The sequence below is a fragment of the Hyperolius riggenbachi genome, chromosome 4 (assembly GCF_040937935.1).
Source record: "Hyperolius riggenbachi isolate aHypRig1 chromosome 4, aHypRig1.pri, whole genome shotgun sequence".
Classification (NCBI taxonomy): Eukaryota; Metazoa; Chordata; class Amphibia; order Anura; family Hyperoliidae; genus Hyperolius; species Hyperolius riggenbachi.
This window is the reverse complement of record NC_090649.1, coordinates 290,239,291-290,383,469: the sequence shown is the minus strand read 5'-3', so window position 1 is coordinate 290,383,469 and position 144,179 is coordinate 290,239,291. Positions and strand designations below refer to the sequence as shown.

General features: G+C 45.9%; 1 protein-coding gene across 2 annotated transcripts; it reads right to left on the bottom strand.

The window, feature by feature from the left end:
* Window positions 1–38,798: 38,798 nt before the first annotated feature.
* Window positions 38,799–125,033, bottom strand: SMPDL3A (sphingomyelin phosphodiesterase acid like 3A). Of its 2 annotated transcripts, XM_068231394.1 has the most exons (8): window positions 124,877–125,033; window positions 102,194–102,407; window positions 98,678–98,822; window positions 79,602–79,698; window positions 74,211–74,386; window positions 52,149–52,329; window positions 49,018–49,142; window positions 38,799–39,682 (listed from the first exon to the last, which is right to left on the bottom strand). In XM_068231394.1, the coding sequence occupies exons 1-8, from the start codon at window positions 124,971–124,973 to the stop codon at window positions 39,359–39,361; spliced, it is 1,359 nt and encodes a 452-aa protein (XP_068087495.1). In that variant the 5' UTR covers window positions 124,974–125,033; the 3' UTR covers window positions 38,799–39,358. The 2 variants fall into 2 exon arrangements, with proteins under 2 accessions (XP_068087495.1, XP_068087497.1); XM_068231396.1 differs by lacking the exon at window positions 102,194–102,407.
* Between the last annotated feature and the right edge of the window lie 19,146 nt (window positions 125,034–144,179).

The window sequence follows — 144,179 nt, the reverse complement described above, 5'->3', positions numbered from 1 at the left end:
ACAGACAAACATGAAACAGAGGACGCGAGCGCTTGCTTAACGGTTACCTCACCGAGCCTCCAGCAAGCGTTCGTAGCAGACAAGACAGGTACACGAAAACAGGAATAAGTGAGAGATAGGATCCACAGCACTAGCACAAGAGGCTAGTGTGATCCAGGAAGACAGAACAGAAGGATCCACAGCACTAGCGCAAGAGGCTAGTGCGATCCAGGAAGACAGAACAGAAGGATCCACAGCACTAGCGCAAGGCGAGTGCGATCCAAGTACAGCAAGAGAGTAGCAGACCAGAAGGATCCACAGCACTAGCGCAAGGCGAGTGCGATCCAAGTATAGAGAGATGGAGATCAGATGGATCCACAGCACTAGCGCAAGGCGAGTGCGATCCTGACAGATCAGATGAGATAGCTGGTAGCAACCTCTGCTCCAGCTATACTCCAAGAACAACAGATCAGAATGACTTCCTGTCGACCACCGCTGGGACAGGACAATCGCAACAGACAAACAAAACAGATATGCAATCCTAACTGCACTAGGGAAACTGCCTAGTGCAGTTCCAGGAATACTCTAAGCTAATCTTCAAACAATGAGCAAGGCTGACACTCAGGAGTGTTCCACAGGACTAACTCTTATGACCAGCCAAGGACTCTGGGAAACATAGCTCTTTATACTTCCAGTCATCAAAGGAGGCAGGTAGGGGATTTGCATAACGAGTGTATGCAAATTCCTCAGCAGCAGAACAGACCAGAAACTTGTAATGGAAAGACAGGTCTCTCTTGCAGAGACCTGCAGCCCACAGACTAGAGGAATGGTCAAACAGCTGTCTGCCAGTGCATCCAGCTGAGCGGATCATTACACTATGGTAGCTCTTGACTGCCTAGTGTGCTGTATGCACACCCTATTGGCCTTTAGGTATGTTGTTGACCACATCCGGTCCACCTCTTCCGGCCGATGGAATGCAGTTGGCGTTCAGGAAGTGCACATTGCGGCTATGGTGGGTGTGCTCGGCATGGCGTCCTCCTCTCCTCGGTTGCCGTTTTCCGTAAGTACAGTATTTAACCACTTGAGGACCCACCCTTTACCTCCCCTTAAGGACCAGCGCTGTTTCAGCTGATCTGTGCTGGGTGGGCTCTGCAGCCCCCAGCACAGATCAGCGTGCAGGCAGAGCGACCAGATCGCCCCCCTTTTTTCCCCACTAGGGGGATGATGTGCTGGGGGGTCTGATCGCTCCTGCCTGCCGGGTGTTGCGGGGGGGGGGGGGGGGGCACCTCAAAGCCCCCCTCCGCGGCGAAATCCTCCCCCTCCCTCTCCTACCTGGCCCCCCCTGGAGATCCGGGCTGCACAGGACGCTATCCGTCCTGTGCAGCCAGTAACAGGCTGTCTCCTGTCACATGGCGGTGATCCCCGGCCGCTGATTGGCCGGGGATCGCCGATCTGCCTTACGGCGCTGCTGCGCAGCAGCGCCGTACAATGTAAACAAAGCGGATTATTTCCGCTTGTGTTTACATTTAGCCTGGCGGCCCGCAGGCTATTCACGGAGCCCCCCGCCGTGTATTGACAGGAAGCAGCCGCTCGCACGAGCGGCTGCTTCCTGATTAATCAGCCTGCAGCTGGCGACGCAATACTGCGTCGCTAGTCCTGCAGCTGCCACTTTGCCGACGCACGGTATAAGCGTGCGGTCGGCAAGTGGTTAAGTGGTTATGCTTGGGGGGGCTCATATGTCCTGAGGAAGCGCTCGTTTGCTGAGTGCGAAACAGCTGTCGACTGTTTTATCTTGCTTGTCCCTCTCTCTCCTGGCACCCTGTTGCTGTTGATGCCTTACACCAGCTTTTAAACTTGTTCATAATAAAGGTCAATATTTACTGGATGTGCCTAGCCGCTTTCATCTACAATAGTATCAAGCTTTCGGCTTTGCAGCCTTCGTCGGGCTTAAATCAGATGAAAAACAGAAGAATACAGAAGACCTACTCTTTTCCCTTTTAATAAAGTTTGTCATATAGCATCAGACGTCAGGTAAGCGCCAAGGGCCTTTCTGTCTCTAGCGGCAGCTAGCAGCAGATGGCGAGTGACAGCTATGGAAGTGGCGGATCTCCTGGGGGATTGAGGTAGCAGCACAAAAACTGCCCCCCCCCCACACACCTGACACAGAATGGCTACTATTCGCCTGAATAATGCTCTTAGCGCTTAGCCATCACATAGGTGACGCTGGCAACAGCATTTGCCAGTAATTTGTGTGCGATGGCCAGGTGATGATAAGTTGCTCGCACATTGCAAGCTCCTTTTCACTCGTAATAGTATGGGCTTGATTCACAAAAGAGTGCTAACTGTTAGCACGGTCGTTTTCGCGCAAATTTTCGCATTGCGCGTGATCACGAATTTTCACGCTAAACGATAACGTTTTCGCGCGCAAACGCAAATTTTCATGCGAAAACGATATCGATTTTGCGGTAAAATTTGCATTTGCGCGCGAAAACGTTATCATTTTGCGATAGCGCGCGCTGCAAAAATTCGCGCGAAAGCGGCCGTGCTAACAGTTACCACTCTTTTGTGAATCAAGCCCTATATGTCCAACAGACATTAAGATATTAAGATACCTAGGGGTGTATTCAAAGAGTTAAATTTAAAATTCTACTCCAATTATAAATGGCGATGACCTATAAAATGCAAATAATTCTGAGTTTATGCAGGACAATACAAATGTGCATGCCAGTTGATGCAACTTAAAGAGACACTGAAGCGAAAAAAAAATTGTGATATTATGATTTGTATGTGTAGTACAGCTAAGAAATAAAACATTAAGATCAGATACATCAGTCTAATTGTTTCCAGTACAGGAAGAGTTAAGAAACTCCAGTTGTTATCTCTATGCAAAAAAGCAATTAAGCTCTGTGACTTTCAGGGCTGGAACCCACAGGAGCGCTTTTGGCAGCGTTTTGGCAGCACTGTGATACGCTAGCAGTTTGCCAAAACGCTGGGCTAATGTTAATGGATGGGGCAACTTCCACAGGAGCGTTTGCGTTTCCCAGAAACGCAAACGCAGGACCTGCAGCATTTTGGGAGCGTTATCGCTTCAATGTAAAGTATTGAAACGCTAGCAGAATCGCTCAGCAAAACCTAAACTGAGCGGTTTTGCTAGCGTTTTGCGGTTCAGCACACTGTAACAAAATGAAAAATAATTCACAGGACCAATCAGGATAAAAACGCAAAACGCAAAACGCTAGGCACCCGCTGGGGGAAAAAATACAATGTTGCAAAACACGACCAAAAACGCGCATGAATCCGCTTGCAAACCGCTCAGACAAAACGCTAGCGGTTGCGTTTTGCGTTTGCGGTTTTCAGTGGGTTCCAGGCCTAAAAGTTGTGGAGAGGGCTGTTATCTGACTTTTATTATCTCAACTGTTCCTGGACTATTTACTTTTCCTCTGCTAGAGGAGAGGTCATTACTTCACAGACTGCTCTGAAAGAATCATTTTGAATGCTGAGTGTTGTGTAATCTGCACATATTATAGAATAATGCAATGTTAGAAAAAACACTATATACCTGAAAATAAAAATATGAGAATATTTTCTTTGCTGCTAATCTTCTAGTAATTATTCATAGTATACAACCAATTCATTGGGCTTGATTCACAAAAGAGTGCTAACAGTTAGCACGGCCGTTTTCGCGTGAATTTTCGCATTGCGCGCGATCGCGAATTTTCACGCGAAACGATAACGTTTTCGCGCGCAATGCGAAAATTCACGCGAAAACGGCCGTGCTAACAGTTAGCACTCTTTTGTGAATCAAGCCCCTTATATCATATTTTTTTTTTTTCGCTTCAGTGTCTCTTTAAAATGAAATTCGATTGGTTCATTTTCAAGCTGCATAAGGTGTTTCTCAAGTAGAGCAAAAAGGTTCAAAGTACAATGCTGTTTTAGCAGCATTGTGCATTGCCATATACAACCAAGTGTTTATCTTTCTCCACAGAGGAGGCACATTCAGCGGAGCAGATAAAATGGAACTCTTCCTTTTATAAGGTCCAACTGTACCCTATTTATTTGTACTTATCAACAACAAGCAGACAATGTGGAGCCACTTTTCTGTTTTATCAAGAGGCGTAGAAGGATTGAAAGCTGGTGAGATGTATTCTGGAGAGAACCATCACTGTAGAGATCATTAGGGGGGCTCCTGAGTTCAGACAAAGAAACCTCAGACCTGGAGGATAAGATGCAGAGGGCTACTGAGATCATTGGGACTCCGGAGTTCTGACCAGGGGACCCCCATCTTGGAGAAAGCTGCTAAGAATCTCTAGGGAGCTGAGAGTATCAGGCCACCCTAACAGAGGCGTAGCTAGGCTTTTCAGCCCCCGGGGACAATGACAGTTTTTGTGCCCCCCCTTCTGGACAAATTGAGCATGGTCATGCATCAGAATGTGGGTGTGGTCATGGGTGGAGCCAAATATACAAATGCTGTTTAAATATCCCGATGTGTCCCCCTTTCCCCGTTTACATAGCCAAATGTGCCCCCCTTTAGATAGCCAGATTTGCCTCCCTTCCCCATTTTTCGATAGCAAGCTGCATCTTACTCACTTGGGGGTGCGGTGGCCATGCTCTGTGCCCCATTACAGTGCTGCGCCCAGGAACATGTGCCCCCCCCTTGCCCACCCATAGCTATGCCTCTGCATCCTAAGTTGAGACCAGGTTTCTTTCTGAAAGATTGCTACTGTGATGATTGGGACTTGCTTCAGTATCATGCTGAGAACTGTAACTTCACTGGAACTCAAGGAGGACCTGGATTGTGGAGACTTTGCATGTGAAAGAGGCCTTACTACAGTATTAGTGCACTGTGAACATTGAGAATAAATTGACAAAAAGTACTGCATTTTTGCAAAAGCAGTCTTTCCTATGGTTAGATAATTGGGTTTCCACATAATGGGGCTAATTCACAAAAGTTGGAGGACACAGAGAAAAATTAAGTGATCCAGAAAACCTGGATTGAACTTTTTAAGAAGTGTCTACTTTTTGTTCTGGGCAAAGGTTTTCAACCCACAACTGCATCATATTAAAATATAGTGAGCACTGCTGAAAGGTTAGTCTTTACCAGGGCCGTGGAGTCGGTACAAAAATCATCCGACTCCAACTCCGACTCCTCAGTTTATGAAACCTCCGACTCCAGGTACCCAAAATGGCTCAGACTCTGACTCCTTAGTCTAATATTTACCAAGGCTGTGGATTTGGTACAAAAATCATCCGCCTCCGACTCCCGACTCCTCAGTTTATGAAACCACCGACTTCAACTTCCGACTCCAGGTACTCAAAATTGCTCCGACTCCTCAACTCCGACTCCACAGCCCTGGTCTTTACTATTGCAGGTGCATGCACACACTCACAGCAAATTAATAAGTACAGGTCACAGGGTGATAACTACAGGGGAGCAGCTTCCAAGACCGCAGGGGGCCCAGAGCTGTAAGGGGGCCCCAACTACTACTTCACCCACTCTGTTAAAGGGATCCATCCTTCAGATCAGGTGTTTTTCTGGCTACACTTGTTATGGGTGTGAATATTATGATGTCCACACTTGTTTTAGGACCCTCGCAACTTGGGCCCCAGGCTGTGAGGGTCACTAGGAGTAGGCAAGGGAAAGAGTGTGAAAATTGGTGGGTCCCATTCACGTTTTTCTGTGGCGCCCATGATTTGTAGTTACATCACTGCCAGGTCAGCTTGACATTATTTTTAAAACATACTCACTGCAAGTGCATCTAGGTTCTAACCCTGCTGATGGTTGCAAACGGTTGCCCCTTAATAGTTATTTACAATGTACATATTTATTTATTTTTTTATCCAGTTCAGCCTTGCTGGGTCATCACATTTTACACTGCCCTGCAACTTTAGTGCATGAATGACAATGTGTGTATCGTGTAAAAATAATGCATGCGTTGAAGCATTAAAGCTTCCTGTATATGCTTGCTTTGAAAAAGGGCTAAGCAGTTTTTGAACACTTGGTCACACACACTGTACCCCAAGAGGTACATTGGTGGAGCTGAGAAGGTACTTGTACTTGTCATAGTCAATCTAGTATATTACATTTTTAGATAATAAAAAAAAAGAAAAAAGATAAACCATATATAAATTTACCTAAATAATACAATAATAATACAATAACATTTCTACAGCGCTTTTCTCCCATAGGACTCAAATCGCTTAGGCTCTCTCAGATTCAGTAATTGGTGGTAGGATGAAGTATTCACACAACAAAAGTTATATTTCTGCAAATGCCAAACTCAACAGGTGGGTTTTCAGTCTGGCTTTAAACACGTTCAGGGATGGAGCTGTCCTGATCTGTTGACGTTGAGGTAAGGAGTTCCAAAACATAGGGGCAGCATGACAAAAGGCTCTGGGACCAAAAGTTTCCAAGTGGACTCTGGGTGTGACTAGATTATTAGAACCTGTGGATCTGAGAATGCGGGGATTGCTACGCAGCTGCAACATATCTTTCATGTATTCAGGGCCCAGATTATTCAGGGATTTAACCACCCTGGCGTTCTATTAAGATCGCCAGGGCGGCTGCGGGAGGGGTTTTTTTTTTAATTAAAAAAAAACTATTTCATGCAGCCAACTGAAAGTTGGCTGCATGAAAGCCCACTAGAGGGCGCTCCCGACGCATTCTTCTGATTGCCTCCGGCAATCAGAAGTAACAAGGAAGGCTGCAATGAGCAGCCTTCCTTGTTTGGCTTTCCTCGTCGCCATAGCGACGAGCGGAGTGACGTCATGGACGTCAGCCGACGTCCTGACGTCAGCCGCCTCCGATCCAGCCCTTAGCGCTGGCCGGAACTATTTGTTCTGGCTGCGCAGGGCTCAGGCGGCTGGGGGGACCCTCTTTCACCGCTGCACGCGGCGGCGATCAGGTAGCACACGCGGCTGCCAAAGTGCCGGCTGCGTGTGCTGCTTTTTATTTGATCAAAATCGGCCCAGCAGGGCCTGAGCGGCACCCTCCGGCGGTACTGGACGAGCTGAGCTCGTCCATACCGCTTAGATGGTTGAATGTCAGTAGGCCGATCTTGAATAGGACCCTCCATTCTATAGGTAGCCAGTGAAGGGAGTGCAGGACTGGCGTTATGTGGCAGTGACGGGGTTGTTTAGTTAGCAGTCTGGCAGCAGTATTCTGTATCAGCTGTAGGCGGGACAAGACCTTTTTTGGAAGGCCAGTGTAGAGAGCATTGCAGTAGTCCAGTCGGGAGGTAATGAAGGCATGAACTAAAGTTGTTAGATCTTCTGGGAGGGGGGGGGTGAGGTGCTTGATTTTTGCAATGTTCTTAAGGTGAAAATAGGATGATTTCACCACAGCAGGGATTTGAGTTCTGACGTTTAAATCCCCATCAATTAGAACTTCCAGGCTACGCACATGATCAGAGCTGCGTAGATCCGTGCCTCCTATTCCCAGTGGTGAAGACTGCAAGTTAAGTTGTTTTGTTGTCATGCGCTGCCCTCCGATCAGAAGGACTTCAGTTTTGTCTGCATTCAGTTTCAGCCAGTTGTCATTCATCCATTGCTGTAGTTCACGTAAGCAGGCGTTATAGTTAGAGTTGGGTCTGTCACACCAGGCTTGAAGGAAAGATATAAGTATTTATAGTTAATTAAAAGGATCAAAATATTTGAAAAGCATTTATACATAATTATGTAGGTGTCTGGGGGGTACTTGAGGTGATGTTTCACATCAAAGGCTATTTGGCCAACACAGTCATTAATAAAGGGGTACATTCTGTAATAGTGTTCAGAATCAGAAACACTGATATAAGCAACCTGCTACTACAGCTGTCAGGCACCACACAACCCAATGTGCTTTAGTATCTTCATACAGACATTTAGCACTCTGCTGCCCTCTGGTGGAGATGAACAGAAATACAGCATGTTACAAATTACTTGACAGACTCTTTCCTGACATTACATGCTGAACTTCAGTGTCTATCAAAATAGAGTAAGAAAATGGGTGGAAGAGACAGACAATTTATATACTACATGTATGTTCAGGGCTGGATTTACCATAAAGTATTGTAGGCAAATGCCTGCAGGCTCCTGATGATGGAAAGGCGGCTCACTCCCCTCCCTAAGTGCGCCCCTCCTTCCTTATACAGAGTCCTGAGCAGAGGGTAAATGGCAGGTTTCTCACCCGGCTCTCTGCATTCCACTGACGAGATCTCCAGTCAGCTGAACCATCTCTTGCTACCTAATATTGGGGACACCTCAAGCTAATTAATGTTTAGGATACTTCTTGTTACCAAACTAAGGGGCACCTGTGGCTACCTACTGCAAGCAGGGGAAGTAGGGGAAAGGTGAAAGTTGGGCCAGCCAGCACACTTTCAGTGCGGTTCGGCAGGGCTTTGTGGGTTTGTGAGGATTGAAGTCTAGAGTACTAGAACATCTGTGCCTTTAAGCTCCTGTGATGTAAATTCGGGCCTGTGTATGGTTTAACGCAGCATTCATCCTGCATTATCCATAACACATCATAAATAGCATGTGCATGAATATAGCATCAAGTATCTTGTTTACTATTCGCAGCAGAAGGAGAGAATCCGGGCACCAGATGAGCAGCAGATCACCTCTTTATTGCATCCACTAAAACAATAGACACATGCAAAAGATCAGTGGCCTGACCAGCGGCGTAACTTGGAGCCACCGGGCCCCCTTGCAGAGATTCTGACGGGCCCCCCGATCCCCGGTGCCCGCTCAGGGACGTTTTGGGGGGCTGGAGGGGTCGCAGCATGTATAAACAGGAAGTAGCGCCAGATACTAGAGCAAGGAACATCCACGGTGGAACGCAAGGAAGGTATGTATATCTGCCGCTGCCCGCCGCCTGCACATACACTTACTGAAGCTAGAGGGGAGCGCAGAGGGGAGAGCCCGAGGTTAGGGGGCGGGGGACCGTCCCCCCTTCCCGCCGATGTGTGGAAATGGCTTTCCTCTCATGCTGCGACCCCTCCAGCCCCCTAAAACGGCCCTGAGCGGGTCCCCCCTCCCCCCATGGGTGCAGGGGCTGCAGCCCCTATTGTTATGCCCATTGGTCTGACAGCCGTTTCGCGAGTTTTGCTTGCTTCTTCAGAGACCTGCTGCTAATATTGGACTTGTATGGTTGTGTGGAGGCACAGTGAGTCACCCAACCCCCCACTGGCTGCAAAATTGTCATCTAGTGCCGACCTCCTCTACTACTTTTGATCTTTTTTTACAATTTTAGTTCTCCTGCTACATGTTCCTCTAGATCAGGGATGTCAAGCCTAATCAAGTAATGGGCAAAAAAAAGAGAATATTAGAATATAAATTTGTTAAATTATTCATGAGCCTGGAGGAAGTATTAAACATTAAACCAGGATCAGGATTCATGGTGAACTATGATTACTAGTTCAGTTTGATTATTATGCTCACCATCATTTGTAACAACTCTTCTTTTTCCCTATGCATTTTGTTTGTTTTGGTGTGTTACTCAGTAACCCTTCCTGTGTATTTGTACAGACTGTAGTCTTCATACTTTTCTAACTGGTGACTGTATATCCTGGCAAGTTAACCCATCTAATTGGTATACATGTCTCTGGACACAAAAACATGTTTGTTATTGATAGCATTTTCACACAACCCAGACTATTATTATTTCCCAGGATGTAAATCTACCAAATTGTGTGCTTAAAAAAGGAGTTGTAAGGCAAATTTAAATAAAATAAACGCTACTTACTGGGGGCTTCCTCCAGCCCCAAGCTCCCAGGACCTCCCTTGCCGGATCTCTGCGCGCAGCCGTTTGCCGGAGCTCCGACCCGGTCCCCGGCGATGACATCAGAGCGACCTGGAGGTCGCTCTGTACTGCGCCTGCGCGATCGGTGCTGTCAATCACCGCCACGTGGGCTGGAGCGGACTGCGCAGAACTACTGCACCTGCGCAGTCCGCTCCGGCCCACGTGGCGGTGATTGACAGTGTCGATCGCACAGGCGCAGTACAGAGCGACCTCCAGGTCGCTCTGATGTCATCGCCGGGGACCGGGTCGGAGCTCCGGCAAACGGCTGCGCGCAGAGATGCGGCAAGGGAGATCCTGGGAGCTTGGGGCTGGAGGAAGCCCCCGGTAAGTAGCGTTCATTTTGTTTAAATTTGCCTTACAACTCCTTTAAGGTTTTCACATCAATTAATGAATGTCAACACATTGTCCATATAATTAGGCTGATTTTACATTTCAGAAAGAGTACAAGTCTGTGGCACATAAAGAAATTGGTTTCAAATTGCTGCTTACACCTACATCATTATTTTGGCTTCATTTCAATGTCTCAAATATAGGATTGTGCCTGTAACATCCAGTTCTGTATTGTTTGCAAAAAAAAAAAAGTACAGTTAGTCATTTAAGGTATTACCTAAACAAACAATTGTCATGTTGGCAAAAAGTATATTTCACGATTTATAAGTTACCGGTAGGTTTACTCGTAAGAAAGAAAAAAAAAGGACAAATTACACTGACAAATGTTTGTTTTTAATAAAATTAAAGCAAGCCTGGAGTGAGGAAACTCACTTAAGGTTTGATATTTACCTAGAGGGAAGTAGAGGGAAGGCTCTATAGCACAGAGGCTTTCGGTTCCACCATCTGGCACACTGTTCCAGTGCAGCCCCCAAATGTAGTTATTTCACTTAACCCACAGCTTCAATAGAGTCATCTCGTTTGAGATAAATGCACTGCTTTTGACTTCAGTCGACAGAACTAAAAAGTGCTGTAAATTCTTAGAATGCTTTGATTTCTCTCTTACTAGCAGACAATATAGAAACTCACACCGCCTCCGAGTGACAATTGGCCATAAATACACACTACACACACTACAGTGGTACTAATTAGACGCAGGGAAATGTAAAAAATAAGAAATAAAAATGTGCTAAAATAAATTGGCCTGGAGCACTTGCAAGCCTTTAAATAAATTGGCTACCAAAGGGTTAATAGCTCGTTGGAGCATCTTGGGCAATCTTCAGTAGTTCAGAGGATGAGCATATCCATATTGTGCATGCGCAAGTATCAAACTTACTTACTTACTGACTTCAGGTTTTATGTAAATTTTAGAAACATTTGTGCAGCACTGACTGATATATGTATTTAGAAATATTTTATTGAAAGTGGAATTTAACTTTGTGCCACGTTAGTGATAATAAGACATTCCCGTTGTTATGTTTGAAATATTTGATTTTTGAAGTCTGGTCACAGGAAGTGGAAATGCATAGCTCCCAAATGTCCCAAATTGCTCTGTCCCTCTTTCTTACTCATTTGTTCCTCTTTCAAGAGTGATGTACAGATTGTTGGGAGGTATGAAATGCATATTGCCTCTCTATTAGCCTTCCTCAGTGTATGTAAGAAAGATTTCCTCTGAAATGGCCTTTTCTGTATGAAAATATAGGAATGACCATGTCTGGTTCCTAGAGGCAACAAGAAATCATACTTTTCACATATTCAGCTCTGGTTTAGAGAAAGAGTTTTACATCTCTCTACAAAACGAGCTGTTCTAGGTTATATGAACAACTAAAAGGCAAAATATAAACTGCAGCCATTCTTACCCCATTCGCGTTCCGTCGTTTTCACTTGAGAAATGTTCACCTCCCATTCATTAGCCTATAACTTTATCACTACTTATCACAATGAACTGATCTATAGCTTTTTTTTTTCCACCACTAATTAGGCTTTCTTTGGGGGGTACATTTTGCTAAGAGCCACTTTACTGTAAATGCATTTTAACAGGAAGAATAAGAAAAAAACTGAAAAAATTCATTATTTCTCAGTTTTCAGCCATTATAGTTTTAAAATAATACATGCCTCCATAATTAAAACTCACGTATTGTATTTTCCCATATGTCCCGGTTATTACACCGTTAAAATTATGTCCCTATCACAATGTATGGCGACAATATTTTATTTGGAAATAAAGGTGCATTTTTTCCGTTTTGCATCTATCACTATTTACAAGTTTAAAATAAAAAATATATAGAAATATTTCATCTTTACATTGATATTTAAAAAGTTGAGACCCTTAGCTAAATATTTACATTTTTTTTTTTTATTGTAATGTTTTTTTTTTTATATTAAACATTTTATTTGGGTAGTTTTGGGAGGGTGGGATGTAAACTATAGGTTTATAATGTAAATGTGTGTTGATTTTTATTTTTTTTCACTTTTAGTTGTAGTATTACTTTTTGGCCACAAGATGGCGGCCATGAGTTTGTTTACATGACGTCACTCTAAGCGTAACATACGCTTAGAGAGGCGCATGGGGGAGGTAACAGCCAGAAAAGGCGCAGCTTCCAAGAGAAGCTGTCGCTTTTTCAGCAGGGGAGAGGAATCAGTGATCGGGCACCATAGCCCGATTCACTGATTGCCTGGCTAACGAACCGCGGGCCGGGATCGGCCGCAGGAGCGTGCAGTAGCGCGCATGGTTCCTGGACGTAGTTTCTACGTCCAGGAACCAAAATAGGTTACACTGTTAATGGCAGGGTTCTCACACTTGACAGAGTTGGTCACTGGGTGACTGGGATTAATATTCAGAAAATTAGGTGGAGCCTACAACAGCCAATCAAATTTTGCCTATTGATTTTCAAGGGGAATATTGAAACTGCTGCCATTCTTACACTGTTAATGGCAAAGGCCTCAAACCTGCTACAGTGAGTCATTAAGTGACTGGGGTTCAAATTCACTAAAGGAGCAGAGCCACAAACAGCTAGTCAGATTTCTTTGCTAGATAAACTGCTTCCATTCACACATTTTTTATGCCAGGAACCTGAAAGTTCACAAACTTGGTGTCAGGGTTACAAAAACTAGGTGGAGTCAAACACAGATTACCCTGGGAAAATGTAAACTGCAGCCCTTCTTCACTGTTAATGGCAGGGTTTTTAAACTTTGCACAGTTGGTTACTGGGTGATTGGGATTAATATTCGGAAAAGTGGGTGGAGCCTAAAAAAGCCAATCAATAGTCACCTGTTGATTTTCATGGGGAATATTAAAATTGCTGCAATCCTTGCACTGATAATGGCACAAGCCTTAAACCTGGTACAGTTGGTTATTGGGTCACTGGGGTTCAAATTCAGAAAAGAGGGCGGAACAGTCAATTAGATTTGTTTTTATTGATGCTAAGGACCCGAAATCTCACAAACTTGGTAATTTAGTGACTGTGTGTCCATGTTACAAAAAGTGGGCAAAGCCAAAACCAAATTTCACTGGGAAAATATAATGGCCCATACTCACGGGCTACAAAAGTGGCCTGTCGCCAGCACACGTGAGCACGACAGGCTGGCAACAGCTCGTCGCCAGGTCCCTCCGCGTACACACGCGGAAGAGGGACCAGCGGTGAGACGGAAGCTGTCGCCGACGTTCCTCCTCCCCCCGCCGGAAGCGCCGTATTCTTCATGAAGGTTGCTGTCGCTAGTCCGCGTACTCACGCGCACTAGCGACAGTTGCGGCGGAGTGGAGGCGGCAACTGTCGCCAGGCGATTGACCGGGTCAATCGCCTGGCGACATCAGCGACGAGCGACGGTTCGGGGTGCGCGCCCGTGCAACGCCGCATACTCACGGGCGACCTGTCGCCGCAACACGCGTGCGCCGCGTGTTGCGGCAACAATTGTAGCCCGTGAGTATAGGCCATAAACTGCAGCCATTCTTAAAATGTTTATGGCTCTCAAACCTTGCCCAGATGGTCACTGGGTTACTATGATTAATATTCAGGGAAGTGGATGGAGCCTATAATAGCCAATCAAAATTCACCTGTTAATTTTCAAGGGGAGTATTCAAAGGGAACCTGAAGTGAGTAAAATTATTTAAAATAAATCAGAATCAGAATCAGAATCAGAATCATTTTATTTCGCCAAGTACAACGGGGGTTGTACCCGGAATTGTTTTTGGCTCATACAGGGTCGGTGATGGTACAAACACATACATGCGAACTACAACACATACAATCATATACAGTATAGTACAAAGTAAACATATACCTATGTGTACATACGGTACATAACTATAGTGAAGGACGCGTGGGGAAGTCTGGAGTGCTGTGTGAGGGGAGCAGCCTGCCGACTACCGACGGCGCTCGCACAGCTCCGCAGCAGCTCCAGATGCCCCGCAGTGTGTCCTGGAAAAGAGTGGATAGAGAGAGAGCGAGAAGGGATAGCTAAAGAGAGAATGAAGAAAGAAAGAGAGAACCAAAGCAAGAAGTGAGAGACAGAGGCAGAGAGTCCCTTAGGGCAGCAGATTGGAAACTCGCCTAGGTACAGTCCAACAACAGTCCCAAACAGTCCGATGGTGGTTGCAGGCGGACCCGGTGCTTCAGGGAGCAAAAAGAGCCCATGGACGCAGAGGCCGATGGAGCTGGTGGCTGGCCTGTGTGGAGGAGGGACTGGCAGCTGAGTGGCCTGGCCACTAGGCCAGGAGGAGCCCAGTAAGTTCATCCTTGGATGGCTAATCCCTCCAAATACATGGCGTAGCTGCAAATAAATATTACATACTATATATTACTGACATGCGCTATATCTAAATGTTTTATTAATACCTTCCAAATGATTTTTTTCCTTTAAAATATAAAAACACATATATATTTAAATCAATATCTATGCACATTCACATACATTCATCCCTAGAGAGGCCTCTCTATATTATAAAAAATTAATGGATCTGTAAAGTCCTAAAAAATCTTTAAAAATGGATATTGATTTGTCAAAAAATCAGTAAATCTTCATCAGCAAATATATGATAGTATCTCCTGATACGTGTGGTAGGTTATTACATATATTCCTTTGTTATATTAGGTCAGTCCGTGCCAGACAATTTACACTCTGCACTATGATACACTATGGTCATACACTCACGGTTTCCTCTCAATAGATACACTGCCTCCTGACCAAGTCCACTTAGGATCTTAATGGAATAGCAGCTCCGCTCCTGCTTCAACTCTCAAACAGCTCCGTGCGACTGTCTCCTGGGAGTTTCAATCTGCGTGCCACTCTCCCGACTGGCGTCATTCGTACAGCATACGTCACCTCAGTTTGTAAGTGGCAAAGGTCCGCTCGCTGCACTGCACATCTCACAGTCTTCCGCATGCACTCTTCTCGGGTGACGTTACCACTGTAGGTCAGCCTTCTTCAGGAGGGTTCAAAATTGTATAAATATTTTGAACCCTCCTGAAGAAGGCCGACGATTATCGGCAGAAACGCGTAGAGGTGCTAAATTCAAGTGTTTGGAGAGCTTGCAATAATCTGTATACGTCCTGGAAGCGGCGTGCTGAAAGCGCACAACAGCCGCCAGCAGAGTCCCAGCAACCTAGAGTGGTGACGTCACCCGAAAAGAGTGCATGCGGAAGACTGCGAGACGTGCAGTGCAGCGAGCAGACCTTTGCCACTTACAAACGGAGGTGACGTATGCTGTACGAAGGACGCCAGTCGGGAGAGCGGCACGCAGATTGAAACTCCCAGGAGACAGTCGCACGGAGCTGTTTGAGAGTTGAAGCAGGAGCGGAGCTGCTATTCCATTAAGATCCTAAGTGGACTTGGTCAGGAGGCGGTGTTGTATCTATTGAGAGGAAACCGTGAGTGTATGACCATAGTGTATCATAGTGCAGAGTGTAAATTGTCTGGCACGGACTGACCTAATATAACAAAGGAATATATGTGATAACCTACCACACGAATCAGGAGATACTATCATATATTTGCTGATGAAGATTTACTGATTTTTTGACGAATCAATATCCATTTTTAAAGATTTTTTAGGACTTTACTTTATGCGGATCCATTAATTTTTTATAATATAGAGAGGCCTCTCTAGGGATGAATGTATGTGAATGTGCATAGATATTGATTTGAATAAATGTGTTTTTATATTTTAAAGGAAAAAATCATTTGGAAGGTATTAATAAAACATTTAGATATAGCGCGTGTCAGTAATATATAAGTGGATAAATTACACAATTTTGGGGTTAAGGGAACCCTCTACGTGTCACGCAGCTTGTTTGAGGAAAGTGTTCCAACGCCGGTGAGTGTGTTTTGTATAACGAATATTACATACTAACCTCACCATCAGTCCCTCTCAGAAGCTTACCATTTTCTTCTTACAGTTATTTCTTCCAGTTCTGACAATATTTTGTCAGAACTGAAATATACCAGTTGCTGTCAGTTATATATCAGCAGCTGGCAGTTATAACTGAAAGTGCAAGGTAATGTTCATGTTTCCCTATGGCTCAAGTGGGTGACATTACAGTTTAACAGTGTGCTGACCAGGAAGCTGTTATGGGGTAATGGCCATATTTAAAATGGAGGACAGAAAATTCCATTGATCACAGTGGACAAATGGGACACAGGAGAGGAGAAAGTGTTTAAGGAGTAGACTACACAGGAGGTAAGTATGACCTGTGTATGGTTATTTTGACTTTTTATTTTCAGTTCAGGTTCTCTTTAAATTGCTGCCATTTTTACACTGTTAATAGCAGATGCCTCAAATCTGCTATAGTTGTTCATTGGGTGACAGGGGTCCAAACACTGGAGAGGGGTGGAGTCACAAACCGCCAATCTGATTTATTTAATTTCTATGTGAATATACAAATTATTGATGCCAAAGCTCACAAACTTGGTCAATGAGTGTTTGTGTGTTAGGGTTATAACAAGTAGGCAGAGCGGACACCAGCCAAATAAATACCTGGGCAACGCCGGGTCATCAGCTAGTACTGCTATAAAATGATAAAGCAACATCTGACACCATTTAACATGTTTTTGGACTTCACGTTAGTCCTTAATCATAACTCATTTGGTGAGTTGATTGAGTAACTATGGGGAATGTTTTCTTAGTCACACCGATTATATGGAAGGTGAATAGCTTTACTTTTAAATAAATAAAGCAGTAGTGGGAAAAAAATGTGTTGTGTTTACTCTGGTTCCTTTTCTATGAAAATCAATTTTGTTTTTAAATGATTAATAGAGATGGCCCGAACGGTTTGCCGGCGAACAGTTCGCCGGCGAACTTCGGTGGTTTGTGTTCGCGGAGAACCGGGAACTTTTCGCCCCCATAGTGCATCATTAGGGTCAACTTTGACCCTCTACATCACAGTCAGCAGGCACATTGTAGCCAATCAGGCTACACTCCCTACTGGAGCCCCCTCCCCCACCCCTTATAAAAGGCAGGCAGCGTCAGGCTTTTCACTCACTCTTGTGCCTGCAGTAATTAGAGAAGGAAGAGCTGCTGTGCAGAGACCTATAGGGAAAGCTTAGTTAGGCTCTTGTAGGCATCTTAGCTTGCTCCTTGCTGATTCTTATTGCTAAAAAAGCACCCCTCAACAGCTCTTTTGAGAGCTAATCTTGTTCTTGTGATCTATTTTTTTTTTTTTGTGTGGCCCACTTGCATTATATACAGACCTGTCAGTCAGTCGCAGCTGGCCTTTGGCCCCTTGGTGGTATAATTATTACTGTGCCAGGTGCATAATACCCATCACTGCAAATACCTACCTCTATCTGTTGTTCACTTCAGTGCACCCACCTACCTATGTGAGCACACACTGTGTCACTGTGCCTGTTCGGTACCTGTCTGTGTGTGACCGGTGGACACTGTAATACCCATAACTGCATATACCTACCTGTTGTTCACAGTGCACCCACCTACCTACATGAGGGCGCGCAGTGTCACTGTGCCTGTCCAGTACCTGTCTGTGTGTGACAGGTGCACATTGTAATACCCATCACTGCATATACCTACCTGTTGTTCACAGTGCACCCACCTACCTACGTGAGTGCACACAATGTGATATACCACTCCGTGCATACCTGTTAACTGCACCTGTGTGACTGCACATTGTATTAGTCAAGTCAGTGCATAACTTTCACTTCATCCCCCCCAATATGGACAAAACAAAAGGCAGAGGCAGGCCACCTGGCAGGTCTGTTCGAGGTCGCACTGTGGTGATTTCGTGCAGCCCTTGACCAACGTACAGTGTTCAGAAGAAGGCACGTGCCATCAACCCCCAATATTGACAATTTAACACAGAACACCTCATCTTTCTTAGCTTCCGGACGGAAGCGTGACATATTTTCCTCCTCCTGCTCTGATTCGGTCACCCCACTTAACACTCAGTCGACCGCCACCACCAAAATGCCATCACCCCAGGGCTCAGCAGTGTGGAAAGTTTCTTGTGTGACTGCCTCAGATGAGAGCAATGCCATCTGTACTCTCTGCCACCAAAAATCGAGCCGTGGAAAGACCAAGACCCGCGTAGGGACAACTACCTTACGAAGGCACATGATTACAAAGCACAAACTGCAATGGGAGAACCACCTGAGGAAAAGCAGCACACAAAAGCAAAGCCACACACCGCAGTGAAAGATACCAGGCCGCATTTTTTTATCAAAAAAGGTGATACCTAAACTGTACTGTGATGTTGAAAGGCAAGTGGTGACATCTCTTGCACACAGCGTTGGGTCAAGGGTCCATCTGCCCACAGATGCCTGGTCTGCAAAGCACGCTCAGGCCTGCCCGAAGACTAAGTCAGTCCCCACACACAGCATCTCTGCCTGCACGTTGTGTGACTGCCTGCCCCAAGACTAAGTCACTCCCCACACAGCATCTCTGCCCACACACCAGTTGACTGCCTTCTCCACCACCACCAACAGGTTCCAGGACTCCAGGTGGATTCCTGATTTTTTAAGTCCGCTGTAGCAGCGGCCACAATAATAATCTTTCTGGTGCGTGTACATGCCTGCCTAATTTTTCTGGCTGCACTGCAGCTGCAACAACACAACAAAAGGCATGTACATGTGCCAATTCCCCTTCATGATCATTACATTTCCACGTTGAAGGGGCTTGCGTATCACAATGAAGCAATAACCGACGGCTATATGAGTGACTCGGGGGGGGCACACCCACGATAATAAGGTTGTTGCTTCATTGTGGACAGACCAAATTTGATCAGCTGGACAGTCACTGTTCTGTCATTGAGCTATCTCAGCCCGGCGACCATATGGGCTGGAAAGCCGCCATCACCTGCACTCTCGTCATGGTGCGCACCAGTCCAGCACGGCCATCACTACACAAACAGCTGTTTGCTGTGCATTACACAGTGAGTTTGGTGTGTCAGTGTGAAGCAGTACTCTAATCAAAAGTGTTTGTGTACTTTCTATTATTCAGTAAAACTTTCTAACTTCAATGTACTCTTCTGTCATGGTATTGAGCCCTCATTGATAATTCAGGTTTTAGAAGTCTAGCAATGCATCTGTACGTAACTCAGCCCTGAACTGTTGCTTAAAGGGACTAAAACAGCAATAAAACCGGCCGACGTGAGAGTCCTGCACATGCGCGGTTCTCTAAGACTGAACCCCACATGTGCAGGACTCTCACGCCGGCGCGATGACGTATAACATGTGCGGTGGCGGTGCTCACGGGTGACTTCAAGCCGAAGTCAGCAATTAGGCCAGCGGGACCAGGAGAGGAGCCAGGAGGACGTCATGGGCTACAGGGGAATGGAGAAAACCTCAGGTAAGTCCAGATTGCGGTTTTAGCCTGAGATCAGGGTCCTTTTAAAGAATTGAGTCCCAATCCCTGTTTGTAGTAGAAATTGAAAGTGTACACACAACTTCAGTCCCAGATTGTGGAACAAACATGAAAAGTTCCATCATTGACTGTGATAGACCTGTTCCATTATTATTATTTTATTATTATTTTTTTATTTATATAGCGCCAACATCTTCCGTAGCGCTGTACATAGTACAAACAAATAATGGGGAACAAATATACATAAGAAATACAAGACACTGTACCGTCATGACATTGAATAGAGTAAATACAGATACATACATAGTTGATATGTGGTTGGTACATGTACATATGTTAAAATAACAGCAGTATGAGAAACACTAGGAGGAGGAGCCTGCCCTTGCGGGCTTACAATCTAGAGGGTAGTGGCGAGGAAACAAAAGGGAAGGAAACACAAGGTTTAGTGGGTGAGCCAGTGTGCCTTCAGTGCTGCCTATAACAAATTATAGGCTTGTCTGAACAGGTGTGTTTTCAGAGTACGTTTGAAGGTTTCCAGACTTGAGGCATGACGAACCGGCTGAGGGAGAGAGTTCCAAAGGAGAGGGACAGCCCGTGAGAAGTCTTGGATGCGAGAGTGAGACGAGGTGACTAGGCTGGAGGACAAAAGGGTCTCCTGTGAGGAACGGAGGGTCCGGCGTGGGAGGTATCTGGAGATTAAAGAGGAAATGTATGGAGGCGATAGCTTGTATAGAGCTTTGTATGCAAGTGTGAGAAGTTTAAACTGGATCCTTTGGGCAACTGGTAGCCAATGGAGGGATTGGCAGAGAGGGGCTGCCTCAGAGGATCTAGAAGAGAGGTGGATGAGACGGGCCGCAGAGTTTAGTAGGGATTAGAGAGGTGCCAGTCTGCTTTTTGGTAGACCACAGAGTAGGGTGTTGCAGTAGTCAAGGCGGGAGATGATTAGGGCATGTACAAGCATTTTAGTTGCTTCTTGTGAAAGGAAGGGACGGATTCTGGAAATGTTTTTGAGATGGAAGTAGCAGGAGGTAGTTAAAGTGTTAATATGTGGTTTAAAGGAGAACTCAGAGTCCAGAGTTACCCCTAGGCAACGAGCTTTGGGGGTTGATGCTATTGGGGTGTTATCTACATTGATTGTGACAATGGGAGGTGGAACAGAGAGCGAAGGTGGAAATATCACAATCTCCGTTTTGCTCATATTGAGTTTAAGGAAGCGGGATGACATAAATGTAGATACAGCGGATAGACATTCGGGAACTTTTGATAGTAGTGTGGAGAGGTCTGGGGCAGAACAATAAATTTGGGTGTCATCAGCATAATGGTGATATTGAAACCCAAAAGAGCTTATTATCTGTCCCAGGCCATGGGTGTAAATGGAAAAGAGGAGGGGTCCAAGGACGGACCCTTGTGGTACTCCCACAGACAGTGGGCGTGGAGAGGAGTTGGTATTGGCATAGGAGACCATGAAAGAACGTCCAGACAGGTAGGAGTTGAGCCAGGAGTGTGCTAGGCCCTTGATTCCCAGTGTTGAGAGGGTCTGGAGAAGTAGGGTATGATCAACAGTGTCGAAGGCAGAGGACAGATCTAGGAGTATTAGTACCGAAAATCTGCCTTTGGCTTTAGCAGCTAGGAGGTCATTGGCAACCTTAGTGAGAACGGTTTCCGTAGAGTGTTGAGGGCAGAAGCCAGACTGGAAGGGGTCCAACAGGGAATTAGCAGAGAGAAAGTCAGACAACTCTGAGTAAATGTGGCGTTCCAGCAGTTTGGAGGCAAAGGGAAGGAGAGAGACTGGGCGGTAATTAGAAAGGGCCGTAGAGTCTAAAGAGGGTTTTTTTATTAGTGGTGTTATGATAGCTTGTTTAAATGAAGAAGGGAAAGTGCCAGTTGAGATGGAAAGGTTAAACAGTGTTGTCAAAGCAGGAATTAGGGGGGAGGAGACCTGGGGGATAAGATGAGAGGGAATAGGGTCTGAGGCGCATGTAGTAAGATGAGCTTTAGAGATTAGTGAAGAAAGACGCTGTTCAGTTAAGGCTGAGAAGATTGTTAGCGGGGAGGAGGTATGAGTGCGTGAGTGGTTATGTGGAGAGGGATAGTTGATAGTAGGGGAGCTGCCGGACAGAGAGGAAAAAGGAAGAGGTGATTGGATCAGTGAAGAGGGTTGCTTTAGAAAGCTGTTCTGTAGTGTTTCAATTTTGCTCACAAAATATGCTGCAACGTCTTCTGCAGACAAGCTTGTGGTTGTAGGGGGAGGCGGGGGGTGGAGAAGAGAGCTGAAGGTGTTGAAAAGTTGTTTAGGGTTATGGGATTGTGAAGAAATAAGTGTAGAGAAGTATGACTGCTTTGCAAGTGAGAGAGCGTCCCTGAGCTGGAGCAGCGTGTTTTTATAGTGGGCGAAGTTATCTGCATTGGTGCTTTTCCTCCACTGCCGTTCTGCTGCCCTGGACTGTCTTTTCAGTTGTTTGATCGGTTCAGTCAGCCAGGGCTGTCTGTTGATGCGGCGGGGGCGGAAGTTGGTGAGAGGGGCGGCTGTGTTCATAACAGCGGTGACTGTGGTGGAGTAGTAGATGGATGCTGACTCCGGGTCAGTGTAGGATGACAGGGAGCTCAGGGGTTTTAGAGCGTCAGCTAGGGAGCAGAGGTCGAGGTTGCGATAATTCCTGCATAAGCGTGATGGCTGCACTACAGTAGTTGGAGGAGGCAGGGAGGGGCTGATTGTAAAAGTTATGAGATTGTGATCTGAAAGGGGGAATAAAGCGTTATTAAATGTGGAAACTGGGCAGAGTCGGGTAAAAACTAGGTCCAAAGTGTGGCCATCTTTGTGGGTGGAGGTTGAGGACCACTGGGAGAGGTCATAGGATGAGGTGAGTGAGAGGACTTTTGTTGTAGTGGAACAGTTAGTGTCTATGGGGATTTTAAAGTCCCCAATGATGATGGAAGGAATGTCAGTGGATAGAAAGTGGAGAAGCCATGTTGAAAAGTGGTCAATGAAGGTGGAGGCTGGTCCAGGAGGCCGGTAGATGACAGCAACCTGGAAGTGGTGAGGGGAGTAGATGCGGACAGCATGAGCCTCAAAAGAAGAGAAAGCCAGAGAAGGTGCAGGTGCAAGCGGTGTAAAGGAGCAGTGTTCGGAAAGAAGAATTCCCACCCCACCCCCATGTTTGTCACCCGATCTAGGTGTGTGGCTAAACTTGAGGCCACCGTATGAAAGGGCAGCTGGAGACACAGTATCAGATGGGGTTAGCCATGTCTCAGTGAGCCCCAGGAAGGTGAAAGCATTAGTGATGAACAGATCATGGACGTGGGCTAGTTTATTGACTACAGAGCGTGCATTCCAGAGGGCCCCAAATATGGGAGGGGGAGAGCTGGGAAGGCAAGGAATGGTGATCAGGTTACATTGGTTAATGTGCGTGGAGGAGTGAGGACGGTCAGTGCGGGATGTGGTATTTACCAGAGTGCAGTGCGGTCTGGGAGAGGGTCCTGGATTGGGTGATATGTCCCCAGCAGCCAGTAGAAGTAGTAGGCAGAGATAAGAGAGGTGAGGATGTGATTTATATGTGACAGATGGCTGTTTAAGAGATGTGGAGGAAGGTATGTGTGATTTGAGAAATAAGAATAGTTCATGAGTAGAGAGAAGAGAAGATGGTAGGAGAGAGGGAGCAATGTAGATGTTATTGCTGGCAGCGGGAGGAGTGAGTGATGTAGGTATTTTAAGTAGTAGGGCTGACAGGATAATGGCTGTAAAGAGGATAGTAAACATTTTGCAAATTGGTGTGTGTACAATTAGGGAAAGGAAGTGTCAGAGTTAAAGAGTGCAGGGTAGTTTGTGTGAATTTATCAGGTGTATGTGGATGGTTGAAATGAGGGTAGTTCAGGGATTGATAAACATGAGCTGATGGTGGAAGTCAGGGAAGCCAAAGAGAAGAGATCATACCAGTGTTAGATCAGCAGATGAGCAGCCATGGAGAGTTTTGTGTTTGTTCTCATCTGTTCTCTTCTGGTTCAATTCTGGGCTAATTCGGTGTATCTTATACACCCTTAAAGATATGCCCTTTAAGATTATGCCCTGCTGACCAAAACGGTCTGCTGACCTTAGAGGTCTACTAATATAGGCCCTAACTGAGTTTGTAGTTAAAAGGCAGTTCCATGCTACTTTTATTAGCAATACCTACTAAACTGTGACCTTTTAAAAGTTTAAAGCTCCATTATTGTTGTTTGCTGAGTTTTTGCTCTTTTTTAAAATGTAAAATTCAAGAAAACCTGCACAGAACACTTACTTAAAAATGGCTGGTGTGCAAAACATACAAAGCCAGGTGAGCTGAATAAGCAGAGAAAGTGCAAATTCTGTGTGTCTGCAGATGAAGTGCCCAATTTCTGCAAAGGAAGAGTTGAGTTTGACTTTCACCAGAGTGTAAATACATTTAAAAAATGTAAATAAAATTAAAATGTGCTCAGTTATTAAACTTATTATACTTTAACCAACTAACGTTATGACAGATATTTAGCCCGCCATTGTTGATAATTAATTTGCATTCATGGTATTGTAATATTGCTTACATGAATAAATTGGCAATATCAATTTATTTATATTTAATCTATTTCATAGATTGTGCATCTGTTGATACTGAAGAAAACAAAGCTGCAAGTCACTCAGCAGTTGGTGAAGGCGGTGCTGGTACATAATATGACCACTTATCAGAACTTGATATACCACTTGGACTCCAAGCATAATTGTCTGCAGAAGTTGTTGACCCTGTAATTCTTCAAAGGATTTGCATGCATAGTCAATTGCACAAAGTGCATTGTATCATGTAAATATGAGTTTCAGAATCCAATTAGGGACGTGTTTAGTTAATTCAGTATAGTCACATCTTTTCTGTATGAGTAAGCCCTCACCATTTTTCCAGCAGAACTTATGATGCTACGTAAAAACAATGTCTTTAAAGTAGAAATCACGGATGTACTCAAGCCAGCTAAAGTTTCTATTTGTCTTGTGATCTCCTCTCTTCCCCAGTAGATTAACAACAACACTTTTGCTTTGTAAACTTTGCAAATACATTCATTCACTGGGCAGTGGGCACCAGCAGTGATCATTTGACCACTGTTCACTCATGCAAACCAGGAGAGGGGGGAAAATAAGTGATGGGGGGGGGAATGTGGGTCAAAAGAAATATGGATTGGAAAGGGTTAAAACCTAAGTTTATAATATGTTTAGTTGTTATCAGTGATGCTCATCTGAGCTAGGATATCCGAGGTACTCGGATATCCTAGCTCTTTTTTCAATATTCGAGCTCGAATACAGAGCTCGAATAGTATTAGCTATCCGGGCTGTGCTATCTGAGCGCACTCGGATAGCAAGCAGCTATCCGGAGATATCCTATAGCTATCCGAGCTCGGATAGCGTCACAAGCTCGGATAGCGTCACGGCAGACGTCACCTCGAGTCCTCACAAGCGAATCAGAGGGCTCCCAGCCCTCTGACAGCCCTCTGACTGCAGCTAATCACAGAGGGGGAGCCTGGCCAAGCCCCCCTCTATAAATAGCGGACGCCATCTTGCCTCACTTGTCCTGCTTGCGACTTACTGACTGATTGTACTGAGAGATTGCTCCAGTGCATTTTGTCTGTGTGCAAGTGCATTTCTATTGTTCTAAACCTAGCGTTTTTACACTCCAACACTTGATATTCAACTGTATTGCTTTATATTGTAGATAGATTGTATTTTAGGCAGTTTAGGTTGTGTGATTAGGGACTAGGGAGGGAGACTGTCACTGGTGCTGCTGCAGGCCTGCAGCTAGCAGCTAGGCCCTGTGCCTAGGCAAGGCAGCCTGCCCTGCTCTGTGCTCTAGTCTCTACCTTACCTGTGCTCTCACCTGTCCTACTCTACTCCTGTACTACTACTGTGTTAGATAGATTATTGTACTATAGTATTTTGTAGTTAGCAAGGCCCAGCTTTACTGCTATACCTGTCCTGCTGTATCTGCTCTCTGTAATCTAGTCACACCTGTTGTATTATTTAGCTAGATTCTTCTATTGTTTAGTTAGTAGTACTGTAGTGTACTCTAGTCTGTGTATAGGGACCGTCCGTCACCGCGTTACCTAGGGTCTTTGTGTGCGCAGTGCACGTCTGCGCTGTCCGCACCCTCTCGTTAGTGCTACAACCATCCTATAGTTTTTATTACTTCTATTGTGTATTAGCTGACTATACTGTACTGTAGTCTGTGTATAGGGACACCGTCAGTCAGCGTCAGCTAGGGTCTTTGTGTGCGCACTGCGCACTCTCTCGTTGGCGCTACACTGATCTCTGCTGTAGAGTACAACACCTGTCCGTCACCTCACACACCCACCACCACCAGTCCCACCCCATTAAAGTACCCCACTTGTCCCACCCGCCTTTACATACATACGTTTTTTGTTTTTCATTTGTATAATATTAAAAATATACGATGTCTGGCACTGGCAGCCACAGTTTGGGCAGGGGCAGCAAGGGCATCGCCAAGAAAGGAGGTCGTGGGCGTGGCAGCCGCGCCACCACCACCATGCGCAGTTCTGCGTCTGCACCAGTGGCTATTCCGCCATTAGCCACTGGCCGTGGACGCCTTGGCCGCCCAACAGCTGGGAGTCACGCTGCAGAGACACAGCAGCAGCAGCGTGTGGCGCAGATGTTCCTCCCACTGCCAGGTCGTAGCCGTCCTATTAAGGAGAAGGACGCAGACGCTGTGGTGGAACTGATGGTGGATGAGCAGGCCACCATTAGCTCTGAAACCGAGTCCTCCACCCCCGCCACCACTCCTGTTCGCAAGAGCAGCAGCAGCCGCCCAGCAATGCCTAGGGGGAGGAGGAGGAGTGCAGTTCTCCAGCCCCAGCGGGCAACACCAGCACCCTGTCACTCAGCAGCACCTTCATGTTATCCCCAAGCACAGCGGGGCTATGGAGTGCTGTTGCGGCAGAATTGGAGGAGGAAGGAATGCTGATGGGCACTTTGGGGGATGATGCTTTGGACAGTCAGACAGTGGTGACTGTCCATCCGCCCATGCATGCAGAAGGGGAGTTTGGGGGATCTCAGCAGGACATGTTTGCGGAGGGGGAGGATGATGATGACAGGGTGAAGGACAAAGACTGGGTGCCAGGTCCTGGGAGTGGGGATGTCATCAGCTCTGAGGAAGAGGATGCGTCTGTGGGCCTTGCTAGAAGGATCAGCATCGCAGACATGGGCAGGATAACAAGTGGGCGTGGTATGCAGGCCACACAGCGTGCTGATCAGGAGACGAGTTCTGCCAGTGCCACCACCAGCCGCACCAAGACCCCCTCCCCAACCACCATAGGGAGACCAGCGGCAGCAGTACCTTCCAGCCGAAGGGGCAACTTCACCTCCCCAATATGGAATTTTTTCACCCTGCCATATTTGGAGTGCAAGTATGCCACCTGCAACCAGTGCCACAAGCAGCTCAGCAGAGGGAAGGAGCCCTCTGCGTTTGGCACCACCACTCTGGTCAACCATCTTGCAGGGAAACACTTTCACGAGCATGAGGAGTTCGTGAAGTTGAAGGAAGCTGGCAGTGGCAGTGGCAGACCCGCCACCACTGCGAAGCCGTCGGCAGCAGCCACCCGCCCTCCTCCACCTCCTCCAGCAGCACCAGCAGGAGTTTTTCAGAGACGCACTGCTCCTCCTCCCTCTGCAACTCCTGCCGCCGAAACTGAGGCCTGTTCTGGCAGCCAGTCCTCAGTGGCCTCCTCTGCTCCCTCCAGTGATTCCCGTGCCAGCAAAAGGCATCGCCAGACCCTGCTCAGCGACACCTTCCAGGGGGTGGTCAGGGTTCTGCCTCCCAGCAGCCGTCGCGTGCGTCTGCTGAACGGCTTGCTGGCACGGTCCATGTGCTCCCAACTCCTGCCTTATTCCCTTGTGCAGGAGGGGAGTGACATGCGTGCGCTCCTGATGTGCGTAGCCCCCGATTGGCCAATCCCCAGCCGACATTATTTTTCGCGCACGGCCATCCCTGCACTTCACCACTCTGTGATGGCCAATGTCGGGAGAGGGATGGATCACGCGGTGGGTCAACGGGTCCACGTCACCATGGACTCGTGGAGCAGCTGGTTTGGGACAGGCTGCTATCTGTCCTTCACCGCGCATTGGGTCAGCTTGGTGGAAGGGGGTGAGGAGGGGGGAGCAGCATCGGGCACTGTCAGAGCAGCAGCAGCAACAACGCAGTGGGTGGTGCCACCATGCAGAGTCAGTGGAATTGCAGCAGTTTCCTCTGATCCGCTTCCATCCTCCGCCACACCAGCCCAAACCCCCCGCCTCAGCAGCAGCGTGAAGCCCCGCCACTGCCAAGCGCTGCTGGAATTGGTCAGCCTGGGGAAAACCAAACTGACGGCGAACCATGTCCTGGCCAAACTCCGAGAGCAGGAGAGGAGTTGGCTGACCCCCAGAGGCCTCAGTGTCGGAGAGGTGGTGTCCGACAATAAGGCAAACCTTGTTGCTGCCATCAACAAGGGAGACCTGACCCACATCCCCTGCCTGGCGCACGTCCTGAACCTGGTAGTCCAAAAGTTCCTGCGGACCTACCAGGGGATGGACCGACTCCTTGAGGCAGCAAGGAAGGTTGTGCGTCACTTCCGGCACTCGCCTGCAGCCGTAGCGAGCCTGGAAGAGGTGCAGAAGGAGCTGCACCTGCCACAGCACCGGCTCATGCTCGATGTTCCAACTCGCTGGAACTCCACCCTGGCGATGTTGGAGCGTCTGGTTGAACAGAGGCAGGCTGTCAGCCAGTACGTTGCACGAGCAACAGTTGCCTCCATCACTGCAACTGGGCGTGCCGCCACCAACCTCCCGTCCATCATCTCCACGGAGGACTGGGGGCACATGCAGCAGCTGTGCTCAGTGCTGGCACCCTTCCTGCAGGCCACCAACATGGTAAGCAGGGACCATGCAATGGTGTGCGAGTGGGTGCCCATGGTGTGTGTGCTGGACAGGGCCCTGTATGCACTGCTGGAAGAGGGAGCGGCAGCCTTGGACCAGCAGGAGCTGCAGGCAGCTTCACAGGCCACCTCTGAGGAGGAGGGCTCGGAGTTGGTGGAGGTCCCTGACCTTGCTGCTGATGAGGGGGAGCAGCAGAGCGCAGCTGGACTGGTGCGGGGGTGGAGAGAGGATGAGGTGGAGAAGGCAGAGGAAGAGCACAGCACTGTCGGCTCTGGGGCTGCCGATGATGTGCCAGCAGACATGGCCAGACTCTTCCCAATGGCAGCGCACATGCTGAGGTGCTTGCGCAAGGACCCAAGGGTGATTCAGATGAAGAAGAGGGAGGACATCTGGATCTGCATGATGCTGGACCCACGTCTGAAGGGGAAGCTCAGCCAGTTCCTGCCTGCAGGAGGAGACCGTGCGCAACAAATGAGGGATTTGCAGCTGTCCCTTGTTGAGCGCATGGAGGAAGCCTTCCCTCAGACATCCACCCCCACTGTCCAGCCAGCACAGAGGCAGCAGCAGGTGCCTGCATCCATCAGCAGCAAGCGCACGCGCACCACAGACCTGCTGTCTCTGACCCAAGAGCTCTACATGAGTGTAGAGCTGACAAGGACTAGAGAGGAGGTGCCTGCAGCAGCATCCTTCTCCAGTCACAGGCAGCGCTTGACCCGCATGGTGGCTGACTACATGGGGTCCTTCAGCGGGCTTGACAGCGTGGCCCCTGATGATCCCATGGAGTATTGGGTCAAGCAACTGCCGATCTGGAGCGAGCTTGCGCAGTACGCCCTGGAAGTGCTCTCCTGCCCCCCTTCCAGCGTACTGTCAGAGCGTTGCTTCTGTGCAGCCGGTGGAGTTGTCACTGAAAAGCGATCTCGTCTGTCTCACAAGTCTGTGGACAGACTGACGTTTCTCAAAATGAACCAGGCTTGGGTGGAAGGCGAATTCATGGCCCCTGTTGTCGGTGAGAGGGGGACATGAAGTGACGACTGGCACACACACATACACCTGCTGCTGTTGTATTTCATCCTGGTAACACATTACAAGGTGCTGCTGCCCATGCACCACCAGCTATTACACTCAAAAATAGCTGCATTCAATTTGAGAAAAAAAAATTGTAATCAATTTAGAGGTGTCCGGGTTGAAAACTGTGCTGTCCCAATTGTGTATTGGACACAATGTGGGCTTCACGACCGCTGTCTGGAACCTCATGCTGTTCATTTACGGCCCTGGAACCACCGCTAGGACCCAGGGCCTATTATGTCTCGCTGCCTGCCCTCCTGCCTGCTGCCAGTCTGCCACACACTCATCCTCCTCATGCTGCCTGCTGTTGTATTTACTCCCGCTGTCTGTATGTTTCCACTGCCAGGGAACACATTACAAGGTGCTGCTGCCCATGCACCACCAGCTATTATGATCAACAATAGCTGCATTAATTTGAAAAAAAAAAAATTGTAATTATTTTAGAGGTGTCCGGGTTGAAAACTGTGCTGTCCCAATTGTGTATTGGACACAATGTGGGCTTCACAACCGCTGTCTGGAACCTCATGCTGTTCATTTACAGCCCTGGAACCACCGCTAGGACCCAGGGCCTACTATGTCTCGCTGCCTGCCGCCAAATGCCAGTCTGCCACACACTTATCCTCCTCACGCTGCCTGCTGTTATATTTCTTTCTGCTGTCTGTGTCTCCTCTCCACTGCCAGGGAACACATTACAAGGTGCTGCTGCCCATGCACCACCAGCTATTACGCTCAACAATATCTGCATTATTTTGAAAAAATTTTTTAATTATTTTAGAGGTGTCCGGGTTGAAAACTGTGCTGTCCCAATTGTGTATTGGACACAATGTGGGCTTCACGACCGCTGTCTGGAACCTCATGCTGTTCATTTACGGCCCTGGAACCACCGCTAGGACCCAGGGCCTACTATGTCTCGCTGCCTGCCCTCCTGCCTGCTGCCAAATGCCAGTCTGCCACACACTTATCCTCCTCATGCTGCCTGCTGTTATATTTCCTCCTGCTGTCTGTGTCTCCTCTCCACTGCCAGGGAACACATTACAAGGTGCTGCTGCCCATGCGCCCAAGCTATTACGCTCAACAATAGCTGCATTAATTTGAAAAAAAAAAATTGTAATTATTTAAGAGGTGTCCGGGTTGAAAACTGTGCTGTCCCAATTGTGTATTGGACACAATGTGGGCTTTACGACCGCTGTCTGGAACCTCATGCTGTTCATTTACGGCCCTGGAACCACCGCTAGGAACCAGGGCCTATTATGTCAGTCACATCACACTGCCTGACACACACTACTCCTCCTCCTGTAGCTGCATTGAGCTTCTGCTGTCTGTGTGCTGCTAGTACCACTGCCAGGGAGAACAGAAGAAGAACTACTTTCTGCTGCCACCCACTCTCCTACCAGCTATTGCCACACTACAATAGCTGCAACTGATTCCTCCTCCTGCTGATGTCTGTGTTTTACCACCGCCAGGGTACACAGAAAAAAGGCGCTGTGGCTTGCAATGTGCCACTAGTACCTATTATGCCATCAACACAAATATAACTATGGTGTTATTAAAATAAAATATTTCCACAAATGAAGTAAAAAAAAAATTTACAAAAGAAAGGAAAACCAAGACACATAATATAATGATAAAGAAGATATAGAAGAAGAAGAAGAAGATATAGAAGAAGAAGAAGAAGATATAGAAGAAGAAGAAGAAGATATAGAAGAAGAAGAAGAAGATATAGAAGAAGAAGAAGAAGATATAGAAGAAGAAGAAGAAGATATAGAAGAAGATATAGAAGAAGAAGAAGAAGATATAGAAGAAGAAGAAGAAGAAGAAGAAGAAGAAGAAGAAGAAGAAGAAGAAGAAGAAGAAGAAGAAGAAGAAGAAGAAGAAGATATAGAAGAAGAAGATATAGAAGAAGAAGAAGAAGAAGAAGAAGAAGAAGAAGAAGAAGAAGAAGAAGAAGATATAGAAGAAGAAGAAGAAGAAGAAGATATAGAAGAAGATATAGAAGAAGAAGAAGATGATATAGAAGAAGAAGAAGAAGAAGAAGAAGATATAGAAGAAAAAGAAGAAGAAGATATAGAAGAAGAAGAAGATGATATAGAAGAAGAAGATATAGAAGAAGAAAAAGATAATTGAAGAAGATACAAGAAGTAGAAGATGAAGAAGATTCGAGTAGAAGAAGATATAGAAGAAGAAGAAAAAGAAGAAGATATAGAAGAAGAAGATATAGAAGAAGAAGAAAAAGAAGAAGATATAGAAGAAGAAGAAAAAGAAGAATATATAGAAGAAGAAGAAGAAGATATAGAAGTAGATGAAGAAGATATAGAAGAAGAAGATGAAGACGACGTAAATTAAGACTTCCAACTTACAACCATTTTGGACACACCTTCTCATGCAAACACTTTTCATGAAGTTAATTTACTATTTTTGATACCTTGTTTATTACTACTGCATCACCACATAATCACTTGATGTTTTTCTTCATAAAAAATGTGGTTTCATGCATCATTGACCTCCAATACAAGTTTTAAAAGCTATTTAAGGCCATCTCGAATATTTCACTCGAATACAGAATCGGATAGTGACGTTGGATATCCGAGGTCGAATCGGATATTCGATTAACTGGAATATCAAACTTCGAGTGAATTCGGATAGTTTACTATCCGAATTCGACCAAACTCGAATAGGATAATGAGGTATCCGATCAACACTAGTTGTTATAAAATAACTACATACCTATATTGACAGATTATCAATCTGCATTCCTGAGCAGGAAGAAGGCTTGGGGTGTCAGCACTGCAACCGTTTCTTAGTGGCACGGGAGGCTACACGCAGCGCCTCTGTTGAGATGCAAAGAATTGTGTGGGGGCCAACTCCTGCAGGGCGTAGCAGTGAGTTACTTTAGACCTTGTACATTATGGCAAGCTTAGGCAATATGCATGTGTTGTCACATTTTATTAGTCAATAAACAATTGAAAGCCAGTGTATACCGTATTTTTTGGACCATAAGACACACTTTTTCTCTCCCACAAGTGAGGATGAAAAGCTGGTGCTCCTCCCCAAAATCCAGCGGCAGATCCCCTACTAAGGCACAGAAATCAATCTATGTCACACAGTCCATTTCACTGCCTGTTATGGCGTATTGTCCCATTTCACATCCCCGCTAAGGCAAATTACCCATTTCCGCTATATCCCATTGCCCATTTCTCTGCCTGCTATGGCACATTGCCTATTTCTCTGTCTGCTATGGTACACATTGCCCATTTCTCTGCCTGCTATGTCACATTGTCCATTAATCTGCCCACTATGGCACATTGCCAATTTATCTGCCCGCTATGTTATATTGCCCATTTCTCTGCCTGCTATGGCACATTGTCCATCACAGCCCCCGAGCACAGAGCACAGCGAAAGCCTTTACATCTCCAGCCGAAGCTAGTCCTCCTCCTCTTCCTCCATCTTCAGCTGGTGCAGTGTAGCACAATAAGACGCTGCACCAGCACGCTACGAATCCCATCTTCTGTTGCCGTACATCCTGGTCTAGCATCTGTATGGCAATGCCCCCTCCTGGATTGGCCCTGCAGTTCAAACTTATTGGCTGAGGTAGGACTTCTAGGCCCGCCAGCAAAGGTATCGGAGCCAATCACTTTGCACTGCAGGGCTGTCCAGGAGGGGGCATTGCCTTACAGACACTAGACCAGGTAGTACGGCAACAGAAGACGGGACTAATAGCGTGCCGGTGCAGCATCTGATTGTGCTACACTGCACTGGCTGAAGACGGCGGAGGAGGACTTGCGCCGGATGGAGAGGTAAGAAGGCTTCTGCTGCACTTTGCAAATGATAGGCTGTGATGGGGCAATGTGCCATAGCAAAGTGCCATAGCGGGCAGTGAAATCGGCAATGTACCATAGTGGGGCAGTGAAATGGGTAATGTGCCATAGTGGGACTGTGAATTGGGACAATGCGCCATAGTGGGTTGTGACACGGGACAATGCACTAAAGCGGACAGTGACATGGGATTATGTGCCATAGCAGGGCTGTGTGACATGGGGGAATGTAGCATAGCGGGACTGTGTGACATAGGGGAATGTGCCATAGTGGGACTCTGTAATATAGTGGGATCTCTGTGTTATATGGGTATCTCTGGGCCACAGGGTGAATCTCTGTGCCATAGGGGGATTTTCCTACAGCTTGGGGGATAAGCTTCACAAGACGCCCCTGCACCATGGATGCACCAGGTTTAGTATTTTTTTCCTGGTTTTTGTCCTCTTAACCTAGGTGTGTCTTATGGTCCAGAGTGTCTTATGGTCCAAAAAATATGTTAAGTCAGGTGATACCTGGTCTGAGCACACACATTTTATTTCATGTGTATACCTTTTTATCTTTTATTTAAAATAACTTTTCAGCTCTCTGCAATTGTAAAAGTACCAAAAAGTACGTAAAAAACTAAATTATTAAAGTATTTTCCTTCTTGCTGGTTACTTAAAGGCATTTTATTGATAAGAGCCCCTATTCAATGTATCTCCTATGGTTTCTTCTAGGAGATCATTTTTCAGTGTTTTGCTTGTTGTATGTTCTTGCTTGCTGTTGCTTTAAAACATATTTTATTGACAAGTTTCGAAAATATCAATGTTGGGAGAAAACGTTAATTGAATAAGGGCCATATGTCTTTAAAAAAAGAAAAAAAATCCAATCATCATGTTGCATATATGGATTTGATGAAGCATTTGCTTTAAACTACCTGTTCTGGTTGCTGCTTGAACATTTTCTGTATTTTCCTTTCTTTTATTTCTTCTCTCTTCTTGTTTGTGTTCTCTTACACCTGTGTTACTTCATAATTGGATCAAGGTTTGGGACCCGATCTTTGGCTGCATCTGTGTTATTTAGTGGTTTACTAGGTTATAGGTAGACTTGCTCCTGACAAGCTGTTTATTCCTTAATAAAAACTTTAATGGAGGAAACGTCAACATTCGTTTGTCATGGTCTGGAATAAGCTTGTACTGGAGGGGTTAGGAGTAACACTGCCACCTTGTGACTAATTCTACTCTTATATAAAATATAGTTTCGTATATATAGGTTTTTGCTGCATCAGTTAATTGTTTTTGGGCCAGTTTAAAGCACACCTGAACTGAGAGAGATATGGAGGCTGCCATATGTATTTCCTTTTAAACAATGCAGATTACCTGGCTGTCCTGCTGATCATATGCCTCAAATACTTTTAGCCATAGACTCTTAACAAGCATACCGATCAGGTGTTTCAGACTGAAACTTGACTGGATTAACTGCATGCTTGTTTTAGATGTGTGATTCAGACACTACTGCAGCCAAAGAGATCAGCAGGACTGACTGGAATTATTTAATAGGAAATAAATACGACAGCCTCCATATCCCTCTCACTTCAGGGGTACTTAAAAAAATCATTTTGGTATTACGGTTTACAGGATATCACAATATTTGCATTTCAGAGGCAAGTCATTTGCACTATGAAAGCCTTTACCCGGGACTCTTGTTCAAGGCCATTTCCACATGGGAATCCTCCACAGAAACAGTATATGCTGCCCGGTTATAGCAGAGTGATGTCAGAATCAGAATCAGAATCAAGTTTAATGGCCAAGTACAGGGGTTGTACCTGGAATTATTTTTGACACATACAGGCTCGAGTAGTACAAAAGACAAGTTATGCAGATATGCAGTATTGTACAAGTTATACAGATATACAGTATTGAAGACAAGCAGATATACAGTAAGTAGAGTAATTAAGTAAAGAGGGCAGTAGAGTAGTTTAAGTGACTCTAAACTAGTTGGGGTGATGTAACATGGGTCTGCGCAACACTCATTCCCTACAGTGAGCTCCACAGGATCAAGCTCAATACTTATGGGCGACACTTATTGAAGGTGAGGTTATTGAAGGTGAGTACACATCTTACCTCAGAGGGAACCTTAATCTTCCATTAGATTTAAGTGCAACTTCCACCAATTCCAGTGCAACTTCACATGGTCCCAACATATCAGTCTTACAAAGAATGGCCTTTTCGGAGCAGTATTTGATCAACAGAAGAATCTTCAAAATGTTGACTGTGGTATGTTAGCCTTTAGAGCACTTACCTCAATGACCAGCTATTGCAATCCATACAAGATAAATTGGAGGGTTTTATCTTCCATTCCAATTTCACTTAGATTCATCAACATTCTTGATATGCATCTTAATACTGTTCTGAAAGCTATCACTGCTGGAAGTAAGTTACAATCTGAGCATCTTAGAGCAAAGCTTCTGTTCTTTTGACCCAAAAAGAACAAGTTGAGGTTGATGTGAGCATTTAAACTGGTGCAGACCCAGGGTATGGATAGAGTTATCAGCTTACATGAGAAAACCCTGCCTCTGGAAAAGAAAACCAAATATTTTTGCTTGGTTGATTAAAACTATGTCCATCCACCTCAAAAAGGGTAAGCAGACTGAAAAGATATTATTAGTGAAAGACACATAATGTACACTACTCAAAAAAATAAAGGGAAGGGAACACAAAAATAAGACATCCTAGATCTGAATGAATGAAATACTGCATTCTTATTATATACTTCCTTCTTTATGTAGTTGAATGTGCTGACAATAAAAACACTCAAAATTATCAATGGGAATCAAATTTATCAACCCATGGAGGTCTGGATTTTGAGTCACACTCAAAATTAAAGTGAAAAGAAAAAAGAACACTACAGGCTGGTCCAACTTTGATGTAATGTCCTTAAAACAAGTCAAAGTGAGGCCCAGTGGTGTGTGTGGCCTCCACGTGCCTGTATGACCTCCCTACAACGCCTGGGCATACTCCTGAGGAGGTGGAGGATGGTCTCCTGAGGGATCTCTTTCCAGACCTGGACTAAAGCCTCCACCAACTCCTGCACAGTCTGTGGTGCAATGTAGCATTGGTGGATGGAGAGAGACATGATCTCCCATATTCCCAGGCAGAGCCGGCCTTTGGGGGTGGCAAGTGGGGCAATCGCCCCAGGCCCCGCGCCTGAGGAGGCCCCGCACCCTCTGCAGTGCTGGGGAGAGCGGGCATAGTTGTTAAAACTCACGTGTCTTCACCGATGCTCACACTGTGAGTCACAGCTACCATCTATTTCCTCTCCCGGCATCTGTATATTGGTAACAGCGCCCCCTATGATGACGTGACCGCATGTCACCACAGGGGGGCACTGTTACCAATACACAGATGCTGGGAGAGGAAATAGATGGTAGCTGTGACTCACAGTGTGAGCATCGGTAAAGACACGTGAGTTTTAACAACTATGCCCGCTCCCCACCGCTGCAGCCTTCTTGCCATCTAACCTGTATTGCGGGGCACCTATCTAACCTATACTGCAGGCTGGCACCTATCTAATCTATACTGCAGGCTGGCACCTATCTAATCTATACTGCAGGCTGGCACCTATCTAATCTATACTGCATACTGGCACCTATCTAATCTATACTGCATACTGGCACCTATCTAATCTATACTGCATACTGGCACCTATCTAATCTATACTGCAGGCTGGCACCTATCTAACCTATACTGCAGGCACCTATCTAACCTATACTGCAGGCTGGCACCCATCTAATCTATACTGCGGGCACCTACCTATCTAATCTATACTGCAGGCACCTATCTAACCTATACTGCAGGCTGGCACCTATCTAATCTATACTGCAGGCACCTACCTATCTAATCTATACTGCAGGCTGGCACCTATTTAATCTATACTGCAGGCTGGCACCTATCTAACCTATACTGCAGGCACCTATGTAATCTATACTGCAGCCACCTATCTAACCTATACTTCAGGCTGGCACCTATCTAATCTATACTGCGGGCACCTATCTAATCTATACTGCAGGTACCTATCTAATCTGTACTGCAGGCTGGCACCTATTTAATCTATACTGCAGGCTGGCACCTATCTAATATATACAGCGGGGTACCTACCTAACTAATCTATACTGCAGGCACCTATCTAATCTATACTGCAGGGTACCTACCTACCTATCTAATCTGTACTGCGGGGCACCTACCTGTCTAATCTATACTGCGGGGCACCTACCTATCTAACCTATACTGGAGGCACCTACCTATCTAACCTATACAGAGTGTGTGCTTCCACAACGTGTGTATCCACAGTATATGTCTCTAGGCCCCGCATATGACAGTCGCCCCAGGCCCCGCGTACTCTAAGGCCACCTCTGTTCTCAGGTCTGGGAAACAGACAGGCCAGTCCATAGCATCAATTCCTTTGTCTTGCAGGAGCTACTGACACACACCAGCCACATGAGATCTAGCATTATCTTGCATTAGGAGGAACACAGGGCTAACCGTACCAGCATATGTTCTCATCTCGGTACATAATGGCACTCAGGCTGGCTCTGGTGAGCACATGAAACACAAACTGGCCATGCCGGAGGATGTTGCAGGCAGCAGAACGTTCTCTGTGACATCTCCAGACTCTGTCACGTCTGTCACATGTGCTTACTATGAACCTGCTTTCATCTGTGAAGAGCTCAGGGCGCCAGTGGCGAATTTGCCAATATTGGTGTTATATGACAAATGCCAAACGCACTGCACGATGTTGGGCTGTAAGGTATTGTTAAGTGAGTCTCCTATAAAGGTGTGGGTGGAGAGTGACGCTCAACCCTATAGCAGTAATGAGAAGAACAACTGAAGGGAGGATTACATGGAGGCTGCCATATTTCTTTCCTTTTAAATAATACCAGTTGCCTTACAGCCCTACTGATCTATTTGGCTGCAGTAATGTCTGAATGACACCAGAAACAAGCATGCAGCTAGTCTTGTCAAATCTGACAAAAATGTCAGAAATACCTGATTTGCATATGCTTATTCTCGGTCTATGGCTAAAAGGTTTAGAGGAAGAGGTTCAACAGGATAGCCAGGCAACTGGTATATTGCTTAAAAGGAAAGAAATATGGCAGCCTCCATATCCCTCCCGCTTCAGTTGTTCTTTAAAGTGAAACCGTAACCAAGGATTGAACTTCATCCCAATCAGTAGCTGATACCCCCTATCCCATGAGAAATCTATTCCTTGTCTCAAACGGATCATCAGGGGGCTTTGTATGGCTGATTTTGTGGTGAAACCCCTCCCACAGTGTGATATCAGCGCCTCACAGCTCTGAGGTACTAACATCACACTGTGGGAACCTTGTTGCATTGTGGTAAATAACAGCTGTTTCCAACTGCCAAAAAAGCAAGCAGCATCTCCTTCCAGTGACATCACCTGCCAGCAGTAAAAATGTCACCATGTGATAACCGTCTGAATGTAAATGGGCAAACACTGACTAAATCATTTATACATAATTATTGAAAAAATTAAGCACTTTTTTATTACTTTATTTTAATTGGAGTTCATCTTTAAGTGCTGGAAGGCTGTGTAGGAAGGGAAAGCATCAAGTAAAGCAATGGTAACAATTGCAATGCAAATATTCTGTATTTGTAACCCTGGTCCTCGGGGTAAGTTTAATGGACCCAATCCAATGCCTTTTCTCTAAAGTTTTCTCCTAGGTGATGTGTTCACATTATAAAACGATATTGAAGCCACCAGCAAGCAAGAAAATCCTCAGAATAATTTTGACAGTATTTTTTTACCTACTTCTTGGTACTTTTTAAATTGCAGAGTGTTGAAAAGTTATTTTAAAACAGAAAATTTAAATTATCCCCCAAGAGAAAAGAAAGGAGAAAAAATGAATAGGATGGGCATAATATCTTAATAACAATATTACTAAAAGAGATAGGTTGGGCTGCTTTCTTTACTTGCCTTTAGTTCTCCCTTTAGCTACATTCACTGCAAACTCTTTGAGAAGTGAAAAACACAAGAAGATAACTTGTTTGTACTATTTTGTACGTTGTTGTTGCAGATTTCATTGGGCTCCCAGATTATGTTGTAATGTGTAAATCATACAATCAAAATAAGAATCCATATCTACATTCAGGATTGCACATGTCTGTCGCTCTTTGCATTGTGTGTCACATCCTGTAGGGGCATCAAAGTTCACAATGTAATTCCTGTAGTAGGTTTCAAAGTCTGTGCTATTTGGTTTTTGAAATCGTTTGGCAAGTTCATACAGGCTTTCTGGCGTCAGATCCTTTATGGTGTACTCTTTGGTCATAATGTATTCCAGCTTCCAAGAAGCATCCCCTTTTATGTTTGCATCTGTGAGATTTAAGTAGTAACTCCAAAGATCCTAAATAAGAAATGAAACCATTAATATATTTTGTGTTACTTTCTACTCAATTAGAAAAATGTTGTATCACATATTTTGTCATTAATGAAACAAAGAAATATGGTAAATGTATATTTGTCCCGGAGCAAAATGCACTATAAATCACTTTTTCCTACACTGCTGTCACTTAAAGTAGGTAGCGACATGGAGTGGCACTGCCTAGCCCATACGTCGTGCTGCCTTAGACCTCTACATGGTATTGCACAACTTGGCACACCCCAGGATATATCCTTGGCAACAATTCCCATCGGCCCTGTGGCTATCGGTAGACAATGGGCATGGACTGTGTCAGCCTTGCTAGACCTGAATTTCTCGGACTCTGTGACCGACTTCACCATCATTAATCTCCTAGAAGTCATTGGAATTGGACTTTTGCCATCCTATTCTCCGCAAACACGGAACCCTGGTACACTATATGGTGAACCAACCTTGTCTCTGCATAGTTAGTGCAATTTGCATTTGAACTGCTATATGCTACTTTTATATACAGCACTTCAATACTGTTCGCTTGCAATCAATGTGCCGGCCTTATTTAGTCTGCTGTTAGAGCATTTGCTCTTGTTGAACTTCATGCACTAAGTACTTGTTCATACAGGCATGGAGTTCACCTACTAGTATAGAGAGTCCAAGTACAACATCCTTGTCCTCAATTTATTGCAAGTTGTGTCCATTTAGTGAGCTCACTAGGGCACTGTACAGCTGTGTGTGAGTTCTCCCACCTTGGTGCCGTTACTGGTTGTTATGTGTGTTGTGTTCGTATGGGTAGCATGGTGTGTGAATGGGGTGACCACTCCAAATCATTTTTTAACCACTTCAGCACCACAGGGTTTTTTGCTTAAAAACCAGAGCAATTTTCACATTTCAGCGCTCCTCCCATTCATTCACCAATAACTTTATTGCTACTCATCAGATGTAAATGATCTATATCTTGGTTTTTTTGCCACAAATTATGCTTTGTGAGGGTGATATTTGCTTTTAGTAATTATGCTATTATCTGTGCATTTTAAAGGAAAAAATGAGAAAAAAAAAAGAAAAAAGACACTATTTCTCCATTTCCATGCACTATAGTTTTCAAATAAGCAATGTTACCATAGGTAAAACCCACACATTGTATTTGCTAATTTGTCCTGGTTATCTCAACATTTAAATAATGTTCCTAGTACAATGTATGGCGATAATATATTCGTTTCTGGTTTGTGTTTTTGTTTTCTCATTGTACTCTATCAGTAATTAAAAGCCCTTATCTTCATGATTAACAGTAATACACTCTCATGGCATACATATTTTAAAAGCTAAGTCCCTAGGGTAACTGTGTATTCTCTTTTCAATGCTGTAACTTGTTTTTTTTACAAGTATTTATTTAGGGGTATAGAGTACATGAAAATAACAGTTTTATTGCTTTTCATTCAGTTTTCTGGTAAAAAAAAAATCACATGACTTATCCCTTAGTTGTCAAACAACACAAAATCTATTTTCTCACTTGTCACGGTTAAAATGATACCCTATATACATAATCAGATAGCTTATTGGGCATACAGCACACTTTTTACCACAAGTACGCCTCTACTCCCCTGAGCTTCAAGTAAAGTTTTGTGGGGAGTAGATAAGCGTAGCAAGGGAGGTAAAGTGGTTAATGAAATGTTTGTTAGTAATCATTTATTCTTTTTAGAATATAATAAAGATATTTGTATTTTTAAGTTTAATGTAAAAGGAGAACTACGGTAATCTTTACAAAATGGTGGAAAGAAACACTTTTTACTTGTGGCAACCAATCAATTAAAGGTTACAGAACAGTTTAATTGAAGTAATGGAAAGTACAATAATAATCTTCTACAGTGTAAGCACCTGCTTGAGGTCAAATAGGAAGACCTTCATGAAAAAAACATTCTTTGCACATTATGTATTTATTTCCTTAAAGTGTAAGTACATTCATATGCACGTAGTTAACAGACTAGCCAGTATTATCAGAACCATACGTTTTTTGTTCAAAGTGGTCTGAAACTCAGCAATTCTTCTTTGCCCTAAAAGATTCTTTACATCTTTATACCTACTATCACAAAACAAATTTGTAGCAGAACATCATTCAAACTGTTAAACACACCACTTTGCTCTGCACTGGAAAGCTCCTTCAGCTTAAAGGAATCATCAGGCGATTTTACAAAAATCTCCTTTACTCACCTGGGGCTTTCTCCAGCCCCTTGCAGCCGACTGTCCCACGCTGTCACCTCCGCTCTCTGCCACTGCTCCGCTGTCGCAGCACGGTGCAGAGGACAACCACGAGGTCGCCCTTACTCAGTGGCGTACCTAGGGCATTTGACACCCGGTGCTGGGTATTTAAAGACACCCCCCCCCCACACCCAAAAAATAGGAGAGAGTGCAGCATACTAAGGGCGCCAAGGTGGGTAATGCCAACCCCCCCCCCCCACACACACACACACACACACACACACACACCTGGGTCCCCTCCTTCCATGCTCTCCCCCCTCCAGATATGCGGCAGGCCCAGTGGGCAGGGAATACTTCACCTGACTCCTGCGTTCCAAGCGCTGCGTCACAGTCACTTGCCACAGGTCTCCGCCTTCAATGCCGCTCACTGTGCTTCCTGATTAGCTGAAGCACAGTGAGCGACATTGAAGGCGGAGACCTGTGGCACATGATGGTGACACAGCGCTCCAGCGCTTGGAACGCAGGAGTCAGGTGAAGTATATCCTGCATACCTGCAGCGGGGAGGAAGGGACCCAGGTGAGGGGGGGTCTGGTTCCCCCTTCTCTGGCCCTCCTTCTTGCGCTGCTTCCCATCCGACTCCCTTTAGCTCCCATTCAGAGCTGCCTAATAATAAAAGTGTTATACATACCTGGGGCTTCCTCCAGCCTCATTCGCACGGAACGCTCCTATGCCGCAATCCTCCGCTGCCCGCAGCTCCAGTACCTGGTCCCATAACTTCCTCCAGTCACGGTCAGTCTGTGCAAGAGAAGTGCGCTCTCTATGTATCTCTCTGGCAGCCGCTGGAGAGATACATAGAGCGCACTTCTCTTGTATCAGACTGGCTGCGACTGCAGGAAGTTATGGGACCAGGTACTGGAGCTGCAGGCAGCGGAGGATTGCGGCATAGGAGCGATCGGTGGGCATGGGGCTGGAGGAAGCTCAAGGTATGTTTAACACTTTTATTATCAGGCAGCTTTGGTACACTTTAATTGTCCTCAGGCCAGCTCACAATCTATAGAACCCAGCTTCTATAGTCAATATAGGAGAAAGCTGCCTGCCTGATCATCAGAGCAGCTCACAACAAGCCATTATAAAGCAAAACAATACAAATTTACCTTTCAGAGCAGGATTCTATGTGATTTTATAGGTCAGCTCAGCTTTCAGCTGTGAATCACTCCTTCTCAATGTAAATAACCCCCATGCCCTGCCTATAGACTGGCTTCCCTGCTCCCATCCCTCCTGTGACCCCATCCAACGCTGCCTAGCACAGTCCAGAGCACTGAGGATTCCTCCAGCTGATCACACTGATCAGCTTCCTCGTGGCTTCCAGGAGTGCTGTATGTATGCTGACAGGCTGTGTGAGCAGCAGGGAAAAGAAGGGGATTGCAGAACTGAGGACAGTGATGCAGGTCAGTTGGAGCACTTAATTACCTTCTCTCCATGCTGGCTGAGACTCGAACTTCGGGGCTGTGGGGGCGGAGTTTGCTTGGCTGTGTCTCTCACTTCTATTGGCTGGAGAGAGCTGACAGCCGGAAAAGAATGTTTCTGATTGGAGGGAGGGAGGAGAAGGAGGCGGCAGCACCCTGATATGTCTGTTGTTACTGTTCAGGCTTGCTGAACCACGCTGTAATAGCAGCAGCTATGCGATTGCTCACAAACCAATGCACAGACAAGATTAATTTCAGATGATTAGTTTAGATGGACGATTGGCAACCTTGCTTTGTGACACCCCCCTCCCTGTCAATCACCCGGGGCACCCCGCCCCCTTGCGCCCAATGGAAGGAACGCTACTGCCCTTACTGCGCCTGCATCAATCGCCGCTGTCAATCACAGCCACTTTCTCCATGGCTTACTGCGCAGGTGCAGTAGTTTTGCGCCTGCTCATTAAGCCGCAGACAACGTGGCTGTATTTGACATTTGACGCAGGCACAAGTAAGGGCGACCTCACAGTTGTCCTCTGCACCGTACGGCGACAGCGGGGCATCGGCGGAGAGTGAGGTGACAGTCGGCTGCAAGGGGCTGGAGAAAGCCCCAGGTGAGTAAAGCAGATTTTTGTAATATCTCCTGATGATACCTTTAAGATCTGCATCCAGAGAGGAGATAACATTTTTTGTTTACATTCTGATGTTGTTACATTGGGCCTGATGCTATTCCAAGTGATAAGTAGCTTGCAGATGCGAGTTACTTATCACCTTGCCATCGTACGAGGATTACCGGCAAATCCTATTGCCAGTTTCACTTGTGCAATGGCCGATCGTAAGGGAGCATTACTCAGGTGAAAGCCTGAGCGATGCTCCGTATTACCGTGCGATGGGGAGCGAGGTTTACCCTGTGGTGCTGTCCATCAGCACCACGGCCTCGCTCCCCACACATGTGCACAACTCGCCGAACATCTGTCGCTGCATCTGGGGGTCTCCTTTAATGCAGCGGCGATGACGTGCGTTAGCATGTTTAGACCTGTTTTCTGCACGTCTAAGCTAACGCTCATGTCGCTTCCTGGAAACATGCAAAGTGCAATAGGATAGGGTGTAAGGAACTTGCTGGCTGATAATATCGCCCAAGCGAGTTTTTTTAACACCCTGCCTAGGGCTAAATGCAATTGGATCAGGCGACTTTATTGTCGCCTGATTATCGGACTCACCAGCGTTTAACGCTGGCGAGTCTAACAATTGCATCAGGCCCATTGTGTGTAACAACTGAAAACAAGCTCTCTCTGCTTCAAGCATGCACACTGTTCAGAACAGCTCACTAGAATATTTTAATATATAATAAAAAGCAGCTTGAATAAAATGAAATGGCAGCTTTCAAAGCAAATAAACTGTACTTTGGGAACTTGTAATTTGTTAATGAACAATATTATTTGTGCACAAAAGCAAATATGGTAACTGTATGGGTAATAAAAAGTAGGAAAACACATTTTTTATTGAATGTTATGTCAGAGTTTCAGACCACTTTAATGGTAATTATGCTTCCATCTGCCCATATAACGATACTAATGAGACAGTGGTGATCTGGCTCTCTGTCTGATCTGTCTAAAGTGGGGTTTTTTTTTACAGATCCATGTTTTCATGTTTAACTAGTTAACCACCAAGGGTGCTTCCCCTTAAAGAGCCTCAGAGACGAAAGAAAGTACAGCTCTGATACTTACCAGGGGCTTCCTCCCGCCCCATAAACACGTCTAAGTCCCACACCGTCCTACCACGGTCTGCCATTCAGCCGCGGTGAGCTCCGTTACCAGGCTCAGTGACATCATTCCCGGTCTACTGCTCATGCGCGGGAGGTCTGTGCATGCGCAGTAGACCCTGACTGGCATCGACTGAGCCTGATAACGGAGCTCACCATAACTGAACGGCAGACCATGGGAGGATGGTGTGGGACTTAGACATGTTTTAGGGGTGGGAGAAAGCCCCAGGTAAGTATCAGAGCTGTACTTTCTGTTGTCTCTGAGTCTCTTTAAGGACAAGAGCAATTTTCTCCTTTCAGCGCTTCTCTCTTTCATTCGCCAATAACTTAATCACTACTTATCACAATGAAATTATCTATACCTTGGGGGGTTTTGCCACCAATTAGGCTTTCTTTGGGTGGTAAATTTCACCAAGAATTATTTTATTCTAAATGCACTTTAACGAGAATAATAAGAAACAAATTATTCATTATTTCTCATTTTTTGGCCATTAGAGTTTTAAACTAAAATGTTCTATTGTGGGAAAAACCCATACATTTTTCCCCATTTGTCCTGGTTATTACAATATTTAAAATATTTCTCTAGTACAATGTATGGTGACAAAATTTTATTTAGAAATACTATTTGGCCACTGGATGTCCTCCCCTCCTCTTATTCCTCTTGTGTACTGAACACCAGTACACAGAGGAAGTAATGTGTGTATGTATTACTGTACTTTTGTTTTTGTCAATGACCGCAGGCATCTCTTGCTGGCAATCATTGACACAGGCACCTTGATCGGTGAATGGGAACTGTGTTCCTATTCACTGATCTCCGTACTAACGGGCGGCGACGAGAACGTACGCAGGAGCGTGCAGGGAACCTGCACAGAGGCGATGTGGAGGAATATCTACAGTCAGAACCATAAATATTGGGACATCTACACAATTCTAACATTTTTGACTCTATACACAACCACAATGGATTTGAAATGAAACAAACATAATGTGCTTTAACTGCAGACTGTCAGCTTTAATTTGAGAGTATTTACATCCAAATCAGGTGAACGGTGTAGGAATTATAACAGTTTGCATATGTGCCTCCCACATGTTAAGGGAGCAAAAGTGATGGAACAGAATAAAAATCATAAATCAAACTTTCACTTTTTAATACTTGGTTGCAAATCCTTTGCAGTCATTTACAGCCTGAAGTCTGGAATGCATAGACATCACCAGATGCTGGGTTTCATCCCTGGTGATGCTCTCCCAGGCCTCTACTTGTTCTTGGGGCATTTTCCCTTCAGTTTTGTCTTCAGCAAGTGAAATGCATGCTCAATCAGATTCAGGTCAGGTGATTGACTTGGCCATTGCATAACATTCCTTTTCTTTCCCTTCAAAAACTCTTTGGTTGCTTTTGCAGTATGCTTTGGGTTATTGTCCATTTGCACCGTGAAGTGCCTTCCAATGAGTTCTGAAGCATCTGGCTGAATATGAGCAGATAAACACTTCTGGATTCATCCTGCTGCCTTTGTAAGCAGTCACATCATCAAATACAAGACAACCAGTTCCATTGGCAGCCATACATGCCCACGCTATGACACTACCACCACCATGCTTCAGTGATAATGTGGTATGCTTAGGATCATGAGCAGTTCTTTCCTTCATGCTCTTCTCTTCCCATCACTCTGTTATAAGTTAATCTTGGTCTCATCTGTCCATAGGATGTTGTTCCAGAACTGTGAAAGCTTTTTTTAGATGTCATTTGGCAAACTCTAATCTGGCCTTCCTGTTTTTGAGGCTCACCAATGGTTTACATCTTGTGGTGAACTCTCTGCATTCAATCTGGTGAAGTTTTTGCTTGATGATTGACTTGTATACACCTACCTCCTGGAAAGAGTTCTTTATCTGGCCAACTGTTGTGAAGGGTGTTTTCTTCACCAGGGAAAGAATTCTTCAGTCATCCATCACAGTTGTTTTCTGTGGTCTTCCAGGTCTTTTGGTGTTGCTAAGTTCACCAGTGCTTTCATTATTTTTAAGAATGTTCCAGACAGTTGTTTTGGCCACGTCTAATGTTTTTGCTATTTCTCTGATGAGTTTGTTTTGTCTTTTCAGCAAAATGATGGCTTGCTTCACTAATAGTGAAAGCTCTTTGGATCTCATCTAGAGAGTTGACAGCAACAGATTCCAAATGTAAATCGCACACTTGAAATGAACTCTGGACCTTTATCTGCTCATTGTAATTGTGATAATGAGGGAGTAACACACACCTGGCAATGGAACAGCTGAGAAGCCAACTGCCCCATTACTTTTGCTCTCTTAATAAGTGGGAGGCACATATGTAAACTGTGGTAATTCCTATACCGTTTACCTGATTTGGATGTAAATACCAAATTAATGCTGACAGTCTACAGTTAAAGCACATCATGTTCATTTCATTTCAAATCCGTTGTGGTAGTGTTTAGAGCCAAAAATGTTAGAATTGTGTCAATTTCCCAATATTTATGGACCTAACTATATGTCCCTGGGACTTCAGATGAAGTCCTGCAGGGTGTAGATATAGTGCACAAGATGCAGCAAGTAGTTAAAGGACACCTGAATTGAGAGAGATATGGAGGCTGGCATATGTATTTCCTTTTGAACATATTCAAACTTCCTGGCTATCCTGCTGATCTTCTGCCTCTAATAATTTTAGCCATAGACCCTGAACAAGCATGCAGATCAGATGTTTGAATGAAGTCTGACTGGAATAGCTGCATGCTTGTTTTAGGTGTTAAGACACTATGGGCTTGATTCACTAGTGTGCCCTAAGTGTTAGTGTACGCAAACCATGGCGTTAGGTGGTTTGCGCCCACACAGTTGAAACAATCCCGCTCACTAGCGCGGGTAAGTCGCACCTGATGCTTCGAAAATGACGCATCAGGTGCCCGTTAAGCAGCGCTGTGATGCGCCACTTCGGGGGCATCCGATGCGTCATTTTCGTCGCATCGGGTGCGACTTTTAAGGTCCAGCTGGTGCAATGTTATCGTCACACCGCGCACTAATATCTGTGCACCCGCAGTGCACGGGGCAGCACGCAAAGTAGGTTTGCGCACACTAGCGGCCAAAAAGGGCTTTTCACACCGGCGCTAACACTTAGCGCCGGTTAGTGAATCAAGACCTATGTATGAAAGATGGGCAGTTGCAAAGCAACTGTTATTTGTTAACTGGAAATAAATATGGCAGCCTCCATATTCCTCTCATTTCAGGTGTGCTTTACGATAGGAAATATGGACTCCGAGCCAGATCACCACCATTTTATGTTACTTACCCTCCGAGGATGGGAGTCAATGAGGAGGAGAAAAATAAAGTGATTGCTAATACAGTAACATTACATTGAAAAGTTAGATTGTTTATATTAGAAGCCTGACAACTGTAATGCTAAAGTAAGCAAGGATCAGGAGCACCCATTGGGCTTCATTCACTAAGACAAATAACATGCCTTATCCAAGTTAACATGCCTTGTCAGAGATGACATGACTTATCAAAGTTAACACGCCTTATCAGAGTAGCATAGTGAGCGCTACAAACTTATGCCTGCTAATTGGCAATGACGAGAGCTACACTCATCCTGCCCTGAGCCCCTGCGGGTTCGTAAAGCTCGCTATGCTACTCTGATAAGGCGTGTTAACTTTGATAAGGGCCTCAATTCACTAAGCTTAACTCCTGTCTTTAATAACTCTTCTGAGCTGTTTTATAGTTATCACCATGGTGATATAATTGTGATAACTGTAAAACAGCTCTGAAGAGTTATTAAAGACAGGAGTTAAGCTTAGTGAATTGAGGCCAATGTGTGTTATCTCTGATACGGCGTGTTAACTCAGATAAGGCATGCTATTTGTTTTAGTGAATCAAGCTCATTGGTTTTAGCAATGAAGTTAACTTGGACTCACCAGTAGAGAGTAAGAATGGGTGTCATACTGGTACAAACGGAAGCCTGGGTTGTTGGACTCCTTTTCTGATGCTGACTTAATTGGTGTTACAGCCGGTGCGACAAAGACAGATCCAATGGGTTTCTCTGTAATGTGCAATCAGTAGATACAGTGTTCATTCATTTATATTAAGTGCTATAGACAAAGGTTTGATTAAGGTTGTACAGTTGATTAGTTTAGCTCTTGCACTGTTTATCTTGTAAAGCAATGATATAGTCATTTGCAAAAAGTGATAAACTTCTATAAAGAGATAACTGACCAGCAATATACATCTTATTTATTGTGAAGAAATAACACAGAGTAACACAAGAGCATTAATCACATGGAGGCAGGGCTGATGCCTGATGAACCCATGAGTGCATTGTACTCCTCCTCTCTCCGCTGCTCTGTTGTGTGCTTCTCCTCATCCCTCTTCACCCCTCCATAACAACAGACATGTCACTACCCCCCCACCCCACCCTCACCACCTTCCCCTTTCTGGCTCCTACACACACACAAATCAAATTCATTCCCAGCATTTAGGTCAGGGGCCTTTTCCTGAAATCCATGTTCTTCAAGAAGGAGGTGAGGCTAATAGTCCCCCTTAATACTAGGGGGGTGGGACACCAGACGGATATTAAATAAAGGCACCCATGGAAAAGGGCTCTGGAAAAAGGTGATAGTAAAATATACGTAAAATTACCACTATTCTAATACTCAATTCATATCGTAAAATATTGGTGATATTTATCAATATTTTACTATGACCTAGTCCAACCCTACTCTCACACAGTACCCTCCCTCTAGTGACTCCTTGCCCTAAGACACCCTTGATGGTGTCTAACCCTAAGACCTCTTGATGGGGCCTAAACTTAAAGTGGTTTAAAACCCTGACATAATATTCAACAAAAACATGTTTTCCTTTTTATATGCCATACGGTTATCATATTTGCATTTGTGCATAAGTATTATTATTCATTTCGAAATTATAGGTTCCTGAAAGTATAGTTTTTTGCTTTGTGAGATGGTTTTATTCATTGCTGTATTGCAGCCAGACAAGCTTCAGTGTTTCTCTGTCTCCACCAGCTCTGCACAGTCAGAGAATGTGTCACATTCCTCACTTGATACATTTAAGTAAACAAAAGATTACATTCTCTAAAGTTCGGATGCGTCCACATTTCACTGCACTGAACTTTCAAGCTCTGTGTGTAACCCTTCAAATGCTGGTCAAGTAAAAAAAAAATGCTGGTTGCATATAATATGCTGTAAATAATGTTTTAGAGCAAAGATTAAATGCTGGGTTATATTCTGCTTTAAAGCGGAACTAAACTCAGAACTTCCTCTCTGCACTAAAAGATAAGCAACAGCATAATAACCACTAAAGAAAAAACATTTCTTCATTACAACTTATAGAAATCCAAAAGAGTTCCTACAGTGTTTACTTCCTGGGAGAACAGAAGTGGTTAACCTCCTGTGTTTACATTTTAGCCCAGAGCTATGGCACAACACAGCACAGTTTAGGCAGAGCTGCCAGCCCTCATTTACACTTGCTGATTACTTTCTGATAAGGGATAATTAGATAGGCTGTTCTCTGTAAACACAGTCAGAATTTCTCTGTATTTTTCCTTCTCTGCTGTGCAAGAGTTTAGATCCACTTTAACCCCTTTCCCCTGGTGGTGACTACCTTATCCCTCGTGGTGTTGCATAAGACCCCCCTAGTGTTGCATAACATTGGCCCCCCAGCTGTAGCCTAACCCTAAACCCCATTCTCCCCCAGTGATGCCTGACCTTAACACCGCCCCCCCCCCCAAAAAAAAAAAAACACTACAGACCCCCTCCCCACTCCTAGCACTGATTTTACTGGCAGAATACAGGAAACGCTGATGGGTGCACAACCATACTGACACATACCAATGTGGGCAACATAAAAACTTGAAAGTGGTTACAGGTACCCTTTAAGCATTGATATTAGTTTTTTTGTGAGCATTTTAAAATGGACAGTTTAGGATAGTGTTCCCCAATCCTGTCCTCAAGGCCCACCAACAGTACATGTTTTGAAGGAAACCACAATCATGCACAGGTGAGGTAATTAGTGTCTCAGCAGAGCTGATTAAAGAGACTCTGCAACAAAAAGTTCCCCTCGGGGGTACTCACCTCGAGAGGGGGAAGCCTCAGGGTCACAATGAGGCTTTCCCCACCCCTGCATGCAATCCAGCGCTGGCTCTCCCGAAGTCTCCTGCAATGCTGGCTCGACAAGCCTGAAAAGCTACATTTATTTACCTTCCCTGGCTCCGGAGGGAGGCTGTTGCGGCTCTCGGCGCGGAGATAAGTTGAAAATAGCCGATCTCCATCGGGTCTGCTCTACTACGAAGGCGAAGGAGACTAGCGCCTGCGCAGGTGAGCGGCCTGACAGCGATCGACTATTTCCACCTATCTCAGAGTGGAGAGCCAATACTGCGCCTGCGCTGGAGCCGGGAAGGTAAATATTTACATCCCCGCCAGTATGGTCTGGGCCTGCACAGTACGCTCCTGGTGACATCAGCGGGAGCAAGGACATGGCAACGCAGGCGCAGTGGTCTTCAGACTTTAAAGTCTGAAATTCCAGAAGTGAACCAGAGGTGAGGCTGGAGCATCGGCGAGTGGCTGTGCGGGTACAGGATGTCTGCGGGGGACCATTAGACCATTAAGTTCAACTCATTTTCCTCCGACCCCCCCTACAGTATTCCTTTAAAGACCTCTGTGGATTTCCACTAAACATGCACTGTTGGTGGGCGTTGAGGACAGGGTTGGGGAACACTGGTTTAGCAGACTGCTTAGAAACCTACTTTGCAAGAAGTAAAACTATTCCTGTTGATAGCATCCCTGCTTGTTTTTGTTTTTCATTTTTTTTGCTGTGTTCCACTTCCTGGCCCTAGGACCTCCAGGGTTCATAGTAATGCAATGGAGGTCCTGGAAATGCTCCCAGCGGACACTCAGCAGCAAAATCTGCAAATAAGTTCTAATATCTTTCCAAAATTCAAAACCAAAATAATAAAAGGAAAACTGAATTTTAGAAAAGTTGCAGTGAAAAATACAGATAGATTTTTTTCTATGAAAACAAAAAAACAAATCACCTTTTTCATCCTGAAGAACCATGATACTGTCTCGGTGAGTATGTCCATAAAACTGTCCAGCAATAACGTCACTGTACGTGCGGAAGATCTTCACAAGCTTCTCGTTGAAATTGTTTCTCATTGCAGGAATCCACATAGTAAACGGTAGGAATCCAATGGGAACATGAGCAATTATGTACACCTGAGTGAAAACATTTTACCATAAAAGAGTGTAAAAAAAATAATTCATACCTACTTCATTTTTGAACAAATATTTTTATTTTCTCATTGTAACAAGCAGGTTTCTAATGTATGATAATAAGCCTATAACATGGCATTAGTCATCTTAAAGGGAACCAGAGAGGACGAAGAAAAGCTTGTATACATACCTGGGGATTCCTCCAGCCCCATACGCCTGGATCGCTCCCACGCCGCCGTCCTCCACTTGCTGGAACCACCGGTACCGGGTCCCGTCATTGCCGCGAGTCGGCAAGTCGGCCGGCGGACGCGGCCAATTCTCCGCATCACAGGGGGCTCCCTCCATACAGGTACGCGTGCGGCTGCCTACTGCGCAGCCGCATGCGTACGGGTATGGAGGGAGCCCCTGTGATGCGGACAAATGGCCGCGTCCGCCGGAAATGACGGGCCCGGTACCGGCGGATCCAGGAAGTGGAGGATGGCGGCGTGGGAGCGATTCAGGCTTATGGGGCTGGAGGAAGCCCCAGGTATGTATACAAGCTTTTTTCTATTTCAACATAGCATTTCTCTCTGGTTCCCTTTAAGGCTCATACACACGTCAGATTTTTCCAAACGACCGGTCGTTTGGACGTCAAATCATAAAACTGGATTTGAACCAGTCTTCTCAGGTGAACAACCGACCGTACACACACCCGATTTGACGTCCAAATGACCGGACGTTCAAACGACAACCAGTCGTTTGAAAAAATCTGACGTGTGTATGCACCTATAAACCAATGTTCATGTTTACTTCAGAAGTATTATGTAATTATAACAAGGAGTCACCAATCTGGTAATTAGCTCTTTTTATGTACCACTATTGCAGATACAAGCAATAAAGCTACTATACCTATTACATGTTGTTGCTTTCTTGCTTGTATCTGCTGTGATAATACATTAAGGCCTCTTTTCCACAGACTGTTGATTGGAAGTGAAACGCCTCTAAAACTCTCACAACTGCTCACTGCTGCCTGGTAACTGCTTGCTAAGCACACAGTTCAACAGTTCATGGGAAAGAGGCCTAAAAGAGCTGATCACCAGGGCAGCACGATGGCATAGTGGATAGCACTCTAGCCTTAAAGGGACACTTAAGTCAGGAATAAAAAAATGTACTTGCCTGGGGCTTCTACCAGCCCCCTGCAGCCGTCCCATGCCCTTGCAGTCACTCACAGAGCCTCTGGTCCCCCGGCGCCAGCTAGTTTCGTTTTCGCTGACAGGCCCTGACAGGGAGTCGGTGGGCTTTCTACGCCTGCGCAGGCCTCACCACACGTATCCTTCTTTATGTTCCCATCCTCAATAGCATCCTGCACAGGTGCAGGACGCTATTGTGGATGGGAACATGAAGAAAAATACACGTGGCCAGGCCTGTCAGAGAAAACGAAACTAGCTGGCGGCGGGGGACTGGAGGCTCTGTGAGTGACTGTGAGGGCACAGGACGGCTGGAGGGGACTGTTAGAAGCCCCAGGAAAGTAAAACTGATTTTTTATTCCTGGCTTAAGTGTCCCTTTAAAGCGCTGGGTCCCCGGTTTGAATTCCAGCCAGATCAACATCTGCATGGAGTTTTAATGTTCTCCCTGTGTCTGCGTAGGTTTCCTTTGGGCACTCTGGTTCCCTCCACATCCCAAAAACATACAGATAGTTAATTGATGTTGGTGCTATATAAATAATAATAATAATAAATAATAATTACCAGATTGGTGGTGCCAACTCTTTACTGATTACATAAATTGATCCTTGAGGGTACAAGGATAAAGTCTGGACATACCACGATTCACTTCTTTGCCATACAGGTGCTCCTGATCCTTGCTTACTTTAGGGTTATTATATACACGGTGTGCTCCTGTTACTCCTCCCTGCCCCACCACCATATAGCTGAGTGCTGGATATTGGCTATTGTGCTTATCTGAACATTAGGTATTGGCAATATTGAACAACTACCTGAATTGCAGTGCCTAAATGATACACATGCTAACAACGACACTGGGCACAGGCAGTCAAACTGTGTGCTCAGCAAGCAGTTACCAGGCAGAAGTGAGCAGTTACCAGGCAGCAACAAGCAGCTATCAGGCAGCAAGCAAGCAGTTGTGAGAGTTTGAGAGGCATTTCACTGCCTATCAAATGCCCATGGAAAATAGGCCTTAGTTGTGTGTTTAATTAGGAGGCTTAGGGAGAAGGATAGGGACAGGTTTGATTTAACAATTAGCATACCTCCCAACTTTTTGAGATGAAAAAAAGGGACACTTAAGCCACGCCTCTGTCACACCCCTGGTCACGCCCTGACCACACCTCTAGTCACGCATACCATAAAAATTTCATACGAAAAATATGTTGTTTTATAATTCAAACCACACTGGTCATTTCTATCCTGGTTAATTTTCCATCATAGTAACATTTTAAAACTAGTAATATATCAATTTAAAGGATGGGAATAAAGTTTAGAGTCAATCAAACACATTTTTAGTAGAGAAATATATATATTTATATAGAAAGGGGGACAAAGTCCTGAAAGAGGGACAAATGAGGGTGAAAGAGGGACAGAGGGACAGGGCTCCCAAAAAGGGACTGTCCCTCTGAAAAAGGGACAGTTAGGAGCTATGCAATTAGGACTAGAAAGCCAGAGATGGGTGTCAGGAAGTACTGTATGTGTTTGTTATGTTAGGTTTCTTCTATTTGCAGACACACATGGTAGATTATAGCTAAGAGGCTTTAGTTTTGCTTATCACACAAGCCTGTGCCCTTTACACATACACAGGGAGGAACCAACAAGTTGTACAAAACTGAATCCTTAATAATAGTAGTGAGACATCTAGTGGCTAAACTGCAATACTACATATTGCAACATCCTTTCTTTTTTAACTGTCAAAAGGTAAACACAACACAGTATATGTACAGTGCTGTGAAAAACTATTTGCCCCCTTCCTGATTTCTTATTCTTTTACATGTTTGTCACACTTAAATGTTTCTGCTCATCAAAAACTGTTAACTATTAGTCAAAGATAACATAATTGAACACAAAATGCAGTTTTAAATGATGGTTTTTATTATTTAGTGAGAAAAAAAACTCAAAACCTACATTGCCCTGTGTGAAAAAGAAATTGCCCCCTGAACCTAATAACTGGTTGGGCCACCCTTAGCTGCAATAACTGCAATCAAGTGTTTGAGATAACTTGCAACAAGTCTTTTACAGCGCTCTGGAGGAATTTTGGCCCACTCATCTTTGCAGAATTGTTGTAATTCAGCTTTATTTGAGGGTTTTCTAGCATGAACCACCTTTTTAAGGTCATGCCACAACATCTCAATAGGATTCAGGTCAGGACTTTGACTAGGCCACTCCAAAGTCTTCATTTTGTTTTTCTTCAGCCATTCAGAGGTGGATTTGCTGGTGTGTTTTGGGTCATTGTCCTGCTGCAGCACCCAAGATCGCTTCAGCTTGAGTTGATGAACAGATGGCCGGACATTCTCCTTCAGGATTTTTTGGTAGACAGTAGAATTCATGGTTCCTTCTATCACAGCAAGCCTTCCAGGTCCTGAAGCAGCAAAACAACCCCAGACCATCACACTACCACCACCATATTTTACTGTTGGTATGATGTTCTTTTGCTCAAATGCTGTGTTACTTCTACGCCAGATGTAACGGGACACGCACCTTCCAAAAAGTTCAACTTTTGTCTCGTCGGTCCACAAGGTATTTTACCAAAAGTCTCGGCAATCATTGAGATGTTTTTTAGCAACATCGAGACGAGCCTTAATGTTCTTTTTGCTTAAAAGTGGTTTGCACCTTGGATATCTGCCGTGCAGACCGTTTTTGTCCAGTCTCTTTCTTATGGTGGAGTCGTGAACACTGACCTTAATTGAGGCAAGTGAGGCCTGCAGTTCTTTAGATGTTGTCCTGGGGTCTTTTGTGGCCTCTCGGATGAGTTTTCTCTGCACTGTGGGGTAATTTTGGTCGGCCGGCCACACCTGGGAAGGTTCATCACTGTTCCATGTTTTTGCCATTTGTGGATAATTGCTCTCACTGTGGTTCGCTGAAGTCCCAAAGCTTTAGAAATGGCTTTATAACCTTTACCAGACTAATAGATCTCAATTACTTTTGTTCTCATTTGTTCCTGAATCTCTTTGGATCTTGGCATGATGTCTAGCTTATGAGGTGCTTTTGGTCTACTTCTCTGCGTCAGATAGCTCCTAATTAAGTGATTTCTTGATTGAAACAGGTGTGGCAGTAATCAGGCCTGGGGGTGACTACAGAAATTGAACTCAGGTGTAATAAACCACAGTAAAGTTATTTTTTAACAAGGGGGGCAATTACTTTTTCACACAGGGCCATGTAGATTTGGAGTTTTTTTTCTCACTAAATAATAAAAACCATCATTTAAAACTGCATTTTGTGTTCAATGATGTTATCTTTGACTAATAGTTAACGTTTTTTGATGAGCAGAAACATTGAAGTGTGACAAACATGCAAAAGAATAAGAAATCAGGAAGGGGGCAAATAGTTTTTCACAGCACTGTATATGTAGAAAATTCAACCAAAACTCTAGCTATACTGATCTGTCTAGAGAGTTTGTACATTAACCACTTGAGGACCTCAGTGTTAAACCCACCTAAAGACCGGGCTTTTTTTTTATTAAATTGCTTTAAGGCCAAGCTGCAGGGCCGTACAACACAGCACGTAAGCGAGTCCCCCCCCCCCCTTTCTCCCCACCAACAAAGCTCTCTGTTGGTGGGGTCTGATCGACTCCAGATGTTTGTTTGTTTGTGTGTGTTTGTTTATTTGGGTTTTTTTAATAAAAAGTGTGTTTTTTTATTTCTTTGTATACCCCCCTCCCTCCCTCCCCCCCGCCAGCCAATCCCCGTGATCAGCTGTCATAAGCTTCAGACTATGACAGCCGATCACCCCTGTGCCTCTGGAGGGGACAGCCGATCACCCCTGTGCCTCTGGAGGGGACAGCCGTGTCACATTCCTTAGAGTATGCGGGGCCGGGGGCGAGTGTCATATGTGGGACCTAGAGACATATACTGTCGAAACACACAAACACACACTCTGTATAGGTTAGATAGGTAGGTGCCCCGCAGTATAGGTTAGATAGGTAGCTGCCCTGCAGTATAGATTAGATAGGTAGGTGCCTGCAGTATAGGTTAGATAGGTAGGTGCCCCCGAGGTATAGATTAGATAGGTGCCTGAAGTGTAAAGTAGATAGGTAGGTGCCCCGCAGTATAGATTAGATAGGTAGGTGCCCCACAGTATAGATTAAGATTATAGGTGCCTGCAGTACAGATTAGATAGGTAGGTGCCCCGCAATATAGATTAGCTAGGTGCCTGCAGTATAGATTAGATGGATAGGTGCCCCACAGTATAGATTAGATGGATAGGTGCCCCGCAGTATAGATTAGATAGGTAGGTGCCCTGCAGTATAGATTAGATAGGTGCCTGCAGTATAGATTAGATAGGTAGGTTGGTGCCCCGCAGTATAGATTATAGGTGCCTGCAGTACAGATTAGATAGGTAGGTGTCCTGCAGTATAGATTAGATAGGTGCCTGCAGTATAGATTAGATAGGTAGGTTGGTGCCCCGCAGTATAGATTATAGGTGCCTGCAGTACATATTAGGTAGGTAGGTGTCCTGCAGAATAGATTAGATAGGTGCCTGCAGTATAGATTAGATAGGTAGGTTGGTGCCCCGTGTGGCGAACATTACGGAAAGTCGTGCGTAACGATTTTGGTATGGTCCGGCACCACTACTGTCAGTGCTGTGTAGCTGTACAATAAATGCCTTTCCTTTCTCTTTTCCCCCCTCTGAGAGCATTGCAGAGAGTACAGTAACCTTCCCCCCACATCCTGTGTCAGGTCAGCAAGGAGTTTCACGCCTGGCTGACCCCCTGCCGAGGACCATTTCCTGCTTCAGCCCTCTCCCAAAAGAAAGCCAGCTTGAACCAGTAAGATAAGAAGATTCCCTCCAAACTCATAGATTCAAACAAAGGAAACTTTAATTTATTAATAATTCAAAATGGGTTTGGCACAGAAAGAAAAAAACACATTTCCTGATACCTAGAAATCAGTTCTATCATTCACCGGAATTACAAATTTCTAGCTATAAGGAATCAGAGAAACCACTTTATCTGGCCTACGTAGAGCGAATGCGATAGACTAGGCATGTATAGCCTCGTTTAATACAGGGTCGCAGGCCGCTTATGAATATAGTCTCGGATTTGCGATGCGCCAATCTGGGGCGGAGTCACACAGATTATTAATAATTGGTACGTTTCTTGCTCTGAGTCTGAGCGTGGCAACCTGGCTGCCAGGAGATAACCCTGCCTTAAACACACCTACTTTCCAGGTAGTGACAGCCCGAAAACTCAGGTCCTATAAAAGTGGGGCGGGACCAAACCTGCCCAGTTCTCCAAATTTAATCGACCAGGAAAGTCCAGGCATGCGTTCCAAGGAGAACCGACGCATGCTGTGTTCAAGGACTCTTCACCTTAATGCCTACTTTTAAGCTGGACTCTTTTTCTTCATTCTTCAAATGGACTGCTCAGCTAACTAAGTAAGAACTTTATGATTTTATTCCTTTTTATTTTGAAGCTCTGTGTGTATAAGTTAATTGGTGTATATAACTGTATGTAATGCATTTTTGTTATTAAATGTTTTAAAAATCATTTAGCGGTTATGACCTGTTGCTGAACATACACATATCCTACCTATTCTCCTGAACTCGCTGCCCTGTGTTTAATAGAAGTATATATTTATAACCCGTATGGGTGAATCCGGCTCAGATAGTCCGATCTGACCCAGATTCCTGCATACCGCAAAGGGTTAATAGAGTGTTCTCGAAGTCCTAGTATAATTACAGTAGCGGGCTGTGTAACTCGCTTGGTGGCAGATCTTTGAATTGTATGTGTGAGGTGAATCCGTTGGCATCCGAACGCTCCCTCCGTGAGTCGGTTCATCAAATTGCAAACTCGGGTTACCCTTCGTGATGAACAAAATGACCGTGTGAGAGGATTTCTGACGCTGATCGATTGACCCCATCCACAGACCGGCCTTGCGGTCTGTGGCACCCCGCAGTATAGATTATAGGTGCCTGCAGTACAGATTAGATAGGTAGGTGCCCCGCAGTATAGATTAGATGGATAGGTGCCCCGCAGTATAGATTAGATAGGTGCCCTGCAGTATAGATCAGATAGGTAGGTGCCCCGCAGTACAGGTTAGATAGATAGGTGCCCCACAGTATAGATTAGATAGGTAGGTGCCCTGCAGTACAGGTTAGATAGGTAGGTTACTTGAGTAAAGGTGGCAAGTGGCTGCAGCGGTGGGGAGAGCGGGCACTTAAGTTAAAACTCAAATTTCACGAATTTAACAACGCCCCCCTGTGGTGACATGCGGTCACGTCATCACAGGGGGCGCTGTTACCAATACGTCAGATGCTGGGAGAGGAGAAGATGGAAGCTGCGATGATCAGCGGAAGAAATGTGAGTTGTAACAACTATGCCTGCTCTCCCCACTGCCGCAGAGGGTGCGAGGCCTCTTCAGGCGTGGGGCCTGGGGCGATCGCACCACTTGCCACCCCCAAAGGCCGGCTCTGGTTGGAGAAATAGTCCACAGTTACCAAGTACTCTTTGTTATTCCAGCTAAACAAATCTAGGCCTACTTTGGACCATGGCCTATCTGGAATTGCATATGGTTGCAAAGTTTCTTTTGCTTGTCAGACCATGATGCACATGTCACATTTTACAATCCATTGTTTTATTTGATCATTCATTCCTGGCCAGTAAACACATTCCCGTGCTCTGCGTAGACATCCTTCTACACCCATGTGAGTGGAGTGCAATCTCTCTAGTAGGCTCCTTCTCATTGATTCTGGTATAACTGCTCTTTCACCTTTAAATATGACACAATCCTGCACTGACAGTTCATCTCTTACATGGAAAAAGGGCAATACTTAAACTGATGCATGTTGTTTATATTTAGACCAGCCTTCTAATATGACATTTTTCAAAATCTGCAGTTTCTTGTCTTTTTCTGTATTGCTCTGTATTTCTTCTAACCGGTCTTTTGATACAGCTAAGTACTCACACATGTTAATATTCTCAATGTCTTTCCACCTTCTGCTCCAGTGGGTAAATAGGCTCTACTCAGCGTATCTGCAATAAGTAAATCTTTTTCTGGGCAGTAGCTGATGTCAAAATCATATTTCTGTAGTTGAAGAAGCATGCGCTGCAGTCGTTTGGGTGCATTTAATAGCGGCTTCTTTGTAATACTCTCCAGAGGCTTATGATCTGAATGCACTTGTACCTGTCATCCATAGGTATATTGGTGAATTTTTTCCATCCCAAATAGCACTGCCAGTAGTTCTTTCTCAATCTGTGCATAAGCCTGTTCTGTAGGTGTGAGAGCTCTGCTTGCAAAAGCAATAGGCTGTTTTCTCTGCATTAATGTAGCTCCAAGGCCTATTTCTGAAGCATCACATTGCAATACCACAGCTTCCTCTGGGTTAAAGTATTTAAAGGGAACCTTAACTGAACGCAGGGTAAAGAGTTTTACTTACCTGGGGCTATTACCAGCCCCCTGCAGCAGTCCCGTGCCCTCGGCGCCGCTCTGGAATCCTCTGGTCCCCCGCTGTCACTTAGTTTCGTTTTTGACGACTCACCAGTCGCCGGCCGCCATGCGTATTATTGGACGCATTCACTAATGCAATTAGCGCTATTGTGGACCGCAACGCGTACAATACGCGTTGCCGCATATCTACGCGTGCGGAATGCGGCAACGCGTATTTTTGTACGCGTTGCGGTCCGCAATAGCGCTAATTGCATTGGTGAATCCGTCCAATAATACGCATGGCGGCCGGCGACTGGTGAGTCGTCAAAAACGAAACTAAGTGACAGCGGAGGACCAGAGGATTCCAGAGCGGCGCCGAGGGCACGGGACTGCTGCAGGGGGCTGGTAATAGCCCCAGGTAAGTAAAACTCTTTACCTCCCGTTCAGTTAAGGTTCCCTTTTAAGGGTGGCTGTGTCTGCAATCGCTTTTTTCACCTCTTGGAATGCAGTCACCTGTACATCTGTCCATTACCAGAGTACATCTTTATGGGTTAACTGTCTCAACGGCTCACACATGTCTGAGAGTGAGCGATGCTTACAGAATTTAGAAAGGTTATTGACCATACCCAGGAACCGCAGTACTCCTCGTACATCTGTAGGTGTAGGCATTTCTTGTACAGCCTTTACTTTTTCAGGATCTACTTTCAAACCATTTGAGGTTAGCAGACGTCCAATGTATGGAATTTCAGGCATTTTCATTCTGAATTTTTCCAAATTTAGTTTAATTTGCTTCTCTCTACACCTGTTCAAGAATTGTATCATCTTCTGATCATGATCTTTTATTGCTGATTCCTTGTCATCGCCTTCCCCAACTATCAGTATATCATCTGCTATTGTTTTTATTCTTGGGAGTCCTTCTAAAGGTCCATACACACGTCGGATCGCTCAAGACCAGTCTTATCAGCTGAACGACGGACTGTACACATGCCCGATTTGACGTGCGGACGACTGGACGATGGGGCATCCAAACGACGGGTCGTTTTAAAAAAATCCGACGTGTGTATGGGCCTTAAGGCTTGATTTAACTTTTGTTGAGAGACTCCTGGAGCCGGACTGGCTCCCATGGGCAATCTCAGCCCCCGATAACGCCCAAATGGAGTTGAAAATGTTGTCAAGTAACTTGATTGCTCATCTAATTTCACATGCCAGAATCCATTTTTAACATAACATACTGAAAAAATCCTAGCTTTTGACAAATCAGGCAAAATGTCTTCTATTATAGGCATGGGGTAATGGTTTCTCTTCAGTGCTCTATTCAGAGGTTTGGGGTCTATGCATATTCTTAGTTTGTCTGAGGGGTTCTTTACAATCACTAAACTGCTTATCCAGTCTGTACTTTCATGTACTGGTGCGATTATGTGTCTGGACTGTAGATCTTTTAGCTCATCCTTTAGTGTTTGCATTAAAGATACAGGTACTCTTCTGGTTGATAATCTAGAGGGCTGTATTGACGAGTCTATTTCAAACTTGTATGTGCCTTCCAGGCAACCATCACCCTCAAAGAGATCTGCATAATGTGTCCGTACAAACTGTAAATCCAGATTACCACTTGTCTTTTGCTCCAACATGCTGGTTAGCTGGGAGACATCCAGAGACATAATGTTGTGAGACTGTACTTTTATCAAGTCCATAGCCTGAACTGCTTTTACTCCCAACAGGGGACTGTGATCTCCATTATTTACCACAATAAATTAAAGCCTATAACTTTCCCTATTACATGGGTTCCTTATCTTCAGTCTGCATGTACCCATGGGTTTCAGGGTGGTTTTATTATACATCATTGATACTTGATCTGTAGGCTGAATTGTTACTTGTGTGTTAATTAGAGTATAAGGAATAACATTGCACCTTGCTCCACAGTCCAGCTGAAATCTGACTGGTCTCTCATCCAGCAAGAAAGTTGCAAAAAGTTGTTTTGCATCCTTATATTCATGTTGCTTTACCATATTAACACTCTCTGCTGCTGGCTGTAGTTGTATCCACCACAAGTCTTCAGCACTGTCAGAGTCTATGTTCTGTGTCACTGTGTTTACTGGTCTCTGTTTTAGTATTTTCTGTCTGCACTGAGTGGCAAAATGATTCTTTTTTTCCACAGGATTTGCACAACTGTCCATATGCTGGGCACTTCTCCTTATCTCTCTCGTCTTCTTCCACACTATTTACACTGTATGGTGCTTTCTGGAAACTTCTGACTCCTGTGTGTGACTGATACAGCATGCACACCAATATCAGCTGAACTTTCAATCATCTTTAGGCTGTCTTTTGTGAGCTGAGAGGCTCTGCATATCTTAATACATTTCTCTAGATCTAGATTTTCCTCTCTCAGTAATCTCTCTCTCAGGTGAGAGTCCTGGATTCCACATACCATCCTGTCTCTGATTAGAGAGTCTTTGAGATCACCGAACTCACAGCTTGCTGCTAGTATTTTCAGTTCTGTAACATAGCTGTCTATGGTTTCTCCAGTCTCCTGATTTATTTAAAAAAATTTAAATCTTTCCACAGTTTCATTCTTTTTAGGGTCACATTGTTTATCAAACATCTGAATAATGTCTTTCACAGTCATATTCTCAACGGCTCACACATGTCTGAGAGTGAGCGATGCTTACAGAATTTAGAAAGGTTATTGACCATACCCAGGAACCGCAGTACTCCTCGTACATCTGTAGGTGTAGGCATTTCTTGTACAGCCTTTACTTTTTCAGGATCTACTTTCAAACCATTTGAGGTTAGCAGACGTCCAATGTATGGAATTTCAGGCATTTTCATTCTGAATTTTTCCAAATTTAGTTTAATTTGCTTCTCTCTACACCTGTTCAAGAATTGTATCATCTTCTGATCATGATCTTTCATTGCTGATTCCTTGTCATCGCCTTCCCCAACTATCAGTATATCATCTGCTATTGTTTTTATTCTTGGGAGTCCTTCTAAAGGTCCATACACACGTCGGATCGCTCAAGACCAGTCTTATCAGCTGAACGACGGACTGTACACATGCCCGATTTGACGTGCGGACGACTGGACGATGGGGCATCCAAACGACGGGTCGTTTTAAAAAAATCCGACGTGTGTATGGGCCTTAAGGCTTGATTTAACTTTTGTTGAGAGACTCCTGGAGCCGGACTGGCTCCCATGGGCAATCTCAGCCCCCGATAACGCCCAAATGGAGTTGAAAATGTTGTCAAGTAACTTGATTGCTCATCTAATTTCACATGCCAGAATCCATTTTTAACATAACATACTGAAAAAATCCTAGCTTTTGACAAATCAGGCAAAATGTCTTCTATTATAGGCATGGGGTAATGGTTTCTCTTCAGTGCTCTATTCAGAGGTTTGGGGTCTATGCATATTCTTAGTTTGTCTGAGGGGTTCTTTACAATCACTAAACTGCTTATCCAGTCTGTACTTTCATGTACTGGTGCGATTATGTGTCTGGACTGTAGATCTTTTAGCTCATCCTTTAGTGTTTGCATTAAAGATACAGGTACTCTTCTGGTTGATAATCTAGAGGGCTGTATTGACGAGTCTATTTCAAACTTGTATGTGCCTTCCAGGCAACCATCACCCTCAAAGAGATCTGCATAATGTGTCCGTACAAACTGTAAATCCAGATTACCACTTGTCTTTTGCTCCAACATGCTGGTTAGCTGGGAGACATCCAGAGACATAATGTTGTGAGACTGTACTTTTATCAAGTCCATAGCCTGAACTGCTTTTACTCCCAACAGGGGACTGTGATCTCCATTATTTACCACAATAAATTAAAGCCTATAACTTTCCCTATTACATGGGTTCCTTATCTTCAGTCTGCATGTACCCATGGGTTTCAGGGTGGTTTTATTATACATCATTGATACTTGATCTGTAGGCTGAATTGTTACTTGTGTGTTAATTAGAGTATAAGGAATAACATTGCACCTTGCTCCACAGTCCAGCTGAAATCTGACTGGTCTCTCATCCAGCAAGAAAGTTGCAAAAAGTTGTTTTGCATCCTTATATTCATGTTGCTTTACCATATTAACACTCTCTGCTGCTGGCTGTAGTTGTATCCACCACAAGTCTTCAGCACTGTCAGAGTCTATGTTCTGTGTCACTGTGTTTACTGGTCTCTGTTTTAGTATTTTCTGTCTGCACTGAGTGGCAAAATGATTCTTTTTTTCCACAGGATTTGCACAACTGTCCATATGCTGGGCACTTCTCCTTATCTCTCTCGTCTTCTTCCACACTATTTACACTGTATGGTGCTTTCTGGAAACTTCTGACTCCTGTGTGTGACTGATACAGCATGCACACCAATATCAGCTGAACTTTCAATCATCTTTAGGCTGTCTTTTGTGAGCTGAGAGGCTCTGCATATCTTAATACATTTCTCTAGATCTAGATTTTCCTCTCTCAGTAATCTCTCTCTCAGGTGAGAGTCCTGGATTCCACATACCATCCTGTCTCTGATTAGAGAGTCTTTGAGATCACCGAACTCACAGCTTGCTGCTAGTATTTTCAGTTCTGTAACATAGCTGTCTATGGTTTCTCCAGTCTCCTGATTTATTTAAAAAAATTTAAATCTTTCCACAGTTTCATTCTTTTTAGGGTCACATTGTTTATCAAACATCTGAATAATGTCTTTCACAGTCATATTCTCAACGGCTCACACATGTCTGAGAGTGAGCGATGCTTACAGAATTTAGAAAGGTTATTGACCATACCCAGGAACCGCAGTACTCCTCGTACATCTGTAGGTGTAGGCATTTCTTGTACAGCCTTTACTTTTTCAGGATCTACTTTCAAACCATTTGAGGTTAGCAGACGTCCAATGTATGGAATTTCAGGCATTTTCATTCTGAATTTTTCCAAATTTAGTTTAATTTGCTTCTCTCTACACCTGTTCAAGAATTGTATCATCTTCTGATCATGATCTTTCATTGCTGATTCCTTGTCATCGCCTTCCCCAACTATCAGTATATCATCTGCTATTGTTTTTATTCTTGGGAGTCCTTCTAAAGGTCCATACACACGTCGGATCGCTCAAGACCAGTCTTATCAGCTGAACGACGGACTGTACACATGCCCGATTTGACGTGCGGATGACTGGACGATGGGGCATCCAAACGACGGGTCGTTTTAAAAAAATCCGACGTGTGTATGGGCCTTAAGGCTTGATTTAACTTTTGTTGAAAGACTCCTGGAGCGGGACTGGCTCCCATGGGCAATCTCAGCCCCCGATAACGCCCAAATGGAGTTGAAAATGTTGTCAAGTAACTTGATTGCTCATCTAATTTCACATGCCAGAATCCATTTTTAACATAACATACTGAAAAAATCCTAGCTTTTGACAAATCAGGCAAAATGTCTTCTATTATAGGCATGGGGTAATGGTTTCTCTTCAGTGCTCTATTCAGAGGTTTGGGGTCTATGCATATTCTTAGTTTGTCTGAGGGGTTCTTTACAATCACTAAACTGCTTATCCAGTCTGTACTTTCATGTACTGGTGCGATTATGTGTCTGGACTGTAGATCTTTTAGCTCATCCTTTAGTGTTTGCATTAAAGATACAGGTACTCTTCTGGTTGATAATCTAGAGGGCTGTATTGACGAGTCTATTTCAAACTTGTATGTGCCTTCCAGGCAACCATCACCCTCAAAGAGATCTGCATAATGTGTCCGTACAAACTGTAAATCCAGATTACCACTTGTCTTTTGCTCCAACATGCTGGTTAGCTGGGAGACATCCAGAGACATAATGTTGTGAGACTGTACTTTTATCAAGTCCATAGCCTGAACTGCTTTTACTCCCAACAGGGGACTGTGATCTCCATTATTTACCACAATAAATTAAAGCCTATAACTTTCCCTATTACATGGGTTCCTTATCTTCAGTCTGCATGTACCCATGGGTTTCAGGGTGGTTTTATTATACATCATTGATACTTGATCTGTAGGCTGAATTGTTACTTGTGTGTTAATTAGAGTATAAGGAATAACATTGCAGCTTGCTCCACAGTCCAGCTGAAATCTGACTGGTCTCTCATCCAGCAAGAAAGTTGCAAAAAGTTGTTTTGCATCCTTATATTCATGTTGCTTTACCATATTAACACTCTCTGCTGCTGGCTGTAGTTGTATCCACCACAAGTCTTCAGCACTGTCAGAGTCTATGTTCTGTGTCACTGTGTTTACTGGTCTCTGTTTTAGTATTTTCTGTCTGCACTGAGTGGCAAAATGATTCTTTTTTTCCACAGGATTTGCACAACTGTCCATATGCTGGGCACTTCTCCTTATCTCTCTCGTCTTCTTCCACACTATTTACACTGTATGGTGCTTTCTGGAAACTTCTGACTCCTGCGTGTGACTGATACAGCATGCACACCAATATCAGCTGAACTTTCAATCATCTTTAGGCTGTCTTTTGTGAGCTGAGAGGCTCTGCATATCTTAATACATTTCTCTAGATCTAGATTTTCCTCTCTCAGTAATCTCTCTCTCAGGTGAGAGTCCTGGATTCCACATACCATCCTGTCTCTGATTAGAGAGTCTTTGAGATCACCGAACTCACAGCTTGCTGCTAGTATTTTCAGTTCTGTAACATAGCTGTCTATGGTTTCTCCAGTCTCCTGATTTATTTAAAAAAATTTAAATCTTTCCACAGTTTCATTCTTTTTAGGGTCACATTGTTTATCAAACATCTGAATAATGTCTTTCACAGTCATATTCTCGTGTCATTTCCTCTGACTAAAGTCTGTGATATTTCTCTGCCCTTCTCTCCTATTAAGTAGTGGAACAGTTTAATTTTGTGCTTTTCATCACTGGCTGCTACTGTGAGATCTACATACAGTGTGAACTCTTCTTTCCATTGCTTCCATGCTTGGGCCAGATTAGATGAACTCACATCTAGTTTCCCAGGGGGTTTCAATCCACTCTCTATGCTGTCTTTAACTGTGCAGGGATACTTTACTCACAGTTGCTGTGGCTGCCTCTTCCTTGTAGGCTTGCTGCCTCTTCTTGTGAGTTCAGTTTGTTGCTCTGTTACTCTGAAGTCCTGTACACCGCTGTCACCATGTTTGTTATGTTAGGTTTCTTCTATTTGCAGACACGCATGGTAGATTATAACTGAGAGGCTTTAATCATGCTTATCACACAAGCCTGTGCCCTTTACACATACACTAGTGTTGTCCGGATCATGAACGATTCGGATCTTTGATCCGAATCTATTTTATGAGTCGATCATCCGAATCATCAAAATGAACGATTCGGATCGCAAAAGGGGCGGGGCCAGGAGCGACACGCCCCCTCTCAGCGGGCAGCGGGGTCCTGGAAGCAGGGATCGCTCTGTTGGATGGGAGGCAGCCTTGCAGGGAGACAGGTAGATAAGAGAGAGGGGACATGGGTGCCACTGCCAGATATGTGTAGAGCACACATACTGGCTGCAATGTGCTGCCCATTATAGGCTGTCTGTTCCGTAGTTGTGCACAGTGATCACATTGGAAACTTTTGGGTCAGCACAGCTCAGTAACTTTGCAGACAGTGTGATTGAAAGGCAATATAATCCTCCTGCACTCGGCACTAAACAGCTGCACTTATCTTCTGGGAATGCTTTCTTTCACTGTGCGACCTTTTCTTTCAAAGTGTACAGATGAACATATAGGTGAAATATATGTAAAGCATATGATTGCAGTATGTGGGTATTACGTGCAAACATTTCTGCTCTCTGCTCGTCCCTCCCCCCATCTCTGTCCACTCCCTGCCCTCTGTCCATCTTCTCCCCTTCTCTGTGTGTCCACCCCCCTCCCCTTCTCCTGTCCACAGACCTGTCCTGCTGTTCATTTCACCCCCGAATGCTTCCGGTAGTAAAATGATCCGAGATTCGGATCAAAGATCCGGATCTCGTCAATGATCCGATTCGAATCATCCGGATCATTGAAAAGATCCGAACTTCCCATCTCTAACATACACAGGGAGGAACCAACAAGTTGTACAAAACTGAATCCTTAATAATAGTAGTGAGACATCTAGTGGATAAACTGCAATACTACATATTGCTACAGTATGTATGTCAGAGTTTTAATTGGGGGAGGCCAGGATTAGAAATTAGGAGGGACATTGGGGAGGAGGATTGGGTCAGGCATCATTGGGGGGAGCATTATGGGGGGGGGGGCATTATGGTTTGGCATTATGAAGGAGAAAGTGATCATTGAGGAAAAGTGCCAGAAATCCTGGCAAAGCACTGTTGCAAGCAGGTAATTAACTATCAATAATCATTTGTTACTGAGATTTAGCCTGTGCCTGATTAAGTGATAAAGGTGAATGCACTCAGGACTCTTGACTTTGGGGGTCATATGCCGCTCTTACCAACCTGAACTGCTTGTCCTCGTCCTCACAGCAGCATTATAACTGAAATGTTCCAGCGCCGCGCCCGTGCTGCACTTTCCTCACATTACAAAGAACAAGAATGGAACTGAGAGGCAGATTATAGATTATTGTAAGAGGCAGACTTACAGAAAACACCACTTCAGCAGGCCAAGGATGTTTTTATGTTTTTTGCTTACTGGGGGATAGGCTGTTAAACTCCAGGAATAATCCAGGTATTATTTTCAGCAAAATCAAGCTTAAAGAGAACCTAGATGATGCCTTGGGGGGGGCGAGTGAGGCGATCGCCCCAGGCCCCGCTCCTGAAGGGGGCCCTGCAGTCATGCCTGCCATGCAATGCTCATTTTGGTGGTGGTGAAGGAAAGGTCTACAGAGGTCTAGCTGTTTGTGTTCTGAGCAGTGTGTCATTAACAAATACACAGATCTTCCTATTTTGTTTTACACACCTTATATTTTGCACCAACCTCCCTTTATTGCTTAGGTTTTTGTCTTCAGCATACTTTACTGTACTATGCCATTTGCTTTTTTGTAATGAATTTCTGAACTGACGTGAAGCTTGCTAAATGTCAGATTAAGGTAACGTGCAAGAGCCTGAGCCTGAGGGGCCCAGGGGCATTTAGGTCAGTCGAGCATACACTGGAGCCGCAGGGGGCTCAGGCTTGAGCCTCCAGACTATCTGGTGATTGGTGCTAGGTTTGATTGGGAGCTAGGGATAGGTAGAGGCTGGCTGAGGAGCTTGAGGTTTTGTACCCAGTCTGGCTGGGAATGGGTGTTAGGCTGGATGGGGAACTGTGGATGGGTTCTAGGCTGGCAGGGGAGCTGGAGATGGGTGCTAGACTTCATGGGAGAGCTGGAGATTGGTTCTAGGCTGACTGGGGAGAAAGGAATGGGTTCGAAGCTGGCTGAAGAGATGGGGATGAGTACTCGGCTGGCTGGGGAGCTGGGGATGGGTACTAGGCTGACTGGGGAGCTGGGGATGGGTGCTAGGCTGACTAGGGAGCTGGGGATGGGTGCTAGGCTGGCTGGAAATCTGGGAATGGGTACTAGATTGGTTGATGAGCTGGGGATGGGTGCTAGGCTGGCTGGGGATGGGTGCTAGGCTGGCTGGGGAGATGGGGATGGGTACTAGGCTGGCTGAGGAGCTGGGGATGGGTGCTAGGATGCCTTGGAGAGCTAGGGATTGGTGATAGCTTAAATAATGATAATTGGTCTCATGTGTATATTTAAATTGTATCAAATTGTATTAATAGATATACAAATAAAAACCTGGGGTATGGATGGGATGGGGTTGGGTAAAAACACTTATGAACAGTAAACACACTGCGGGGCTACGTTTATCACTTTGCTGGCCAGCTATATTTATATATATTAAGGTTACTCATGCATACATACACTCAGCACATTCAACCTATACCGGTTTTAAACAGTGGTACCACTTAATTAGCCCTTTTGGCTGCGCAGCAGAGGGATAGATGCTGTTAGTAAGCAGTTATTAGCAAGAGTATGCTTTATGCACATGCATGCAGTTCAGTTGATGGCAAAGATCAGTCATTTAGTTGTGCCCAGGCGGCTAGTAGTGCATGCTTTAGCGTTAGAAGAGACAGATAAACAAACAGTCCTAAAGGTTTATCTGTCTCTTCTAACGCTAAAGCATGCACTACTAGCCGCCTGGGCACAACTAAATGACTGATCTTTGCCATCAACTGAACTGCATGCATGTGCATAAAGCATACTCTTGCTAATAACTGCTTACTAACAGCATCTATCCCTCTGCTGCGCAGCCAAAAGGACTAATTAAGTGGTACCACTGTTTAAAACCGGTATAGGTTGAATGTGCTGAGTGTATGTATGCATGAGTAACCTTAATATATATAAATATAGCTGGCCAGCAAAGTGATAAACGTAGCCCCGCAGTGTGTTTACTGTTCATAAGTGTTTTTACCCAACCCCATCCCATCCATACCCCAGGTTTTTATTTGTATATCTATTAATAAAATTTGATACAATTTAAATATACACATGAGACCAATTATCATTATTTAAGCTAATATAGACTGGTTGTGTATCAAGGTGCAGCGCTATTTAATTGCGTATAAAACTAGTGGGACTTGCCCACAGCAAATAGATGCTATAGCGTGCACTACAGTGCAGATCCAGGAGGTTTAGTCACCTCAAACATTAGGAATAGGGATTGGTGATAGGCTGGTTGGGGAGCAAGGAATAGGTTCTAAGCTTGCTGAGGAGCTGGGAATAGGTACAAGGCTGGTTGAGGAGTTAGGGATGGGTGCTAGGCTGGCTGGTGGTGGGTGCTAGGCTGGCAGGGGAGCTGGGGATGGGTACTAGGCTTGCTGGGAGTGTGTCTGGATAGAAATACAAACTTTGGACTTCCAATTTTGCCTAGCACCCATTCACAGCCTGCCTAGAACCCATCAGTTGGTTACATGCCACTAAACCAATATATGAATAATTACAATACATAATGTAATCAGACGGCAAATCAGAATGGTAGCACCATTTGCTGTTTGATTACATTAAGTATTGCAATTGTTCCTATATTGGTTGGCTTAGTGGCCTTTAACAATTTGTTAAACAATAATAAGGCATACTGCATTAGAGGTGGACAAGCCCGTGAATGTGGTGGTACGGTATATGGGCCTACACTTATGGCTCCAGGTCCCGCATACACTCGCCCCAGGCTACGCGTGTTCTAAAGCCACCTCTGAGAGAACCCGAGGTGGCTCCTTGGGAGGCAGATGGGACACAGAGGCATGTTCTCTGCCTCATGACATGCCTCATAGACATCTGTCGCTATCTCGGAGGGTAAATAGAGGAAAGGGATTCCCTGCTCAAAACACCCACTAGGGGCATTCCTGCAGGCTTTCCAGAGCTGCCATTGGGGAGCTCTCTCTCCCTGGCCGTGCCTCCTGCTGCTCTCCTGCCTCCCTGCATGCTGCTGTGAGAGAGAGATCTCTCCTTCCAGCATCATGACCCAGAGGTCACGAAAATAAAAGTGGGCCAGTGTGGCCCAAAGGAGTGTGAGAGTGTGAGAGAGGGGCGGTTTTGGCGGCTACCAGCATTCCGAAAAGATAGGGATTTTCCCTTCTCAGAGACTTTCCCTTCACAAATACTAAAAATTTTTTTTTAAAGTTGTGATATATGTATATACCAACTTTTCAAAGTTTTTTTTACAGTTTTTCGAAGGTAAAGGCCCTTTTTTTAAACCAGATGCACAGGGGGAATACTCTGTTTAAATGAGTTTGCAGTGTAGGGTGACCCTCTTTTCCATTTCAAGAGCGATTCAGTGGAAGAGCATATGCCACCTCTAGAGACACGTACGTTGCTTGCACCATTCGCTTTCGTTGGAGACCTTGCTGCAAAATTCATGCTTGCTACAGTTACACCTGTGGATCAATACTGATGAACACCTTCATTGTCTGCCATAGTGCCTGATGCAGGAATGGTAAATGTTATTACTGTAATCAATAATAATAAAAAAAAATTACAGTTACTAATGCCAGCAGATCACCCCACTTTGCACCGGTAGCGCAACCCACAGTGAGCATTGCTATGATAACGCTACTTAAGCTTAATGCTTGTTACCATAGCTATGCTCATGTTACTCATACATGTACAGTAAATTTACCAGCAGTTCATGCATCAGACACATACCTTTTATACATATAAATGAATATTGCCAACAAACACCAGTATAGTGGCTTGGATACACTATTTTTGTATACTTATCTCATAATGATGCAGACTTCAGTAAAGAACTGGATAAATTAATTTCCTCATCACATGTTTACTTTCCTAAATAATGGTTATTAGAGCTCTCAGCTCCGGTACTATTTTCTCCTTTAATTTACTGTAGTTACTATCTCATTTGGCCACTAGGTGGCTACAAAACCTAGCACATGTATTGGGCAGTGGAAAAAATGTACTTCTGCTGGAAAAAAAATTACTTTTATCACAGTCTAAAGGATGAGCACCTGTCTAATCACCTCTCAGGGAGGACACAAAATCCCAGATAGGATTAAAATGGCAGTACAGATAAGAAAAATCTGGAACTTACATACCATCAAAAAGATTTTCCCACTCTCTCTCACTGCAATTGCCACAACAATATCAACTTCTGTGGTTGCTTAAAAATAAATACTGTATTGCATTTCTTAAATATGCAACTAATGCTCCTGAGCAAATAAGCATTGTACAAGAAATGTGTAGAGTCCAAAAATTGTCTGCATCATTTTGGAAATGTGTTATTATATCCTTTGTTTCACACTTGTACCTATTGATACTGGCTTTCTAGAGGTGGCTGAGTGTACCGCTGCTTACTCGGCTAGCTTAAAATAACTTCTGTGACTACCTTTATCTTGTAAGACATCCATGATATGTGATGATATTTATATGCTTAAAATATTAAATTTGGACATTGGAAACTGTTATATATACTAAAGAAGGCATGCTATACTTTTAAATTGCTGTCCTCTTAGTAATTGTAATTTTTGTAATGTAATCCGATGTCACCCAGTCTTCTGGTGCCCTCTTGGTAGCAGCTTCTACACACAATCCCATGGCTGGAAGCGTTTTGTGCAGGCTTATGCAGAATGCCCCCGACCATGGGAGTGATGCGCATGCGCAGAAGCCGCCAACCCAGCCACTTCGGAAGCTGCTACAAAGGGGACACCAGAAGACTGGGTGACATCGGAACTGCAGCGAGAGACACAGAGACTTCTAGGGGCTTGAGGAAGCCACAAGTAAGTAAGCTGCAGTACTTTTTTTCAGCTTATAGATCCTTTAAGTTTAAGCACACAAACATTTTAAATTACAAAATGGTTTCTATCACAATTACAGATGTTGAATCATTTTTAACAAAATTGGTATTTCCAAGTTGGGTTACCTTTTCATTGTTTTGGCGAGAATATTGCAGTGTTTCCTCCAGCCAGGCAAATTGATCAGCAGGGTCGGTAACATTGAATGTTTCCTTATTGGGACCGTAGTACAGATTTGTGTTTAAACTAATGATTCTCAGAGGAGTTGATGCATTTGATTTGTAGATCTGAGAATAGTATCCTCCTGTTTCATGACAAAATGGGCAAAAGTTATGAAGGTGGCCTGGTTAACAGTAATGTCTTTGGATAAAATTAAAAGCTACTGTCTGTGCCAGAGATGAACAAGGAATGCATTACTGCTACAAAGTAGTGCATGTCTGATATGACCAGGGCAGTTTCTAGGCTAAATTGCACCCAGGGTGTAAAAATTGCGCCTCCCCCCCCCCCCACATGGAGTATAGGTTAGCCAAGGTTAGCCAGGTCTAGTTGCCCCAGTATAGGTAGCCAGGTATAGGTCCCCCCACAGTATAAGAAGCCAGGCATAGGTGCCTCCAGCATAGGTAGCCAGTATAGTTGCCCCAGTATAGGTTAAATAGGTAGGTGCCCCCAGTATAGGTTAGACAGGTAGGTGCCTCCAGTATAGGTAGCCAGTATAGTTGCCCCCAGTATAGGTTAGCTAGGTAGGTGCCTCCAGTATAGGTAGCAGGTATAGTTGCCCCCAGTATAGGTTAGCTAGGTAGGTGCCTTCAGTATAGGTAGCCAGTATAGATGCCCCCAGTATAGGTTAGATAGGGGCCCCCAGTATAGGTTAGCTAAGTAGGTGCCTCCAATATAGGTAGACAGTATAGTTGCCCCCAATATAGGTAGTCAGTATAGTTGCCCCCAGTATAAGTACTGTATATGTGACACGCGAGCATTTCTCCCTGTACAGAGTAATGCTAGAGGGAAAGTCGCAAATGATCAAATGATTTTCAGACGAAAACTGTCAATTTGTTTAATAGTGCAGTACAAAAAATTTCAGTCAATCGGTGCCCGATTGGGAGTGCATTGCTTGCAGCAATCAATTCAATGAGTGATGAAGTTAATCTCACCTGTTCGCAGTGCGGTTCCAATCTCTTCTCTCCCCGCTGGCTGCTCCTTCTTCTCTCGTCACTCTGGAGTTCCAGGATGCCTGTGTGACAGCCCAAATGCTAGAGGCCAAATACTACAGGCCTCTAGTGGTCACATAAGGTACATGCCATGGTGACCCTAGTTCTTTCCCACTATAGCATTAGTTTTGTCACACAAGAGCCTGAGGACTCGGAGTGAAGAGACAAGAAGGAGATAATGAGGAGAGAAGACACAGGAACCATGTCACAGACAGGAGAGGACAAGCTGCCCCCACAATGCATGGCCCGTGGGGGGATGGGTACTGGATAACCGGCAGGTGCGCACAGATTTTCAATACATTTTATGCTGAAATCTATTGAAAATCTGTGTGTAGTGTGTGGAGGGTTTGAATCAGATAATGATCTGAATGGGATCTATCTGATGGCCAAATGTGCAGTGCATGGCCAGCTTTAACTCTTGAAGCTGAGTTTTTTACACATGACCGAGTTAAGAAGGATACTGACATGGTATAAAAGAAGGTGTCACTTTAGAAAGGGGAAGACATTTTGCATGATGAGCAGTGGCGTAGCTAAGGAGCTATGGGCCCCGATGCAAGTTTTACAGTGGGGCCCCCCAAGCACTCTATACATAACAATTGATACGGCGCACGAAAACCTGCCAATGGCAACTACAGTGTCAGGGGTGCAAGAAGGTGAGCAGAACAGTTTGTTAATGATTACCACTATTTAAAGGCGTACAGTCAAAAATGGCGTGGGGAAAAAATGGCGCACAGTGATAAATCTTTTAAAACGGTATTTATAGTTTTAAGGATATGCAGTAACTTTATTTAAAACGCTATTTATCGTTGGTCTGACCCCCGCCCCTCATGTCCTGCGGTGTCCCCCGTTCCTGTCTTCTGCTTCCCCCGCCCCCCTCGCACGTCCAATTTTGTCTCCCAGTGATTTCATCTCTGCCCCGGACTGGAGTGTAATGCTACAACAGTCCTACCTAAGCAGATCTTACGAACAGCTGGTGGATGTATCTGCTCGCTGCCGCTGGAGACTTTCTAAAGCACCAATCACGCTGGGGGCGCTGCTCCAGAACTGCCAATCACCGCTGCTCATGTCTCTGCTCCGTCTGCTAATTGGACGCGATGGTCTCGGAGGCGGGAGCATTGGGTCCAATTAGCAGACGGAGCAGAGAAATGAGCAGCGGTGATTGGCAATTCTGGAGCAGCGCCCCCAACGTGATTGGTGCATCAGAAAGTCTCCGGCGGCAGCGAGCAGATACATCCACCAGCTGTTCGTAAGATCTGCTTAGGTAGGACTGTTGTAGCATTACACTCCAGTCCGGGGCAGAGATGAAATCACTGGGAGACAAAATTGGACGTGCGAGGGGGGCGGGGGAAGCAGAAGACAGGAACGGGGGACACCGCAGGACATGAGGGGCGGGAGTCAGACCAACGATAAATAGCGTTTTAAATAAAGTTACTGCATATCCTTAAAACTATAAATACCGTTTTAAAAGATTTATCACTGTGCGCCATTTTTTCCCCACGCCATATTTTCCTGACCCGATTTAAAGTATCTATAGAAGAGATTATTATGAGCACAGGACCAATAGAGAGCTAATACTGTAGTTGAGGGAGGGCCCTTCGGGGCCTCTCTGGCTCAAGGGCCCCGATGCGGTCGCAACCTCTGCAACCCCTATTGCTACGCCCCTGATGATAAGTGAGAAACATATTGATAGAGCACTTCACCCCACCAGTGCCACAAAAACTGTATTTCAGCTGAATATGTAAACTCAGAAATAATCACTTCCATAAAAAATGGAAGAACATTAACATTTCCTTTCTTCTGTAAAATAAGGAATAGAGAACAAGGAGCAATTACAAGGCTATAAGGACACAACATGCATATTGGTCGCAATTCTCTTTCACAGAGATGCTCTGAGATATCTTTTGATGCAAGAATACATGGGCATACTTTAAAGCTTTGGCTACTGATGTGACTTTGAAAAATGAAGTGTGACTTGAGTAACAATACATTTATTGTTATAAAAATAAAAACATTGACATAACATTTTCTTCCTACCTTGTGTCCTAGATTTTTCTCCGTTTGTGCATCATATTAATAGTTGGAGAAAACAAGTAAGCTACTGTTGAAAAGTGCAGTTCTACATGGTCTCAATTTATGACATTATAAAGGAACAGCTAATGCTGCAATATTTATTCCAGAGGTATTAAAAAAGTTCCAAACCACCTACAGAATATATATACACTGTATATCATCCAGCAGTCTTGGAGACATTTGCAATTGTATGATGTGGACTAGTGATAGGTGCTATACTGTGGTGGCTGGATAGTGTAATGGTTAAGGGCTCTGCCTCTGACACGGGAGACCAGGGTTCGAACCTCGGCTCTGCCTGTTCAGTAAGCCAGCACCTATTCAGCAGGAGACCTTAGGCAAGTCTCCCTAACACTGCTACTGCCTATAGAGCGCGTCCTAGTGGCTGCAGCTCTGGCGCTTTGAGTCCGCCAGGAGAAAAGCGCTATATAAGTCTTTGTCTTCTTTTTTTTTACTGCATAACCTAAGTCTCTCAGTATAGTCTTGTTACAGGTGCGGCACGGCACCACTGACCATCAATGACATGGGGTATTTAATTATGTTTTGGGGCCACTGCCTTGTTATGTTTGGGTGGCACGCAACTTACTTGTGTTATGAGGGCTCACTGAATAATTATGTTTTTTTGGATGCTTGTTTATGTTTTGGGAGCATTTGCACCTAATTATGTTTGGGGCCACATTGCCTGATTATTTTGGGATCACACTGCCTAATTATGTTTAGAGACACATGGCCTAACTATGTTTGGGTGGACTCTCTTATCTATTTCTGGTTTTTATGCTGCCTAATTATATTTGGGTGTTCCTAATTATGTTGGGACCCTCTGCTTAATTTTGGTAGTTTAGGGTTGCATTATGCCTAATTTTTTTTTTTAATGGATTGTTCTACGAAATTATGTTGTTGTGGGTGGAATATGCCTCCTATTTACATTGTTTAAAGGGTTGCACACTCTTTAGGGGATACACACTGAGTTATTTAGGGTGTTTTCTGATTTATTATGTTGCTTTGGGTGGTCATGCTGTCTTATTATGTTGTTTAGGGTGTGCATGAAATCACATTTTGTTGCTTGAAGGGCACATACTGTCTAATTAATTTGTTTCAGGGCTGCATGCTGCCTATTTATGATCTTAGATTCTGGAAGCGGATATTTAAATAAATACTGTACATACACTGTCTATATTATTACATATAATAACGTATAGCCAAGCGCTGTGGAAGAGGTCACTAGTTAGTGTTAGCTGTAGTCATTGGGGTCCTTAGTGTTTGGTATTGGTAGGTGTTAGTGTTAGTTTTAGTTTTAACATTACTGATATTTTACTAACAGTATTTACCTGGTGCCCAAATTCGCAGGCGCCTTTTTTCATTGTACTGTATGCAGTTCTAGTATTTGTGTGTACATTTTAGAGTCCCTGTGCATTATCAGCTATTTGTTCATGTGCGGTCCTAATGGACATTTTCCCTGCACTTTGAAAAGCCCAATAGGCTGCCTGACACTTGATAGGAAACTTGACAGCCAGCCAATCAAAGTGCGGGGATAATGTCCTTTAAAGTGATTGGACCCGCAGGGGCTCAGGGCAGGACGAGTATAGCTCTCGTCATTGCCAATTAGCAGGCATACGTTTGTAGCGCTTGCTATGGTACTCTGATAAGGCACGGTATAGAATTCCCCCTCACTGCAAGGTTCAGAGTTTTGTAAGTAGCAGAAGACACTTCACATACTGTATATATCACATATGTACAAATGCCAGTAATACCCGCAACACACTGATTCCTTTAGTGGTAATCTAAAATTAAAATAACAGTAAAGGTGGCCAGTAACGATACAATTTGCCAAACGATTGTTTACCAGCGATTCTTCATATAAACAATCGGAAATGATCGTTTGGGACCAGTAATGGTCTGGGACCAGTAAAAATCCAACCAATCAGATTAATGAAATGGATCTGATTTTCAGATCAATCCTGTCAATTTGATTGCATTGGTTAAGAGATTTTGATCCATTAGTGGTCTCAAATGATCATTTCCAGTCTTTCATACAAAAAAATAGTTTGTAAACAATTGTTTGACCAATTGTACCGTTAGTGGCCACTTTAATACCTGCATGTCCCACCGCTGTAAAATTTGAAAGCCTGTTGTGTAAATCAGGAAATTTACATTTTTTTCTTGCTATTTCCTCATTTGGTTAAGTCCCATGCTATTGTGTTACAGATATGCAGTGTCAGGCCACATCACGTAATACAGGTTTACCTTTCCGGAAAGTGGTAAGTGCTTCTTCACACAACCAAGGTTTCCAGAATTCTGCTGCAGCTGTGTAGACTTCACTACCAGATACAGGGAGCTGGTCCTAAAATACACACAGAAGACAGCCTTTAGTAAAATTCTACACTAGAAACATCAAATGGGATACTAGCAACAAAACAAAAGGAAAGATACAATACAAATGTCATCATAACAAAAACTGACATACGTACTGTAAATACTCTATTTGGCAATAGTGCTAGTCAATGTAGAGTTGTGAAAATTATGCATTTTTCATTTGCAGGTTGATTACCAACACCCTATTCTCGGCATTTATAACATTTAATGCTATTTTAAACATGCTTCAGTAAAAATGTACTAACACTTTTAGGCCTCATTCACACCTAAAATCGAAAATGCAAGCGGTTCCCCATCCCGGCGCTCCACTGCGCGCTGCGTTTCTGGTAAAAGCGCTTTTCTAAGTGCTTTTCCAGAGCGGTTTTGTAATTCACTCCCTGACGCAAGTCAGGAAGTAAACTGTTTGACCCGGAAAATAATATTTTTATTCTAAAAAACGCGAATGCAATCGCTGCACAAAGCGATTTTGTAAGCATTTGCATCTTTCCTATACCTTCCAATGAGGCAAAATCGCCCCCCGAAATGGTACAGGCACCGCCTTGCTGAATGCACAGCGCACGAACCGCGCTGATATGAACCTTCTCATAGACATTTATTGCACAAGCGTTTTGTGGGCGATTTTAAAAATCGCATGCACTTGGAAAAAGGCCGAAAACACCCCTAGTGTGAAGGAGCCCTAAAGAGGAACTGTAATGAAAATAACAAATTGAATAAAATTGCTTATTTTTTACAATATCTATACATTATTTAGTGTTTGCCCATTTACTTACATTCTGAAATTTATCACAGGTGGCAACAACTTTAGTTCTGCCTGGTGATCTGTGCAGTTACTGATCTATTGTTACTGAAAGTTCTATGCACAGAGGGAAATATTGCTTGCTTGGCAGTAGGAAACAGCCTTTATTTCCCACAATGCAACGAGGTTCACAGACAGCAAACTGTCAGGACCATGGTCATGACATCACACTGTGGGAGGGGTTTCACCACAATATCAGCCATACAGACCACCGATGATCTGTTCGAGAAAAGGTAAAGATTTCTAGAGGGAAAGGGGGTATTAGCTACTGATTGTGATTAAGTTTAATCTTTGGTTAAAGTTCGTTCTACAAAAACAGATATTGGCTGAATTAGAGTTCAGGCTACAAAACTACAGAGAATCAGGATTAGGTAATGACTAAACATTCTGCATATGGTAGTTATTTAAATCTACTATAATGACCTGCAAAATTACAATAAGAATTTTCATTTAAAATCACCTTTCTTATAGACTTTAGTGCATTTTTGTCAGGTTTCATTTTTAGTGAAATTTACTGAATATTCACAAAATTTCAGGCAAAGCACAACTGGATAAATTCACTCATCACTAATGCTGATATTTACTTCATACAATATGCTGATTTAATAAAAACCTGCAGTAACTGACATAAAAAGCAGACATGAGAGCTCCCTGGAGACTGCTGTATTCATTCCCTGTTAGCAATGCCAGTTGCCTGACTGATTCTGAGCTCTTGGCTTTCAGTTGTGTCTGAGTCATGCATCCAGCAGCAGTACACCTCGCCATACTTGTTATGGGTAAGTGACTCAGATGGCATTAGAGGCAGATGAATAACATGACAGACAAGCAACAAGGGTTTCTTTTTCGAAAGGAATAGCGATGTCAGACTTCATATTCCTTGTATTTTACACTTTCTTTTAAATGTCAGAGTTTTTAACCACTTCATTCTTAACCACTAAAATGTAATTTGCTGTTTGCCTATTTAAACTAGAATTCATGAAGTGAACCCGAGGTGAGAGGGAAATGGACTATGGCTGACATGTTTATTTCCTTTTAAATAATGCACATTGCATGGCTGCTCTGCTGATCATCTGCCTCTAATACTTTTAGCCATGGACCCTGAGCAAGTATGTAGATCAGACAAATGCTTATGACAAATCTAACAAGATTAGTTGCATGATTGTTTCAGGTGTGTGATTTAGACCCTACTGATCAGAAAGATTACCATGACTGCAAGGCAACTGGTATTGGTTAAAAGGAAATAAATATAGCAGCTTCCATTGGTCTCACTCCTTGAGTTCCTTTTAATTAGGTCAACAAAGAGTATTTCTGCAAAGGTTGGTGTTATTACCCATGGTGAGTGTAGAATGCTGGAAGGGAAATTCCACTTTTGTCATCAAATTTGTATAAATATAGACAAGTACTGCAGTGATGTCACAAAGGAAGTGGGGGGCACACCGGATGTAACTTTTCAAGGGGTGACCGAGGCGACTGAGGCTCCAGCCAATGGCCTAAATTAGGTTAAGGTACATGGGAGAGGGCCCCAACGTCTCCCCCTCCCTTTCTCTCCTAGGGCCACCTCCTTTGCTCCACCAGTACTAAGGCTGAGATAAGAGCAGCAGACATGCTTTATGGGAAGCCTTACTATCTCCAGAACCCTGTCTCCTGAGTTCCATCCATCCTCCACCACGGCCACCCACTCTCTACTTCTTTGTTCTACTGCACATTGCATGTAATTGCATGATGTGCAGGAGAACTAGGGTATAGAGATTGGGGAGCTGCATCAGAGGATAGTCAGGACCAGTGGTGCTCAAATACCCCTTTTTAAAATTCGAGTTTGGTCGAATTCGAATAGTAAATTATTCGAGGTCAGTCGAATATTCGAGTCGAATAATTTTTACTATTCGATTCGACCTCGGACTTCGAGCTCACTATTCGAGTCGGTATTCGAGCTCACTATTCGAGCTGACTATTCGAATTGGCCTTAAATAGCTTCCAACACTTGTTTTGAGGGTGAATGATGCAAGAAACATCTTTTTTTCCAAGTAACAACAGCAAGTGATTATGTGGGGATGTTCCTTTAAAAAAAAAATGTGGAAAGAGAAGTTGTGTCCTTAATTTTGTTCAGTAGTGTTACTGTATATACTTGTTCTTCTTCTTCTTTATCTTTCTTCTTCTTCTTCTAGATCTTCTTCTTCTATATCTTCTTCTTCTTCTTCTATATTGTCTTCTTCTTCTTCTTCTTCTTCATCATCTTCTTCTTCTTCTTCATCATCTTCTTCTTCTTCTTCTTCTTCATCATCTTCTTCTTCTTCTTCTTCATCATCTTCTTCTTCATCTTCTTCATCTTCTTCTTCATCTTCATCTTCTTCTTCTTCTTCATCTTCTTCATCTTCTTCTTCTTCATCTTCTTCTTCTTCATCATCTTCTTCTTCTTCATCATCATCATCATCATCATCATCATCATCATCATCATCATCATCATCATCATCATCATCATCATCATCATCATCATCATCATCATCATCTTCTTCTTCTTCTTCTTCTTCTTCTTCTTCTTCTTCTTCTTCTTCTTCTTCTTCTTCTTCTTCTTCTTCTTCTTCTTCTTCTTCTTCTTCTTCTTCTTCTTCTTCTTCTTCTTCTTCTTCTTCTTCTTCTTCTTCTTCTTCTTCTTCTTCTTCTTCTTCTTCTTCATCATCTTCTTCATCATCTTCTTCTTCTTCTTCATCTTCTTCTTCTTCATCTTCTTCATCTTTCTTCTTCTTTTTCATCTTCTTCTTCTTTTTCATCTTCTTCTTCATCATTTTCTTCATCTTCTTCTTCATCTTCTTCTTCATCTTCATCTTCTCCTTCTCCTTCTTTTTCAATATCGTCTTCTTCTTCTTCACGTATTTCTCTTTTCAATTTTTTTTTTAAAGAAATGCAGCTATTTTTGAGCGTAACAAATAGCTGGTGGGCGCACGCATGTTGGAAGCGCCATTGTATGTGCTCCCTGGCAAAACACAAAGACAGCAGGAGGTAAATTCAGCAGCAGGAGGAGGAGGATGAGTGTGTGGCAGCAGGCAGTCAATGAGGCAGGCAGCTCGCCGTGACATAATAGCCCTGGTACCTAGCGGTGATACCAGGGCTGTAAATAAACACAACAGGAGGTCCCAGACAGCGGTCGTGCAGCCCACATTGTGTCCAATACACAACTGGGACAACACAGTTTTCAACCCGGGCACCTCAGAAAAATTAAACCTTTTTTTTTTTTTTAATGGTTTGTTTGGTTTTGGTTTTGCAACCAATATAGCTATTGTTTGACGTAATAGCTGGTGGCAGAGTGGCAGCAGAAGGTAATTCTGTGTACCCTGGCAGTGGGAAACACAGACAGACAGCAACAGCAGCAGGAGGAATGGAGGAGTAATGTGAGCAGCTATTGTTTGACGTAATAGCTGGTGGCAGAGTGGCAGCAGAAGGTAAATCATCTGTGTAGTGTACCCTGGCAGTGGGAAACACAGACAGACAGCAGCAGCAGCAGCAGGAGGAGGTATGGAGGAGTAGTGTGAGTGTGGCAGCAGGTAGGCAGCGTGACATAATAGCCCTGGTACCTAGCGGTGATACCAGGGCTGTAAATAAACTCAACAGGAGGTCCCAGACAGCGGTCGTGCAGCCCACATTGTGTCCAATACACAACTGGGACAACACAGTTTTCAACCCGGGCACCTCAGAAAAATTAAACCTTTTTTTTTTTTTTTTAATGGTTTGTTTGGTTTTGGTTTTGCAACCAATATAGCTATTGTTTGACGTAATAGCTGGTGGCAGAGTGGCAGCAGAAGGTAATTCTGTGTACCCTGGCAGTGGGAAACACAGACAGACAGCAACAGCAGCAGGAGGAATGGAGGAGTAATGTGAGCAGCTATTGTTTGACGTAATAGCTGGTGGCAGAGTGGCAGCAGAAGGTAAATCATCTGTGTAGTGTACCCTGGCAGTGGGAAACACAGACAGACAGCAGCAGCAGCAGCAGGAGGAGGTATGGAGGAGTAGTGTGAGTGTGGCAGCAGGTAGGCAGCGTGACATAATAGCCCTGGTACCTAGCGGTGATACCAGGGCTGTAAATAAACACAACAGGAGGTCCCAGACAGCGGTCGTGCAGCCCACATTGTGTCCAATACACAACTGGGACAACACAGTTTTCAACCCGGGCACCTCAGAAAAATGAAACCTTTTTTTTTTTTTTAATGGTTTGTTTGGTTTTGGCTTTGCAACCAATATAGCTATTGTTTGACGTAATAGCTGGTGGCAGAGTGGCAGCAGAAGAAGGTAATTCTGTGTACCCTGGCAGTGGGAAACACAGACAGACAGCAGCAGCAGGAGGAGGAATGGAGGAGTAGGCGAGCAGCTATTGTTTGACGTAATAGCTGGTGGCAGAGTGGCAGCAGAAGGTAAATCATCTGTGTACCCTGGCAGTGGGAAACACAGACAGACAGCAGCAGCAGCAGCAGAAGGAGGTATGGAGGAGCAGTGTGAGTGTGGCAGCAGGTAGGCAGCGTGACATAATAGCCCTGGTACCTAGCGGTGATACCAGGGCTGTAAATAAACACAACAGGAGGTCCCAGACAGCGGTCGTGCAGCCCACATTGTGTCCAATACACAACTGGAACAACACAGTTTTCAACCCGGGCACCTCAGAAAAATTAAACCTTTTTTTTTTTTAATGGTTTGTTTGGTTTTGGTTTTGCAACCAATATAGCTATTGTTTGACGTAATAGCTGGTGGCAGAGTGGCAGCAGAAGAAGGTAATTCTGTGTACCCTGGCAGTGGGAAACACAGACAGACAGCAGAAGGGCAGTACACAGCAGCCCACTGTAGGTGTAAAATGTGTGGCTGCAGGCGACGTAATAGTCAAAGTGAACCAGGCTGGCTTAGTGAGCAGGAGCCAGGAGGTGGTAAAGGGTGGTAAGGCACATTAACGATGGTTCCGGCAGCCAGTTCATGTCCCCCTCTCGCCGACAACAGGGGCCAGGAACTCGCCTTCCACCCACGCCTGGTTCATCTTGAGAAACGTCAGTCTGTCCACAGACTTGTGAGACAGACGTGAGCGTTTCTCGGTGACCACGCCACCAGCTGCACTGAAGCAGCGCTCGGACAGCACGCTGGAAGGGGGGCAGGACAGCACTTCCAGGGCGTACTGCGCCAGCTCGCTCCAGATCTCCATGCGCTTGACCCAATACTCCATGGGATCAACAGGGGCATCGCTGTCAAGCCCGCTGTACGACCCCATGTAGTCAGCCACCATGCGGGTCAGACGCTGGCTGTGACCGGAGGAGGATGCTGCTGCATGCATCTCCTCTCTAGTCACTGCTGCCGGAGCCTCTACAGTCCTGTAGAGCTCGTGGCTGAGAGACAGCAGGTCTGTGGGGCGCTTGCTGCTGCTGGATGCAGGCACCTGCTGCTGCCTCTGTGCTGGCTGCTGGACAGTGGGGGTGGAAGGCTGGGGGAAGGCTTCCTCCAAGCGCTCAACAAGGGCCTGCTGCAAGCTCCTTATTTGTTGCGCTGGGTCTCCTCCTGCAGGCGGCAGGAACTGGCTCAACTTCCCCTTGAGGCGTGGGTCCAACATCATGCTGATCCAGATGTCCTCCCTCTGCTTCATCTGGATCACCCTGGGGTCCCTGCGCAGGCACGTCAGCATGTGCGCTGCCATTGGGAAGAGGCGGGCCACGTCTGCTGGCACATCGACGTCAGTGCTGTCCTCATCCTCCTCCTCTGCCGCCTCATCCTCTCTCCACCCCCGCACCAACTCAGCTGCGCTGTGCTGATCCCCCTCATCAGCAGCCAGGTCAGGGACCTCCACCAAGTCCTCCTCCTCCTCCCCCTCAGAGGTGGACTGCGCAGCTGGTTGCCGCTCCTGCTGGTCCAAGGCTGCCGCTCCCTGTTCCAGCAAAGCATCGAGGGCCCTGTTCAGCAGAGAAACCAGGGGCACCCACTCGCAGACCATAGCATGGTCCCTGCTCACCATGTTTGTGGCCTGCAGGAAGGGAGCCAGCACAAAGCACACCTGCTGCATGTGCCTCCAGTCATCATCGGGGACGATGGACGGGATGTTGCTGGTCTTGTCCCTTCTCTGAGCTGCGGAAACAGTGGCCAGGGCAAGGTACTGTTTGACAGCGTGCCTCTGTTCAACCAGACGCTCCAACATCGCCAGGGTGGAGTTCCAGCGAGTCGGAACGTCAAGGATCAGCCGATGGCGTGGCAGATCCAGCTCCTTTTGCACGTCTTCCAGGCTCGCACAGGCTGCAGCCGAGCGCCGGAAGTGACGCACAACATTCCTTGCCGTTTCCAGCAGTTCGCCCATCCCCTGGTAGGTGCGCAGGAACTTCTGCACCACCAGGTTCAGCACGTGGGCAAGACAGGGGATGTGGGTCAGGTTTCCCCTGTCTATTGCGGCAACCAGATTGGCCCCATTGTCGGCCACCACCTCTCCGACTCTGAGGCCTCTGGGGGTCAGCCAAATCCTCTCCTGCTCCTGGAGTTTGGCCAACACATGGGTTGCCGTCAGCTTGGTCTTCCCAAGGCTGACCAAGTGCAGCAGCGCTTGGCAGTGGCGGGCCTTCACGCTGCTGCTGAGGCGGGGGGTTTGGCCAGGTGTGCCGGAGGATGGCAGAGGATCGGAGGAACCTGCTGCAGTTCCCCTGACCCTGCGGGGTGGCACCACCCACTGTGTTGCTGCTGCTGCTGTGCCCGCTGCTGCTCTCCCATCCTCACCCCCTTCCACCAAGCTGACCCAGTGGACAGTGAAGGACAGGTAGCGGCCTGTCCCGAAGCGGCTGCTCCAGGAGTCCATGGTGACGTGGACCCTTTCACCAACCGCGTGCTCCAGCCCTCGCTCCACATTGGCCATCACAAAGCGGTGCAGTGCAGGAATGGCCTTGCGGGCAAAGAAGTGTCTGCTGGGGAGCTGCCAGTCTGGGGCTGCGCAAGCAAGCAGCGCACGAATGTCGCTCCCCTCCTGCACGAGCGTGTACGGCAGGAGTTGGGAGCACATGGCCCGTGCCAGCAAGCCGTTCAGCTGCCGCACGCGACGGCTGCTGGGAGGCAGAGCCCTAACCACCCCCTGGAAGGACTCGCTCAAAAGGCTCTGGCGTGGCCTTTTGCTGACACGGGAATCAGCAGACACAGCAGAGGAGGCCACTGAGGACTGGCTGCCAGAACAGGCCTCAGTGTCGGCGGCAGGAGTTGCAGAGGGGGGAGGAGCAGTGCGTTTCCGCACTCCTGCTGGTGCTGCTGGAGGAGCAGGAGGGCGGGTGGCTGCTGTTGCTGCTGCTGCTGCTGAAGGCTGTGCAGTGATGGGTGTGGTGCCACTGCCAGCACCAGATGCCTTCAGCCTCTGGAACTCCTCATGCTGGTGGAAATGTTTAGCCGCAAGGTGGTTGATGAGCGAGCTGGTGCTGAACTTTAAGGGGTCTGCACCTCTGCTCAACTTCCGCTGACAGTGGTTGCAAGTGGCGTACTTGCTGTACACAGTGGGCATGGTGAAAAACCGCCAGATTGGTGACAGAAACATCCCCCTACGGCATGGAAGCGCTGCTGCCTGTCTCCCTGTGGTGGTTGGGGGGGGGGCTTGGGTGCGGCTGGTGGTGGTACTGGCTGATGCTGCTGCTGCTGCTGCTGAGCCTGAGACACCAGCAGGCTGTGGGACGCTGCCAATGCTTGCAATGATGCGCCTCCTTGCAAGGCCCACAAGCGCATCCTCCTCCTCCTCCTCAGAGCTGCTGAGGACGACATCCCCTGGAGGTGGTGGCACCCAGTCTCTGTCTGTCACCGGGTCATCATCATCATGCCCCTCCTGAAACATGTCCTGCTGGGATGATGACCCCCCAAACTCCTCTCCTGATGCATGGATGGGACGCTTGACTGTCGCCACAGTCTTGCTGTCCAATCCCTCCTCCCCCAAAGTGCCCATCAGCATCTCCTCCTCAAAATCGCCAACAACAGCAGACAATACCCTGATGGTGCCTGGGGTAAAAAGACTGCTGAGTGACAGGTCGGCGACTGATGGTGAACTGGCCTCCTCCCCAGGCCCTGCTGGGCGGATGCTGCGAACAGGGGTGGTGGTGGTGGTGGTGGTGAGGGTGGAGGCCTCGGATGCAGAGCTGATGGCGGGCTGCTCATCCTCCGTCATGAGTTGCACCACAGTGTCTGCATCCTTTTCCTCAATGGGACATTTCCGACCCGGCTGGAGGAAAATGGGAGCAGGTGCTACACGCTGCTGCTGCTGTGTCTCTGCAGCGTGAGTTGCAGATGCTCCTGCTGGGCGGCGCCCAAGGCGTCCACGGCCAGTGGCTATGGGAGGAATGTTAGCCACTGACGCTGCTGCTGCTGCTGCGGAACTGTGCATGGTGGCGCGCCCGCGGCTTGCCACAATGCTGCTCCCTCTCCTCCTGATTCCCTTGCTGCCCTTCCCCTTGCCCAAACCGCGCTGGCTGCCACTTCCAGACATCTTCAATGTTTTGGGCGTATAGACAAAAGTTTTTTAAAAGGGCGGGTGAAAAGTGGGGTACTTTAATGGAGTGGGTTGGTTGGTGAGGTGACTGAGTGAGTGTCCCCTAGTACAGTAAGTAAGTAGTAACAGTCAGAAAGTACAACTAGCAGTTACAATAATCAGTAGTAATCACAAGTAAATTTAGTGTGTGTACACTCAGACAGTGAGTGCACGCACGCAGGAGCTAGTAGCCTATGAACACAGTGACTGAGTGTCCTAGACTCCTAGTACAGTAAGAGTAAGTAGTAACAGTAAGTAGAACTAACTAATTACAATAATCAATCAGCGATCAGAAGGAAATGGAGTGTGGGTGTGTGTACACTCAGACAGTGAGTGCACGCACGCAGGAGCTAGTAGCCTATGAACACAGTGACTGAGTGTCCTAGACTCCTAGTACAGTAAGAGTAAGTAGTAACAGTAAGTAGAACTAACTAATTACAATAATCAATCAGCGATCAGAAGGAAATGGAGTGTGGGTGTGTGTACACTCAGACAGTGAGTGCACGCACGCAGGAGCTAGTAGCCTATGAACACAGTGACTGAGTGTCCTAGACTCCTAGTACAGTAAGAGTAAGTAGTAACAGTAAGTAGAACTAACTAATTACAATAATCAATCAGCGATCAGAAGGAAATGGAGTGTGGGTGTGTGTACACTCAGACAGTGAGTGCACGCACGCAGGAGCTAGTAGCCTATGAACACAGTGACTGAGTGTCCTAGACTCCTAGTACAGTAAGAGTAAGTAGTAACAGTAAGTAGAACTAACTAATTACAATAATCAATCAGCGATCAGAAGGAAATAGAGTGTGGGTGGTGTGTGTACACTCAGACAGTGAGTGCACGCACGCAGGAGCTAGTAGCCTATGGACAGTGACTGAGTGTCCTAGACTCCTAGTACAGTAAGAGTAAGTAGTAACAGTAAGTACAACTAACTAATTACGATAATCAATCAGCGATCAGAAGGAAATGGAGTGTGGGTGTGTGTACACTCAGACAGTGAGTGCACGCACGCAGGAGCTAGTAGCCTATGAACACAGTGACTGAGTGTCCTAGACTCCTAGTACAGTAAGAGTAAGTAGTAACAGTAAGTAGAACTAACTAATTACAATAATCAATCAGCGATCAGAAGGAAATGGAGTGTGGGTGTGTGTACACTCAGACAGTGAGTGCACGCACGCAGGAGCTAGTAGCCTATGAACACAGTGACTGAGTGTCCTAGACTCCTAGTACAGTAAGAGTAAGTAGTAACAGTAAGTAGAACTAACTAATTACAATAATCAATCAGCGATCAGAAGGAAATGGAGTGTGGGTGTGTGTACACTCAGACAGTGAGTGACCGCACGCAGGAGCTAGTAGCCTATGAACACAGTGACTGAGTGTCCTAGACTCCTAGTACAGTAAGAGTAAGTAGTAACAGTAAGTAGAACTAACTAATTACAATAATCAATCAGCGATCAGAAGGAAATGGAGTGTGGGTGTGTGTACACTCAGACAGTGAGTGCACGCACGCAGGAGCTAGTAGCCTATGAACACAGTGACTGAGTGTCCTAGACTCCTAGTACAGTAAGAGTAAGTAGTAACAGTAAGTAGAACTAACTAATTACAATAATCAATCAGCGATCAGAAGGAAATAGAGTGTGGGTGGTGTGTGTACACTCAGACAGTGAGTGCACGCACGCAGGAGCTAGTAGCCTATGGACAGTGACTGAGTGTCCTAGACTCCTAGTACAGTAAGAGTAAGTAGTAACAGTAAGTACAACTAACTAATTACGATAATCAATCAGCGATCAGAAGGAAATGGAGTGTGGGTGTGTGTACACTCAGACAGTGAGTGCACGCACGCAGGAGCTAGTAGCCTATGGACAGTGACTGAGTGTCCTAGACTCCTAGTACAGTAAGAGTAAGTAGTAACAGTAAGTACAACTAACTAATTACGATAATCAATCAGCGATCAGAAGGAAATAGAGTGTGTGTTGTGTGTGTACACTCAGACAGTGAGTGCAGTGCGCACACGCAGGAGCTAGTAGCCTATATGAACAGTGACAGTGAGTGTCCCTACGGGTACAGTAAGAGTAAGTAGTAAGTAAGTACAACTAACTAACAATAATCTATCAGTAATCAGAAGGAAATAGAGTGTGTGTACACACAGACAGTGAGTGAGTGCACACACGCAGGAGCTAGCTAGTAGCCTATAAACAGTGACAGTCAGTGAGTGTCCTACTCCTAGTACAGTATAACTACAATACTATTAGTAAAGGACAGCAGAAATACTGGTATAGATGAGAGAAATAAACAGAGGACAGCTGCCCACAGAGGCAAGGCCCCCCTGAGGCCTAAACCTGTAAGCTTGCAGCAGCTGCCTGTCTCTAATGTAACACACAAGCTACTAACTAAAATACAATGTCTAAATAACTAACAACAATATAGGTGTGTATAGGAGGTGTATGTGAGCAAAAACGCTAGGTAAATGACCACAATAGAGCTCTTGCTAAGCCAAAGCACAAAGGAGCAACTCTCTCTCTGTACAAGTCTCAGGCAAGCACGGAGAAACGGAACATGGCGGCCGCTATTTATAGGGTAGGGGCTGGCCAGGGTCCCCCTCTGTGATTGGCTGCCGTCAGAGGGCCTGGGAGCCCTCTGATTGGCTCTAAGGACATCAATCTGGGCTATGACGCTATTCGAGCTCGGTACCGAGCTCGAATAGCGCCGGGTTGCTCGAATAGCTCGAATAGTGAATGGGCTATTCGAGTGTACTCGGATAGCCCATTCGAATAGCTCCAGCTATTCGGAGCTCGAATACCGAGCTCGAATAGCTGAAAAAGAGCTCGAATATTCGAGCTACTCGAATATTCGAGCTCTGCTGAGCACCACTAGTCAGGACTCAGGACTCAGGACTCAGTAGACACGGTGCTGGTAATGGTAAGGCTCCACATGGTGCACATCTGTACTAGTTACTTCCCAGTACTAGGGTAGCAAAGAAAGGGGGCTCTAAGAGAAGCAAGGATGAAAGTTTAGCCCCCAACCTGCTGGCAGGGACAATAAATACGGGGGGGGGGGGGGGCAGTGGCGTACCTAAAAATCCCACTACCAGCCAGGCCAGCATCAAGTTAAAGTGTACCAGAGGTCAATAGAGAAAAAAAAAGTTTTATACATACCTGGGGCCTCCTCCAGCCCATATGCTTGGACCGCTCCCACGCCGCCATCCTCCGCTTCCTGCAGCTCCGGTAGCGGGTCCCGTTAGTTCTGCCAGTGGCGGCCAGTCTGTGCAAGAGGAAGTGCGCTCTCTACATATCTCTCCAGCAGCTGCGGGGAGCGCACTTCCTCTTGCACAGACTGGCCGCCACTGGCAGAACTAACGGGACCCGATACCAGAGCTGCAGGAAGTTGAGGACGGTGGGAGCGGTCTGTGCGGATGGGCTGGAGGAAGCCCCAGGTATGTATAAAACTTTTTTTAATTGGTCTCTGGTTTCCTTTAAAGACAGGGCCCCCCTCCTGCTCCCAGTCCCATGCCATCCCCCCTCCCCAAGAAAAGAAGCACACTACCAGCCAGGCCAGCACCACGTTTAAGACAGGGCCCCCCTCCTGCTCCCTGTCCCATGGCATTTACACCTGCCCCCCCCCCATCCCCCAGAAAAGAAGAACAGTAACATAACACGGCTTCACAGAGACTCACCAGTCCCCACCGTGGCACCAGGATCACTTTTGCTCAGAGAAGGGCAGAGAGGAGAGGCGCGCCACTGGGTGACTCAAGACAGTCGCATCTGTCACTCACTGGCGGCCGCACGCTACCTCCTCTAACTTGAGACTCAGTCGTCAGCCAGTCTCTCCCTCTGGCAGCTGCGTCTCCGCTGGTACGTCAGGTGACACGGTTGCCATGGAGATGCGCCGCGTGGTGAAGCAGCCTCCAAGTTCTTTACATGAACCTCCGTGCCTGCTTTCTGAGGCTGAAGGGGAGGGAGGAGGAAGAAACGGGGAGGAGGCAGCTGAGGAAGTTGAAGGTAGCTGCGGCCTGCCTGACGTGGTAGTAAATATAAACATTGGCGGCCGCAGGAGTTTATACAGGGGACAGGGGCGGCTGCACAGGGCTCCTTGTGTCACCTCTTTCCATGATGACACCTGGGGGTGGGCCGCTCCTGCCGCTTGACGGTAGGAAGGCCACTGGGGGGGAGCACAAAGGCTACCTATTATTGCCAACCGAGGTCAGGGGAGGGCAAGGGCTATTGATTGCCTCATACTACTATGGGAGAGATGGAAGCACAAAGGCCATGTTGGGAAATGTAATAGAGAAACCATAATAATAGGGATGCAGTGATAACTATTACATTAACTGCTTGAGTACCACAGGCTTGCACCCCCCTAGTGACCAGGCCAATTTTACAATTCAGCACACTGCAGCTTTAACAGTTCACTGCAGGGCCATACAACTTAGCACACAAATGAATCTTGCCTCCTTTTCTTGCCACTAACATAGCTTTCTGTTGGTGGCATCTGATTGCTGCTGAGATCTGTATTTTTTTTAAATTAATTTTATTGTATTTTTTTTTAAATAAAAATGACTATTTTCTTTATAATTTATTTCTCCCCCTGAGATCCAATCCTTGCATCAGCCCATGAGAATGATCGCTTTTTGAGCCTCTCCTGGGGGCAGCTCAGTGACAGAGCTGTCCCCCCTACAGCGCTGCCCTAGATCACAGCACTGTACAAGTATTTGCGGCCATTGAATTTTTTTCTTATTTACAGCCTGCCAGCTCTGATTGTGGCTGGTAGGCTGTTTGCGGAGTGAAGCTCCGTTACTCAGCAGGGAGGCATGATCCCGGCTAATCCCGCCCCAAGAACTTGATGCCGATCGGCATTAGGCGGTCCTGGGGGAGCCACTCTGCGACCGTTGATCGGTGTTAGGTGGTCGCAGAATTGTTGAAATATACTATTAAACCATGTTCACTTTTAAAGGGGAACTGAAGACAGAGGTATATGGAGGCTGCCATGTTTATTTCCTTTTAAGCAATACCAGTTGCCTGGCAGCCCTGCTGATCCTCTGCCTCTAATACTATTAACCATATCCCCTGAACAAGCATGCAGCAGATCAGGTGTTTCAGACTTTAAAGTCAGATCTGACAAGACTAGCTGCATGCTTGTTTCTGGTGTTATTCTGATACTACTGCAGAGAAATAGACCAGCAGGGCTGCCAAGCAACTGGTATTGATTAAAAGGAAATAAATATGGCAGCCTCCGTATACCTCTTACTTCAGTTCCCCTTTAAGACCACATCCGCTACAAAATAAAATAATTAATTAAGCTTCCCTAATAACATTGTCTTCCTAATTTTTACCATTAAAAATTGTTTCATTATTTTCTCAGTTCAAGGTGAAAAGTACCCACTGTAGCAAAATCCCACCTTTATTTCAAAATTAAATATTATCACCATAAATTGTGATAGGAACATAATTAAAGTTTTGTGATAAACGGGGGAAGCAACCAATAAAAATTTGTGGTTCTTATCTACTGCAGCACTTTTTATTTTAGAACTTTTATTTTATTTTAAAGCTGAGCAGTTAAATATTTTTCATTTTTTCTTTTTTTTTTCTTTTTTGTAAAAAATTTCTTGGAACGTCTGCCTGCCCCTTCCTTGCAGCCCTCCTGTCCCACGCCAGTCTTCCACGATCCTCCATTCTCCCGTCGACAGCTAGTTTTGTTACCGTCAAACTGGAAACGGCGCCTGCGCACCCCGAGCCACGTGTATCTTTCTTTGCGTTCCAGACCGCATTAGCATCCTGCGCTTATAGCGCATAGGGAACACGAAGATACGCTTGGTCCGGGGGTGCGCAGGTGCAGTTGCCGCGTCGATGATGCAAGGCTGCCCAGCGGTTGGCAGAAGCCCCAGGTAAGTGAAACACCTTTTTTTGTTATTTTTTAGTTATTCAGTTCCACTTTAATCATAATTATGATGCATAATTTTGTAATGATTCATAATTTTGTGAAAATACAACATGGCCGTAGACTTCATGCCCTTAGACTTCAATTCATTTGCAGAAAGCACAAGTCACTCATTTGCTGCTGGCACATGTCTATTTGGGAATCAAACATGGTGTATAAAATTATTCTGCAGGGACCAGGTGTGTAACGACCTGCAACGGTGTGCAACTTACAGAGTGCAGCAGAACTGTGTAAATATATTTACCTGTTCTCGTCGCTAAGGCTGAGTTCCCTCTATGCTGAATGTACAGTGCATTCACAGTGTATCCTGAGAGGATACTCTGTGCCCAGTTGCATGCCCAAGTTCCCACTATTCACACTATTGTGCATCTATTCCACAGTCATGGCCAACATTCCACTGCCGCCGACATTTGCATCCTCCTCCACTGCTGTCACCTACGCTCAGCTCCACTACATGGAACAAGTGCCGCTATGTAGCTGAAGCAACAGGCTCCCATTGAATTGCAAAAGACCAATTGGAATCCTCCCTAGCAACAGGGGAAATTCTTACTGATCCCACTCATCAGTGAACCAATGAGAATCCTCCCTGGGGATGGAAGGAAGACTGACAAGTTTGCATGGATCCTATAAATAAAATAGGATCCATGAACATGTCCATTTTCTGATGCGGAAACAGTAAGTTTTTTTTTAAACTAGTGGGAATGGGGTCTAAGGGTCTCATCTGCCCTCCCACAGCAACTCACAGCAATTGGAATAATTATGTGCAATTTTGCTTTTCACATGATTTTGGGTAAGTGTGGTCCCTGCCAAAGACTTCAATGCTTTTGGGGAAAATATGTTTTCTCAGGCCCATGGACTTCAATGAACCAGTGCGGAATGCGTTTTTACATGCCCACATGTTAGTGGATTCCTTGAACACAATTTAACTCAAGCGTAACTTGAAAAAATTAAGCAAAAATGAAATCAGGATTACCCTTGACATCATAATTGCGATCAGAATTGTAATTACAAAAATTTGCAAAAGTGATGTTACCTATTACAATTACCTTGACAAAGTACTCTAAAAGCATGGGGGTAGCAATCACCCCTGCCATCAAAGGGGGCCCCTCTTCCCCCCTCTCCCCACCTCCTCCTGTAATGTACTGAGAGCGCTTGTCATTTTTTCCTGCTTCTAGATGCAGTCTCCACAGCAGAAAACTCTCTGCTGCCATCCACTGGCTCCCAATTATGTGACCCTCATGGGGTTCGAGGACCAAGGGGGCCCATACTATCATTTTTGCTGGGGGGTCCTATTAAGTCTAGTTACGCCCCGTTTAAAAGTAATGTATTTGACATCAACTAATCAAGAAACTTAAGCACAGACATAATCAAGCTCTCTGGCTGATATGCAGCTCTTGTAAACATAAGAGCCAGAAGGGACGTTTTAAGCAAGAAAAAGTAGACCCCTCTGTCTTTAGATTGCCATGATGCAGAAATATAGAACTTGTTGCATAATACAAGACCCTCCACAAAAGAAAACGATTAATGTGATTCAACAGTGCTGCATAATTTATAAAGCAACTAATCTGTCATGTTCCTTTCCCCCAGAATCTCATTAGTATCTTGTAGCTGCATGTACTTATAAACTCACTTCCATGCTTCCAAAGCCTGGGAAGTAACAAGATGAAGCAGAGGAATCACAGAACCTATAAATATAGCTGAGTTTCAGCAAACTCATGTTTCCAGCTATTATTAAAATGCTGAACATAACATAACTTGATGTGACGTCTACATTTTGCATACTTGCAGCACCAAGTTTGCATTGTTCAATTACCAAATAAGTATATAGAATGTTTTGATGCAGGTCATTTGGGTCTGGGGATGAGGTTAATTATTGGTAATCGGGTGCCAAAGCAGAAAAATGGGCACCAAAGCGAATAGTAGCCGATTGACTACTATATTGGAAATAAAGGTTGTAGCCGATTGTAGACATGTGGCTACACCTTGCAGTCGTTTGGGCGCCAGGGTTAGTGTTGGGAGCTATGAGGGGAAGGTTAGTTTTAGGCACCAGAAGTGGAGGGATCAAGTAAGAATGGGTTCCGCGCAAGTGCATAGTAAAATATCGGTAATGTAAATTAATATTTTTTACTAGCAGCGCCACCTGGTGCTTAACTCCTGCAGTGGCGGCGCAACACATACAATTTTTTGCTCCAAGTGGTTAACTGCATTTCACTGCTTTTTTTTAGCCATCCTAACCAATAGATTCATACATCGTTAAATAGTTTGGTTGAAAAAGGACATTTGTCCATCAAGTTCAACCAGTGAATCTGACATTCATATTATAAAAACGGTTTCAGTTGGTTTAAAGATTTGAAAGTGATTTGAAAGTGTTGAGCTGCTTACCGAAATGCTTGAATTTGAGTTTCCTAATGCAACTGACGTGACTAGTCACTTCAGCCTTCTACAAGGCCTGGCTGTGTCTACAAATATAGACAAGGCCAGTGGCAGAAAGTCACCAGAGCAGAAGAGCCATAAGAAAACAGATATCTCTTCAGGATCTCTTCAAGCAAGGTAGAAAGCTGTAATGAATGTTGACAGAAGGTAGGTTGCAATCAACAGAACAGATCATGCATCTCCAGATGGAGGCCCAGGGCCCACAGCAGAACCCTAAAGATTTTTTTAGCCAATTAGAAAATATAAAATATTTCACATCTATGTCTTATGTAACGAGTTGTGCTTACTTATCATGGCTACCACAGGGTTTAATGAATTTCATGTACTATACTGTGGTGCCCACTGCTGATGTATGTGCAAGGTACCACACACTTACTTTTTTAATCAAATCAATTACTATGGCATTTTTAAGTCCTGGAACTATTTAAAATTAAAATGTGCACATTCATTTTTTCTAAATGATGGAAACTCCTTAAATGAATGCAGCGACCTAGTCTATTGTGAAAAATATATATATATTTTTAAACTCAGCAGACAGTAATGAAGATGTTCGTTTTAAAGCACACTTGTCCCTAGGCAAAATTATCTAAGGATCCACTTACCTCTGGAGGTGGGACCACATACTACTCACAGTACGTTGTTTGTCTCTTTGTTACCCTTGGGACGGTAATCACTCCTTGAAAATTTGAATCTTGGCTAAAGTCAAACTTTCAGACATGAAGAGGTATGAAGAGGCAGGCTCGCAGCCATGTTCCCTCCTATTGCCCTTCTCTTCCCTGCACTATTCACTTCCCTTAAGATGATGAAATAGGAGGGTGGAAGGATGGAACATCACAGCAAGCCTGCCTCTTCCTGTCTCAAATTTTCACGTTCAATAGTCAGTATTTTCAAGTAGCGACAGGGACCAAGGGGAATGAGGAGAGGAAGACAACACACAGAGTTATGTGGATCCAGCGTTAACATACTTCTGTGCTTAGCTTAGATGGAAGGGTGGTAAGACGTTCCTCAAAATCCACCCATCTGGGTCTGGGCAAAGCAGACCCCCACTGTAGGTTTTGAACCAACCTGGCTGCCTTGTATGCCAGAAAATTAGGGAGAGCCTCAGCACCTTGCAGTTTGGATCCAGATAACTATTATCCTGGGGTGTTTGTATGGCTAGATTTTAAATAATAGATTATGATTTTACTGGTGTCTAATTTTAAATTAAATTTTTGTTTACCAGAAGAATCCTTCATTTGGTGTTGTGGACATTGAATTGTGATTATATTTCATAACTGATAACATACCTGTGGCCAGTAGTCATGGTTGCCAAGTGCAGGAAATACATGAATATCTGGTAAGAGAGTGGAAATGGTGGCTGTCATATTTCTAATCACTTCTATCACCATCTTAGTAGATAATTCATTTACAGGAACATGAGGAGGACTATCTCTGTGGAACAAAAATATGAACAGAGAGGGAATCAACTATCTGTTTTTATTTATTGGGTGTCACTTATAAATCACAGTAACTGGATTAATACAGGTAGGAGATGTGCAAAACAACTTGTGCTCTTCCTAATGTCTCATTTCCTTGTATTGCATATTTTTTACACTAAATTGTTTCTGAACTATTAAAACATATGCAAACAAAATTTATTATTAGACTAAGGGCTCCTCCTGAGTATACAAATCAAATATTGTCTTAATTATTACTTCATCTAAGCAACGGTGACCATACACTATTTGGTATTGGTAAACAGTAAATGTCTCCATGATGTCAATCGGTAACCTGCTTTTCAGCTTACACCACACAACTGTAGATGAGTTTGCAGCAGGAATCTTTAATGAAATATCACTAGCTTTGTACCACTCAATGCAGTAGAAAGCATTACAGCCATTAATTGCATGGTCTCCAATGCTTATGTATTCTCCATTCAAGAAGGTCCTTTCCGTAAACCAACAATTGAATTCAGTGAAAAGATCTAATTTGGAGACTAAATCCCCAGTTGACAACTGGATTAATACGTTTTGAAATTGCCCAATTTTATTACTCACCAGCACTCAACACTGGTGAGTGTTTAAAGTGAACCTCCGGACTAAAAATCGACTCAGCAGCACTGAAAAGGCTTGGTGTTTCTTTAACAGTTTCACAGAACTTTGTTTCTCTTATACAAGCCTCATTTTTAGCTGCACAGAAGAAAACTGCCCGGGCTTTTTTCCCCTGATGCTGTGCAAAGCATGATGGGATCTCTGATTTTGTTGTTCTCGTTCTGCTGTTTTGCTGCAATTTTTTTTTATTTTACATTTTGAGTTTGACATTTGAAGCCTATCGTGTGCAGCTGGGAGGGGTAATCAGGACACAGGACAGTTGGAACTGTGTCTCATGCTCCCTGTCACTTCCTTTCAACCAAAAAGATGGCTGCCCCCATGACAAAGATGGCAGCTCCCATGAATCACAAACATTTGCCCGTTCTTTTAAAACAGGGTGGGTAAGAGATTATATTACCTATCTATTCTAATGTAACTTGATGACAGTATGTTTGTTTAGGCTGAAGTTCCCCTTTAAGGTACATACACATATCCAACAAAGTGCGCGACCAACACCATGGCATGACCAACCCCAAGACAAATAATTTATACGATCTGTATTTTCCACACACCAACCAACTGAATGACCAGCTCATTAACATACTGCACACGCAAGCTAAATGACGGACTGCATGACATGGCTGCATTCAAAACAAGTACGTCATTCAAACAACGTTGTACACACATGGCCAACTGCACGATATCAGCCCAACAGTCATGTGAGTTGATCCGCTGGATAGATCGGGCAAACCTCCTGATATCACTTGTCTAGTCATTTGCCACGTGTACACAGTCGTGATTGTCATCCAACAGACCATAATCAGACAACATTCAGGGAGTTTGGTTGAGCATGTGTACAGGGCTTTAGGGCTCACAAAGTTCACTATAGGAAGGCACTTAACAAATATACCACATGGCCAGGTAAGAACAGGGGACAAAGAAAAGAAAGAAATGGAGCAGTAGACTGGAAGGAACATTCCGGGAGACTTCTCAACTTTTCTCCTCAAAGGTTAGTTATTATGTTTCATTGTTTTTAAAGCGGATCCGAGATGAAAAACTAACTATAACAAGTAACTTGTCTATATATCTTATCTAAAGTTTAGGTAGTTTACACAGCATATCTAGCTGCAAACAGCTTCAAAAGTTTATGATTATTTATTCCTGTGATACAATGAGGGCAGCCATGTTCTGTTTGTCATTTTGTCGCAGGCTGAGGGCTGGAGATGCTATCAGCTTGCCTGTGTGTAAATTCAGTCCCCTCTCCTCCTCCCTCCTCCTCTCTGCCTCTGAAATCAATGGCTAGTAACCTCCTACTCCTCCTGCCCAGACTGAGCTCCCATAAGCCCCTGCTACAGTGCCAAGGCACAAAAGGAGCTGTGGGTGAGGCTTGTTTAGTTTGTAGGGAATTAGAGTATTAAAACAAAAAAAGCATTTGGCTTGAGGAATGCCCTATAAATTATATGAAAGGAATACAATTATGCAATGAGTAAAAGTTTATCTCGGGTGCACTTTAAGGTGAACACAGGTAAGTTGTATGTAGGATAAGTACTATATGTTTCCATGTTCATCACATCAGCGCCTTAATTCCTGTAGCTCAGGTAAAACGGACATGTGCGCTCAGTGCTTAGCAGTATTATTGGCACTAATGCCTGCAGAGTACCTCATGTTGCACAATTAGCATGACCTGTGGTACATAGGTAACATGAGCTTTGCTATGGTAATGCATGCTACACTAGTAATGTTACACACGTTACCATAGCAGCATTCCCCATACTCTGCTGGGGTTAGTACTAGTAATATTGCTGTGCACTGTGTGTTTTACCAGAGCTATGTGAATCAAGGCCCATGTCACATGTCAGTTTAGGTATACTTTAATTACTACAATTAAGTTTTTCAGATTAATTTAAAATATTACATCAGGAAGCCAGTTAACGGACATGTCCATTGTGTAACTCTCACATGGCTATTTCAAATTCTGCACTTAATAGATTATACTTATAACATACAAGAGATGTGCTACCTATTGTAAAATATGGAGATAGTATCCATCACATCATTCCTGAATCTGTCTAAACAATTAAATTCTCCTTCCTGAAGCAAAAGTCACATAAAATGTTTGCAGCTCTGTTTTTCATACATGTGTCTAATGCTCTTGATCAGGGGTCCCCAAACTTTTTCGGTCAACATACTTCAGACTGCTGAGGGGCCGGAACATACATAATATGATGTTGAAAAACATTAAATTGAATCTAGGTATTGATTCCCCCAATCATGCCGGTGGAGAACTCCCAGCAGCAGCCATTCAGTCATGCGGCGCCCGAAGAACGAAGAACGTCTTTGTGCACCAGACGGGGAAGCATAACGCAGATGACAATCTGCCGTCCAGTTGGACAGCAGTATCACCTGATGCAGAATTGGATTGGAAACTAGCGAATGACTGCTCAGTTCTGCAGTATGTGGATGGGTGTTGCCAGCACGCCTTCTCTATATGTGGGCCGCCAATATTGAAAGGTGCGGTGGGCCACATCTATAAGTTAAACATTTTGTATTTGGGGGCCGGTGAAAAAGCCTCGAGGGGACATTCGGCCCGCGAGCTTGAGGACCACTGCTCTAGATAATTTAAATTAATGAATTGGCCTTCTTAACAATATCTAGATTGGAGCATATTTTGAAAATATACACATACAGTATATGTAAATATTCATATCTTATTTGTAGACAGATAAAAGTTACCCAGTCCATATCATGAAGTCGACTTTTTGCTCTGACTGTTTGATATACTGAATTGCAGATAAAATGAGCCCATATGGTGAATCGCATAGAAAGTCTCCATAGATCCCAGGGTTTGAGGCATTGATACCCTTTGAGGACAAACAAACTTTGGTGTGATCATCAGTAAGGTGATAAGAGAAATCCAAGTGGAGGTCTGAAATGTGCCAGAACTGACCTAAAGGTACAATAGAAAGAGCAGATTAAGCCAGTATTTTCTATTCATTCGGATCTCTGTCTTTTGAAGAAATTAGCTGACTCTATTTCATTCCATATGAGTGTATAACAGCATGAACCCTCAAGAGGCACACTGTTGAGTATTTGCAACAACTGTATCACAATGGAGGTCAACCAGAGATCAGAGAAATGTCACTACTGTTTTCAGCCAATTTAAAGTTTTTAACCAAGCAAACATTTTTACCTTCTGTCCTGTGCAGAGATGTAGAAATTATAAGTGTCGTTCATGAAATTACAGGGGGCACGGAGGGACTACATGAGCAGAGTATTGCACATTCCACAATTACCACAACCCACTGTACATAAGCAAGGCAAGCAGGTTGAGCCATCATTTGGCTCACTCTGCCCAAGCTAACCGACGCCAAAGTTAAATAGACGCAACACGCATTACAGTAGTTATGCCGACCTTACCCATGAACGTGTAGAGCAGCCTTGCTCAAACTTTTTACCCTTGTGGAAGCCTGCAAATAACTTTTGGATCTCAAGGAACCCCTGCAAACAATTTTTTGATCTCAAGGAACCACTGCATTTATTTTTCAAGAGGCATGGTCTTAAAAAGCAGGTGCATCTGTTTATTTCACTATCCCCTATTACACTGTCACTCATTATACTGTCTCCTTATTCTAATGCTTTAATTAATGTGCTCATTATTATTCTGACCCCCAATTTAGTGCTTCTTTTTATAGAATCCCCTATTACAATGTGCTCTACTATTCTACCCCCACGATGGAGGAAAATGCAAAGGAACCCTTGCAGAGTACTCAAGGAACCCTGGTTGAGAAAGCCTGGCGTAGAGTGTGCATATGTGTAAGAGACTGTGCACAGTGTATGCCTGTCTTACTAGTTTATGTGTGTTTGTGTGTCTCCCCTATGCGTGTACATCATGTGTGGTGAATTAGGGGAACTCCACTCACTCCAACCCCATGGATAGCCAAACACACAGTTATCTTGTCTGTTTTTTTTTAATGTCACTACACGCTGCATCTTCTGATAATGTCAGTGCATGCTTCAACCTGTATTATATGTAATTTGTGTTTAGGGGTGGGAGAATGCACTTTTGCCAGGGGCATAACAATAGACCTTGCAAGGGATGCAGCCATAGGAGGGCCCAGAAGCCGCAGGGGCCCCATGGGGGGAGAAGTTTATTTACTCTTAACTTGAGAGACTGACAACTAAGGGCACAGAGACAAAAAACTGTTATGCTCTCTGCACATTTGTTGTAATGACTGTATCTGCTCAACCACTGATAAGGAATCATACAACGTTTTAAAAGTTTTGTAGACAAAGATTTGTAGACAATCCCTATTGAGTGTGCAGCAGGCTCTGTACTGTAGTGATGTTAGAGAAGTCTGCAGAGCCAGTTCTGCTTCATGAGAGATGGGCAGAGTGAGTGTAATAATCTGAGGCTGGGAGCACACTCTTCTGTCAGATTTCTGTATGCGTTTTCTGCACACCATGGGCTTGATTCACTAAACCGTTATAACTCATAGCACAGCCGCGCTAGCGCATTTGCGTGTGAAAACGCTGGCGCGGCTGTGCTATAAGTTATCACGGTTTAGTGAGTCAAGCCCCATGTGTGTCTGTATGTGTGAAAACATGCACATTTTATCACAGAAGCTAATGTAATTGATAGAGAAAATGCGTGCAGTGCTTGACTGCTTATCTGCATACGGAAAACACATTCAAGTGTGTACTAGCCAATTGAATAACATTGGTTTTCAGTTTACCTGTGCAAAAAACGAAGGGGGCCCTATCCAAGTTTAGCAGGGGGGCCAGGGATTCCTAGTTACGCCCCTGACTTTCGCATCTCCACCTTAGATGCTAGAGGACCTTGTCCCAGCACTGCATGTACCTAGCTAAAACATCTGCTTTTTTTAATTACAATTTAAGGGTGGGATTTGTAGTTCCTTTACAACCTGTTTATAATTGGTTCTCTTTACATTGAAATTCCCACTCTTATGGCAGTATTAGATTCACATTAGAGGGGGACTAATTCTATTGTTAGATTTTTGTATGAATTGTCATTATGCTAATCATTCAGGACTGTCTGACACAGGGTATTTATGTATTTAGGTCAACATATGTTTGCTGCTGTTTCTAAATATAAACTACTTCCTTGGTTACAAAAAAAGGCATGTGAAATACCAGGTCTGTAAAATCCATTGAGGACATAATAAATGCATTACAATTCATAGTAATATAAACAGACATGGTCATATTTGTTAGTAACCCTCCATAAATAAAAGAAGAAGCCGAAGCTTTCCCTGGAATAGCTTGAAATTGACAAGAGTAATAGGCACCCACACTTGGTTATTCCATATTTAACAACACAACCAGACTGTGCTTAGAGGTTTGATGTTGTCAAAAGAATTTTTCAAAAAATAACATAAATAAAAACGGCATGGACAAAACTGATGGGACTTTAAAACTTTTTTTTTGCACAACCTTTAGAGGCCATAACCGCAAATAACTCCTGTGGCTCTCAACAAAACTTCTGCACTGGTCAAAAGATAGTTTGACTCCCTTTTCTTAGGTAACCCCGTCCTAGCTGTGCTAGGTGCCTTCCCCAGAATGGATGTTTCAGTTCTTTCCTTAGAACATTCAAATCCCGGCTCACAGAAGGCCACTTGAGAATTGTCCAATAGTTCGTTTTTAGACATTCTTGGGTTTTCTTTTAGTTGTGTTTTATTTGGTTATTATCTTGTTGCAGACATAGCTTTCGGATGCTGAACACAGTGCTTCACTCCACAATGTGTTGATGTCATTGAGAATACGGGCAGCACAGTGACGTAGCGGATAGCATTCTTGCATTGCAGCGCTGGGGCCCTGGTTCGAATCCCAGCCAGGGCACTATCTACACAGAGTTTGTATGTTCTCTAGGCCCTCCAGTTTTCTCCCACATCCCAAAAACATACATGATACATGCATAGACATATGACTGTAGTAGGGATTAGATTGTGAGCCCCTCTGAGGGACAGTTAAGTGACAAGATAATAAACTCTGTACAGCGATGCAGAAGATGTTGGTGCTATATAAATAATAGTAATTGTTAATGGCTCAAGCTCAAGGGACATAGCATAACAACCTAAAACAAAATTAGCATCCTCCCAGTTTCACAGAAGGTATGATTTTCTTTCCGTTAAAAGCTTGATTTTTTGTATATGAACAGAGAGAGCTAATGTGACTTGCAAAACAGTGGAGACCCCTCGGTATCCCTGCATTATGCCCATGGCTAAATATAAAGAAGAAACACTACTTTACCCCTTTGGTAACGATGATAACTTCTGGTGTAGGATGACAAGGCTAAAAGGCTTATATTTTGCCCGATACGCTTGAGCATAAAAGTAAATTTTTATTAGGGTGTCCTTTGTGGAATCTGTGTGTATCTCAGGGCCTATGAGAGTGAGCGTGTGTGTGTCCACATAGCTTAAAGATGGCTGCAAACACTGGGACCACTGTATACTTCCTCTTCCTGTTCTCTCCTTCTTTTAAAAGACTACAGGTTTGATGAAAAATATAACAGTCAATTGAGCATGCTAGGGTCAATAGAACATTTACATTTTCAATCACATTGACTGAACCTGACGGAAAATTGCTTCCATGTGAGGCCACCATTCATCTACCTACATAATACATGATATCCAACCACAAACCTCACCAATTCATCTGCTGCTAAATGGTAACACTTAAGCACTTGTGGCATAAATGTGTTGCTGTTTATTTGCAGGGATTTTTTCAAAACTAATGCAATTAAATTGGAGCAAAAAAAATTGTAAAATTGAAGTAGATGTCTAGATCGGTAACTCTTATTGGTTGCTCTGAGCAGCAGCTCCAGTTTTGCCACAACTGTCACACCCAGTTTTGTCACACCTTGATGAAGCCCATTGGGTGAAACATGTAGGTGGGAGGAGCTACACCACTACAATCCCACACCGCATCGAGTGTGATCCCCGCTGCCGCGCTGATATGCTGACTGAGTGCGGGTTGATCACGGATCGCCGCTGTCATCCATAGAGCATTGCAGCTCGTAACCACAACCACAGGAGAGCCACAGCACACTCATTGGGGCATGTAAGCTATACGGGGTTGGCCACAACTCCCCAATCGAAGTAATAACTACCTGCTATGTGATCAGAGGCGTTTCACCCACCAGGCAGCTATAAATTCTTGCCTAGAGCGGCAGGAGGAGCCAGAAGCGCTGGTGAGTAGTGAGAGAAGAAATGCCTCTCAGCCCACTCAGGTATCAGTTTACACAGTAGCAGCTAACAGCAGCGCCTGACTGGACTCATAACTGGATTCACTGACTGATTAATTCAGTTCCTTCAGCTCAATGATTCAAAGAACCACAGTAATGAGTCAGTGAGAGAAGGCTTCGAGTACAGCATCAGCTTCTGAGTCCTGACTCTTCACTCTGATTCACTGATTCATTCAGTTCTTCTCTTTCTGCTACTGGTAACTGCGTGGATGTAGAGACTGAGCATAGCAGGATTAGCAGCCAGGCATGGACTTCCCCCCAGGCCACCTTTTTATTCAGTGATTTAGGGATGGTCTGGTCACTGTATTCAGGTTTGTTGTTGTACAGCAATGTGAAACACTAGGCTAGCTGATAAAAGTGCAATTAGAGGACAGGCAAGCTGGTAAATATACACAGCATGATGCAGAGCTTGCCTGGAGGGTCCCTGGGAAAACATCTGTTTGTCTCTACCCATTGTTATGACTGCATGTGCAGATAAGGTGTTAAACAGGTTGAAAAGTTTTGACAGTCGCTAGACTCCAGGAGGGCTGCTTTCTGACTTGTGTGGGAGACTGGCAGGGACAGCAGTCCTATTACCGGCAACTAGTCTCTGTGTAATTTGGGACTGCACTACAGATTAGCTCTCTGCTCCATCTTCTGCTATTCTCCTTTAGATTGTAAGCTCACAAGGGCAGGGCTCTCTCCCCCTTTTGTGTCTTGGAAATCATTATACATTTTATTCATCATGTTATTTTTATCACTGGCATTACCACTTCTGTATTTTGTATACTGTATGCTGTATAATTTTTTTGTATTTTGTCACTAATTATGTATCTTGTATATTAGTGTACACCATTGTCTGTATTATGTACCCCATGTTTGTTTCTCACTTTGTACAGCGCCACGGAATATGTTGGCACTTTATAAATCAATAATAATAATAATAATAATTCTCAGTCTCACTCCACTCCTCCTCTCTCTGGGCTAGTGCACGACAAAATCACAATAGCAATCGCTAGCAATTTGCAAATGCGACTTGATAATTTGGGCTGAGGCTGCCATGAATGGGCCTCAAGTCTATGTTTCTCCACAGGCCAAAAGGTCCCAGTCCTCCCCTGGTAGCAGCATAGTGTGTGTGTATAGTGTATATCTACTGTGTGCTGTGTGTGTATAGTGTGTGTGTGTGTGTGTGTGTGTGTGTGTGTGTGTATGTACTGTGTATAGTGTGTGTGTGTGTGTGTGTGTGTGTACTGTGTGTGCGTACTGTGTATAGTGTGTGTGTTGTGTGTACTGTGTGCATGTGTATATTGTGTGTGTGTGTGTGTGTGTGTGTGTGTGTGTGGTGTGTGTGAGTGCATGCCGCAATAAGTATATTTTATGGTGAAACGCTCTGCTGCATTACAACTATTTTCTGGTGAACCCATGCCGCAATAAGTGTATTTTCTGGTAAAACGCTGCTGTATTATGATTTTCGGGGGTCTTGGGGGTGGGGTTCACCACGGGGTGGGGGGTATGTGGCTGGGGGGCACTCACGGGGGGTGGGGGGCATCGCCACAGGATTTCTCGCCTGGAGTGACAAAATGGCTAGAGACGCCCCTGTATGTGATTGTACGCTCTGTGCATGCTGTGCTGGCGTTGCTGAGACTAATGCTGTATAACAACATGCTGAACTGCTGGCTTGAATACTATATTATGTATATTAACGAAGATGACCCTTTATTGAGGCTGGACTGACTTGCTAATGTCTGCAGACTTATAAAGCTGTTCATCTGTGGAACTTTAAATGGAGGTTATTTCATCTGGAACTTTTGCAGTCCTTTTTCCTTTAAAAGGAGTTTGTTGCTGTTATTACAGGCATGTTTTTTGCATGGACTATCAGCATAACCCGGCATTGTAATAGTCCACACAATTGTCCCAGAGCTCTGTAACTTACAATTGCATGCAGGTTTTTTTGCTCTTTTTTGGATGACTGCTGTGTATGAATGCATGAAGCAGGTGTGGGGTGCAGGGAGTAACGTGCCTATCCGAGGGTTCATAGTGTTTTTAAAGTTTTATTGGAGTGTTTTTTGATATGGTCAGAAGTTATTGCTCACAATAAAGAATGTTTGATACTTGACTAGTGAGGCCTGGATTAACTTTTTTGTTGGTGGAGGTTGTTACAAATTTCTTCATACACTGGTTTTGACAAATCTGCATTGTGTGTTAATGGCAAATAAATAGCAGCACCGCTACATTGCAAGCATTAACCACTTCCCGACCGCCTAACGCACAGAGGCGGCCGGGAAGTGGAGCCCTGAAGCAGGGGCGCCTTTACCTACTGACCACCCAGGCAGCGGCTTGGAGTGGCTTTGATGGGGAAGGCGCAATAAATTACTGTCAGTCCAAGGGGAAATAAAAATTCCTGTCCTGAACGACCGTTGTAAGGGACTGGAGAGAAAAAGATTTCCTTCTGTTTTAAGAAGGCAAATTACACCAAGCGTTGCTTTTTTAGTAGGAGGGCATTTGGTTCCTTTTATCCCCCTATACATTCCTAGTAGCTTGGGTCACCCTGAGCTGCTTGGTTACTCTGCTCTTTTCACAAATAGCCTTCTGCTAAGTCACTAAAGAATCATTCAGAGTTCAGAATTATAGATACTCCCTAAGAAGAAGGTGTCTGGTTTATAGCTGTTCTCTGCCCCTCCACAGAGGTGACAGCGCCCTACCCCCAAATGTTACTGAGTCTGCAGAGCGAGTGAGACAAACAAACAAACAAACAGTAAACTCTGCAGACAGCTGTGTGCTCTGCTAGAATGTCTGCATGTCTAGATGTCAGGAGGATCGCCATGACTAGCTATGGAGAGGTAGGATCATCTTATCCTCTCCCCTACACAGCCCGAACTTCTCCCTGAATTCAACAGGACAGTGTTTGAAGTGTGTAATGGACACAGTGGGGGTTGCAGGTTTTGTCTTTCATTGTGTGTGAGTGAATAGGAGGGCAGCATCTAAAGCTCAAACAATGATAATGGACATGTAAGCAATGTGTGTAATTACATCCATCACTACTTATAATTGAAGATGGCATAATAATGTATTTCCATTAATGCTGTCTGTTTGCCCTCTCTCTAATGCTATGTACCACCTCACGATTTTTCCAACGATTTTCCCGATGTCCATCAATTTTTTTTTTGAGCGACAAGTAGTCATTTACACGATGTCGTGACATCGCTTAGCATTGTGTGGTGAAAAGTGACCGTCACTGAGGATCAAGTAAAGTACTGAGGTCGCTTGACTTCTCGTTCGCGCCCGTCCTGTAATGTCACGTGACATCTCACATACCCGCTGGCAGGAAGATGAATCGCTGGACGCTTGTCATGAGGGACACCTCGCTGGATCCATCTTCCTGTGTTGTTGCAGTCACTGTGGTGAGTGTGGAGCTTAACTTTGCTTGCCCTCACCCTCTGCTCATGCTCCCTCTCCCACTGTCTCTCTGACCAAACAACTGCTACTTGGGGAACAATGTGCACAATTATGTACACTAGTCTGAGCACTCTTCAGGGGAGCCAGTAGCATTTGGAACTATTATTGTGTATTTATGTAGCACTGACATCTTCAGCACTTTACAGAGTACATAGTCATGTCACTGACTGCTCACTGGAGCTTACAATTTCATCCCTACCATAGTCAAACTGTAATGTCCGACCATATTATTATCATGTATTTATATAGCACTGACATCTTCTGCAGTACTTTATATAGCACTGACATCTTCTGCAGTACTTTACAGAGTACATAGTCATGTCACTGACTGTCCTCAGAGGAGCTCACAATCTAATCCTACTATAGTCATAGTCTAATGTCCTACCATATTATTATTATGTATTTATATAGCACTGACATCTTCTGCAGCACTTTACAGAGAACATAGTCATGTCACGGACTGTCCCCAGAGGAGCTCACAATCTAATCCTACCATAGTCATAGTCTAATGTCCTACCATATTATTATTATGTATTTATATAGCACTAACATCTTCTGCAGCACTGTAGAGAGTACATAGTGATGTCACTGACTGTCCTCAGAGGAGCTCACAATCTAACCCTACCATAGTCATAGTCGAATGTCCTACCATATTATTATTATTTATTTATATAGCACTGACATCTCCTGAAGCACTTTACAGAGTACATAGTCATGTCACTGACTGTCCTCAGAGGAGCTCACGGTCTAATCCCTACCACAGTTATAGTCTAATATTTTCAATATAGGATTGTTTTGGGGTAAACCAGTTGACTTATTAGTATGTTTTTTAGGATGCAGGAAATGTCTGAAGTGTCTGAAGACAGAAACTCCATGCAGATTTTGCCCTGGCCAATGTTCAAGCCTAGGACTCAGCACTAAAATGCAGTAGTGGTACCCACTGAGCCTCTATTCTACTCATAGATATCTGCTCATCCATGTCATCAATTCTGACCCTCCACTACCCTCCCTCCCTCCATTCTACTTCTCTTCTCTTGTATCACTTACACTACAAACACACTGTGCTTATCTCCAGAATGGATTATGAATCAAACTGTTAGGCCCAGTGCACACCAAAACCGCTAGCAGATCCTCAAAACGCTAGCGGTTTTTGAAGCAGATTTCAGAGCGATTCTAGGCATGTTTAGAGACATAAATACTAAATAATAATAATAATAATAATTTTCTAAACATGCCGAGTGTTTTTGTGAAGCAGATTACAAATATTGTTACAGTAAAAGCTGTTACTGAACAGCTTCTGTAACAAATACGCCTGGAAAACCGCTCTGATCTAGTGTTTTTCAGAGCGGTTTGCATTTTTCCTATACTTTACATTGAGGCAGAATCGCTTCTGCAAACCGCAAATGTGCAGCAGGAGGCACGTTTGCGGTTTGCTAAAAACCTCAAACCGCTGGTGTGCACCATCCCATGGAAATACATTAGCCAAGCGTTTTCACAGACAAATGCGGTTGGCGGATCACTGCTAAAACCGCTCGGTGTGCACTGGGCCTTAAACCACCTTACCATATCAGCCCTTCAATGTCATGATATACTCACTCCAGTCCTACCCTAACAGGTGGTAACATATTTGCATATCTCATAATGTTTGTGAAAAATTATTTTGAAAGTAAGAATGTCTTGCTTGATAATCCAATCTTGCAATGTGACTGCCATTGGAACTTGTAGTGTGGATGCTGTATTTATTTGAGGTGCATACTGGCAGCATGTGCTGTATGGCATACAATGCTGATCATCCACAAGGCAAACTTAGGCAGCTGCCTAGGGTCTAGAGAGAGTTTAGGGGCCTGGTGGTTGCTAGCCCCCACCAAATCTAACTAAATAAGCCAGGTGACCATCAGTGGAGGGCAAAGTGTTATCAGGGCCGGATTTAGGGAAAGGCACCCGAGGCTGGTTCCTAGGGCGCCAGAATGTTTGGGGCGGGTGGGGAGCCGCCTCTGCCATTTCCTATCCCCACAGTTTCCACAGACCGTTCACAGTTTCAACCACAGCCGCCCGCTGTGCACACTGCTGCCTGTCCGTGTGTGTTTGCAGCCAGCGGGCGGCTACAGAGAGGAGTCTGGGGAGGAGTGGCAGCGCTGTTACAGTGGCCAGTCAGTCTGCAAGGAGGGACACAGCAGCTGCGCCTGCACGGAGATCTCTCACGCCGGCGCTGGGGCTACACAGATAGCAAGCCAGAAACCCCCCGGGCTCAGTCAGGCAGAGAGATCTCCGTGCACAAATCCGCAGGGCCACAGCAGCTGTTTGTCCTTCTCACCTCCCTTCCGAGTCCCGACACAGCCACACAGGAAATCAGTGGGGAGGAAGTGATCAGCTGCTCGGATGTTGTGTGTGGAGCTCACATGGTGGGAAGAGCCGAGGCAGAGAAGCATGGCTCTGGGTGCAGCTTTCACCATACACAGAGAAGAGAAGAGGCACCTCAGTGCAGGAAGCTGGAGGATCGGATTACTGGCTGGGAATACATCCTGTGACTACTGCAGCAGCTGCCAGCTTGTGAGTTCCTGCTATGCTTGTAGCTTCTGTGACTGCATGCTTGTCCCCCATACCCTTCTAACCTCTGCCCCCAGCACCACTCCATATCATGCTCCCATCATGCCCCCCCTCCCACTCCACAGAGGCACCACTGTTCCCAGCATGCCCCCCCTCCCACTCCACAGAGGCACCACTGTTCCCAGCATGCCCACCCTACATAGAGGCTCCAGTGCTCCTATCATGCTCCCCCATACTCCATAGAGGCACTACTGTGCCCAGAAACCCCCTCCCCCCACTCCACAAAGGCACCACTGCTCCCAGCATGTCCCCCCACTCCACAGAGGCACCAGTCCTCCCAGCATGCCCACCCCCACTCCACAGAGGCCCCACTGCGTCTAGCATGTCCCCCCGCTCCACAGAGGCACCAGTCCTCCCAGCATGCCCACCCCCACTCCATAGAGGCACCACTGCTCCCATCATGCTCCCCCTCCCACTCCACAGAGGCACCACTGTTCCCAGCATGCCCACCCTACATAGAGGCTCCAGTGCTCCTATCATGCTCCCCCATACTCCATAGAGGCACTACTGTGCCCAGAAACCCCCTCCCCCCACTCCACAAAGGCACCACTGCTCCCAGCATGTCCCCCCACTCCACAGAGGCACCAGTCCTCCCAGCATGCCCACCCCCACTCCACAGAGGCCCCACTGCGTCTAGCATGTCCCCCCGCTCCACAGAGGCACCAGTCCTCCCAGCATGCCCACCCCCACTCCATAGAGGCACCACTGCTCCCAGCATGCCCCCCCCCCACTCCATAGAGGCACCACTGCTCCCAGCATGCCCCCCTTCCCCACTCCATAGAGACACCAGTGCTCCCAGCATACCCACCCCCACTCCATAGAGGCACCACTGCTCCCAGCATGTCCCCCCACTCCACAGAGGCACCAGTCCTCCCAGCATGCCCACCCCCACTCCACAGAGGCACCACTGCTCCCAGCATGCCCCCCTCCCCACTCCACAGAGGCACCAGTCCTCCCAGCATGCCCACCCCTACTCCATAGAGGCACCATTGCTCCCAGCATGCCCCCCCTCTCCACTCCAGAGGCACCAGTGCTCCCAGCATACCCACCCCCACTCCACAGAGGCACCACTGCTCCCAGCATGTCCCCCCACTACACAGAGGCACCACTGCTCCCAGCATGTCCCCCCACTCCACAGAGGCACCATTGCTCCCAGCATGTCCCCCCCACTCCACAGAGGCACCACTGCTCCCAGTATGTCCCCCCACTCCACAGAGGCACCAGTCCTCCCAGCATGCCCACCCCCACTCCATAGAGGCACCACTACTCCCAGCATGCCCCCACTCCATAGAGGCACCAGTGGTTCCAGCATACCCACCCCCACTCCATAGAGGCACCACTGCTCCCAGCATGCCCCCCTCCCCACATCATACAGGCACCAGTGGTTCCAGCATGCCCCCCACTCCATAGCGGCACCACTGCTACCAGCATGTCCACCCCCCCCCCCCCCTTGTAGAGGTACCCTTGCACCCAGCATGCTCCTCCTCTCCAAAGAGGTACCACTCCTCCCATCATGCTTCACCCTTCACTCCATAGAGGCACCACTGTGCTCCCCCCCCCCCCCCCCCCCCAATAGAGGTACTGCAGTTCCAAGCATGCTCCTCCTCCATGTAGTATTGGCATGTCCCCTAGAGCTGACTGGCGTAGCCCCCTGGTCTCAATTCACATTGTAGGAGGTCTGGCAGCCAGCTCCGGGGCCCTGGGGGACAACACGATACTATAAGGAGACGGAGGGGCATGCTAGGAACTGTGGTGCCTCTGGAAGGGGAGGAGCATGCTGGGAGCTGTAGTGCCTATGTGGACGGGGGGCCTATGATGAGAACGGTAATGCCTTTATGGAGGGGTAGGGGCATGCTGGGAGTTGTGGTACTTCTATAGAGGAGGGGGCATGCTGGAAGCTAAAGTGTCTCTATAGAGGGGGGCATGCTGGGGGCTGTTTGCAGTTTGCCCCTATGGAGACACTGACCCTGGCTAGACCATTTATTCTTACCCTACCCTGGCAGATACCCCTTAGTAGTGGGGAGCCTCTGGACATTCTCTAGAGCCATACCTCCCTATACCCCACTATTCTAGTGCTGTATCCCTCTCTGGACGAATAGGTATCTTCAGTACACAAGCGAGACCGTATCTGTACTGGGCATGTGCAAATAAGGTCCGCACATGCCCAGCAAAATGAAATGCATGGAGGAAAACAGCTATGTGCCTTAGTTCTACTGGGCATGCACCAAACTCACTTACGCATACCCAGTGTGGACATACTTGTCCTCAGCCACGCTTGCACAATAAAGAAACCTATTCGATCAGAGAGGGACCCACTGCTAAATGGTGGGATATAAGAGGGGGGTTATTGTGTTTTGCATTTGTGTATTGATATGGTTGGGGGGGGGGGGGGGGGGCGGCTGGTGGCAATGGGCCTAGGGCGGTAAAAAGTACAAATCCGGCCCTGAGTGTTATCTTGCCTAGGGCCCCGTTTCATAGTTATCCCTCTCTGATGGCTTATATCATGTGTGAAGTGTTCTATAATGTATATGATTTTTGTTTTATTTTTTATGGGGGGGGGGGGGGGGAGGCGCGCCACAGGATTTCTTGCCTGGAGTGACAAGAAGGCTAGAGGCGCCCCTGCCCTGAAGGACCGGCTCACCCACAGAGGCGGCGGTCCTTCTAAGGGCATGGGCGGAGCGATCGCGTCATCCGTGAGGCGATTCTCCGCCGGCGCCTGTCACCGCTCGCCCGCCGCAACATCCCGCCGGCTATACGGAAGCGCCGGCGGGATGTTAACCCCGCGATCGCCGCATACAAAGTGTATAATACACTTTGTAATGTTTACAAAGTGTATTATACAGGCTGCCTCCTGCCCTGGTGGTCCCAGTGTCCGAGGGACCACCAGGGCAGGCTGCAGCCACCCTAGTCTGCACCCAAACACACTGATCTGCCCCCCCCCCCCGCCCACTGATCGCCCACAGCACCCCTCAGACCCCCCCCTGCCCACCCCCCAGACCCCTGTTTGCACCCAATCACCCCCCTAATAACCCATCAATCACTCCCTGTCACTATCTATCAACGCTATTTTTTTTTATCCCCCCCCCTGCTCCCTGCCCCCTCCTGATCACCCCCCACCCCTCAGATTCTCCCCAGACCCCCCCCCCTCTGTTTACTGTATGCATCTATCCCCCTGATCACCTGTCAATCACCCGTCAATCACCCGTCAATCACCCGTCAATCACCCCCTGTCACTGCCACCCATCAATCAGCCCCTAACCTGCCCCTTGCGGGCAATCTGATCACCCCCCCCCCCCACCAATAGATCGCCCACAGATCCGACATCAGATCACCTCCCAAATCCATTGTTTACATCTATTCTCTCCTCTAAACACCCACTAATTACCCATCAATCACCCATCAATCACCACCTGTCACTTTTACCTATCAGATCAGACCCTAATCTGCCCCTTGCGGGCACCCAATCACCCGCCCACACGCTCAGATTGCCCTCTGACCCCCCCCTTATCAATTCACCAGTGCATTAATTACATCTGTTCTTCCCTGTAATAACCCACTGATCACCTGTCAATCACCTGCCAATCACCTATCACCCATCAATCACCCCCTGTCACCCCCTGTCACTGCCACCCATCAATCAGCCCCTAACCTGCCCCTTGCGGGCAATCTGATCACCCACCCACACCATTAGATCGCCCGCAAACCCGCCGTCAGATTACCTCCCAAATGTATCATTTACATCTGGTATCTTCTCTAAACACCCACTAATTACCCATCAATCACCCCCTATCACCACCTGTCACTGTTACCTATCAGATCAGACCCTAATCTGCCCCTTGCGGGCACCCAATCACCCGCCCACACGCTCAGATTGCCCTCAGACCCCCCCCCCCCCCCCCCCCTTATCAATTTGCCAGTGCATTAATTACATCTGTCCTTCCCTGTAATAACCCACTGATCACCTGTCAATCACCTGCCAATCACCTATCACCCATCAATCACCCCCTGTCACTGCCACCCATCAATCACCCGCTGTCACTGCCACCCATCAATCAGCCCCTAACCTGCCCCTTGCGGGCAAACTGATCACCCACCCACACCAATAGATCGCCCGCCGATCCGACATCAGATCACCACCCAAGCGCAGTGTTTCCATCTATTCTCTACCCTAAACACCCACTAATTACCCATCAATCACCCCCTGTCACTGCTACCTATCAGATTAGACCCCTATCTGCCCCTAGGGCACTCAATCACCCGCCCACACCCTCAGAACGCCCTCAGACCCCAGCCCTGATCACCTCGCCAGTGCATTGCTTGCATCTATTCCCCCCTCTAATCACACCTTGAGACACCCATCAATCACCTCCTGTCACCCCCTAGCACACCTACCCATCAGATCAGGCCCCAATTTGCCCCGTGTGGGCTCCTGATCACTCGGCCAAACCCTCAGATCCCCCTCAGACCCCCTTCCGATCACCTCCCCAGTGCATTGATTGCATCTATTTTCCCCTCTAACCACCCCCTGAGACACTCATCAATCACCTCCTGTCAGCCCCTAACCTGCCCCTTGCGGGCAAACTGATCACCCACCCACACCAATAGATCGCCCGCCGATCCGACATCAGATCACCACCCAAGCGCAGTGTTTCCATCTATTCTCTACCCTAAACACCCACTAATTACCCATCAATCACCCCCTGTCACTGCTACCTATCAGATTAGACCCCTATCTGCCCCTAGGGCACTCAATCACCCGCCCACACCCTCAGAACGCCCTCAGACCCCAGCCCTGATCACCTCGCCAGTGCATTGCTTGCATCTATTCCCCCCTCTAATCACACCTTGAGACACCCATCAATCACCTCCTGTCACCCCCTAGCACACCTACCCATCAGATCAGGCCCCAATTTGCCCCGTGTGGGCTCCTGATCACTCGGCCAAACCCTCAGATCCCCCTCAGACCCCCTTCCGATCACCTCCCCAGTGCATTGATTGCATCTATTTTCCCCTCTAACCACCCCCTGAGACACTCATCAATCACCTCCTGTCACCCCCCTAGCACTCCTATCCATCAGATCAGGCCCAATACAACCTGTCATCTAAAAGGCCACCCTACTTATGACCGGTTCCACAAAATTCGCCCCCTCATAGACCACCTGTCATCAAAATTTGCAGATGCTTATACCCCTGAACAGTCATTTTGAGACATTTGGTTTCCAGACTACTCACGGTTTAGGGCCTGTAAAATGCCAGGGCGGTATAGGAACCCCACAAGTGACCCCATTTTAGAAAAAAAGACACCCCAAGGTATTCTGTTAGGTGTATGACGAGTTCATAGAAGATTTAATTTTTTGTCAAAAGTTAGCGGAAATTAATTTTTATTGGTTTTTTTTCACAAAGTGTCATTTTTCACTAACTTGTGACAAAAAATAAAATCTTCTATGAACTCGCCATACACCTAACGGAATACCTTGGGGTGTCTTCTTTCTAAAATGGGGTCACTTGTGGGGTTCCTATACTGCCCTGGCCTTTTAGGGGCCCTAAACCGCGAGGAGTAGTCTAGAAAACAAATGCTTCAAAATGATCTGTGAATAGGACGTTGGGCCCCTTAGCGCACCTAGGCTGCAAAAAAGTGTCACACATGTGGTACCGCCGTACTCAGGAAAAGTAGTATAATGTGTTTTGGGGTGTATTTTTACACATACCCATGCTGGGTGGGAGAAATTTCTATGTAAATGGACAATTGTGTGTAAAAAAATCAAACAATTGTCATTTACAGAGATATTTCTCCCACTTAGCATGGGTATGTGTAAAAATACACCCCAAAACGCATTATACTACTTCTCCTGAGTACGGCGGTACCACATGTGTGGCACTTTTTTACACCCTAAGTACGCTAAAGGGCCCAAAGTCCAATGAGTACCTTTAGGATTTCACAGGTCATTTTGCGACATTTGGTTTCAAGACTACTCCTCACGGTTTAGGGCCCCTAAAATGCCAGGGCAGTATAGGAACCCCACAAATGACCCCATTCTAGAAAGAAGACACCCAAAGGTATTCCGTACGGAGTATGGTGAGTTCATAGAAGATTTTATTTTTTGTCACAAGTTAGCGGAAAATGACACTTTGTGAAAAAAAACTATTAAAATCAATTTCCGCTAACTTGTGACAAAAAAATAAAAACTTCTATGAACTCACCATACTTCTAACGGAATACCTTGGGGTGTCTTCTTTCTAAAATGGGGTCATTAGTGGGGTTCCTATACTGCCCTGGCATTTTAGGGGCCCTAAACCGCGAGGAGTAGCCTTGAAACAAAAATGACCTGTGAAATCCTAAAGGTACTCATTGGACTTTGGGCCCCTTAGTGCAGTTAGGGTGCAAAAAAGTGCCACACATGTGGTATCGCCGTACTCGGGAGAAGTAGTATAATGTGTTTTGGGGTGTATTTTTACACATACCCATGCTGGGTGGGAGAAATACCTCTGTAAATGACAATCTTTTGATTTTTTTACACACAATTGTCCATTTACAGAGGTATTTCTCCCACCCAGCATGGGTATGTGTAAAAATACACCCCAAAACACATTGTACTACTTCTCCCGAGTATGGCGATACCACATGTGTGGCACTTTTTTGCACCCTAACTGCGCTAAAGGGCCTAAAGTCCAATGAGTAACTTTAGGATTTCACAGGTCATTTTGAGAAATTTCGTTTCAAGACTACTCCTCACGGTTTAGGGCCCCTAAAATGCCAGGGCAGTATAGGAACCCCACAAATGACCCCATTTTAGAAAGAAGACACCCCAAGGTATTCCGTTAGTAGTATGGCGAGTTCATAGAAGATTTTATTTTTTGTCACAAGTTAGCGGAAATTGATTTTAATTGTGTTTTTTCACAAAGTGTCATTTTCCGCTAACTTTTGACAAAAAATAAAATCTTCTATGAACTCACCATACTCCTAACGGAATACCTTGCGGTGTCTTCTTTCTAAAATGGGGTCATTTGTGGGGTTCCTACTTCCTATACTGCCCTGGCATTTTAGGGGCCCTAAACCGTGCGGAGTAGTCTTGAAACGACATTTCTCAAAATGACCTGTGAAATCCTAAAGGTACTCATTGGACTTTGGTCCCTTTAGCGCAGTTAGGGTGCAAAAAAGTGCCACACATGTGGTATCGCCGTACTCAGGAGAAGTAGTATAATGTGTTTTGTGGTGTATTTTTACACATACCCATGCTGAGTGGGAGAAACATCTCTGTAAATGGACAATTGTGTGTAAAAAAAATTAACAAATTGTCATTTACAGAGATATTTCTCCCACCCAGCATGGGTATGTGTAAAAATACACCCCAAAACACATTATACTACTTCTCCTGAGTACGGCAATACCACATGTGTGGCACTTTTTTGCAGCCTAACTGCGCTAAGGGGTCCAAAGTCCAATGAGCACCTTTAGGCTTTACAGGGGTGCTTACAATTTAGCACCCCCCAAAATGTCAGGACAGTAAACACACCCCACAAATGACCCCATTTTGGAAAGTAGACCCTTCAAGGTATTCAGAGAGGGGCATGGTGAGTCCGTGGCAGATTTCATTTTTGTTTGTCGCAAGTTAGAAGAAATGGAAACTTTTTTTTTTTTTTCTCACAAAGTGTCATTTTCCGCTTACTTGTGACAAAAAATAATATCTTCTATGAACTCACTATGCCTCTCAGTGAATACTTTGGGATGTCTTCTTTCCAAAATGGGGTCATTTGGGGGGTATTTATACTATCCTGGAATTCTAGCCCCTCATGAAACATGACAGGGGGTCAGAAAAGTCAGAGATGCTTGAAAATGGGAAAATTCACTTTTTGCACCATAGTTTGTAAACGCTATAACTTTTACCCAAACCAATAAATATACACTGAATGGGTTTTTTTTTTATCAAAAACATGTTTGTCCACATTTTTCGCGCTGCATGTATACAGAAATTTTACTTTATTTGAAAAATGTCAGCACAGAAAGTTAAAAAAATCATTTTTTTGCCAAAATTCATGTCTTTTTTGATGAATATAATAAAAAGTAAAAATCGCAGGAGCAATCAAATAGCACCAAAAGAAAGCTTTATTAGTGACAAGAAAAGGAGCCAAAATTCATTTAGGTGGTAGGTTGTATGAGCGAGCAATAAACCGTGAAAGCTGCAGTGGTCTGAATGGAAAAAAAGTGGCCGGTCCTTAAGGGGTAGAAAGCCCTAGGTCCTAAAGTGGTTAAGGTGTCACCACTTGGCAACAGATGACTGAAATCGAGGACTTATGCCAAGGTAAGGCTTTTCAGGCTAATTAATGATATTACCTTAAGAACTGGGCTTGTTATGGCATGACTGCACTAAGCTATGCATGAAATTATTTATGCTGATGTGTGGTTGTACAGAAGTATGTAATTCATCATACAGTTTTAAACATGGCCATGCATGGGATCAGGTTTTTGGCACATTCAGTCACTTTGATGGCCAGTGATCAATTGACTCTTAAAAGACCAGTGAATAAACTTCCAATCATGTTTTGGCAGTTTATTGATTAGTTGCAAGTGTGGACAGATGAGAGGGTTGAATGGCATCAAGTGGGTGGTTGAATGGCATCAAGTGGGTGGTTGGACAGAGGATCAGTAGTCACATACACTTGTAAAGCATTTCCCTGTAAAAAGCTATCAAGGTTTTGTCCAATTGATTTTCAATCAAATAACTGATAAAATCTAATTGATAGTTAAATTGATAGCTATTCTTTGAATTATGATCTGGACATAATCAATAATTTGCTATATCAGGCCACCTATTTATGGCAACCTTTACTTTGGGACCACTGCTAGTTAAAACTATGACACACTTGAGGCTGCCTAAGTCTGATGTGGCGTCCCCGCCAGCACAGAACTCAGCTGTCTAAAGACAGCTGAGTTCCGTAGATCGGTCAGGAGCTGTTTTCGTTGGCCTCTTACCTCCTGATCCCTGTGAGCCAATCACAGTGATCAGGAAGTGCAAAATAATAAAAAAAAGGCTCCGGTCCTTAGAGGGGCGAGAGCCTTTGGTTCCAAAGTAGTAAATGATACCCACAGATATATGATTGCCAATCTGTCCAATTTTGAAAAGAATAATTTGACTGTGGGCACTGAGCTGTTTTTCTAGAAATGGTTTGGAGTGTACATCTCTATGAAAGTTTTGTCACTGATTGCCTTCCCGTAGGAACTAGGAAAGCTTACCAGATCAGTTGTTACTTGAGCAATGAGCAGCTATTTAGACAAAAATTGCCAGACTAGGTGATTGTTATCTGTTACGTGTAGGTAACTTAGGTTGGTCATAGAGTGTCCAAGAATGTCCGAATGCCATTTTTACCAACACAATAAGTATTTTGACTACCAGCAATATTCAGAATAGCAGCAGGAGCACCATTCTTTATTATAAATTCTGAAATCTATGCATGGTTTTCAATGCAGTATAAAGTGACACTTCTACAAGTCTTGATCAATACATTTTCTTTCCCTGGGCCAAATTTACTTGTACCCCCTTCCCCCTTCGTTATGCAGCCTTTTGAACATAGCAGCTTCCCTCTCTGTGTGCAGAAGCCCCCATCCCACTACAAAGCCAGTTCCCACTTCAATGTGGAGAGCGACACAGATGATGGTGGTGGGTGCTGGGTACAGATGTCTGACAGCCGTTTCGCTCACTGCTGCTCTTCTATGGAGGCTGCCTCCGTAGAAGTGCAACAGTGTGCAAAACAGCCATCAGGCATCTGTACCCACGACCACCATCTGTGTCACTCTCCACTAACTGGTATATCAACACTTCGATTGTTATGGACTATGCACATATTCGATGTACTATGTGACAAAAGTGACTTGCATTAAAGCAGTGTTTTATAGCAGTGCCAACATCCTCCATTTTTCATGCTTGTGTTATCGATTTATCTACACTAGAGCACGCTATGCACACTAGACAAGGGAGTATGCACAAATCAGTCACTATTGCACTGCCCCTCGCCTTGCCTTAAAATGCTGTAGTTCCAGCCTACTACTGTACTACTACTACTACTACTACAACTCTGCCCACTTCAATGTGCAGCAGCTTCCCCTCTCTGGTACAGCCCTCTAGGGCAGTAACTTTTCTCCTCAATGTGCTGCTTGCCATTTGTAGCCTCTATATTCCATGTTCATCCTCTTTAATAGACCCCATTACCCCAATTTACATGCCCGGCCACGCCCATCAGCAGCAGCTTCCCTAGGCCATGGCAAGGGTGGCATATGTAGAAACTTGCCCTGCCATACTTTCACTCCCCTATTTCCACCTTCAAACTGACATATCAGAATTGTTCAGTCCTCCCAAACAATTGGTCAGTAATAATTATGCTGTGGTCCTATACAAATTTGTGCTTCATAAATGCCTTGTATAAGTGTTGTACAGAAATCATTTAGACTGAGCATGGTATTTAGGTGACAAAAGAACTATATAGGTATTTACCTCAATGCAATGACTGACTAAAATGTTTTTATTATGAACAGAGATGAAGCAAATGGTTCCTATAGAAGGAGGGCAGTAATTATGAATATTGATAAGGTATTGGAGGCTGAGTGTGATGATAGTACATGTCACCTGCAACTGTTTACAACTAAGTTTCCGGGTTTTGCAGTTGGGAAAGGGCAGGTACATAATGTGAAAAGCTGTAGTTGGCTAGCACAAAGCAGCCAGCTTGCCTGGAAACTTGGGCATTGGCATAGCCTGCAATGTAACTTGTGGCTATGACGGTGCAGAGAGGACAATTTGGGCACTGGACCTTTGTAGCCAAACTTTGGCTATCATTGGAGGGGAGCTAGTGGAGTGGCACAGATTTTGGTACAATGTACAAATAGCAACGGAGATAGTGCAGGTGCTTTTCAATGGGTGCAGAAGCTGCACAAATTTCATCTGCAATTTCGAAAAGTGGCGGAAGTAATTGGTCATTGAGGGGTTCAGTGTTCGGAGCGGTTAGTGTTAAGTGTAGGTAGGGAGAGGTTAGTGTTAGTGGTAGGTAAGAGAGGTTAGTGTTACTCTACAAGCAGCTATCAGGGACTGTGTGCATAGCAGTGCACAGATTGACATGGAGATAGGCAATATAGATGTTGCTGCAGAGATGCAAAGGTGCTGTGAGCTCCCGAAGGAATACATGGATCACAATGAAGTGTAACCCAAGTTCTCGAAGCACCAATGGCCATGTAATTCAGGTGAAACTAAGTAATTTCTGTATGACCCTCACAGAATGGCCAGGAGAATTCCTTGAAGTGAATCTGGTTGCTGTAGAATCCGTTCATTTAAGCGCATGCTCCAGTAGGCATCTAATAGACTCCAATGCACATTCTTGGGACACGGGCACCAAGGCTGTGAGCTGGGCAGACAATGTGCCTGATACTAATGCTACTAGCTAGATGATTGGCCACTAGTAGCCATTCGGCTAGTATATTAGCAAATGTAGGGTATGGTTAAAGGGGATGATCGGCTATTTGTAGACAACCACCTTGTACTTACAATAGTTGATCGGAATATACTTCAGTTTGTGCTTTCAGTCATCTGAGCACCAGGAGCTAAGTTAGGCTGGGGGAAGGGGGGGGGGGGTGTCAGGCGGTTTGCAAGTTAATGCATTAAAAGGTAAGTGTATGGGGCTAGGTAAGTCTATAGTAAATTATCAGTAAAATTACATTGCCGATATTGTAAATGACAGCATAACCTGGTGCCCAAATAAACTCACGGCGCTGCAATGCGTATACGGTCACTGTGCCCTTGTTTCTTCATATCGGCATTTTACATGTTATGATTGTGCAGCTCTTCTGATTCTGAAGTTATAAATGCTGTGCATAAAATGTTGCTGTTAATCAACTGTTAAAAAATACTGCTTTTACATTGCATTGTTCATATCATATAATCAGGAAGTACATTAGTGTAAATTAATAAGACTTCGGAACAGAAAATTATAGATTTTCTTAATGTACATACCTAATAATAATACACCACGTTAATGCATAGTAAACGTCTACTATGTAAGCTGTTATTGAGCACAGTCAGGGCAGAGTTCCTGTGTATCAAGTTACAGCTTAACTTTAGACATGTACTGACCTGTAACCCCTTGCTGACTGTCACCTCCAGGGTACACAGGAAGAGCCGAAGTGACCAAGGGAACCATGAAACACAACCACACACTAAGGGACCCCATCTTCCCAAACACCAGTCCTTACAGATCTGACAGCAGCGTCTTTATATGACTCCAATACAAAGAAACTTCCTTGTTTACACAATGTGCAGCGTAATTTCTCGAGTTGCAGAATATTAACCTCTGCAGGTACAATAGCAGAAGTAAGTGTAATTACCAGACATAACTCAAATGCTGAGACAGCGTGATGAGAAAAAATGTTTGGAATTGAGAAAAAAAAACCCTAAGGACAGTGGGTTTTTTGTGTGTGTTTGTGCAGTGTACTGAGTCACATGCTGGCTTCTCATTCTTATATCCTTTATTCATTCACACTCTTCTTTACTGTTAATAAAGGTCAACAGGGGACTATGTCATCATTGCTCACACAATTTTCATCATTTTTTTGTTTCAATCATTTTAAAAAAATTCTCTTAGTAAAAGTCAGTCACACAACTCATCCATCTGCACACAACGAATGGCGCTGCCAGCATGGCATCTCCTTTCCTGCACAGAGCCATCACCTGACTGTGCCCAACGCTTCCCTCTGCTCCATCTTGTGAAGCCAGGGCCAGTTCTAGCTAACATGGGTCTCTGTCAGTGGCACAGCAATAGGGGATGCAGTGGTTACAACCGCACCGGGGCCCCTGGACCTGAGGGGCTTGTTAGGGGGTCTCCAACATCCATCTTAGTGACTTTTCATTGGTGCTATGTCTAGTGATGATAATGAACACCTTTATATGTGCATTCCATAGCGGTAATCCTTAGCAAACTGTTTCCTTAAGCCAAATACACCTCTCTAATACTGTAGCTGTCCTTAGTAGGTTTTGGGGCTCTATATCAATAGACTGCTTGGGGCCCCAGTGTAAAACTCGCACTAGGGCCCAAGCACCTTAGTTACGCCACTGGCCTCTGTAATCAGGTCCCCAGGTCTCTTCCCAAGCTAACAGTGGTCCCCCGGATCCTCTTTTCAGTGCAGAGTACTCAGAGTGGAGCGCACTCACCTGTCCACCTAGCACCCTCCCTCCTGTGTCCTTCAATCTCCATCCTCAAACAATGGAAACTGTTCTTGCAAGAGTGTGTATATGTCACCAGGTTATGGATAACAGGCGCCCATGGGAATGAAGACAGAAGGACACAGGAGGGAGCAGGCCGGGCGGACAGATGTGAGTATGTGCCCTGCGAGTACTCTGCATTAACATGGGGCCCTAGAGGACCACTATTAGCTTAGGGGGAGACCTTGGCTGCCTGTCAGCTGCCTCTGGGGTCCTGGGCAATTGCCCAGTTTGTCCCTATGGATGTGCCAAGTGTAAAAGCAGCCTAACTAATCACACTGGAGGGAGAGAACTTGCTGTTGTTGCTTCCTGAGAGAGCAGATCATTGGCAACATTGTCTGTTCAGTGTATCACCAAATTGCAAAAAAAAAAAAATGTGTTCTAGTAATAAATCTGTATATGTAGATAGATGTAGTGTAGAGTGGACCGCAAGTTTGGGTCTGCAGCGATTTTTCCGGACCGACAGATGCGATGCATTGACCGAATGCTAACAGAACGGAGGGTCACAGATGGAAAACCGATGCCTTTTTAACCTCCCTGGCGGTAAGCCAGTGCTGAGCACGGGCTATGCCGCGCAGGGGGATTTCTCAGGCCCTGCTGGGCCGATTTTGATAATTTATTTTTTTGCAGCACGCAGCTAGCACTTTGCTAGCTGCGTGTGCTCTCTGATCGCCGCCGCTCTGTGCCGATTACGCGGCGCTCCACGCGCCTTGAGGCCCCCCTCCCCAGACCCCGTGTGCTGCCTGGCCAATCAGTGCCAGGCAGCGCTGAGGGGTAGATCGGAACTCCCAATGACGTCACGACGTCGATGACGTCATGCCGCCCGTTGCCATGGCGACGGGGGAAGCCCTCCAGGAGATCCCGTTCTTTGACCCCAGCTTCATCTCTACATTGTGGTGTCAGTTCTCCCAACCACTAGTGAGGCGATCCCAGTTGCGACCTGGTGGGCACTAGGCAGCTAAGTCCGACATCCCCGCCAGGCGGGGGTGTTCCAGCATCTCCATTAGGGAAGGTGTTGGTGAAGACCCGTGGTCACTTAGATCCGCATCTGGGTAAAACCTCATTCCCTAGTGGGAGGGTCAACTGCCCCGAACCAGCAACTACCCCGAACCAGTGTCATAACAGATACGAACAGCCAAAAATGGATGCCACTGGAGATGACTCTCCCATGGACCAGCTTTGCCGACAGATTGCGGAACTATGCATCTCAGTCCAGGGAGTCCAGCAGAATTGCTTTCAGCTCCAAAATCAGCTACAGGAGATGACTACAGCCCCCGCTCCGGTTGCCGCCATCTCTTTGCCGGCCCCTGAACCTAAGATCCCTTTGCCGGCATGGTTTTCAGGAAACCGACAACAATTTAGGGTCTTCAAAGGAGCCTGCCTTCTATTTTTCTCCCTCCAGCCTCGTACCTACCCCTCTGAAGCCATTAAGGTGGGGACCATCATTTCTCTCCTTCAAGATGAGCCCCTGGCTTGGGCTTTACAACTACGGGAGAATCGAGACCCAGCTTTGGACACGGTAGACAGTTTTTTCACTGCCTTATCCGAATTATATGATGATCCTGGTCGGGCTGAATCGGCCGAGGCCACCTTGCGTGCTCTTCAGCAAGGCAGGAGACCAGTAGAGGAATATATATCTGACTTTAGACGGTGGAGTGGGGACACTCAGTGGGATGACACGGCCCTTAAAAGCCAATTCAGGCTCGGACTTAGTGAATCATTAAAGGATGAGCTTGCCCGTATAGGAATGCCCGCTACTCTCAAGGACCTGATCAAGCTAGTCCTTCCCATTGATAGGCGCTTCAGAGAGAGACGGCAGGAGAAGATGGGAATTCTTCGTCCATCCTTGGGAACTGCTCCTTCAGGGTCACCCTCTACCTTATCTACGAGTGATACCTCGCCTACGACACAGATTTCTGGGGACCCAGAACCCATGCAGATTGGCCTGGCAAGGTCCTCGTTATCCTCTGAGGAAAGACAACGCCGTCAGACCTCTAACCTATGCCTGTATTGTGGTGCCTCTGGCCACTTCCTCAACGCCTGCCCTGTGAGACCACCAAGTAAGAAACACAAATCTACTGGATCTTGTTCTGAGAAAGCTGTTGGAATCTCGTCCCATGTTCCTTTGTTTCTATCCTTACAGGGGCCAAGAGGAGTGATCGAAATTAAAGCCATTTTGGACTCCGGGGCTTGCTCCTGTTTCATTGACTCTCAATTAGCCCGCCGGCTAGGACTTCCCATCCGCAACAAGAGTCAAGCTCTTCCCATCCAGTTGGCTGACGGATCCTCTATCTGCTCTGGTCCTGTCACTCAGGAAACTTCACCCCTGCTAGTTTCCATTTCCAATGGACATCAGGAGTATCTAACTTTTGATTTATTACCATCCCCTTTGTTTCCCATCATCCTTGGCATGCCTTGGTTAAGGGCTCATAACCCTGAGATTGACTGGGTGTCTGGACTAGTTTCATTTTCCTCCAAATACTGTCAACGGTTCTGCCTCTCCAACATTAGCCACCTTTTGTGCCTTCAACACGTCAATAAAGATCTGATCCCCACAGTTTATCATGATTTTTTGGATGTGTTTGATGAAAAAGCTGCCGATTCTCTCCCTCCACACCGACTGTCCGATTGACCTATTTCCTGGGGCAGAGATTCCGTTTGGCCGTGTCTATCCTCTGTCGGAACCTGAGACGGAAGTACTCAAGGACTACATTAAGGATAATCTTCACAAGGGCTTCATCCGTCCATCCACCTCTCCCGCAGGCGCAGGCATTTTCTTTGTAGAAAAGAAGGATGGCTCACTCCGACCTTGTATCGATTATAGGGATCTCAACAAAGTAACACTCAAAAATCGCTATCCTCTGCTGCTGATTCCTGATCTGTTCCAGCAACTCCGTTCAGCCAAAGTATTCACCAAACTGGATCTTCGGGGCGCCTATAACTTGGTGAGAATACGTGAAGGGGATGAGTGGAAAACCGCTTTTCGCTCAAGATTTGGACATTTTGAGTACACTGTTATGCCTTTCGGGCTCTGTAATGCTCCAGCTACCTTCCAGCACCTGGTTAACGATATCTTCAGGGACTTTATTGACTCCTTCATGATCGTGTACTTAGATGATATTTTAATTTTCTCCTCCTGCCTTGAGGAACATCGGAAGCATGTACTAAAGGTTCTCAGCAGGCTACGAGTTCATGGACTTTTTGCTAAAGCCGAAAAATGCGAATTTGAAAAGACGAGTGTACAATTTTTGGGTCTCTTCATTACCCCTCAAGGAATCGCCATGGATCCTCAAAAGGTCTCAGCCATCCTAGACTGGCCAGCTCCCTCAGACAAGAAGGGGGTTCAACGCTTCATTGGGTTCGCCAATTTTTACCGCAGGTTCATCAAAGGTTTCTCTGCTATAGTAGCTCCAATCACACAGCTCACCAAAGCCCACCATACCTTTTCATAGACTCCCGAGGCTCAGGCGGCCTTTAACAAATTGAAAGAACTCTTTACTACAGCCCCCATTCTAAGACATTCAGATCCTACTCAGCCATACATTCTGGAAGTAGATGCCTCTGAAACAGCTGCTGGGGCGGTTCTCTCTCGACGATTTGGTCCTAAAGCACTGCTCCATCCAATTGCTTTCTATTCCAAAAAGTTGATCCCAGCGGAGAGGAATTATGACATTGGCGATAGAGAGCTCTTAGCCATCAAACTAGCCCTGGAGGAATGGAGATATCTTCTTGAAGGTGCTCTTCATCCGATCTTAGTCTATACGGACCATAAAAACCTAGAATATCTATGTACAGCCAAGAGACTCCGCCCTCGACAGGCCCGCTGGGCGCTTTTCTTTTCTAGGTTTGAATTTCATATAACTTTCCGTCCTGGCTCTAAAAACAGTAAGGCAGATGCACTATCCCGTATGTTCTCTGAAAAAGGAATCACACGAGTCCCAGACACTATTCTGGCATCTAAGGACTTCTTACTGATTCAGCCTGACCTCCTCTCCCGGATTAAGCAAGTATCAAGCTCTCTTCAACCGGATCCGGTTCAAAATTTACAGTCTCAGGAGGGTTTCCTTGTACATGAAGGCAAGGTTTTTGTTCCACAGGATCTCAGAGTGGAAGTCCTACAGATGTACCACGACCACGGCCGGCCTTTGACCTGAGCGACCGGAGCGGTCGCTCAGGGCGCCCACCAGCCAAGGGCGCACATGCGCAGGGCTTTCTATTCCCCGCGTCTCCCTCCCATCCCATCCCCGGCAGGTCGGCACTCACTGTCAGCCCTGTGTTAGTTCAGCCGTGAGCTACCCGGCAGCAGTGATGACAGAGGGAGCCCAGTGGTGGCGCTGTGTACCTAAAATACAGGAAGTGCTTTCCTGAATGAGCACTTCCTGTATTTGAAGTATACAGGCTTCACTCGCTCTATCATCACTGCTGCTGGGCCACCCACCGCTGAACTAACACAGGGCTGACAGTGAGTGCCAGGGATGGAGGGAGCCACGAGTGAGGGGAAGTTATTTTGATGCAGGCAGCCTACAGGTCTGTGTGTGCAGGAGCACATCGCCCCAGCTCCCCCAGAGTGCCCAGTCTTTCTCTCCCACCTCTATCCATCCCTATCTGTCTCTCTCTCCCCTCCACCCATTCCTATCTATCTGTCTATCTCTCTCTCCCTCCCCTCCATCCATCCCTATCTATCTGTCTAGCTCTCTCTCTCTCCATCCATCCCTATCTGTCCCTCTCTCTCCATCCATCCATCCATCCATCCCTATCTGTCCCTCTCTCTCTCCATCCATCCCTATCTGTCCCTCTCTCTCCATCCATCCATCCCTATCTGTCCCTCTCTCCATCCATCCCTCTCTCTCCATCCGTCCATCCATCCATCCATCCATCCATCCCTCTCTCTCTCCATTCATCCATCCTTATCTGTCCCTCTCTCTCTCCATCCATCCATCCATCCCTATCTGTCCCTCTCTCTCTCCATCCATCCCTATCTGTCCCTCTCTCTCCATCCATCCATCCATCCATCCCTATCTGTCCCTCTCTCTCTATCCATCCATCCCTATCTGTCCCTCTCTCTCTATCCATCCATCCCTATCTGTCCCTCTCTCTCTCCATCCATCCATCCCTATCTGTCCCTCTCTCTCTCCATCCCTATCTGTCCCTCTCTCTCTCTCCATCCATCCATCCATCCCTATCTGTCCCCCTCTCTCTCTCTCTCTCTCTCTCTCTCTCTCTCTCTCTCTCTCTCCATCCATCCATCCCTATCTGTCCCTCTCTCTCCATCCATCCATCCCTATCTGTCCCTCTCTCTCCATCCATCCATCCCTATCTGTCCCTCTCTCTCCATCCATCCATCCCTATCTGTCCCTCTCTCCCCATCCATCCATCCCTATCTGTCCCTCTCTCTCTCTCTCTCTATCCATCCATCCCTATCTGTCACTCTCTCTCTCTCTATCCATCCATCCCTATCTGTCACTCTCTCTCTCTCTCTCCATCCATCCATCCCTATCTGTCCCTCTCTCTCCATCCATCCATCCCTATCTGTCCCTCTCTCTCCATCCATCCATTCCTATCTGTCCCTCTCTCCCCATCCATCCATCCCTATCTGTCCCTCTCTCTCTCTCTCTATCCATCCATCCCTATCTGTCACTCTCTCTCTCTCTCTATCCATCCATCCCTATCTGTCACTCTCTCTCTCTCTCCATCCATCCATCCATCCCTATCTGTCCCTCTCTCTCTATCCATCCATCCATCCCTCTCTCTCTCTCTCTCCATCCATCCATCCATCCCTCTCTCTCTCTCTCTCTCTCTCTCTCTCTCTCTCTCTCTCTCTCTCTCTCTCTCTCTCTCTCTATCCATCCATCCCTATCTGTCACTCTCTCTCTCTCTCTCTCCATCCATCCCTATCTGTCACTCTCTCTCTCTCTCCATCCATCCATCCATCCATCCCTATCTGTCCCTCTCTCTCTCCATCCATCCATCCCTATCTGTCCCTCTCTCCATCCATCCATCCCTATCTGTCCCTCTCTCTCTCTCCATCCATCCCTATCTGTCCCTCTCTCTCTCCATCCATCCATCCCTATCTGTCCCTCTCTCTCTCCATCCATCCCTATCTGTCCCTCTCTCTCCATCAATCCATCCATCCCTATCTGTCCCTCTCTCTCTCTCTCTCTCTCTCTCTCTCTATCCATCCATCCCTATCTGTCTCTCTCTCTCTCTCTCTCTCTCTCTCTCTCCATCCATCCATCCATCCCTATCTGTCTCTCTCCATCCATCCCTATCTGTCTCTCTCTCTCTCTCTCCATCCATCCATCCCTATCTGTCACTCTCTCTCTCTCTCTCCATCCATCCATTCATCCCTATCTGTGTCCCTCTCTCTCTCTCTCTCCATCCATTCATCCCTATCTGTGTCCCTCTCTCTCTCTCTCTCCATCCATTCATCCCTATCTGTGTCCCTCTCTCTCTCTCTCTCCATCCATTCATCCCTATCTGTGTCCCTCTCTCTCTCTCTCTCTCTCCATCCATTCATCCCTATCTGTGTCCCTCTCTCTCTCTCCATCCATTCATCCCTATCTGTGTCCCTCTCTCTCCATCCATTCATCCCTATTTGTGTCTTTCTTGCTCTCTCTATGTATATATACCTGTCTGTCCATCCCTTTCTCCCTATTCATCCATCCCTATATTATCTATTCAGACTTTCCCAGGAGAAAATTGAATATGGGCCTGTGTGTGGGTGTATGCAAAGAGGATGAAGGGGGGGGGGGCACCAAAATCAGGCTTCGCTCAGGGCGCTGTGAAACCTAAGGCCGGCCCTGACCACGACCATAAACTTGCTGGTCATTTCGGTAACACCAAGACTTTAGAATTACTGCAAAGAAGTTTTTGGTGGCCTGAAGTGAGAAGCGATTGTTTCAACTATGTTTCTGCCTGTCCCACTTGTGCCCGGTCCAAGACAGTAAGATCCAAACCTTGGGGCCTGCTTTCTCCTTTACCAATCCCAAAACGCCCTTGGGAGATGATCACCATGGACTTTATAGTTGACTTACCTCCCTCTGCTGGCAATACGTCTATTCTAGTAATCGTTGATCGTCTGACAAAGATGGCTCATTTTATTGCACTTAAGAAGATTCCTTCTGCTATGGTTACTGCTGATGTTTTCATTAAAGAAGTTGTAAGATTACATGGTCTACCATCTGATGTAATATCTGACAGAGGCGTACAGTTTATTTCAAAGTTTTGGCAGGGTTTATGTAAACAGCTGGGGATCCATTCATCTATGTCTTCTGGATATCACCCTCAATCAAACGGGCAGACGGAAAGAACAAACCAGACATTGGAACAGTATCTCCGCTGCTTTTCCTCCTCAGCACAAGATGATTGGTCTTCATTACTACCATTAGTAGAATTCGCTTATAATAATGCTCAACATTCGGCCACCAAGCAGTCTCCTTTTTTAGCCAACTTTGGCTTCCATCCAACTATTTTTCCTCAAATTACCACAGAATCCATGGTTCCTAAAGTACAGGAGAGAGCCACCTGGCTTTCTGAAAATGTTTTGATGCTTCAGAAGAATCTTCAACAGGTGCAGGAGAGGGCTAAACACTTTGCAGACAAAAAGAGAAGGGAGAGTCCAAGCTTTGAACCAGGAGACCAGGTGTGGTTGTCCACCACCAATTTGAAGTTACGCTGCCCCTCTAAAAAATTGGGTCCAAGATATATCGGCCCGTTTCCCATTCTAAAAAAGATTAATGAGGTGGCCTTTAAACTCTCTTTACCTGAAAATCTACGGGTACATCCAGTTTTTCATGTATCATGTCTCAAGAAAGTAGTTACTGATTCTATTCAAGGCAGAAGTATTAGTCCTCCCGAACCAATACTTGTGGACGGTAAGGAGGAATTTGAGGTTGAAAGAATTCTGGATGCCAGAAGGAGAGGAAGATCTGTGCAATACCTTATTAAATGGCTCGGTTTTGGCCCAGAAGAGAATTCTTGGGAACCGGCCTGTCACAGGAGCCCTCAGTGGCTGACCGCACTTAGCCTTCTAAACGGTGCCAGCGCACAGATCGTGCGAACTCTGGTCGCAGTCAATGCGCAGGAACCGTTAAGAATTAGCCGCAGACAACTCAGAAGGGAGCCTGTGAGACACGGGTAATTACAACGTCACCTACTGGTTCAGAGTAAACTGCCACCACCGCGGTTACTATGGGACCGTGGGGCCCACTAACTGACTGACTAATCCTGCGAATAAAACGGTTAAACACACGATATTCTGTCTAGCCAACAACAAACAAACAGTAGCGTATCTTCAGAGACCCGGGATCATTTCTGTGTGTGCTGATAAGCAGGGTAGCGAAACAGTGAATGACTTGGGAAAAGTCATTTATTCACGCAATATAAATAATTAATATATACAGACAATTATGAAAATCACCAATTAGTAAAACAGTAATAGCCAGTATGAAAAATAAAAGAAGGGAGAAAAATACTTAGTTCCTGGAAAGATGTCCTTATTGTGGGAAGAATCATAAAGTCCTTGGTTTCAAAGTCCAGAGTTCAGAGTTCAGACCAGGTGGATGCCAGCATATCCTCAAGCTGGCACCTGAAGAGTTCAAAATGTTTCAGAGTGGAGGACCCTGAGTTTGGCTCCTCTCCCATTCTTATGCCCCTGATTCAGTAGGAGGAAGTGAGGGCGGGCCCACCCACCCCCTTAGAACATGAGATGAGTCCTGCCCTTGTCCTGGAGACCAGAAATCATGCCTTAACCATATATGGGCTCTATCTCACAGAACCGTACAGGTCAGGGCAGATTTACTAATATTTTCAGGTCAGCCTCGATGTACCCAGCAGTCTGATACCAAACATGAGGGGTGGGACCCCTGTGGTACCATTAGGGCACTGTTGAACTGCCTAACGGGCAGTCTTTACCTCAGAAGGTTCTGAAATGTTCTCAGAACCAACGCCAGGCAGGGCCCTACCTGCTCTGTTAGTTTGGAGTGTCTGCCAGCCTGGCAACACAGAAAATATGATACATATAGCAGTTTATGGAATATGAGAGACCCCTGGGATTTATACCAGGTCATTCCCAGGCAAAGGTTCTTTGAAGTTGGCAGCAGCAAGCCACATGTCGGCTCCCTGCTGGGAAAAGGAGTCGGAGTGTCTGAGTTTCCTCACTCTAAATTGGTTCTGTCATGGTGTTTGTCACCTTATACCCGATGGATGGGCCATCAGCACAGCTTGAAGCCAGGGACTCTCTGGGCCCAGGCTCATTAGCATATCAAAAGGGCCAACCAGCATTTGGAATGGTGCTCTCTTTGCTAAGAAAAGGACTTTAGCTGTCCCTACACACTCAACCCAGATTGTACCGTTTTGAAGCGCAATCGATGCAGGAATCGAGTGCGATCGTTCTTTTCTTCACGGGCGGTTCCAGGACGCGCCTGCGTCCCCGCAATCGTCCGTGACAGCCCTCCCCCTTGTCCGTGGCTTAGCCACTCATCCGCAAGATGTGTGGCGGCGCCGCTAACCTGGCTGACGGGCCTCGAGTTGCCGGTACGGCGGGAAAACCTATTGGAGCCTGTGGCTCGGTTCCCCTGGACCGGTCGCGGTCTGCTACCCTCAGGGTTGACCCAACATGGACCGTTCTGGACAGGGCGTTTGCGCCACTGCAGTCGGACGTGGTGTCTGCCGGGACTGCGGACAACGGGCAGTGGGTTGGTTAGGTCAACAGCCAGCCCACGCAGGGTTCCCCTGCTGAGTGGCTGTGGACCTAAGGGAACCCCGCGGGAATCCCTGGACCTTCCCAGCTCCTGACAGACGGCACATGCCCTGCAGTAGTTGGCTACATCCCTGTTCATCCGGGGCCAATAAAACTGTTTCCGAATACCGGCGAGTGTCTTGCGGACACCCGAGTGCCCGGTCAGAGGATTACCATGTGCGGATTTCAGCACATGTCCCCTAAACGCACTCGGGACCACAAGCCACTTGGTATCCGCGTGGGATCTACCTGTAGGGGGCTGTACAGACTCACTGTACAGTCTCCCACCTTCCCAGTACACCTTGAAAGCGGCCCCGTCTGCGAGGGGCTCAGCGGCTTGCTGCCTGAGCACCTCCAGGCTTGGGTCACTTTGTAGTGCGGCTGAGAATATGGCGCTGTCAGTTTCAGCCAACTGGCTCATGTCACACGAGGCCAGCGGCTGAAAGGTCTCATCCCTGTGGTCAGAGGAGGGGGAGGAGGCCGGAACCCCCTCCACCTGTCCTGAGCTCGGGTTCTGAGCAGTGCAGCTGCGCGGTACTGCTAGCACCGGTACACTGTCAGAATGGCACAGACGGACATTACTCAAATCATCATTGCATGCAGTAATGACATTGACAGGTATAGACATTTTTTCATTACAGACAGGTTGTACAGTAAACTCAGGTACAGTTACAGCATCATCACAACAGACAGTCTGTACATCAAACTCAGGTGCCTTTGAAGCAGGCACTATTGAACCTGGTACCCTTGAACTGGGCACATTCAACCCACCTCCCCCTGGTGCTCCCCCAAGTGTATAAAGTACCTGGTGGTGGGTGGAGAGTCCGTCTCCTTCCGTGAGCGACAAGGCGGTCGTGGCAGGTTCATAGTAGGACACAAGCTTGCCCAAATCAGTCCCCAGCAACACAGGGACTGGGAGATCCTTCATAACCCCAACAACCCTTTCGTGGACCCCTCCCACTCCCCAATCCAGCTTCACTCTTGCGTGGGCTATGTGGAAAAGGGTGCCCTCTACTCCAGTAAGGGCAAGGGATCGGCTGGAGCTGATGCTCTCCTTTGGCACAAGATGTGAGTGAACTAACGTGATGTCAGCTCCGGTGTCTCGAAATCCGGTGACAACTTTGCCGTTCACTCTAACAAGTTGCTGCTGGTCGGTTCGGTCGCGGATTTCCTTTCCGCGGGCAAACAGGACAAAATCTGATGATCCAGGCTGTGGTTCGCTGGCGGGTTGCCTCTGCTGTGGGTGAGGTGCAGGTGATGCAGAGGATCCAGGTGCTGGTGGTATCTGTCTCCGCTCCGGACAGTCGAATTTCATGTGTCCGGGCTGGCGGCAGTAGTGACAGGTGACCTCTCCAGGCGCTGCAGGCCTGGGTGCAGCAGCTGCGCTGGGTGGCCTCTGTGGCGGACGGCTCACAGGGGCAGGAGAGTCTGCCAGAGTATTGGGCTGACCTCCTCTCCAGCTGGATGGGACAGTTCTGCGTGTATCAGCCACCCGGGTAGTTGCAAAAGTCTCAGCAAGGTCTGCAGCGACAGTTGCTGAAGCCGGCTTGCGTTCTAGCACAAATTGTCGTACATCAGCAGGGCAAATGTTCAGAAATTGTTCCAGGACTATCAAGTCCTCCAGGACGCCATAAGACCCTTTGGTGAGGCCTAGTGTCCACTGGCGGAGTGTGGTGAGCAAGCTGCTGACCACATCTCGGTACGAATCAGAAGACTTTTTCTGCCAGGCCCTGAACTTTTTCCGATAGGCTTCTGGCGTCAGCTGGTACTTAGTAATGATAGCGTCTTTTATAGCAGCATAATCATTATCCTTCTCCGCAGGCAATTCTGCGAAGGCATCAAGCGCTTTGTAGCGCAGCAAAGGTGTCAGATGTCTGGCCCACTGGTCTTGGGACAGACGATACTGACGGCATGCTTTTTCAAAAGACCGCAAAAACAAGTCAATGTCTGTGTCTTTTTCAATATTAGCAAATTTAAATTTTGCACTTACGGGTGCTGCAGCTCCTTCAGCAGGGAGGCTGGGCGGTGAACTCCGGCTGGCCTGTTGCACTTTTGCCATGTTTAGCTCATGCTGTCGTTGGCGCGCCCGTTCTCGCTCAGCGGCATCCCTCTCCGCGTGGCGTTCAGCCGCAGCAGCAGCAGCTTTGCGTTCTGCAGATTGGCGCTCCCGTTCCTCTCGTGCTTCCATGTACTGCATGTACTTGTCCAGGTCAGTCTCCATCAGCTTTTGTAATGCCTGCTGCATTACCGGGTCAGCACCCATGGACAGTCCAGTACTGGCCAGTTCCGGGCGAGTAATGTCAGAAACTCTGGGATTGGGGTCCATACTGACAGTCTCTGGCGTAACTGTTGCAACAGGGCCCGCAGGATGCTCAACCTCTGTACGCCTAAGATCTTCAGCCTCTGGTTCCCCTTGATTGTCAGATGGGCTGGTATCCACCTCAGCGGACACTCCCGGCTCCCGCAGTTGCTGGGCATCCCATCTGGACAAGTCTGCTATCAGGTCCCGTTTTGTCTTGCGGAGGATGCCAATGCCCCTCTCTTCGCAAAGATTTTCCAGGTCTGCTAGGCACATGTTCTGGTAGTTCCCGGACATTTCCATGCCAAATAAAATAAAACTTTGGGGAAGGGGTACTGGCTACACAGTCTCTCTGTATATATAAAAAATATATTGCCTTCCAGCTACACCAACGAATTAGTTCGTTTCTCGATAGCGCTAGCGCTAGCGCTATCGCAGATACTTTCAGCACAACACAGATCCAACCGCTGCCTAACACTGTCACAGGAGCCCTCAGTGGCTGACCGCACTTAGCCTTCTAAACGGTGCCAGCGCACAGATCGTGCGAACTCTGGTCGCAGTCAATGCGCAGGAACCGTTAAGAATTAGCCGCAGACAACTCAGAAGGGAGCCTGTGAGACACGGGTAATTACAACGTCACCTACTGGTTCAGAGTAAACTGCCACCACCGCGGTTACTATGGGACCGTGGGGCCCACTAACTGACTGACTAATCCTGCGAATAAAACGGTTAAACACACGATATTCTGTCTAGCCAACAACAAACAAACAGTAGCGTATCTTCAGAGACCCGGGATCATTTCTGTGTGTGCTGATAAGCAGGGTAGCGAAACAGTGAATGACTTGGGAAAAGTCATTTATTCACGCAATATAAATAATTAATATATACAGACAATTATGAAAATCACCAATTAGTAAAACAGTAATAGCCAGTATGAAAAATAAAAGAAGGGAGAAAAATACTTAGTTCCTGGAAAGATGTCCTTATTGTGGGAAGAATCATAAAGTCCTTGGTTTCAAAGTCCAGAGTTCAGAGTTCAGACCAGGTGGATGCCAGCATATCCTCAAGCTGGCACCTGAAGAGTTCAAAATGTTTCAGAGTGGAGGACCCTGAGTTTGGCTCCTCTCCCATTCTTATGCCCCTGATTCAGTAGGAGGAAGTGAGGGCGGGCCCACCCACCCCCTTAGAACATGAGATGAGTCCTGCCCTTGTCCTGGAGACCAGAAATCATGCCTTAACCATATATGGGCTCTATCTCACAGAACCGTACAGGTCAGGGCAGATTTACTAATATTTTCAGGTCTGCCTCGATGTACCCAGCAGTCTGATACCAAACATGAGGGGTGGGACCCCTGTGGTACCATTAGGGCACTGTTGAACTGCCTAACGGGCAGTCTTTACCTCAGAAGGTTCTGAAATGTTCTCAGAACCAACGCCAGGCAGGGCCCTACCTGCTCTGTTAGTTTGGAGGGTCTGCCAGCCTGGCAACACAGAAAATATGATACATATAGCAGTTTATGGAATATGAGAGACCCCTGGGATTTATACCAGGTCATTCCCAGGCAAAGGTTCTTTGAAGTTGGCAGCAGCAAGCCACATGTCGGCTCCCTGCTGGGAAAAGGAGTCGGAGTGTCTGAGTTTCCTCACTCTAAATTGGTTCTGTCATGGTGTTTGTCACCTTATACCCGATGGATGGGCCATCAGCACAGCTTGAAGCCAGGGACTCTCTGGGCCCAGGCTCATTAGCATATCAAAAGGGCCAACCAGCATTTGGAATGGTGCTCTCTTTGCTAAGAAAAGGACTTTAGCTGTCCCTACACACTCAACCCAGATTGTACCGTTTTGAAGCGCAATCGATGCAGGAATCGAGTGCGATCGTTCTTTTCTTCACGGGCGGTTCCAGGACGCGCCTGCGTCCCCGCAATCGTCCGTGACACGGCCCATAACGTCAATGCACCCAGGTTGGTTAAGGCGTTCCACAAGACTCATCCAGAGAAACCAGCCCCAGTGGGCATTCAGAGACTGCCCTTAAGGGGGGGGCAATGTAATACTCACTCTTTGACTTGGTCCTGGCGTCCTGTTCTCTCCGTGCGCATGCGCCCTGCCAGTGTTGGGATGTTGTCACTGGGTGATGGTGTGCGCAGGGCTGTGCGTGGTTGCGCAGCGTTTCACGAACGCATGCGTGAAACGCAGTGCACAACGTGCATAGGGCCTTGTGCATGCGCCGGAAGTGACGCGTACAGGCGCGGGCGCTTACGTGTATGCGCCGGAAGTGACGCGCACAGGCGCGAGCATGTACGCGCATGCGTGGGAGTTTTGGCGCCAAGTTCTCCTATAAAAGGCCTCCCCCAGCCAGTGCTCTGTGCTGTTCGTTCTGACAGCTAGTGTGGACGCCTCTCTGGAAGAAACTCACTTGATCTGTTTTCCTGTTGACGACCCGGCTTGCCTGACCTCTCTTGATCTCCGTTCCTCTGGTTTTGACCTCGGCCTGTTCCTGGACACTTCTCTGCCTGCCGCCTGCCCTGACCTCAGCCTGCTCCTGGATACTTCTCTGCCTGCCACCTGCCCTGACCTCAGCCTGCTCCTGGATACTTCTCTGCCTGCCGCCTGCCCTGACCTCAGCCTGCTCCTGGATACTTCTCTGCCTGCCGCCTGCCCTGACCTCAGTCTGTACCTGGATACTTCTGTGCACCTCCTATCCTGACTCCGGCTTGTTTACTACACCCCAGCTTCATCTCTACATTGTGGTGTCAGTTCTCCCAACCACTAGTGAGGCGATCCCAGTTGCGACCTGGTGGGCACTAGGCAGCTAAGTCCGACATCCCCGCCAGGCGGGGGTGTTCCAGCATCTCCATTAGGGAAGGTGTTGGTGAAGACCCTTGGTCACTTAGGTCCGCATCTGGGTAAAACCTCATTCCCTAGTGGGAAGGTCAACTACCCCGAACCAGCAACCAGTGTCATAACATACAGTATGTTTGTTTAGGCTGGAGTTCCTCTTTAAGACACATACAATGTAAGTGATGGAACATGTAGCTTACAATACATATACTTTTACATAGGGCAAATAGGTAGGTATATAGATAATGTATAGATAATGTATTATATATTACATACAAGTGTACTTCATAGAGCTTACCGTATGCTTAGTTATGGGCCCAACAAAAAGCACACGGATGTCCTGTACTATGTGCTCTGCACCATGACCTTAGCTCTGGTACTTTATGACATTTTGTTTTCCTGCAAACATTAGCTCAATTGTGATTGCCAGGACATGGAATAAAACAGACTTCATAGCTGTGCTCCTGAGTCCAGTGGCCATATTTGCATCACTGTTTGTGCCTTCTGCCTTATTGAAATTGCAAATATCAGAATTCTTGTAAAGCAAAAGAAAGGAAGACAGTGCAAGAAAGACAAGAAGGAAGAGAAAGAGAAAAAAATGAAAAGAGAAGTTTACAGTCTTACATTAGTGATTACATGAGTAGATCTTCTGCCTTGAAGTGTTCCAGTCTACTTTGAGCTGGTTTAAAGTGCCTTCAGTTTTGGCTTGTTGGGCTTCGTAGAACTCCATATTAAAGGGAAGGTTCAGGGAGGGTGGGTAAAAAATAAAAATCAAATTCCACTTACCTGGGGCTTCCTCCAGCCCGTGGCAGGCAGGAGGTGCCCTCGCCGCCGCTCCCCAGGCTCCCGGTGGTCTCCGGTGGCGCGCTCGACCTGGCCAGGCCGGCTGCCAGGTCGGGCTCTTCTGCGCTCCAAGGCCCGGAACTTCTGCGTCCCACGCCGGCGCTCTGACGTCATCGGACGTGCTCCGGGCTCTACTGCGCATGCGCAGAACTACTGCGCATGCGCAGTACTACTGCGCATACGCAGTAGAGCACGGAGGACGTCCGATGACGTCAGAGCGCCGGCGTGGGACGCAGAAGTTCCGGGCCTTGGAGCGCAGAAGAGCCCGACCTGGCAGCCGGCCTGGCCAGGTCGGGCGCGCCACCGGAGACCACCGGGAGCCTGCGGAGCGGCGGCGAGGGCACCTCCTGCCTGCCACGGGCTGGAGGAAGCCCCAGGTAAGTGGAATTTGATTTTTATTTTTTACCCACCCTCCCTGAACCTTCCCTTTAAGACATTTTTTTTGTATAGTTAATCAGTTCTTTCAGGGAGGGAGGTATTTTAACTTTACATTTATCTACCAGGACCTTCTTAGCTGTTAAAGGACTTACGAGGCCAAAATCTGCCCCCAAAACGTAAAAAAAGTTAACTACCTGCATGACTTTGTAAGGCACGGAGGACGCCGTCCGCGCCCTCCGTGCCGTTCCGCCTGGTCCCCTCTACTCAATAGCCCCCCGAAAAGCTGCGACCCCACGGTCCAGGTCGGTATCTGCAGTCTGCATAAAGATGGCCGCCGGAGCTGGCCATGGCTGCGCAGTCTGCATAGCCGCTACTGCGGCTGCGCAGCTCTAGGGCCAACCCTCCGATCCATGCTGCCTGTTACGTTCATCGGGGGGGTTGGCCCTAGAGCTGCGCAGCCGCAGTAGCGGCTATGCGGACTGCGCAGCCATGGCCAGCTCCGGCGGCCATCTTTATGCAGGCTGCAGATACCGACCCGGACCGCGGGGTCGCAGCCTTTCGGGGGGCTATTGAGCAGAGGGGACCAGGCAGAACGGCACGGAGGGCGCGGACGGCGTCCTCCGTGCCTTACAAAGTCATACAGGTAGTTAACTTTTTTTACGTCTTGGGGGCAGATTTTGGCCTCGTAAGTCCTTTAAGGAGAGGATTATAGTAAAGTTCATTCTTTTCTATAAGGTTAGGTTTACTACATAGGCCAAAAAGAGCCATGAGCAGATAATTTCAAAATGGGGGTTTAATAGTTCTTAACCTCTTGAGGACTGCGGTCTTAAAGGGACTCCAAGCTCAACTTAAAAAGGAAAATAGTACTCACCCGGGGCTTTCTCCAGCCCAGTGCAGGTCGGGAGGTCCCACGACGGCATTCTGGCTCCTCTCCTAGGCCCCACTCCGGAATGGCTGCCCGGCGACACTCGGCCGAGTGTCGGGCTCCTTCTTCCGCGTATGACGCGGTTGATGTCACCACTCCAGCCGCCTAGCGTCATCACGGCGGCCGGCGTGAAAGTACTGCGCATGCGTGATGTGTCGCCGGGCTGTCGCCGGGCAGCCATTCCGGAGCAGGGCCTAGGAGAGGAGCCAGGACGCCATCGTGGGACCTCCCGACCAGCACTGGGCTGGAGAAAGCCCCGGGTGAGTACTATTTTCCTTTTTAAGTTGAGCTCGGAGTCCCTTTAAACCCCCCTAGTGACCAGGCAACTTTTTACAAAATAGGCCACTGCAGCTTTAAGGGCTCACTGCAGGGCCGTACAACTCAGCACAAAAGTGATTTCCCCCCCAACCCCCTTTTCTGCCCTGCCCACTAACAGAACTTTCTGTTGGTGGAGTCTGATCCCTCCTGCCTTGTTTATTTAGTTTTTAAGAAATATTTATTTATTTTTTCAAATAAATTTTCCTATTTTTTGTAATTTTTTAATCCTCCCTTCCTCGCTCCCCCCCCCCCCCCCCCCTGATTGGCTGTCATAGGCTTCACTTTTCAGCCTCCCAGATTGCAGCGCTGCCTTAGATCACAGCGCTGTACAGTCTTATTAGAAGACACGTCTAACAGTCCCTAGCGGCGATTGCCGCTGGGAGGCTGATGATGGAGCGGAGTGGAGCTCCGTCATTCAAGTGGGGATGTGTGCGCATGTGCACGCACGATCCCCTGCAATCTCCACCCCATGCCAATTAGCGTGGAGTGGTCCTGGGGCTGCTGCGCTGCTCACGCCAATCGGCATTGAGCAGTCGTTAGGCAGCTATGCTACCTATATTGGGCAACTATACTACCTACACTGGGGGCAACTATACTAGCTACCTATACTGGGGCAACTATACTACCTATACTGAGGGCTACTATACTAGCTACCTTTACTGTGGCAACTATACTACCTATGCTTGGCTACCTACACTGAGGGCACCTACTCATGAGAACCTATACTGAAGGCACCTATACCTGACTACCTACCTACCTATACTGAGTCTGAGGGCATTTTTGCGAAGGGACGCACCACAGCTATAATGAGCATTGCAAATTGTTGGTGCTATATATG

Excerpts from the sequence above, each read along its gene's own strand:
- SMPDL3A (XM_068231394.1), bottom strand. The coding sequence starts at position 124,973 with ATGGGGTCCCTTAGTGTGTGGTTGTGTTTCATGGTTCCCTTGGTCACT. Across the intron at positions 98,823-102,193 it reads GACTTCATGATATGGACTGG|AGATAGTCCTCCTCATGTTC; the intron begins GTAACTTTTATC and ends TTTGTTCCACAG. Across the intron at positions 52,330-74,210 it reads CTCGCCAAAACAATGAAAAG|GTGTACATAATTGCTCATGT; the intron begins GTAACCCAACTT and ends GTTTTCACTCAG.